The sequence below is a fragment of the Perca fluviatilis genome, chromosome 4, assembly GCF_010015445.1.
Source record: "Perca fluviatilis chromosome 4, GENO_Pfluv_1.0, whole genome shotgun sequence".
Lineage (NCBI taxonomy): Eukaryota > Metazoa > Chordata > Actinopteri > Perciformes > Percidae > Perca > Perca fluviatilis.
In genome coordinates, this window is record NC_053115.1 from 5,786,711 (window position 1) to 5,920,550 (window position 133,840).

At 42.7% G+C, this 133,840-nt stretch overlaps 1 protein-coding gene across 3 annotated transcripts; it reads left to right on the plus strand.

Annotated features, from left to right (window-relative positions):
- Positions 1-7,021: 7,021 nt before the first annotated feature.
- pdzrn3b (PDZ domain containing RING finger 3b) lies at positions 7,022-118,453 on the plus strand. 3 transcript variants are annotated; one of them, XM_039798002.1, is made up of 10 exons: positions 7,022-7,860; positions 13,906-13,992; positions 16,084-16,191; positions 107,366-107,619; positions 109,190-109,274; positions 111,644-111,742; positions 112,378-112,440; positions 112,666-112,767; positions 114,509-114,625; positions 116,043-118,453. In XM_039798002.1, the coding sequence occupies exons 1-10, from the start codon at positions 7,147-7,149 to the stop codon at positions 117,555-117,557; spliced, it is 3,144 nt and encodes a 1,047-aa protein (XP_039653936.1). In that variant the 5' UTR covers positions 7,022-7,146; the 3' UTR covers positions 117,558-118,453. The 3 variants fall into 3 exon arrangements, with proteins under 3 accessions (XP_039653936.1, XP_039653937.1, XP_039653938.1); XM_039798003.1 differs by lacking the exon at positions 13,906-13,992; XM_039798004.1 differs by lacking the exons at positions 7,022-7,860; positions 13,906-13,992; positions 16,084-16,191 and adding an exon at positions 90,754-91,020.
- Positions 118,454-133,840: the final 15,387 nt, after the last annotated feature.

Consider the following 133,840-nt stretch of genomic DNA (forward strand, 5'->3'; position numbering starts at 1 on the left):
AGTCCATCTGAAAAATCCTGAAGGCTTTATAAAAGATCTATCGCAGATCACACTCTGCAGATATTTTCAGGTATATTTACCCAGGAAACACGTGATTACACATTATCATTACTTGAGAATATAAAATGTAATGCTGTACATTAAGAGGTTAGCAATTATATTCAACCATAGGACAGTTTTTCCCCCAGCATTCTTCATTACTAGGCAAACATTTTACATGGTGGAAATCATTCTTATATTTTTGATTGTTTATTTCTTTTAAATCTTTAAATAATAGATTTATAGAACTGTATTGGAAAAAGGAGAACAATGGGATTCTCACTGCTAAACCCAAAATCCAATGAGCATGTTCCAAAAAAGGTAGCACATCTCAAATTTGCTAAGTTGAGGAGGACAAAATATTCACAATATTTCACTTGTTTATTTGGCTCACATCACAGAATAAATGGGGAAGCATATTGTGTGATTTATAGAACTGTTTGTTTTGGAGTTGTACCAAAGAGCAGATGCCATTTTTTTAGTAAGTTTGGGCTAACAGAGTTACAGCAGCTTGTGTTAATACTTATTTGGCAAAAAAAAAAGTCTCATAATGTATACAGAAATGTATGTTCTGTTGGAGTATGACAGATGCTTTGATAGGTATTGGTTTCCACACAGCAACAGAGATCCACTTTATGGTTCGGTGCGCATGCCTCTCATGTGGGGGCAGTATTAGATGATGTTACGAGGTCATATTTATTGGGATTTACATGATCCTTGTACATACATTGTTATGTACAGCAGCTTTATGAAAAATCATGAAATGTTTTCTATAAACTATGAAATGAAAAACTTAAAGCTACATTGTGTAAGAAATTCTCCCATCTAGTGGTGAAACTGTATATGACAACCAACTGAATATTACTTTCTAACCCCCCCCAAACATATGCAAGCTAATGTTAGTAAAGTATCAGTGCTATCGTTATTCTGTATATTGTACGAGATGAATAGTGTAAGGCAATGTTTACAGCGTAGGAGAGAAGCAACGGAGGTTTGTGTTTTTAATATATTTCTCTGAGCAGTATGAACAATGTCAATGAAACCGAAATTAGCTCTTAGTATCTCCATCGCTTACACGCAGCTGTTCTAGCTGTAGCTAGTCTGTGTTAGAGCTGCACATGATGTGAGTTGTCTGCCTGGGAAATCACAACACATATGATTACGTTTATGATATAAGGTAGACAATACCTTTTCACCATTGACGCGAGGAAAAGTATCCTAGACGTCGTTCTAGCGTTATGCACAACCATGCTATGGTTAGCTAAGTGACTATAAAACTTTGAATTAACACAAATAGGCAGAATTACCTTTTGAGAAGAAAGCAGGCAACTTTGGCGTCCCTATTTAAAATCCTTGCTCCTTATGAGCACCTCTTTCCATCTTGGACAAGCCACTCCAATATTAACTTTGGTCTTGTTGCTTTGCGTGTCGCGTTGTCGTTTTAGTTCTCTTTTTAACTTCCCTGGCGACTCCGTTACATGTCCTCGAGAATAGTTCTGAATGATTCTGCATGACAGATTCTACACTTAAGAGAATACTTTGATTAGTTGGTGGAAGTAATTACACATGAATGAGCACATATTTGTGAAAAAACAACGTTTTTTTTTTTGCTAAGAATCAACTCAAAAAATTACACAATGGAGCTTTAAGCATTCATCAGGGGGCCAATTATTTTTGTTGCAGGCCAGATAATTGCTGTATACACTAATACATATTATATCCATTTGGGACACAGAACTCATTAATCTCCTCACACCAGTGTTTCCCAATGTGCACCAATTCCTTTCGGAATGTATACAGCAGAATATTATCACCACAGTACACAGTATACAGTAGTATAACCCTATCTATTTACATTGTTGTCAAAGATGCACCTAATATACAAAATAGGCTTTAATGTATATAATGTTGTTTGCTTTACGTCCAACTATAAGAAAATATGAAGAGACAAAGATTATTATGGAAATAAACTGTGTAAGAAGTGCTGGTAAAAGGCTTGATATTTCAGTCATGATGAGTCTCATGCTGCTTTGTAAAAATTGGTTTCTTCGTCTCTGTCTGTTAATGTAGTTTATTTATGAAGCTACGTTACAACAGTCAACACTTAGCTTTTAGAACAGTGTTAAGCAACTAGGAGCTACAACATAACTAATGCTAATACAGAAAGACAGTTTCAATACAATGGGAATTCCCCCAAAATCTTTATACACATTGCCAAAATAATTATGACAGCAATCATTATTGCATATACGTTGTTGCAGAAGCTCCAGGCAGTTACCAATTTAAATTTTCTATTTTCACTTTTTTTTTTCTTATCCTGGGAAAGTCTTTTGGTACACGGTCACATCAATTATTATTATTACGCTTAGTATTGAAGAGTCATAAACTAGTCTCAGGCAGACATGCAAAGCAGCCATGCCAAACCATAACTTCTAACTAAAGATCACGTCCATAATAATAGAAGACTTACATGCCTATTCATGTACTAACCAAGAAAGAAAGGTGTAGAGGGCAGGCTTTCTCTCAATAATTATTTTTAATAATAGCAGCAGCAGCAGTAGTAGTAGTGGCAACACTAACAAAACTTATAATAATAATAATAATTGTTGTTTTTCTTTGGTCCAGAAGGGCAGTTCAGCCAGGGCAAAGGCACACTGTCTGTATACTCTGTCTGCACATCTCTGCCATGACGATTTAATTAGCTACTGTGTGAGACTGCAGATTTAGGTCAGACTTTGTTCTGAGACTTTGACTTAGTTCATATAAAATGGGGATTTTCTCTCTTGTGCAGTTTTGTTGTTTTGGGTAAACCCGGGTTCCACGGACCGACATCCTGTTTCTAACCTCCCTGTGAGAACTCAGAACAGCCTGCTGTGAGAAAACAAAGCAAAACAGGTATTGGCTTTTCTTCATGTACACATCAGCAGTTTGTGATAAAGATCTGTTTAGCAACAGCAAATATTATGCCCATCACTATCTCTGTGGACCTGTTTGAGTTTTTCTGCATTTGATTAACAATCGCACTAAGTGAGACATTGCTTGTGTGGCACGACATGTTAACAATCAATTTGGAGAGTCATACTTGTATACTATTAAGAGTGTATTTCAACAGCTGACGCTTGTGTTGTGCAATACCAATCGCACATTAACATGTTTATGCCTGTAAGGATGTTGAGACGGTTGAGCTGCTGTTCTCTGTCATAACAGACCGACAGGGCCGGAGTGGTTATTTGGTTCACACCATCTGTCAGTGGCATGCTAGCAAAGACCAGTGTAGCCTTGTTGGTTCCCGCCACAACCCTAACCAGTCCATAAGGTCACCCTGAAATCTTTCCAAACAGCCCTTAAAGTTACTCATTCACTCAAAGCGCTGGAGCCACAAAACTCCAATTCCCCTCGTGAAAAGCACAATAAGTCACTGATGTTTGCAAGAAAAACAAACCATACCGTTGGCGTATAAATCACTTGGGGTCTAGACTTCAGTTTTGACAATATTACTGACTCCCAAGGGACTTGCAGGCACATGGGAAACCACAGCGAGATGGATAGTGTATTCCTTTTGTAAGTACATCATGTTTCAGCGCAACATTAAAAGGCATCCCGAACAGCAATAACTCATCTTTGCAGTTTCCCACATGGCCCTCATGTCTTTCACATATCTAAAGAAGAGTGGTGATGATTACTAAATGGCCCAACTCCAAAGCCATTTACAAAACACCCTCATCACACATGCTGAAAACTCGATCCCTCTGTTGCCTTACAACAAAGGCTTCAAGTAAGAGGGTTCAACAAAGAAGCCCAGGACCACTCTGTTCATGTCAATCACATCACATTTTGCGCATTTCTTGTGCATCAATTATGGGATAGATAGTTTTAAAAGAAAGCAAAGCTTTTGCTGATTTTCTCTTAAAGGTCCCATGGCATGAAAATGTCACTTTATGAGGTTTTTTAACATTAATATGAGTTCCCCCAGCCTGCCTATGGCCCCCCAGTGGCTAGAAATGGTGATAGGTGTAAACCGAGCCCTGGGTATCCTGCTCTGCCTTTGAGAAAATGAAAGCTCAGATGGGCCGATCTGGAATCTTCTCCTTATGAGGTCATAAGGAGCAAGGTTACCCCCCCTTTCTCTGCTTTGCCCGACCAGAGAATTTGGCCCACCCATGAGAAAGAGAGAGACATCATGGCTTTCAAACGAGCAAAGTGGCAGTTGGTCAAGTCAACACCCCCACCCTCCCCCATCACTCTCATGCTAAATATGAAGCTACAGCCACCAGGCTATTAGTTTAGCTTACCATAAAGACTGGATGCAGGGGGATACAGCTAGCCTGGCTCAGGACGGAGGTAACAAAATGCCTACCAGCACCTTCTCAGCTCACTTATTACACGTTACATCTTGTTTGTTGAATCCGTAGCATAAAAAACTCACAAGAAGTCACAGCGCCCCGCCAAGGAACAGACCACCACATAACTTTTCGCAAAAACTTTCCAAAAATGTCAAACTATTCATTTAAATCAGAATCAGCTGGTGCCACACAGTTAAAACAAAAACTAGAAGCTTGGATTCTTGCATGGAAATTATCATTAAATGCTATTTTGACCTGCAGGTCTGGGGGGGGGGGGTGGCATTTCAGTCCAGTCTGTCCTGATCCTTCACTCACAGTTTAGGTTGGAGGACTGGGATTAACTCTTATCTCTTCTGGGACGTTGTCTGTCTTTTGGGACCCGACATGGACTCATCTAAGCCCCCTCCGTTGCCACCTCACCCAGCTTCGTGGAAAACATTCCTAAACAGACCAGCCTGGAAAGATAGCATATCAGTTCCTTTAACATACTGTACCACCAAACATCCAAACGCTTCAGTCTCTCACAGCTTCACGCTTGCTCTGACTCCGACACCAGTCTATCAAAACAACTGCTTATTTATTTTCACTCCATTTTGAGAGCAAACATTTCTCCGAGTGAGGCACTCTCACAGTAAACAGCCATACGCAGACAGGCAGGTTGTTTGTTACTGGGCAGAAATGATAAATCACAGGCGGCGCACGTTGGCCCAGAGGTCGCGAGGCTGGTTGTAGCTGGTGGGCTGCTGGTTTGATTCTGCAGTGTTGAAACACAATATTCCAGGATAATACTGCCATGGTACCCTGAACAAAAGTGCTAGATTTGTTATCAAGCTTGAGCTCTGAACTGTGAAATTATATATGGCCATGTACAGCTGATGTTCATCAGCATGAAATAACTCCAATTACTTTGTGAAAACTGGCCCGAATAAAACAGGTGTTAAAGTAGAACATAAGCTCTCTTTCTCATTTTTCATCCATTTTTTCCCCCCATTTGTTTAAACATTTCTTCTCTCTCTTAAGTTTTTTTTTTTTTTTTTAAACCAAGCAATGACCTAAAGAGTACCTGCTAAGAAAAGTATGTAATATTACAGTGAGTATGGCCTATGAAACCCGGGTGTGTATATACACAGTACAAGGACCTTTGACGTGACTGCACAGGGAGTTTTTCTTCCACTCCATCTAAGACAACCCATAACATCGGTGTAGGATTACCTGGAAGCTCAGACTCTCTCTGTCACACTTTGTCCATGAAGTCTTTGATAAGCCCTTGTTTTTAGTTCTGGATAATGCACATATGGAAAGGTTTTATTGAGCATGGCATTGCATAAAACTGGATTTCCGAAAGAGGAGGCAACCGGTTGGAATGGGTATCTAATCAAGGCAGGGTCAGAACCAACAGGCTGTGTGCTCCTGCCTAAGCAGCGGAGGCTATTCTTTTCCTTCACTGAGCACATCCAGTGTGCCCACTGGCGTTTCATTTACAATTCAAATACATTCAGTATAGGGCCTCCTGCTGGGATTGAAAATGCACTCAATTGGAAAAGTGATAATGTGTGTAATACCTTGCTTTCTTTACATAAGGAGTGTGGTGAGAGGTGTGTTCAAACAAGACTCCCGCGGTGGTGTCTCAAATATTCATTTTCAAACCGCACATTGTGATCGGTGTTGATTTTCCCCAACTTTTACCTGATCTCCTCCTTAGTGTGTTGTAACTTGAAAGTCTCGCTTGTGGTTGCACTCGTAAGGTCCTTCCAAAGTTGCTTGTTTTCACAAGGGTTGTGCATGCCTGAACGCTCACCCACCGTGTTGTAAATATCTAACTGTCATGTCAGCTTGTCTAACATTTAAGTAGGGAATTTGGCAGTTTATCACTTAGAAATATTCAGGTGAGAAATATAGCTATAGGGCTCCATGTTGTACTTTATCTACATTGTTAAATTACATTGTTATCCCTATACAGTATGTAGGCTGCATCTAAATTCGAGACTATGTATGAAAACAAATAAGGGCCTCCTAGGTCAAGCAGGCTGTATAATGTATCATATTAGTCTAAAAAAGTTTTAATCAGCCCATATTTCGATCAATAAATGAAACCACGTTGTGTACAGTGGTTGCAAGTAGATGCATAAGTTAAACTACCTCTTCTAGAACAAAAAAAATATTTTGTCATGCCTGTCTCTCAACCTCATATGCGCAGTTAATAGAATAGTTACGGTAGAGAATTCCTTTCCCCCTAGACATGCTGCCTTCACGGACTGTTAGAATCATTGCATTTGCCGGTTTAGGTCACGTGACTAGCGTATGAGAGTTTACATTTTACATTTGCGTGACAAAGACCACGTTTGTAGTGTTATCAATGGACAATAAGCCTACAAGTTTGGCATTTTTGTAGCTTTGCATATGTATTTGTAAGGTATAACGTTTAGGTGTCATAGCCTCTAACAACAATCAACTTTGTCCAGATTTTGTCTTTTTCATTTTGCAGTTCCATAACAAGGTTGTTTCTACTTAAAAAAATGTAACTCAAGTAATTACATTTTAGGCTTACAAACTTCTAAAACTTTTAAAGTGTAGGCTTACGAGGCGCACCTGAAGGCACCAAAAGTCTCGGTCAATTAGAAGAGTTTAGACAGTGAGGGGAGCTTGTACTTGTTAGTCGGTCTGTGAGCGCTCCACCGATGACCAGCTAAAAACGCCCCACTGCTCCGACTCAGATCTGCGGGGGCTGGGGAGTCGACAAGTTTGGATTTGGACTTTGAAAACCATGGGATTCGAGCTGGACCGCTTCAAGGGGACCGTGGACCCGGATTTTAAATGCAACTTGTGCAATAAAGTCCTGGAAGACCCGCTGACGACTCCGTGCGGTCACGTCTTCTGCTCCGGCTGCGTGCTGCCCTGGGTCGTCCAGCAGAGCAGCTGCCCCGTCAAATGTCAGCGGATCTCCGCCAAAGAGCTGAACCACGTCCTGCCTCTGAAAAACCTCATCCTGAAGCTGGAGATCAAATGTGACAACCACGCGAGGGGCTGCGATGCGGTGGTGAAGCTGCAGCATCTGGCCGAGCACGCCGAGATGTGCGACTACTCCCCGGAGAAGTGCAGGAATAAAGGATGCGACGAGGTGCTTAGCCTCCGGGACATGGATGCTCACATGCGGGAGACTTGCGACTACAGACCGGTGGGGATATGCGAGAGCGGCTGCGGATTGACGCTCACTCATAAAGAGCAGAAATTAAACAGCCACTGCTGTATGAGAGCCCTGAAGGCGCACAACAGCGCGCTGCACTGCAAAATCATCAGCCTGGATAGAGAGTTCAAGAAGCAGACCATTAAAGCCAACAAGAGGGAGAAGTCACTCCTGGCACAACTTTCCGCCGTGCACACCGAGCTGCAAGTGACAGCTCTGAAATATCAGAAGAAATTCACAGAGTACAGCGAGAGGATCGATTCCTTAACCAAGACCGTGGCTTTCTCCTGCAAGGTAAGCCCTTTCTACTTTCAGGGAGCACAAGCAACTTCCCCCCCCCCACCCCCTCTAATCCACAGTTACTTTCTCCCTGTCACTGAGGGAAAACCTGCAATAATTACTAGTATACAATTAAAAAAAAAAAGACACCTACAGGACTACCTCATACAACTTTCTATATGATTCCCACAAGTACATTCTGATAGTGTAGACCCAGGCAGTAGGCCTAGCCTACATTTTCTCCTTAAATATGTATCAGAAACATATACAGTATAGTTTGGTCCATCTTAACTGACATCCTGCTATAGCCAGGCTTACAACCTGTTTCAGGGCCTTAATATCACTTTTTTAAATGCTGTCAAGATGTTTGCTTGCTCTCTGGGACTCAGTATCTCAGTTTACTGGACCTCCATGTTGTTTGGATAGATACACCCGCAGATGAAAGTATAACTTTTTGAGCATTTGTCTGAGGATTGCACTGCTTGGAAATCAAGTTTTCGGGAGTCCTGCAGTGCTCACAAGTTAGTTTCTTCACTGTCTGCTTTGAGACATGGATGTCAGCTGTGCCTCTGGCCAGCTGGCAGTCAATGGGGGGGAGGGCCAAATATTTACTGCAGTTCTGTACACAACTAGAGCCAGGTTGCAGTTATATTGCCTCCTCGCAGCATGCTTGTTTGAGGTTTTCTGTCATCGAATGTTCGCCCCTTTTCCCGAGACAATCGTAACATATTAGAATCATGGGTGTGGAAGAGTTACTGGCACCACAGTTTTACTGAGTGTTGTGGAAGACTGTGAATATCAGTATTTTGGAGGGCTAAAAGTCCTCTTTAAAATTTCATTGTTTTGTGGATACACACTGGGATGAAGAGACAGATTTGATATTTCTTCCCATCGACCTACAGTGATAAATATAAAATATGTAGGATTTCCTGCTGGTCACTGGTTAATAATGTATCTAAATCAGGCTCATGTTGAGGAAAGGGTCCATGAACCCTGGTGTAAGGGTGTTTTATGGTTCAAATTTAAAAACCTAATGCCTCCTTTTTAATGACCAATTATCAACATCATAAAGGATACAGGAGTTCATAAGTCAGTTAATAAATTGAATTAGTGTATGGTGGTTGCTCTGCTGCTGTGATCAGCAGAGGGGAGTGGTCCCACTGTAATCAGGCTAAGTTATAAAATCTGTCCAAGAACAGGAGGAGGAGCTTTTGATTGGGCACACACTGCTGACAGTGTTACATAAAGTAATGTGGATGAATGGGAACCTTTCTTGGATGTTTTCCTACTTTAAAAAAATAAAAAAATTAAAATTAAAATGTACCTGTTAACTCCCTATTTGTGTCACTGAAGTTTCTTTTTTCACACCTCTGCACATTTCGTTTAAGTGACATTTTTAAAAGACTTTACTCTTTTACTCTCTCATTTATTTCTTTTTTTTTTGGCCTTTTTCTTTTCTTAGTGGTTTCATTTGTTTGTTATGGGCTTAGTTCCCAGCAAAATGTGTTCCGGTAGACTGGTAAATTGCGCATCAAAAGCACCGATGCGGTGAAATGGTGAAATCGCTCATGCTGGTACACAGAAGCTTGCTGGGCCAGTAGCACAGCTGATTATCATGGTTTGTTTGACAGAGGCATTTCAGTCCTACCACTGAGATATATATATATATATATATATATATATATATATATATATATATATATATATATATATATATATATATATATATATATATATACATAAACATACACACACACACATACATACACACACACACACACACACACGGTCAGTGTATTAGCTCTACTAATGTTAACTACTACTAAAACGCCTTGAACATACATAAAAGATACGGGAATTGTCCTGGAAACCACTCTCATGAGAGAGAGAGCAGGTCGGGAGAAGAAGAAAGTACATTTTGTGGATGATGTGGTTTGTTGGAAAGCTTTTTTTTTTTTTTTTTTTTTCTTTTCTGGAAAGGCTCATTCATTGGGTCCAGTCAAGCAGAGAGCAGGATTGTTTGGTGGGAGAACCTCAATACACTCATGGCAATATGAAACGGAGCATCACAAGTGGGATTATCTGTGGGAGGCGGGCGACTTGCAGACTGCCACTGAAACTCTCTCAGGGCCTAACATGATGTCAGTGATCAATTGTTATCAGACTTGGTGACACGTATTGCCTTTCCAACCTCTCTCACAGGGGATATTTTGACTTGTCGTAACAGGAAAAGCCCAGGTAATGACATGTATGATGGCTCTGTTCCTTTTGAAGTCATGCTAGTGAGCCAGCATTCCCAGTGCCATGACCCTGGAACAACTAAACGCATTGCATCCGCTGCTAGCCATATTTCACAAATCCAAATTTCCGTGGTGAGAAGTGTCTAATGCAGATTTGTTGTGACATATTTCTTCCTCGAATCGCTGTCAAAGACGGAATGTAGGCCCATCATGACAAGTAACCTACTTTTCTTTTCTTTTCTTTTTTAGCATCTCCGTCACTCCTCGGCTTAGCCTTCCTGAGCCAGATGGAGGATTTTAATGTCTTCTTTTATTATCCAGGCAGTGTGACTGTGAGGGAGATCAGGATGACCTGGCTATGTGGAATAACTGACTTGAGTTTCCAATAATAGTCCTAACACTTTTCAAACCGCTTCAGTCAGCCAGCCAGAGCAATAAAACAGGGCAAAAACAAAAAGCTCAGCTCTCCGTCTGGTTGACTTGAGGGCTGCTAGAATTGCTGTCACACTTTCCATTCAGCCTCAGATCTCTGTTTTGAACCCAGTTCCTCGTCATCTGCTATGGATGACCGTGTTGTCGCTACTTGATGCGATAAAGAGTGTACATCACAAGACATCAGACCGATTCAGCCTCCATTGAATTGGATTTGGGTTTAATCTCATAAGGCTAATTGTGGTCTAATTTTAAAAGCACGAATCTATGTATAATGCAGTCCATTAGTTATCTCAAACACATAGGTGCCAATTGAATATGACAGAGATCACATTAATAAAAGTTATCCAGAAGTAGGGCTGGGCAATATTTCGATATTCTATCAATATGAGACTAGATATCTTCTTAGATTTTGGATATCGTAATATGACATAGGTGTTGTCTATTCCTGGTTTTAAAGGCTGCATAAACAGTAAAGTGATTTACTTTTCTGAACTTAACAGACTGTTCTAGCTGTTCTATTATTTGCCTTTTCCCCACTTCGACATTATGTCCACATTACTGATGATTATTTATCTAAAATCTAAGTGTGAAGATATTTTGTTAGAGCACCAATTGTCAACCCTAGAATATCGCCGCAATATCGATATCGAGGTATTTGGTCAAGAATATCGTGATATCTGATTTTCTCCCTATCGCCCAGCCCTACCCAGAAGTCACTGAGTTTTTTGCTATTATATTTGAACGTAACCCTTCGACGAAAGACTTTGATTAAGCTGCTGCTTCATTTGTATGCATACCTTAGCCTCACTGGGTAATAATCCTCTTAATTGATTTGAAATCTACCAAACAGCCTCCACAATCTGAAATTTCAATGACCAGGCCACGGAGTCTCTGCCTTTTAATCACAGGCCAATAGGTTGTGAATTAATATTTTTCTTCTTTTTTATTCTGCATAACAGTACCTACACTATAATTACATACACTATGTTAGGAGGGAGATGGAGGGGAAGCAGTTTGATGCAGGACAGACTCGGAAAGTGTGACTGTTGCTGAGGTGAAGACTCGCTGTGAGTGTGCCAAGTCACCAGTAAGCAACGTTTCACTGCTTTGTTGTTTGCTCTCTTTCCTCAGTAACAAACTGCCCCATTCTTCTTTTCCCATTAAAGTTAATGTTAAACGTTTGTTTACTTGACATAGGTTCCATGTGCCCCCTCAAGTGATGTCAGTGTGGTTTTTGGTGGTAAGGACATGTTTTTTTTATCACCTAGGCATACCTTTTTGTTTTAGTAAATACACAACCTCCTGAAGAGATTAACTTCATTCTTGGGGATTAGAGCTTCGCTAGAGTGTTCACAGATGTGGAAAAAAACCTCTCCTTAATTACTCTGAGTTCATTTTAATGGCTCTCGCGGACGAAATGTAAAAAACACCTTTAAATTCCATCCAATTTGTTTTGAGGCTTGTGGCCCTATTCAGTATAACTCAAGTGGATGTACTAGCCTGTCACTTTTTTTTTGCGTTTTCACTTGATGCCCAACTGTCTTCTTGTCGACAGCAACGGCTGTAGTCACTTTAATGTGGAAGCATGTGTCGCTAATGCTGCCCAGGCACAGTGCAGGAGCACACATTCCTGAATGGCCTGACATGCACATGATGGTCTTTTTAGAATACATGGCAGTCAGGGCACTGTACATGCCAAGCTTTATATTTAGTCTCTCTATGTCGCAGCATACTGGAGTGGCAGCTGAAATTATGTTACCTCATAACTAACTCTCCTCTAAGTCCTGCTTGAAAAAAAAAACAGATTAAGAGCTGACTCTGCGAGTTTCCCAGAGGTTTTCATGTCATGTTGCCCCTGAGTAAGTGGTTCTGTTGTGTATTAATTTACATAGGACAACGGTTTGTGAGAGGGAAGGGTTGTTGGCTCTTTGGACTCACTGGTCACTTCGGGCCTTTGGGCTGGCTAAGCCTCGGAGAATGGTGAGGGTTAGGGCTGACTGATTTGATAAAAAATATTCAATTGTAGTTTTCTTTTCTTTCTTTTTTTTTTTTTTTTACCAATATTGGGATTGCGACTTAAATTGTGATAGATTTCTTTTTTATGAAAATAAACTCTAGGCCTACAGTTTTAAAGATCATTTTTACCAAGAATAATCACAAACTTATCTTGAGGTCCTGCCAGAGATCTTTCTTTCCCCAACCAGCCAGTTGGGGGAAAAGTGAAGTTTGAAGTAAACTTGGCAAGTTTTCCATAGAAGAGCTGCTCAATTTAGCTGACGTTTGTTAAGATATTACATGTCATTACTCAGTAACATTCAGATATAATTATGACATTTAGCAGTGGCCCTCTATTTGTTAATAACAATTACAATATCCAACTAACAACCCCTAATTCTACTATTGACAGCTCAGCACTGTACTTGCTTAAGCTAACGTTAGCTTCACAGATTTACTGTATGAACGGCTTCATAGCCCTAAGTACCAAGGGTCGAGATTCAGAGCTTTTTGGTTGATAAGCATAACGTACCTACATAATGTAGCTAAAAGTTTAACCATGCAATTCCAACAACTCTGTCCACCAGCTCTCTGTCGTTTACTTTGATAACTACAGAGCTAACGTTATCTGTTAGCTGCCTGTCTGTCTTAGTTAGCTAGCCGATTAGCTAGAATGTTTAATTCGAGAGAGACTCGCCAGCCTTTTGAACTTTTTGTGTAGTAAGCGAAGTTATCTTTTGCCGAAACCATCTGTGGCTTATTCTTAATAGCGCAGACACAGGCAGGCAGAGAGCTTGTTAACTAGAGAACCTAATACATCCATGTAGAGAACAGTCCGTAACAACTTCAGGCTCTTCTTTGTTTCACTAACTCACAGAATTAACACCAATTAGCTACAGCTAGGTAGAATATGCCAGCAATATGTCAGCGGTGTGTAAAACTTTAATTTCCTGCACATAGGAAGAAGAAGCTGTTAACTATGTTATATTTGCTAATTTAGCTCTTGCAATTTGAGTTTCAAACTGTGATTTTTGATATCAATTAATTAAATAATGAATTAATTGTTCAGCCCTTGTGAAGGTATAAATAGAGAGGTGCCATTAAGCCACAGTTTTCACGGTTACACTTTTACACCACCCCTTATGGTGTAGAGGAGGCTGTTTGTCCTTTCATGTCTTTGACCACCTCTGTTATCGTCTAATAAGTTAGATAATTTGTTGTTCATTTTTCTTCTGCTCTGTTCTTCCACTTTAAGTACCCAGTTGAATAATTTTGTCGCTCACCTGCAGTTCGTAATGCATTATCATGTTATAACCTCCTGCTATCTCTGTGTTGACGTGTCTCTCCTCTGTCTGTCTGTCTGTCTGTCTGTCTGTCTGTCTGTCTGTAGGAAGGCGAGACTTTAAGCTTGACGGTTGTCCTTCTTCGTGAGGACGGATCTCTGGGTTTTAACATCATAGGAGGAAGGCCATGCGCGGTAGGTTTAAAGCCGAGCGTCTTGGAGGTTTCACCCCCCCCCCGGTGATCAGCCAAGTGTCCTATGGCAACCCAGGAATGAATAGCACATACTTGAAGCACCGCAGGCTTTCTCATTACTGACTGACACAGCTTAGACAGTCATGCATGCGTTTTCTAGTCTGTGGATAGATGGACCGCATCTATCAAGTTTATTGTGTTTATATATTGGTCGGGTTTAGCGGATTTGGCATTACAGATTAAAAAAACTATCATTACTTTTATGAGAGTTAAATCTAGGATTATGGCTTTGGCCGCAGTTGTTTTGTCTCTAATTGAGGGGATTTCGGCGGTGAGGTAAACACAGAGGAGAGGAAAGGGTCTTTTCACAGCTACTATGTTTTCTGCCTCGGGGTTCTGAGGTGAAAGTCATTAATGATGCCACACACTCTGCTGAGTGAAGGGTTGAAAATATCTCAACGCTGGTTACAGCTCTTCCATACATGGAGCTTCTTTCTGCAGCGGAGGTCCTATTGAAATGGTTTTCCCCATATCTGTTTCATCAGGACTGTGCTCAACTGTTACAGGGCTTTTTTTCTTTTTTTTTTCCACTGCCACAGTGACGCACTTTTCTGCAGCGACATAGATTACCATAGTAAAACTTTTTATAGCGGGAAACTATAAAAAGATCTACACATAAAACGCAGTGTTTTTTACCAGAGTAGATTTGCAACCTTTCTCGCTCTTGTGACAGAACCATGTATCAAACCCAACCATAAGAGAGCAGAGATAATACTTGGCTTTCGCTTTCCCTGCTCGCCTCAAATCAGCAGTCTGTGTAAGAAGCTATTCATTAAAATGGAAATAGCTAATATCCCCGTAGCCCTCTGACACATGTGCTTTATGTGGCTGTTATTCTGGCATGGCTTGGTAAGAGCAATCAGCTGCCAGGTTTTGTGGTCTCTGGAAGAGCTAGTTTGTCTACAACTCTGAAGATAGGGGTAGTTGTAAAGTAGTAAGTTTGTCAAAAGATTTGTAGCAAAGCATTGCCGAGTTAACACTGAACTGTACACGATGCCCCTGAAAGAGGAAGCGCTGTGACTTCTGAGGTTTCTTTAAGTATCCCGAATAAATTGAAGTTGCGTTGCAGAGCTCAGCAGCAGTGTAGAAAGCATTTCTTGTGGTTTTAAAAAGAGCGCTTTAGAGAGATGTCGTAGCTCTGATTCTGGGGTCATGGCCACAGTGTGGGACGTAGACTACCTCGTGTCCATCCAACACGTCCACATGTCAACATTTAGGCCCTTTTGCAGGCCAGAATTGCCCCTTCAGGCCTGGGAAGCATCTGAAGTTAAAGCTAACCCTTAAGTCCACACTTAAGGGCAGGGTTAAAGGGTTTGTTTAACCCAAATTACAAAAAGACTTATTTTTCCATTCACCTCAACTGGCATCATAACAATCCTATTGTGTGTGTGTGTGTGTGTGTGTGTGTGTGTGTGTGTGTGTGTGTGTGTGTGTGTGTGTGTGTGTGTGTGTGTGTGTGTGTGTGTGTGTGTGTGTGTGTGTGTGGTGTGGGGGGTGACATCCATTGTGTGCTCACGTCGGTCCGCTGCACAGTGAGCAGAAAGGTGTGTTGTTGGGTGACCTATAGATGTTTTTTCATGTTTTTAATGTTATCTGACTCACATAAAGTATTTGTTTGGTTGTGGGGACTACATAATGTTCCCAGGGTTTTTAGAAGTAACCTACCAAGTTGTATTGAGAGATTGAGTGGACACTTCTTTTGTTCAGATACCAGCGTATCAGATATATATTTATATTTTTTTAAGATTATTTTTGGGGCATTTTAGGCCTTTATTTATATAAGACAGCTGAAGACATGAAAGGGGAGATAAAGGGGGAATGACATGCAGCAAAGGGCCGCGGGGCGGAGTCGAACCTGTGGCCGCTGCGTCGAGGAGTAAACCTCTATATATGGCCGCCTGCTCTCCCAGGTGAGCTAGCCAGGCGCCCGTCAGCGCTAAATTTTGAAGATTTTTGCGTTTAGATATGTGTACGCCACTATTCTCCTAAACATTGCCGGAACACAGCCAATAACTCCAATTTATTTCCATAGGACGACAATGACAGCACTTCGAATGAGGGAATCTTTGTATCCAAGATCATCGAGGAAGGTCCAGCGGACAAGGAAGAAGGCCTTCAAATCCACGACAGAATAATAGAGGTATGTGGCCATCACTGTAGTATTTCATATGGAGGAGGTTTATGTACTGTAGATGGGGAAGTTGGATTATGTGACAGCTGCCGTCTGCCCTATAAAGATGACGACAGTGAGGAAGCACGAACCCACCGCTCAATATTTATGCCCCTTGTGAATTTTGAGCATTTACATTTTGGGCTTTTATTTCAGCTCAAGAAAGTAAATCCTGCGGGCAGCAAACGTTTCAACATGTACAGTACTTCTACCAATCAACACTCAGACGAAGGCTGCGTTAAGTGGGGCATCACTGCAGATAGACCGATGTTGAAGCTGAGGCAGGGTTGTCTGTCTTTGTTTTTGCTGAGTGAGAAAGAGCCCTGTGTTCGCTTCCTAGACGACAAATCCCTTCTGACAGAGCTGTCGCGTAGCATCCTCCTCTCGCCTTGAAACAGAATCCTGTGTGGAAAGGCTAGCTCACCCTGAGGTCAACTTGAGGGATGCGTTGAAAAACTCAACATCACAAAGGTCGCTTTTATAGAACAGTTGTCAAGCAGAATCTTGCACAATGGCTGCATTGAACAGAGATGTTTATGCGGATTACAAGTGTGTATTACCGCGTGCCGCAAGATGACAAATATGGTTTGACGCAGGCTTTATTGTCAAACCTCAGTGAAATTGCCCCCGGAGCATTTTGACCGGCACATTGCTCACAGAGATGTTTTGTGGGAAGTGTTTACAAGAAAAGACGACCGTGACATCTGGACTGCGTTGATCACTCTATCCTGTCATTTATGCAGTCAGTACAAAAATGCCACAAGTCCTCTGGCACAAGCCTCACGCTTTGGTTCTAAATATCGTGGTTGTAAGTACGGCAGCACCGTCACTAAGACGTGACATGTTTGGCCTCATATCTAATCTTCCAGTAACACAATCAAGTGTCTCAAAGCGCCCCGCTACTCGACTACAAAGGACAGCGATTCGCTCGTATCCTGAAGACTTGAGGCCAACAAAAGACTCCAAGTGGGCCACAAGCTGATGAGCGAAGAGAGATGAGCTCATATGTCACATGAACGTGTACGAGTGGAACTGCAATGTGTATCTTTGCGTGCATCTGCGGTGTCTGTTTTAATGAGCTTAGCCTGGGCGTGTATGATGGTTGGGGAATCATGTTAATGGACCAGATGTTGCTGTATTTGGTTACTTGAGAAGATATCTTGTGTAGGATTTCGTGTTGAGCTAGCCGTTCACCTTTCATCGGCTTTAAAAAAGAAAAAAGAAAAGAGAGTACAGATTTGGCTTTAGGATAATGCTGCACTTGTGTGTCTTGTTTTTGCGCTATTGTGGGTGAAGTCACAAAAATCTCTCCGATGAGGAGAACACGACGCGATGAGCCTAAGGACGTAGCAAAGCACCCTATTGAGTGACCTTTTTCTTTTCAAGAGGTGAGAGATTACTAGACAAAAAGCAACACAATAAATCATTCAGCCATTGAAGTAGAAATGTATAGACCGTTCAGAGTTGTCATTCCACATTGGCACTTTTCATCAGATGGGAAACCTGATAGTGAAGGTGGTTCGTATTTCGAAGACTCCCCCTTTGTTAGCTGCTTAAAGCAAAAACTTCCATGTCATGGTTGTCCTGACCACAATAAGAAATGCAACGTAATAACGACGTATGTATGCACATTTGACATTGTGCGGGTTGCATCTCTAACCTCAGGTGATCGGGTCCGTGAACTCTGGTTTACACGTGGTGAAGCAAAGGAATTCAATACAAAGCGCCCAAAGGCAGTTTCACGTGGGTTGAAACCAACAGCTCGTAACTCCGACCTATTTCGCATCCCGTGTGGGACGCAGCGCGTTAGAAAAGCGGAAGCCTTCAAATCTGGTTTGTAATCGCACCTTTTTCTTTCTTTCTTTTTTTTTTTTACAGTATCCGTGGCTTTCACACATATCTATAGAAACGGTTTCATAGGTTCGGTTGATGATCGTTGTAGTCAAAGTACACCAGGAGTCCTTAAAGAAGCCATAGGTGCTTTTAGAATGGCTAAAATTTGTAAAAATCTAATTTTTTTTTTTTTTGTGATCACGGTTGCAGCTAATGATTACTTTTCATCACCAGTCAACCTGTTGATTATCTTTTCAGATTCAACCTTTTAATCTTCCGCTCATACCCAAATGTTTCCAGAACCCAAGGTGATGTCCTCAAATTGTTTTTAAAGACACATTCTTGCTTTTCAAAAGAGCTTTTGTCAGACTAACAGTCCAAAACTCAAAGATATTCAGTTTACAATGATAAAGAGAGAAAATCCAGAGAAGCTGAAACCACACATTTTTCCTTTTTATAACTGACTATAAATATATATATATATATAAAGTCAGAAAGCTTCATGAGCAATCTAAAAACGTTTATCTTAAATCAGCTTTTGCAGTTGACGCTGAAAAGAAAAGAAAAAAGAAAAATAAAAAAAATATTTTCTAGGTTGATTGGAGCAGAGTTGGAAAACCAAAAACAATGAGCTAAAAGAAGCCAAAACGCTCTATAGAGCTGAGGGGAACTGCATAGTTGGGGGGGAGAACTCTCAGGGGGTTCGTCACTCCTAGCAAATCCATTCACATTAGTCACACAGTCATTTGATTTACATTTTAATATTTAAAAAAATATTGATTAGTGCAGCTTTAAAGATCTAAAAAGAACAATCTCATTACATGGAGCTGGGAAAAGCGCGTTCACCTGAGGAGGCAGAAAACCACATCCGCGGAGCTGTTTTCTCTACCTGCAGTAGAGGGGTTAGTTCCAGTAAGTCTATACCAGAGCGCGGATCGGGCCGCATTTTTCTGTCCTAGCCCGGCCCGCGTCCGACAGAGCGGTAACCGAACCCGACCCGAGCCTGACTGGCATTAAGGCCCCGTTTACACGAAGGGAAGACGCAGATATGTTCCTGCGGTTTGGCCTCTCGTTTACACGAAAACCCCGTTTTTATCACAGAAAACGACTATTTCTAAAAACTTCGGCCAAAGTGGAGATTTTGGAAAACTTCGTTTGCACGTTTGCATGTAAACTGAGACAAACGGAGGTTTAGGCAGCCGAGAGAGAGAGAGAGGACGTGATTGGTTGCTGTTGTTGCTATTGTCGGGATTCTGATTGGCTGACGTGGGCTTGAGCTTCTCGTTACACCGCCACCTACAGGTCTGGCGTGCTCTTGACGGCATTGACGGCATATATACACAGGTACGTGTAAACGAACACTTTTCTGAAAACTGAGAGGTTGAAATGTCCGTTTATGAAAATAGCCGGCCACGTGTAAACGTAGCATAGGACATTTATGTCCGAGCCCGACATACTAATGACACATGTACGTTTGTTTGTGTCGGAAAGCCCGCTTTTATTAAGCGACTGTAGGAAGGCATTCGGAAATGTCAACAGATGAGCGCATCAGCGCACACGGGGCAACAAGCACACGTCACAGCTACATCAACAAATTTCCGCACAGAGCAAGACGGTTGTTAGGGTAATATTTAAAATGTATTTCAATCACAAAAACGAACCTTTGCATCAAGTGAAACCTACCTGCATTAAGCTGTTTTTACATTTAAAATGTTCAATGCCTTATAGCGCTGATGTGACCGAGCCCGACCCGAACCCGAACATCATTTCTAAATATCTGTCCGAACCCGGCCCGGCCCGGCTCGGGTCGGGTCGGGTATCCATCCTCTAGTCTATATGGATGTAACATGTACAGTACATGATGATCCACGGCTCATCCTTCTATAACAGGCTCTTAGCGGGGGAGTGTGATAGCAGATGGCTGTCTTCTAACTGAGCTACAGGCTGGTATGAATCAGCACATGAATGCCTCCTTGTTCAGCCGGACATTTTTTCTCATAAAAACCCTCGAGCTGTGTTTGCTTTCACTAGCCCCCCTCCGCAAGCTAAAGAATCTGAGCACTCTGGTCAGGATCTGTGTTTTGCCGGGATTTCATAAATACGTGATTCAGTGTTACAAGGGGGATCGGTCTGGTATGAAGGACTCTGCTCTGCAGCACGGAGTTTTAGATTAGCCGACCGATTGTATACTTGTACTTATGTTTTTTAGAAAATGTGAACATGTCTACCATATAAATGTAATCGCAGCATTTTTCTTTCTTTAATGTGACTTCACATTGAGCAATGCTGGAACTCCGGCAAGAGTTTGATGCAGCGTTTTTGTTTTTTTTCTTTCCTAGAAAAACTGGCCTTCAACTTTCTTCAAGCCTCTTTGCTTGTGAAACACGGCTAAGCCAGTGTCAGAATCCCAGAACCGCGCCTGAGCTCTCGGGAGTGGAGGGGATGTTTTCTGTGTGGGCTTTTTGAGTGTGAAAATAGGAAGAGAATGGAGACGCCCGGGCTGCTCGTCGTAAATGTCGCCTTGTAAATCCTTAGCAAACATTCTTAGGTCGAAGAGGGCGAACAGCAACAACTACTTTAAAATAAACTGACATTGGGAGAAGCCAGTTCTATTATGGAGGAGGAGGTTGTGTGTGTGTGTTTTTTTGGATGGAGGGGTGGGGGGCAGGAATGTGTCCCTGCTAAGACAATGTTTGTATAAAAATGTATACTGGATGTCATTTGAATCGAAAAGTGGAGATTGCAAGGCTCTAATTCAACAGCACCAACAATTTTCATTCAGCGTCGACTGCCTGATCCAACAAAGCGTCGAAAAATTGCAGGCGTGTTTGTGCCGGCACAGTTTTGTTGCAGATGATGCAAGTTGGAATAGCTGGCATTTACCTCTGTTCATTTAACCTGTTTGAGATGCATAATGTATTTTTTGAGTTATTAGCTGGAAGAAGAGCAGGGGGACTGTGGTGGAGAAATGCCAGGGGTCACAATCAAGCGTGTCTGAAATGCAAAATAGGCTGCTCTAAATATAGCATTTTATTACTGGCAAAGGATATAAAATTGCCCTGAGACTTTGTAACTCCCTACACCCAGATTAGCTTTATTGTGTTTGACACAACCTGTTCCCATGACCATATTGCTACAGCTTATACTAAGTATCAAAGAATCAGTGGGCTTTTGGCCTAGTTAACTCCACTGTAGATGTTTAAAACTTGATGAAAAAATAGTTTATCTCATTAGTACTGCAAAAATAATGCATTGTATCTTAAGCTGCTGAGAGTAATTTCCCATCTATATTTAGAACTGTAACACTGCTTAAGGCAGCACATCTGCAGTTTCTTACTTGTCACTAGCTGTAAGAGTTGCGAGGTTACCCACAGTGAGCCACTAAACACCTCAAACCTCCCCACGGTTACTTAAGTGTCAAGTCACCAGGCCAGACGCAGCTCAAAACCCCGACAGATAGCACTTAGCAGTGACTGACTGAAATGCGAAGTGAGCTGTGTGGGAGGATGGTCTGAAGCATGCATGTCAATGAGCATTTATTCGGCAACGAGAAGGCAAGTTTGGAAGGAAAGTGCTGCCTTTTGTTGCAAATTAGATGCATCACTTTTTCCTTTCGACATTCCAGATGAGATTCTGATCCCTGGAAGGCTGTGATGCCATAAAGCTCAGTTTCATTATAGCTGATTTGGTACGTGTTCAGTACTGTTCTCGCTGTATTTTATGGAGTGTTGTACGTCGCTGAAATTTTACACTTTCTTTTTTTTGAACTTCCTTTATTTCTTTTTATCAAGTGCAGTCATACAATATGTCGCAAATTAACATTTTGATGATACAGTATTGATGGTACAGTAAGGTGTCAAGGGCAAGTCTACACATAGAATAGCAGTCCATAGATGTCTTCCATCCTAACAAAAATGTATGTGAGGGGAAAGATCCTCATCCCTGCAATACCACATATATATATTTGGTAGATAATACAGAATTTTTTACAATACAAATGACCAAAATAAATGATAAATAAGTATAATAAAAATAAGAAAGATATAGTCTGCATAATAGTCATATCAAATGAAAATGTTGTGCAGTGGAAGACCATTTATTTAGGAATACATCTACTTTCAGTTGTAATAATGCTGTTGTATGCTCCATGTTATAAACATCTTGGATTCTTTCCCTCCATTGTGCAACTGTTGGAGGGTGTGGCTTCAGCCAAGAGGCTGTGATTACCTTATTCGCTATTAAAAGAAGGATTCTCAGCAAACATGTTTGGTTATTCTCTTCGATGTCAGCTGGCAGTATCCCTAGCACGAAGTATGATGGTTCGAGAGGTAGATCTATACAAAGACAGTTTTTTATTTCTTTTTATACACTTTGCCAATATTCTGATATCTTTGGGCAGTCCCAAAATATATGGGTGTGATCTCCCACCAAGCCGCAACCCCTCCAACAGCCGTCTGAATTGTTGCTCCATTTTGATGTTATGAATGGAGTTCTAAATCTATATCTCATTTTAATTTTCCGAAATTTTACACTTTCAGTGTGTGTCAGCTCTGTATGCTTCATAAATCCACTGATTGTTATAGAGTATTTCTCCCGAAGCAGAGCACATGTAATGTCATTGTATCTGACAGCAGTTTTCACATCCGAAGATGTATTTGGCATGTCATTAACTAATTAAGATTACAACTGAATTGTGCGATTGGCTGGACCCCAGTGTCACTGATAAGTTGTCACAGCACATGGCATCCTCAGCAGGACATGTGCCAAAGGTTGCCCAGGCGTTATTTCTGACCCGGAGGGCTATGAGAAACAGACATAGAAGTTATTTCCCTAAGGGGGATCACATGTTGTTTGGCATTCTTAGGCAAGAAGCAGGCCTTTGTCAGGCTCTTTATTGGATTTCGGCCCCTGTGCAGGCAGTGTGTTTATTCCCCAGATGGGCAAACTGAATGTGGCACTGCTCTGTTTCTCCTGCCTGGATCTAGACAGGATGAATCCACCCCGGGCTAAGCAGGCCAATCCTAGCAGCGAGTCACATTCCTGTGCCCCGTGGTCCAGCTGAGGCAGGAGCAGGACATTAAATCAAATCTAACTTTTAAGAGTCCATAATCAGCTTCTGGTGGTAGCCGCTGCCCTATGCAGAGCTGGTTTTAAGAAGCGAGGACAAGCACACCTTTGTTTTCCACTGCTCTGTGTGTGTGTGTGTGTGTGTGTGTGTGTGTGTGTGTGTGTGTGTGTGTGTGTGTGTGTGTGTGTGTGTGTGTGTGTGTGTGTGTGTGTGTGTGTGTGTGTGTGTGTGTGTGTGTGTGTGTGGAGGCTGCTGGGCTGGGCTTAAGATGTGGAGACGTCAGTCTAGAGATGGTGTGAGGTGAGCTTATGCCTCGCTGCAGCCAGAAGGCTGCTTTTGTCTCTGTCCCTCCACACACACACACACACACACACACACACACACACACACACACACACACACAGAATATTGTATTTTCCACTCAGTTTAAACAGCTTGTGTCCTCAAAGGCAGACCGGCACTTGATGATTTTTGCGGAGACATACAGTCTGGGCCTACTGTAACTGTGTTTGCTCTGCTCCAACACAGTCTCGCCCCAGCTCCTTGTTCGTTGGAGCTAGTGGGTTAATTTATGGCTCCTAAAAAGTTTACAGCGGGCAGAAATAGACAGGTGTAATTAAGGCAAATTATTCTGCCACTCAATCACTGTTCTTGTGTAAAGGGATCAGTAACAATCGTCTCAGGTTGCTCTGCCAGCTGCTTCTCATGTCAGCCTTACCCCCAAGCACAGACTGCCCACCGACTCCTAATTAACTACCCTCAATTAAACCCTAATAGGCTGATTAACAGACCCTTAGTTGTGCTGTAATGGCCCGTCGTTTCCTCCCAGTGCCCCTCTGAAATGCATCCTGACTGCAGCATGTTAATCACCGCCCACTCTCTCTCTCTCTCTCTCTCTCTCTCTCTCTCTCTCTCTGGGCAGGGACAGGGACTGGCTTAGTTTCCATCTGGTTGAATTCCTGAGACAAAAAGTTTGAAGCAATTTTTAGATAGATTGACAGACAGATAATCGCACTAAAGGGAGTCATTTGCCGTTTCCTCTTGTATGATCAATTTAAGAGTTGCATAAAATTTCCCAACAAAAGTATCAAAACTAGTAGGGCAAAGTCACACTAATTACTACGAAACGGCTCAAAAACAAATGGAATGCCATGCAAAAGAAAGATTTTAAAATTCGTGCGTTGGAGAATTCTTGTCCATGTTGGCTTCAATGTTAGCAATATTTTGAAGCTCCAGAACAGCTACTTTTGTGGACCTTGAGGTGAGATTGTTCTGTAAATTAGAGTTGTCAAGTTTTCATGTTAATTTGAGCAACTAATATAAGTATTCACTTCCCCGTACCATTTCCATGTGCATTTTAATTAGGAATATATCAAATAAAAATATGTGTCTGCCAAATTGACACCAATCTGTCCGCGTACCAAGAAGCCCCATGTATTTACACTGTATGTGTATCAGTGCTGCACTCCACTGTAGTCCTATGCCAGTCTTCTGTTCAACTGCACCAAAAATAGCACAGCATGTCAATGTACCTTTCTCAATATTTGAGATGATCACAGTAGGAATCTCACGAGGGAATAAAACAGAAATAGAAAACAGTGGCACGGTTCTAAAACCATCAGCTAAATGAAAGCGTTGACAGTTATTTATTTTTTTACCAGATGTATCATCCATTGTGTGGACCACTCACTCTGCGCTCCAACATGGAAGAAGTTGTAAATCTTTGTGCTGGTTTCCTGCTGCAGAGGAGCCAGGGATCTTGAAGGCCTTTTCTTACTGGTCCGTGTGAGTTTTAGGGAGCAGAAAGTCAGCAGAAATGACTCGAGACCGTAAAATACTTCCCCCATGGTGGTTTTGTCAAAGAAACTGAGAGTGCTCTCCATTATAACTATATAGAGAGGTAGTTTATTCCACTTAGAGCTGATAGATAATGGCATTATGGCAAACATAACAATGAAATGGGGGACCGCTGATGTTGAGTGCTCCATGCAGGGGAATCAATTACGGTATATGAAAGAAACCGGCTGCCAAGCCTCAGCAGTAGACTTAAGAATAAATCACAAGATGCTGACATGCATGCAGCTTTGTTTGTAGAATTTGTGTTGTTACATTTCATAGGAAAGTTTTTTTGAATAGAAAGTCAGTTGAACAATGCCTATACAGTCTTTTCTCTTCTGACCCAACAACTGGAGTTTTATGACCAGTGCCAACATTATGATGATACACAGAGGGAGTTCCCTGATTTATTACACTGATTCCATGTCTCACTAGTTGGTGGCAGACTCTGTGACACATGTATTTGGTTCTATGGAAATGGCTATAGGCCCGACGGTGATTTAAACGTGACTTCGTGAGGCATTTTATGATCCAACATGGGTCCCTCAGCAGATTATAGGCTATAGATTTCCCTCATCAATCAAAATGCCAGAGTTTGGTTGTCTTCATCTCGTATGGAACCATTGCAGTTGTTGCTCCAGTCCAGTGAGATGATAAAGTGGACTTCATTTCTTTCCCCACAGCTCTGTATGACTTTAATCTCAACTCACTGTTAATCATGTACAGTAGGTTTGACTCTTTTTTTTTTTTTGCAGAGTGACATCACCAGTGCAACAGAAAAGAGTTTTTTCAGCATTTGTTGTGCTTCCCGTACTCTCTTAAGGCCCTTAAGGTCGCAGTAGATTCCATTCTGAAGCACTTTGGTTGAGCTGAACTTTTAAAATCATGAAAATGAATTGTTCCTCAGTAGTGTTTTGATTTGAACAATTCTGATTCAAATTCCGATTCTTTCTTTCGATTGCGTTTTGAGGGGTGAAGTTGAAACTGGTCACATGCTTTTTTCACAAATAAGAGGAATGTTTTATTTTGATTCAGTGGTGATTTACAGTTTTACCTGTATTTTTTTTTTCCCAACGTAAAATAAAGCCACACTAGAGCGCCACTTACTGTGCTCCACGGGCGCTACGAAAACCAAAACTTGCACATATTAAATTTGGAACCGATGATCGGATTTCAAAACCAAATCTTCCAAACGATTCCAATAAAGACACGATTCCATTGGAGTCGTAATTTTTAACCGGTTCTGGATGCCCAATCCTACAGTATTCCTCAGAGCTTATGAAGGTGCAAGACTTACTATCAACACGCGCAACCGGGTAATAAAAAGGAGAGCAGGGTCAGAGATAAGGAATTTAACAGCTAGCTCCTTCCTAGCATTCAGGTACTTTACATTCTCGACGAGGGGGCGTGCCACAGGTTGCTGCCTTCACTATAGAGCAGGCGATGGCGGCCACACAGCGCACGATGAATGTGGCGTGGCGAACTATAGCGGTGTAGTACACTCAATCTCAACCTAATGCAAATGAGTCTGAGCAGCTTAGTTAGTTTAGGTCACGAGTAAGCATTTCAGATCAAATTTAGACACTGCATTGCCTATTTATTCCCACAAATGTTATCAGAAGCATATTTGAATGGACTCTGTAGGTGGAGTTGTGTAGGCTGTGATTTTATTTGCTACAACAACCATTTATTGTGTGTAAAATTCTATCAAATCCCCCTATTGGCAGCATTCCATGCATTCTGTTACACTATTTGTTCATTTGAGGTACAGTACTTCTGCTGATCTAAAGCTAATTCTCATTTGTGGTTAAAAAAGTGCCAGTCTGACCTTCAGAACAAGCCTGAAGCTGTTGTGAAGCAGGCCTAATCCGCCCGTACACACTGCAGTACTGCGGCGATGGCCGAAACTGCCGCCAACAGATGTTAGGTTTCATTCTGTAAGGCCCCATTAGGACTTAACAGATGCAAAACACACAGGGTTGACATCACCGTACATAATTGCCCCTCCTGCTACATGACAGATGTTCAGTGATACAGTATGTGAGCTAATTGGAATACATATGTATGTACAGTAATCCTGCAGTGCACAATTAACATGCGCACCTGCTCTTTTTCAACTTGAATGTTGAGCATCCCCCCACTCTAGATAGTGAATGGTGAAAGGCCTATGTGGTTCAACTGGCAGTGATGGGCCACAGCAAAGATGCAGGCCCCGGTGTCCCTTATCAAAATGTGTTCTTCACTCCGACTAATCCTGACAACACATCCCGCTTTAAATGTGTTTCCCATTGGCCTCTCATGAGGAGGTTTAGAGCTCCCCTCCATTCACCAGCCAACTAGTGGAACTGGTGGCCGCTGCGCTTCCTTTTCTCATGCAAATGTGTGCAAATAGAAAACATTGTTCATCGGCGCGCTTTTCCGCCTCTGTTACGCCGCTTTGCTCTGGCCTTTCTCTTGTTCCACTGAGAGAGATGTTCCCTTTCAAGTGTTACCTCTCCGTCTCATTCAGGACTTCCTCTTTCCTTTTGACAAACAGCCTGGAGGAATGGCCGTCGCCGGCTCACTGAGCAAGCTTTTCAGCTATAGGGCGTAGGGAGAAAAAGAGAAAGACAGAGATGTTCTGCAGGCGACTCCCTCAGACATCCCTGCTCATGTCTTATCCCCCCCCCCCTCCTCCTCTGAGGACGAGTTATTCTATAGTGGGAAGTAAAGCTGTCTCTCTCCAAATACTCCCTTTTCTCTGAGTATATACAGGTGCTCTCCCTGCAAGTGCACACTTCTCTGTCTTTTAATTCCACCTGCATATATATATATATGGTGATATATGCCACATGTTCTGTATTACTGAGTAATCAGAAAACTATCCATCACTTTTCGCATTACAGAATATGACTGGACAGAGCTTGAAAGACAGCACTATAATTTTGAGCCCACCTGTGGATAGTCTATTTTTCTGCATTTCAGCATGAGCTTGCAGTTCTATTAAACTGTTTTATCGCAAGCACATGTTTAATAACTCGCCTCTGCCATTCACTCATGATCCACAGCGCATTTTGTCCTCTCCTCCAAATGGTACACCTTGTACCTGGGGTTGAATAGGTTGTGTCCACAAATTTGTGTAGATTATGACATACGATCGTGCTTAGGCAGAGAAAATAACTGGCAGGCTCAGGAGAAGCCCGGGACCACCGGCTGAGAGCACAGAGCACTGTGCCAACGTCAACGCCATGGTGTCAATAAAGATACCTTTACTTCCCGCTAACAGAGGGGTGCTTTGATTGGAACCTCAGCGAGAATATGTAGCATTTAATCAGAGAGGTATGCCAGCAGACGCACAGTGGCAGCCATTTTGTCTGCATCTTGGAGTGAGATTCAAAGAGATTCCCCCCTTTCTTCCCTCCATATTCCAGCCGAGAGCTTGGCCAAATGCGTGATTGATATGTGCAGGTGGTAAAGGATATCCCCCAGAGAACGAGTTCCCTGCTAACTTGAAAGAGAATAGTTTCCCTCCTTGCCATCTTATGAAAACAGTGGTCTCAAAGCAGAAAGTCGGAGCAGGCCAGGAAAAGAAAAAGAAGTGTAATTTAACTTCTAATGTCTCTAACGTCATGCCTATCCTGGCTGGACAATAGGCCTTTGTAATTCCATTGTAGGCTCTTTTTCAACACCATAAGCCAAGCTGCCTTGGGCTTACTTTTAAATACAAGGAAATTTCGCCTTTGGTCACTACAGTTTCCACACTCCCCTCTTCTGCGACAGTTTACCCTGAAAGTAAATGGAAGGAGGAGGCAAGTGCCAAGAGGGAAGATGGAAAATGTATTGCCTGGTAAAGCAGGGAGATCTTCTCCTGCAGAGTGCCGATGTGTTTTGAAAGACAGGGGAGAGTCCGCACAGGCCAAAAAGAGTTTTGTGAGATTCAAATGGGATGCAGTCATGTACCTGGCAGATGAGATGATGAAGATGAGGCTCCTGGTTCTGTTTATGGTCCAAAAGGAGACTGGATTTGGTTGTGTCCATTTGCTCTGAATATTTGATAGAATTCATTCTGCAGAGGGCCTTTTCTCTCTCTCTCTCTCTCTCTCTCTCTCTCTCTCTCTCTCTCTCTCTCTCTCTCTCTCTCTCTCTCTGAATGTTAAGGTCAGCCTTAGAGTTAACCCTCCTAATCCTCCTTGACTTCTTGACTTCTGCTCGGTCTAGCGTTGCTATACGCAGGATCACCGCCATCTCTCAGATACGACCTAGATTTTCACCAGATAACTCTTTCTCTTTTGTTTTTGTATCGTGTGGCATCATCTAGCCTTACTCTGCCAGGACACGCACTCTTGGCGAAAACAGAACAAGAACACAACCTGGAAAATATGAGAGCTCAGGAATCCAGCCACCTGAAGCAGGACTGATGTAGATAACGCAGAATTTGGCCACAGTGAGGGGAAAATGGTAACGACAGCAAAAAAAATGGCATCGCTCTGTTTGGCTTTGGAATCCTTTATGACTTCATTCTTTAATTTTATCCCAGAATTTCTACAGTCTTCCTTAGAGAGGCTGCGAACGACCGAGCCTGGTTTTAAAACTGTGGCCTCTCATGTCTCTCCTCTATATCAGGCCAGCAGCTGCTGTCTCTCAGCAAAGGCATGTTGACTGCCGGGGCTTGGCTTCCACACACACCGGATCTTATACAAGCCCCTTTATTTTTGGGCTCATGACTTAGAAAAAAAACTAAAAAAAAACACACCCAGCTCTATCTGTGATTTTATTAGTAGAAGAAACAAAAACATGTGTTCATGAAAGGAAAATGTCTGGACAAAATATATTTTTTGCTGCATAGCTGCTTTCTTACCCAGCAGTTTTTTATAAAAGATTTAAGCAAGGTATCACAGGTAAAGGGTGTGCGTTTTGCTCCACGACTCAAATTCCTTGAATCGGAGCCAAAGAAATGTAAGCCCTCTCCCAGCTGTCCCTTGGCACATCAAGACAAGACCATTTTATCTGATTTTTTTGGAAAGTTTGAGTTGGTGCTGTTTGTGCAGTACTGCTGCAGCTCTGTCTGTCCACAGACAACAGCCTTAAACAACATTGGGGCCAGTGGGCTCTGGGGGCGCCATCCAGGGCAAACCCCTACATGTGCAGGACCAGATCAAAATTTTTTCTTTTTTTTGGGGTATGCCACCACTTGTTTTCACAGTTTTAAAAGCCAGTAGATTCGATGGTTGCAATAATATTTTTGAACATTACGACTGCGTGTTAAGCTTGCTGTGAAAATAAGAACCACATGTGTGGTTGTTTTCTGTACATAAAAGTAGAGCTGGGCAATATATCGATATTATATCGATATCGTGATATGAGACTAGATATCGTCTTCGATTTTGGATATCGTAATATGGCATAAGTGTCTTTTCCTAATTTTAAAGGCTGCATTACAGTAAAGTAAAGTCATTTTCTGAACTTACCAGACTGTTCTAGCTGTTCTATTATTTGCCTTTACCCACTTAGTCATTATATCCACATTACTGGTGATTTATTTATCTAAAATCTCATTGTGTAAATATTTTGTGAAAGCACCAATAGTCAACACTACAATATCGTTGCGGCATCAATATCGAGGTATTTGGTCAAAAATATGGTGATATTTGATTTTCTCCATATCGCCCAGCCCTACATAAAGGCATAGGTTAATGAAAATGAAAGCTTCTCTGTCTCATCTGGACCTCCCCACGGTCCCTTACCTCCAAGAAGCCGACTTGCTCCTGCAGACGAACCACAACCGCAGCGCGTAACGCCGACATACTCTCCTGCCCCCAGAAAAGCATTTTTGCCTCCTGTAAGAAACAGTTCCTCTTCCAGAAGTCCCATAATTCAAACAATAATTAGGAAGTGTTCAGGGCACTGACTAGCCCGTGAAAGTTCACATTTTAGATGTGTGTGTGTGGGGGGGGGGGGTTAGAAAGAGAAGTGGTTCCAGACTGTTAATGTATGTCACAGCAGAGTCAGAGGCCCGTGATTATTTTGGTGCAAAGGTCCAAATAAACCCAGTGTGGGTCACGACCTCACTGATCTGAACCAAATGTGCTGCGCTTTGCGACCTTTGTTTGAAATGCTCACTGTGCAGAGCGGCTCGACGTGAGCGACAATGGATGTCCCCCCCCCCCCCCCCCCCCCCACACACACACACACACACACACACACACACACACACACAATCGCTGCCTGAACATTCCAGCAGTGAGAACAGGGCCGCTCACAGGCCCGGCTTCATCCGCTCCGTGTGTTTACACAACATCATTTGTCAGGGAGTCATCGGGCAGGTTTTTAGACAAATACACAAATCCTTACGTGAGCCAACCTTTTAAAGGCTCATTCAAAAATGTGTCTAGACAAATGCCTTTCTCATCCATCACTTTCAATTTGCTAAAGTGCTAAATGAGTGGACTCGGTTTCCATGTCGCCCGCAGCTGCATTAAAACTGTGGACATCGGCACGTACGTACGCCACACATACATTCAAGTGAGCAAACAGTTCATTATCACGGGATTTCTTTGAAGCGCGAGTCATTCATCAAGTGGCGAAAGTCAACACTTTCAAACATGTTCAAAGCCTGAAGTACTCCTTTAAGCGTGCCCCAGCTATCTCCCCGCTTTTCTACAACTGAACAATTTACACGGCCCTCCAAATCTAGTCAATATTTATCTAAGCGTGTACATTAGGGGCAGGCCGACAGAGCAAAACGATCAAACGTTCCTTTCATCTGTGACCTTCCTCTGACTCGACTCACAGAAGCCTCAAACCAGGCTGGGGGGGGGTAATCAGATGTCAGGCTCGGTGTTCGCCGGGGACTTGAGCACAGCTTCATACATGGGAGGGAGGGGGGGGTGGGGGCAAAGGTTTTTGCACTCCCCCGTGGCCTACCTAGCCGACTGCCCCTCCGACTTCTCACTCCACTCTTGACACATTGCAGTGACAGAAGTTCAATTCCTTTCAGTGTGCAGCACCTGACAACAAATAAAGACAGGTACACAATTAGGAGGATGGCGTTCAAATCCATTGGAAATGCGTAGTACTACCCACATTCTCTGCAGTGTCATTCAAATGCTTCGAAATCAATTATTCAACTAGATCATGTGCTCGCTGTCTCGCATACCATGGCGGTAAGTAGTATGCCAGTTAGCAGTAAACTGACTCTAGTTCTTTTTCCGTGCTCCTATAATTGTAACCATTTGTAATCCATTTCTGTAACCATAACGTATCTAAGAATAAGCTAAAACATGGCTCTGCCGGATTAGAAAAACAAATCTTTACCTTTTGTGCGTTGGGAAGAGCACGCCAACACTATGAGGTCAAGGGCAGTAAAACGTCCCCCACTTGGTACCGGTATGGCAAGAGCTAACTATAAGATTTCACAGAACGCTTAAATTCTAGCACTCCCCATGTTTACAGACAAGAAGTGGGGGGGGTGGGATTAACTTTGCTATTACAATCACTGGAAATGCTTTCTCAGATGTTTTTACACTCATTTGTTCGGCAGTAAAAACTAAATCAACATTGTTCATAAATGGCTGCTGTGGTTATGTGTCTTCGTCCTGTTTGAGCCTGGCTTGGCTGTGTTTCGCGGCCCATGAATTAAATTACATGATGCAGAAACTCTAGGGGGCCAGACTGGAGACTCCACTCACTCAGCGGTGAGGGGCGGCGAAGTAACCCTTCTGGTTTGCCTTTTCCAAGAGGATTCTGTGCCATCGTGCTGAAATGACAAGTAGCTGCTCCTGACTTTGAAAGCCTCGCACTCACTCACTCACTCTCTCTCTCTCTCTCTCTCTCTCTCTCTCTCTCTCTCTCTCTCTCTCTCTCTCTCTTTCTCTCTCTCTCTTAGCCTTTCTTTTACTGTTTTCTCAGATGGTTCTCTCCTCATCTTGAGCACACATTTGTTCTCTCTTCCCCCAACCTCTGATTAATCAAGTATGACTCTCCCAGGAAAAAATGCAACTTGGTGGTTATGATGCTTCATTTCTTGTCAGTGTGTCCACATGTGTAATGTTTAGAGCTAAATATTAAGTCTGGACTTTGGGGAAAAGTTGAGTGTCCTTCCGTTAAAGTGTCCATCATGAATACTGTCATTGTAATCTTACAACCAAGCATTAAGAATTACACAGTAAAAACCAAACCATGACCACTGAGTTGTAACTTGACCGACACATGCAAAGTTAAAGATGCTTACTTATAAAACTAACTTTCTGTCATATTTGCTGAAACTGACCCTATGTTCGAATAGAACTAGATGAAGCATGTAACTAAAATAAATAACTCAATAAATCCAGCTCCTCTGGCACCACCTACAGCCTGTAGTGCGATTTGCAAAAATCCAGCGCTCCCTGTTCAGATGCACCAATCAGGGCCGGGGGGGTGGTCTAACTGCGTGTCAATCACTGCTCATGCACACGCATTCATTCTCCCCTGTGGGGGGAGGGGCTTAGGAGACCGTTTTGAGCATTAGCAGAAATAGGGGGAGGTACTGAGAAGTTGTCAATGTTCAAATTTCCTGGATTTTCCTGGACAAAAAGTCCTGGATCTTCGCAATTCTACCTACAGCACCTTTTTAAAAAGTACACCTTGGTAATGAAGTGCAGCGTAGTGTAATTCTCCCAGCATGTCTGTGGTCTAGCATCTCCGCACTCTCCATAAAGCTCACGGTTTTACATATTGTTGTAACGAAAAAAACCAACTTGCATGAGAGTGGTTTGAGTGCCAAAGAGAAGGTTCGTTTGGGGAGAAACTAGAGATGTACCGATACCGGGGGGTATCGGTATCGATACTGCCTAAAACACTGGTATCAGTATCGGGAAGTACTGGAGTTTATGCACCGATCCGATACCACGTAATAAAGCCCTAAAGAAAATCTACTTTTAAGTAGTTTATTTGTGTTCTTTTTCCGTTATAACTGACTGTCAAACTGGAGAATAAAAGAAAGATCTACGGCATTCATTGTTTGTTTTACAAAGAGTTTAACATGAGCCAGACCGACAACAAAGATAGAAATCATATCACATCCATAGGCGGAGTTTGACATTAGAGCCAGGGGGGGCAAAAAAAACCAAAAAAACTCATTGTAGCAACTGAGACCTGGGGAACACAGCACGATCACATATGGACAAAACAAACATGCTAAATAAACATATGTTTATTTTTTTAAGCAGATTTGAATTTACATTTTAAAACCTCGAGCTCAATTTAGTTAAAAAAAAGAAGTCCATAACACATATAATTCTTGAGCGACAGATGCAAAAAATCCACAACAATCTCTGTCCCCACAGGGCAGGAATGCGATTTTGACACAGCCGCTCTGCTGCTACGCTTCTCTGTTCACAACGCTGTCTGTTCTGCTTAACGTGAAAAAGCTTAACGTGGTTTAATGTACCTCAACAACGATCACCAAATTTATCATGGCCATATCTTGAAATGAACACTTAAAAGCGAGGAAAAAGCTTGTACCTAAACAATGATTACCAAATTTCTCTCATATTGCTCCTCATAACCACTGAAAACTGTCAAAAAATCTAACCAGAAACGTGGTGATGATTGATCGTTGTTTAGGTACATTAAACCACGTTAAGCTTTTTCATGTTAGGACTTATAAAGCCCATGAGAACCGTTGGGAGTCAACCAACAGCTGCTCCGCTGCCCTGCTGAAAATGTGAAGCAGAAACGCTAAATGTCAGATAACGTCCATAATAATTGGACTTTGGGTTCTATTTTTTGACAGTTTTCCGTGGTTATGAGGAGCAATATTAGAGAGAAATTTGGTAATCATTGGTCATTGTTTACGTACATTAAACCTGACCTGCGCAGCGAAGAAAACGTTATGCGTCATTGTACCCAGCACTTGTGGAAATGTACCTCCGAATCGCTCTCTGTCCCCAGCACATTTCAAACCAAACTGACGCCCGTGGGCACGGCTGTGTTGGAGCACAACAGACAGACGGTGGCAGAATGCCCCGACACTTAAATTCAACTAACATGTAGGCTAACAGTGAACAATCAGTGTTGGACCTCCAGTCTGTTGAGATGCCTCTCCAAACGCAGAAACCAAGCGCAATCGCACCATAAAACGTTAAGACACGTTAAGAAAAAAGATCCGTATTTTGCCTATACTCAGGTGAGAGGCAGAGCCCTGAAAAAAAAATATTTTTACTAAAGCAGTATATGAAATCAGATGTATTATCTATCCCCATTTAGTTGTTCTGTGTTTTTAAAGTATTTATAAAATATCTGGTTATGTCAGAAGTAATTATTCCACTCATTTTTGAAACAATGCAATTACCCGTTTCAGCTACCAGGGGGGGCAGTGCTCCCCCTGCCCCCCCCGCAAACTCCGCGCATGATCACATCCATACAAGGATAGTACTATACAGTTGTTAAAAGATAATAAAATATATGACACACTGGTATCGGATCGGTACTCTGTATCGGCCGATACAAAAGTTCAGGTATCTGAATCTGTATCGGGAAGCAAAAAATGGTATCGGGCCATCTCTAGGAGAAACACAGCTCAGCTGCATATCATTTCCATTAATTAAAGAAGGATTCCGGTAATCTTCAACGCCCATCACCTGGCTGTGGTGTCGCCCCTGCTCCCCTTGTTGTCTTGTATGTTCTGAGGAAACCGTTAGATGGGCTTTCACAGCTGACTGAGCTGAGTTTGTCCAGCTTCCACACAGAAAGGAAAAGTCAACTTAGAGAGTTAAACTGCCTTCCCCTTATCACAAGAACAGGAATCATCCAGCTGGAACCAGAGGAGCAGCGCCCGCCTACAAACCCATGATTCACTTTAGTCAATTAGCTTGGTCGTACAACAAAGCTTTTTATACCTCAAAAATATCTTGCCTTTGTGCTGTTCATTCCAGAGCCTAATCTGTAAATCGTAAACAAGCATGTCTTTAAGGAGAAGCCCAGGGCCCTGACAAAAGAATGAGACCCAAAGCTAAAGAGGGCTAGACTCTGAGGTAAGAGTCAAAGAAGGATAATCACACAAAGCTTTTTCTTTCTCTTGGACACATACCGTTCATAACCTTAAATCAACTGTGTATATACAATTTTAAGTTTCAAGCGGTGCCAAAATCTTGGCATGCCAAGCTTAATTAATCATTTGTCCACGTTTTAACCCCAAGGTAGCACCGTGTGGAAATAATGTGGCAAGGCATGCTCTGGGAATGCATCATTTAGATATTTTGGTTTTTGAAACTATAAAGGAGCCTGTGTGCGTGGCTCAGGCTTGTAGGATTTGTTCGTTTAAAGCAAGTACAACATGCTCCGTATGGGAGATTGAACACCGTCTCAGAGAAATGAGTCCTGTTTCAAATTCTTTCCCTTGTTATTGTTACTGACCTGCCTCAAGTGTCTGCAGTGGAGCGCCCTTTTGTGCACTTGAAATATCAATACTTTTGTCATATATTTTTCCTGAACTGAAAAATCTGAGCTTTTTGCAGATGCTCGAGCAAACGTGGATTGCATTGCTGGCTCAAGATATTGGCTGTTCATCAGGACAAACGGGTTTTTTGAGGTGCAACCTTTCCGCTGTGAAGGGTTGTGCTAAATGGCCACGTTGTACGCTGATTAGAAAGTGTGACATCACTAGCTTGTCAAGTCTGTACAGAGATTGTGTCGAGGGTACTGAAAGGAGCTTTGTGTAATGTAAAACACGCAGGGACAAAAAGAGGCAACGGTGTATGTCTGGTCACTGTAGAGAAAGCTTGAGAAAACATTCCTGTACAGCTTCCCATCTGGAGCACATAAAAGAAAAAGGCTACATAACCATATTGGCAAAAGAAAATATGAAGGAGACAAAGAGAGGAGTGGAATTAAAACAGCATCTCCCTATTCCTGCTGGTTTATTCCTGCTGGTGCCTGGGGGCTGTTTGCTGGCTCTCTATCTGCTGTATTGCTCTGAGGGAAACATCCCTCCGGTTCTTATCTAACCACATCCAGCATGGTCCAGTTTTTGACCCACTGTTCACTTTCAGCCCCAATGTATTCTCATTTGAGCTGTTTGTGTGGTCTATTGTGAGTGTGGTAAAAGGCTGGCAGCACAGGGACCACCAAGGAGAAGTGAAGGCCCAGTGGCCCCTATCAACAGGGGAGGCCAGTTAGGCCTGCACCAGAATCCAAATGTCATGATATTAAAAAACATCCATCCATCCATCCATCTGCTTTGAAAAGTCGATTTCCATTAGGATCAGTTATGTCCTGAATATCTAAATGTATCTAGTGGAGTTTTTATTCTTTCAGCCAGTGTTTCTCACCAAAACATATTTACCCCAGTTACACTTGACATTCACTGTGTCTTGGGAAGATGAGATGCAACCAAAAAGCAGATAAAATAACGTTGCTCCAACCACCTCCCTTGGGGCCTGATTTGCATGTAGCCATGGAAAACCAAGACGGATGCAATTAGATTAATGACCTTGCTAACGGAAATATATGTATTTGTGCCAAAGTAAGTGTATGTAACCGCATAATGAACACGATAGATTTCTTTCCTCATAAAATATTTGTTGTCATATTTGGATTTCTGTATTTTTTTACATCAATGTTTCATCTAGCAGTCTTTTTCTTCCCTGTTGGTGCTTTGCTGTGATTCTTGTGTAAGCATTAGTAACCGTCAATCAGTTACATAGTGCCAAAATGATGGATGTCATGTAGTCCCCTTTTTCAGTATATACACATGGCCAATTTTTGAGGTAAAGGCTCTTTCTTATTACGTGGGCGATTTGACGTGCTAGTAGGTAATGATTTGATTCCAGCTGAGCCGAGGTAATGCTGGGATCAGGCTACATAATAGTTTTGCCTGTCAAGATGGTAACCGTGTCAGATTGGGTGATCATACAGTCATAAATTCTTGTCTTGTCTTGACCAGAAGCCTTCAATACTTGATTTCCATGATGTGATGTGATTATTGGATCGTAGCATGTCAGCAGTGAGCTTGGCAAGGTTACTATCACACTCTATGACAGATCTGCAGCCATATTCATTTTCTTCCAGCTCACTCGGCTGACTCATCCCGCCTTCACAGCTCCGGATGGGACCAGCTGGGAGGCTCGCATGTCGCAAACACATTATAAATGTGTATGTATAGAGCAAGACTCACACTGCCAACAGACATCTCATTTTTCCATTGTCCATATCCTTGATGTGTCAGTTGGATCTCTTTATCGTTTTGAGTAATGGGCTTGAGACTAATGGATGTTGTGGTGGGGGGAGTCCTGTTCTGATGCCTATCCAAACATCAGTTTTCAAACTAGATAAGTGTTCATATTTCATCAGTTTGATGTCAGTGTTCCCATTAAGTTCATGTGATATCACAATGTGTTATTTCATTTTTTGGAAACAAAACAACTTGGCATAAAGTGAAAGGAATTACATTTTTTACAAGACTCTTTAAAGAGATCCTTTTTCAGAACTGCGTCCCATTTTTCACTCCAATCTTATTTAGTAGTTTGCCTCTCCGCTGTTTTTCGGAGCGTTTTAGCACCATAACAACTGCTTTGGTTGCATAAACCAGCTGCACCAAAGACACGGCTTTGGAATTATTTCAGTTTTGGATTGATGGTTTGCCAGTCCTGTAATTTAATCTCAAATTTAGCCTCATCTCACCTCATTTTTTTTTGAATTGTTCACATAATAAAAGAGAATAATCAAAGCAAATTGGGGTTGTTACTAGCTGCTGACTGTGCGTGTCACCCTCCAAGCTCTCCCAAATCAAGTCATCAATCCCCGGCTCATATTGACTGCAGTGATGGCACGGGCCCATATGACACCGCTGCAGCCTCTGATATGCTTTTTTGTCCACAGAACAAGAGCGTGTTATTCCACACATTCCTGAGCACAGCCTTTGTTCTCTCAGGATGACCTTCAACTTATCTCTCCATCAGAGCATGTCTGGGAGGGAGAGGAGTGGTGGGACAAGAGAGCGGAGCAGGGGTGAGGGGTACAATCTCGCACACACTCAAAGAACTGGTCTGGCTTGTTGGCAAGCCAAGAAAACACAGAGGACCGGCTCTGTATTATTCTGCTGTAATATTCTCTGTTTGTGTTTGAGTCTAACTGTAAGGAATGTGAGTGTGAGTGTGTGAGTGTGTGAGTGTGTGAGTGTGTGAGTGTGTGAGTGTGTGTGTGTGTGTGTGTTTGGTTTATGTCCGTGTGTGTTCTGGGGTTTTTGTCTTTGTGAGAGCCAGCTTGAGCTTGAGACCCTTTGGAGTCGGAAAGCTTTGTGAAGTGAAGTCATTTTGGCCAGTTCCCACTTCTGCGAGATTCTATTTTAGGACTAAGCTTTGGGTTTGGGGCTTCTTTTACATTTAGGTTTACCATGGAATAAAAAATGTTGATCATTGACGCATGCGAGCAATGTCTCGCATCATAAAGTGACATGTAGGTCCCAAAATGGTTGAGGTGGCTTCTGTGGACAACTATCTCCAATTTTCATTTGGGTCTATTTGGTTGCTCCAGGCTTCCCACACAGGAAGCTTACTTGGTAGTGGTTGCCATGGTTGCCTTCCTCCAGTAGATGAGGGTGCTGACAGTTAGTGCATGTTCTGCTCTAGATCGGTTTGTGGTGGTTTTCAGTGGATCTGCGCACTCACGCACACGTCCGACTGGATAGGAAACAGTCCTGGCGTCCCAGTTCCAACCTCTCAACTTCAGACTTCCACTTTTGTACTCAAAATGTCAGCTTCACTTTATTAAGTCATTTCAGCCCCACAGGATCCAAGAACAGCACTAAATCTGTCACGCGTCCACCGCACGGGCCAAGAAAGCATTGAGCTCCTTTTGCTAAAATACTACCTCTGATCACGGTAATGGAGTCATTTTGAGGGAGTGAATCAAGGTGGGGGAGACTTCGGCCGGCCTCAGCTCTGTGGGGCTCGGCTCTCTTATCTGATCTGGTGTCTGTTTTTCTGCTGGCTATTATCTGCTATCACGTATGCGCTGCTTTCGCTATGTGCTTGACCAGATATCACTCTCGATATCGACAAGATGTACTGCTGCTGGATTATATCTGCCCAAGCAGAACAAAAGACTGAAACGTTTTCAGTGATTAAACAGTGAATGTGCATCGGAAAACCAAAAAATCACGAGCACACTTTCCACGTGGCTGTAGGGATGGAAGGCTGACTATAAATAACCTAGGTAAACTCCCAGTACAGAGTTGTTACATTTTGAATATGTTGTTTACTTGCCACTAGTATACAAAAATCAAGTGAAGTAGAGAAGTGGTATCAGGTGGTGCTTAGCCTTGTGTTCTTGTTGTTTCACACCACTACTCCAAATGACTCCGACACTCTGACTCTGACTTATTGAATTCACACTCCAACAACAGTATGCCTGCGAGAACAAAGTTACCCAAGAACAATTTTGCTGTTATGAGTTCATATTTAGCTTATATAGGGGGGGTAACAGCAGTTTAGTGGGGAGTTGTGAAACTTGTAATGAACAAAAGAGCACATAATACTGTACACATCATTAGCTGTCTGGATGGGGAGTTCATTGTGAATGTAAAATAGAGCAGCTGCTCCAATGCACTCCCTGTCAATGTAAATAACTGATTATATAACAGTATTACTGCTTCTATGGATGAATTATGTTGTTGCCAACTATGTCTTTCTATGTAGATGTGGGCTTGTGTGCCACTGTGTGTGTGTGTGTGTGTGAGGGTTCTAACTAAATCCCTGTAGACTTTTCACATAAACCCCTCTTATGGCCCCGTAAAGCCTGATAGCCAAACGCCACAGGGCTAATTGGAGAATGTATGTCTATGTACTTGGCCACAGCCGAGGTCACAGGGTGTCATACCCCAGCTAATCAACATCAACTGCTTGCAAATTACCAACACATGCTGCCTAGTTAGTGTAGGGTGTGGGCCTGAGTTCGGTGCAAGAGGTGGGAACAGACTGATGAGCGTAGATGAGCTGGAGAGCAGGAGTTTGCGCCTGAGATGCAATCCATGGGTGCGTTCCGATCACCTGGTAGTTCCCTGAGAAGTTGACCGCACAAGGTATTCAGCCACGTGAAGTAAAATTCCAAACCGTAGGGAAGAACTGATCATCGGGTCACCAGTTCGCCGGACGTTGACAAGTACGATTGCCCATCCGTCGCTGGGCATCGTTGGAATGACAGCGTACATCCTGTAAATTAATCCAATTACATTTAATAACAAGTTACGTACATTTCAGTAGAATAAGTTTGTAATGGTATCAGTTTCTTTCATTTTATTTCAGTAATAAAATGTCCACAGTGGAAACAGCGTATCCAAGGTGTTGCCAGGGTAACGGAGGAAGTGATATCATTACTGTTGCTGACATTGCTGTGTGTTTCTGAATGGATTTTGTTCCCTGAACAGGGAGCGCTGTTTATGTACGCTGTGAAACGGACCGCAGCTAATATCTTTTTATTATTGATTGTTGGCACTCAGGGCTTGTTGTAATTTCAGCCGCTCCCCTTTTTTGCACTGCTATTGTTAAAAAAGCGGACTGGAGTGTAATTGATTTCTTCCCTCAGAAAATCAGTGGATTTGAAAGACCCATTTTTTTTTTTTTTGATTCTGCAAGATCTGCCGCAGTGCAGATAAAAACAGTTTTCTGCTCCTCCATTGCCATTTAATATCATGCAGGGATGAGTTCCAGAGCACATCACACATTTGTCAAAAACCATGAACAGCTAGTAGCTCTGAGCTCTCTGGGTAGTGTTCTGTCTACTGAAAGCTGCCCAGATGGCTACTTCACAACCACCAGAAAGTCCGACTTGGAGGTGACTCAGCACTCAAGTTCCAGTGTGGATTTTAGCGCACTTTACACTGCTGCTGCTGCTAGCTACCATGTAAGGTAAAGAGAGGCTTTTTGTGTGTAGCACAATGCTCAGTGGTGGTGGACCTACTGAAAACCACACTGTCTCAATACTGCTGCTCTCCTAATTAGCTTCTCGTAGTTTCAGTCATGATTTAGGTCTGGACCGAAAAAAAATCCCCCTTTTCCGCCCCCACCGGAGACCATAAATCTGCCTAAAGCCGACCCAGTCGGAGCGCGGGCAGCTCGCCGAGGTCCGCGTACTGTAGCGGTTTTCACGTCCGCACAGATTCTAATTTCATTAGCAGAATATGTATACAGCCTCTGTTCCCCCACCCCCTCCGCCAATCTGGCTGAAAAACAACACGCTCATGAAATATTGCATCTGCTCAGGAGTGTTGCTGATTTAGAGCAGTTCTGATTTAGGTACTGTAGCAGGCAGCCACGTTAAACTTGGCAGCGCGGCCTGTGCTGAGCTGTCCTGGGCTGGGGGGGGGAGTGGCTGACTGGCTTAAAGCTTGCCTCAGCATCCAGCTGGAGCTGAGCTCAACTCCCTGGTCTGACTCAGGCCTGAGTGAAGAAGCAGATGACGTGTGTGTGTGTGTGTGTGTGTGTGTGTGTGTGTGTGTGTGTGTGTGTGTGTGTGTGTGTGTGTGTGTGTGTGTGTGTGTGTGTGTGTGTGTGTGTGTGTGTGTGTGTGTGTGTGTGTGTGTGTGTGTGTGTGTGTGTGTGTGTGGACTAAGGAGACGTGTATTTACAGACATCATTAATATCTCCCTGCCCTGTGTGGTCACATTGTTGGAGTTAGACATCATCAGTCAGATCGGGGTGAGCGATGTTTAGTGGCTCTACTAATGACCTAAATCTCTTATAGTGTTTTTGAAACTGCCCCTTCAAATTATGCTTATAATAACTACAAGCACAACTTGTTGCAACGCTAAGCACTGTTTCTTCTTGCTCACATCTTGGCTCTGTTGTTGTCAAGGAACTCTTTTTATCTCCTGGTGTAAATGAAGACCTATTTTCCTCATCGGCATCTTACTAAAAGTGTTGGGCTCAGACGTTAAAAGACAATTTGCTGCACGCTATGAAGTGTGTACTATCGGTCCCGGGGAGGTGTGTGTCCTCCTCGTGTGTAAATGTATATTTTATTTATTTGGATATTGTTGTATGTTGTCTGCATCTTTTTATATATTAGCATATTTCTGTTTGGTTTGTATTTTGTCTTCTATACTCCAACTGGACTGCACGAACATCTTTTTTGTTTAAAAAAAAAATAAAAAAGCAAAACACATAGCTACCAAAAAAACAATGTTCGTCATTTCACACGAGAGATTTTTGGATTTATGTTTTTTTTCTGTCAGTGTTTTCTCACTGGTTTGAAGTAGGTATGGCTCTATTGGATAAAGATGATGTCACCTATTTCCACGTACCATTCGGGATTGAACAATATAAGAATTAGTATCTGGTGACACTTGATTGGTGGTTTGCCTGTGTTGCCAAGGAGATGCCACTGTCCATTAAATCTGATGAAACTACACCCACACATTCCTCACGAAGCAGAGTTTTGGGGTGTTAAACTCATACTAATTTACAACTATGTTTTATCTAATTTGAGTTTTGCTTGTTTCTTTATCAAGTAAAGAATCCTTAATGCAAATATGTTTTTTTTTTTAGTTTATTTTTTTAGGTTTAGCAGAACAAGCTGTAAACACAACTTTGACATATTATCAGCATGAGAGGAGAGCTTCTGGACTGGAAAAACTAAACAATCATCAAATGTGAAATAAGGCTAGCTCTTATTAAGTTCCACACAGCTTCAGAGTTTGATTACAATTCTGTGTGGATTTGTCACAAGCAATGCCTTTCACATCACACATAGTCATTTGACCCATTGTTAAAGGTCCCATGGCATGAACATTTCACTTGATGAGGTTTTTTAACATTAGTATGAGTTCCCCCAGCCTGCCTATGGTCCCCCAGTGGCTAGAAATGGTGATAGATGTAAACCGAGCCCTGGGTATCCTGCTCTGCCTTTAAGAAAATGAAAGCTCAGATGAGCCGATCTGAAATCTTCTCCTTATGAGGTCATAAGGAGCAAGGTTACCTCCCCTTTCTCTGCTTTCCACCGCCCAGAGAATTTGGCCCACCCATGAGAGAGAGAGAGACATCATGGCTTTCAAATTAGCAAAGTGGCAGTTGGTCAAGGCCACACCCCCACCACCCCCACCTCCACCTTGCCCCCCCCTCTCTCCTCCTCAATAGCTACAGACACAGAAATGGCACATCCTAAGGAAAGCTCATTGTGGGACTGCCTCTAGTGGCTGTAATTCTGCACCAAGGCTGGATTTCGGGAAAGAGACTTCAGATACAGTATTAGAGGACCACTAAGGTCTATATAAAAGAGACTTCAGATACAGTATTAGGGGACCACTAAGGTCTATATAAAAGAGACTTCAGATACAGTATTAGGGGACCACTAAGGCCTATATAAAAGAGACTTCAGATACAGTATTAGGGGACCACTAAGGCCTATATAAAAGAGACTTCAGATACAGTATTAGGGGACCACTAAGGTCTATATAAAAGAGACTTCAGATACAGTATTAGGGGGCCACTAAGGCCTATATAAAAGAGCCCAAGAGCACCATGTCATGGGACCTTTTAATATAAACAAATCAATTTGTGCAGCTTAGTGTTGGGGGTGTCTGCATCAGTTGGCTGTAAACTATCCTACAAATCAAGCACTGCATTTACTGAATCTCTTAAAGAGAGCCATTTTTACCTTTTGATTAAGCCACTGGTCTTACCAGACCAAGTAGGGCTGTAGCAACAAATCTCCTGAGTGCATTCAATTGCACAACGGTGAGTTTCATTACTAATGAACTCAACTTTTTATTTGTAATCGGAAGTTGTTCTATTACTTTTTAAAAGGACATAAAGTAGTCTTGCTTTTAAACCTGACAGGAACATGACATTTATGTATCATGCTAGCGTAGCGTGACGTCTGGGTGCTGTTTTGTTTTCGGTCCAGGCCCTGGCGGGACAACTCACAATTTGTACCCACCCACTAACAGGTGCCACTGCCCTTCTCGCACGGTATACACTGCTTCTTCATGGTCAGTCTTGCATGTTACAGCAGAGCACTCGATCAGTCCCTGGGTGTGTTTTTGTCATTTTCAAATGTCAGTTATCTTCCGCGGATCCTGCAATTACAAGTCTGCTGCTGATTCACACGCTCTCAGGCTGGCATCGATACCTCGCCTCGAAATAGGAGCTGTATATCAGCCTTTAATTTGGCATCAGCGAAACCGATCTGTTTTATCGCCACGGTTGGACGGCATGAAGTGTCAAAGCAATCGACGTTGGTGGAAACTAATAGCATTGATGAGCACATAGCCGTGTAACTTCATCTCCAGCCTGCACATGCCTTCATGTGGATTTACGCTGATAACCACCTGCATAAACTAGTGCTGAGTGCATATAAAAAAAACACATATATATATATATATATATATATATATATAAAAATATATCCAAGAGTGTGACGGCTCATAAACAGTCTTTATTAATAGCCAACACTTTCAGATGTCGATTTCCACGGTACGCAACCAGGAGGTATTCTGGGTAGTTGTGCCTCCTACTATACTGTCATGCTGTTAGCCCCATAGAGCAGACATATAAACCTTCTCCTCTACCGCCCAGCTATATGTTTATCCTGGATTAGGTCATTTGTATCCTTACACCTTGGGGGCCGGCTTTGAGCAGCGGGGCTAAAAGTGAGAGAGGTCCCTGTCTAAAAGTATTTTTCTTGTCCACGTTCGTCGTACAGTGAAAGACACGGTGTGTGGCTCCTCGCTCCCGTCGCTGCTCAGGTTCGACTTGCGTTGTTTGTTTATGTAATAATCATGAGTGGCATGCCGCTCACATCTAAACATCCTGCAAGTGACATGGGGTTTTAATTATGAAAAGTTGTAGCTGCCCTTTTTTAATGTGCACACTGTTTTCCTACCCGTGTGTGTGTGTGTGTGTGTGTGTGTGTGTGTGTGTGTGTGTGTGTGTGTGTGTGTGTGTGTGTGTGTGTGTGTGTGTGTGTGTGTGTGTGTGTGTGTGTGTGTGTGTGTGTGTGTGTGTGTGTGTGTGGTTTACTCTTAAAGGTCCACATTCATCTAGTGAGGCCCAGTGGCGGCCAAAAGCTCGCCAAGCATACAACAGAGCTCCTGTTGTGTGATTGGTCTGAAGCTGTGTCAGCTCCTGTGGGAGAGATGTTAAAAAAAATAAAAAAACGCTTTCGGACAAGAATCCAATTTCTGTATGCAACATTTAGTCCACCCTAAGCTTGGATTCTGATAGTCCTGAGTCAATCATGAGCTTTTTTTTTTTTTTTGCTGCATAGTGGTGCTTGTTTTTTAAGGACAGTCTAAAAGTATTTTTTTGTTTTTTTTCTCTCTCAAAACCTGTCTTACCACTTAGCCCTGCCACCAAGCCTCAGGAGAAGAAGGAACCCAGCATCTTAACTGATTAAATCTACATGCCCATGAGGCATATCATTACCGGGATTGATTAGATCAGGCTGATATTTCATTTCAAATGTTGACATGATTTGAAGTAGCTAAAAAATCTCGTCGTCCATATTTTTAAAATCCCTCGCCAAAATTGTCATTGATCTCTCCTTTTCATTTACTTTAACGAGAGATGTTGGCTGTCGACACTTGCCATGTTGTCAAAAAAAAGGTAGGTAATCTGAATAAATCTAATTATTTACACGCCCGGGGAAAATCAAAGATGAAGCCGAAAGCGAGGAGCTTTTAATCAGGTTGTGTTTACACTGATAACCTTACTTTGATTAAAGCACCGACATGACAATCACTGTAATTGCCTTGAAGAAGCAGCACATAATTACTCTGTAATGTGTGTGTGTAGAAACTGGGATACTGAAAACCTTACACTGTGGCGAGCACCTTTTTTGTGTAATAAGCACTTTTCATGGCTGGAAAGTAAGTCTTCTTAAAGTTGAGAGAATTCAGGAGTCAACAGAATCATCCGTAGATTCCGTTTACAAACCAGCCGTGACATAACATGGCTGCCCCCAAACATCACGTAACTTTATCGAAAATGTCTGGCAACATGCTGCTGTGTCAGCCTGCTGCAGCTATATCTTAATTTGGTCAGATTGTTCATAAAATGGCTGAACTCCGAGGCAGGGAAGGGGAAGCAGTAGGGGAGATGGATGGACAGAGGCAATAGGAAAATAAACAAAGGAGGAAAAGCAAGCAACGATGTGAGCACACTTCAAGAAGCAATTTTACATCATTTCAGCTTGTATTGAGTTGAAATATCGTATTTTGTTTCACAAAACAAGTGAAGAAATCTGCCCGTAGACGTTCCCCCAATGCAAACCTATTTTAAGAACGTCTTTGAGTCAAGTGACAATTTCTTAATATTATGACTTCCACTCCCTTGTGTCAAACTCCCTTGGTGCTTGAAAATTCCCGAATTATGTGGCTTTGCAATTGGCACAAGGGAGTAATGGGAAAAATGAACATGAAAAACTTTACTCTGAGAGACATTGTCGCAGTGCACATCGCATGCATATTTTCCTCAAACTTTTGCATTATTCATAGAAATGTTGCCTCAGTCTTTAATCAGATTAAGATCAAGTGATTCCAGTGCATGCAAACAGTCGGTGTTCAACACCATGCCTCCGAATTTGCGACTCCTCCAGTTTTCCCTCGTTGTTGTTGTTTCACAACAGCATTTTTTCTCATCTTTCTTTCCCCGGGTCCCTGGAGGTTAGATTCATATTATATCTCCCAAATCCACAGCTTGCTACGATGGCATAACTCTTCACGATGGCTGGATTTGGGCTAAACCTGCTGTCAGAACAGGATATCTTGCTAATGTGTCCCGACACAGGAGAGGACGAGAGACCGACGAGTGTGGATGAAAGAGAAAGAGAGGGGGAGCAAAGAACCGAATGGAATAGGAGAATGGAAAAAAAGAAAAAGCAGCGACAAAGTCTTTATTGGGTTGAAAGTGATGACTCTGTCGCAGATGATGAAGCTTTGATCGTGGATTGTTCTGACAGTGTGTCTGTTTCTCCCCCATCCCTATCTCTCTTTGTTTCTCTCTCTCTCTCTCTCTCTCTCTCTCTCTCTCTCTCTCTCTCTCTCTCTCTCTCTCTCTCTCTCTCTCTCTCTCTCTCTCTGAGCGAGCAAGCTGGCCTGACAACAGCGCACAGCTGCACCCACAGCTGTGCGTCGGCCCACAGCAGACCATGCTCTTTATCAGCCTGATTGGTCCCATGTGGTGTCGTTACTTCCACCTCGGCATTGTCCAGCATGGAGGAGGGATGGGGGAGGAGGGGAGGAGGGGAGGGGTATAGGTCGGGGTTGGTGTGGGCTCTCGGGGGCAGTGGTACCTGATGTAAGGCTTTAGCTAAAAGCAACATGGCTCTGTTTGTGTTTGCTGGACGATCCCCAGTGTTTGTTTTTGCCCTCTGTGCCCTCGAGGTCTTCCAGCACAGGCCCGAAAATGGTCTTCAAAGCAACACTTGTTTCTTTAAGGCTCTGACGCACCAACCCCACGGCCCACCGTCGGCAGAAAAGCCAGTCGGACTGATCGGCCTCCCCGAGTCGGTCCAAAAAGTGCCTCGGAACACACCGAAGCGACGCCGACTTGAGCGGTACGTTCTGCGCGTGCGCGAGACTTAATCCGTCTCCATAACAGCAGGCGCCGCTAATCCGTATTGTCGCTCAAAAAAAGTGAAAACCAGCAGCTGATTGGATGAATGCGTCACGTGGGTCTGGCTTCTCCCGAATTTCAAAGCCAGACCATAATCTCGAAATTGCCAATTTTTAAACTTGTTAAGTCATGAGAATGCAGTAGCTAATAGTATCTCTGTCTTTGGTACATATCAGATGCTGTATTAGATAAAACCAAAATATGACATTTTCTCTATGTTTGCCTCCAGTGATCTATGCTAACGCTTATTAAGTTGAGTGATTTATTTCTAAAGTGAGAGAAATGAGAATCTGACTGTAGCAACTCTACTGCCTAAATCCCAGTTATACGGAGTTATTCTCTCTTGATGCAGTGCTCTTGTATGGTTGCTTATGTTTGACGGCATTTCATGTTTGAGAGGTTTTTTTTTTTTTTTTGTCAAATGAAAAAAGGGATTTGTAGGAAAACCTGTTAAGCCGTAGTCCTAGAACCCTTCTTTGGTAGACAGTTGGCTTCAGTGCTCCATGCTAACACTTGAGTGAGTTATTTGTCAAAATGAGAATGTGTAGCTCCTCTGTGAATATGCTGGGCCGTAGTACTGAAAGCTGGCATTGATTGCCTGGTCAGATTCATAGTTCACTTATTCTTTGATCATATAGTTCCTGATTTAAATCCAGATTTTGTTCATTTTAGACTATTTTGTCTTCACAGGCTGACCTTGGATTTTTGGGATTGATTCCAATATTGATATTTAAAAGTCTGATAATTTTCTTTTTTTACATAAATATTTTAGACATATGGCGCATTGTTCATCGTTTAGCCAAAATTCTTATTTGGTTGCTTGTGTTTAGACAACATTTAGCCTTTTTGAGAAATTTGGCTTGTTGTGTTAAAAGACTAAAAGAATTTGCTAGAGCAACGGAGTATTTTTCAGTGTAAGTTATGAAAACAAATGTTGTATTGGTAATGAAACTCAGGTATGTCGTCGGCGCTAGTATCAAAAGAATTCCAACGCTCCAAGCCCTAATGCATCCTTTGTTGTTGTGTTTTTTTTTAATTAAATTCAGATGAAATATGATGCAAGAATGACAAAAAAAAATCAAGAGACGACTTGCTTTGTTTGTGTGGGAAATGCCACTGACACGGCCTTCTCTCACAAAAGTTTCTTCATTTCTCAAGAAGCCCCGCCATACCTCACACCCTTTTGAGACACCAAACCTTTATTTTCCATCATCTCCATTTTCTTTTCCCCCTTTCCACTTGTAGTTGAACTCCGGAGAAGCAGAAGTGCCGGCAGCTTGCTGCTACCGCACACTTGAAGTCTCTGTCGTAACGGAGCTGCCTAGAAGCAGTAAAGGCAACAAAAAAAAAAAATAACAGTGACAAATGAGATCAAGACTGTTGTACGCGCACGGAGTAGTGCGTTACATGGAGGCTGAGTAACAAAGGGGGTTTTAAGCCTCCAAACGCTGCGCGGCTAATTCTCTACACGTGCTGAGTGGTATCCCTCCGGCTCTCCAGCAGGGGAGTTGTGATCCAGATGCAGATACAAGGCCCTGAACTGAGCTGACCTCTCGATGGCACAAGGATCTGCATCGACTCGTGCCCGGCTCTGTGATCGCTGTGAAAGTGTTACTGGCAGGAGCAGCGCCGATGACGCGCCGCTCGGGCTGAAAACGCACCGCCGACACAAATGGTGACTGTACGTCAGCCATCACATTTGGATGAGTGGCGAGTAAAGAGGACGGCTGTTCTGGCTCTAAATCTCTCTTCTCTGGGAGAACATAGAAAAAAAAAAAAAAAACACACACACACACACACACACACCCACCCAGAGGAACCAGTTTCCTGCCATGCCTCCATGCTGAAATCAGATCCCAGCGTCTCTCTGGCCTTGTTTTTCTTGGCAACAGCCGCACACAGACACACAGAGCTGAGGTTCCCGACCATTTCCACCCACCATCACTACCTCTCTTCCCCACCCCTCCGTCGCTCCTTCTCTCCGCCCCTGCTCTCGTCTTCATAAATTTACAAGGAAACAAAGCTTTTATCTGCTTCCCCCACCACCCCCACCACCCCAACCAGTTTTCACACTGCCGGAGCGTAAAGGTTTCGCTGATAAAGCTGTGTGCGACGGCTCGCGGTGGGAGAGAGTGATGACAAAAAGCGCGATGAGGATAGATGCTAGACTTGCATGTTTCTCCAGACGTTTTTGGGGGCTGTAATTTGAGCCCAAGTTGTTCAGCCAGCACATATTTTAATGACATTTAAACATCTCCAGATGTAATTTGAAAAAGGTCCAAACAAATGCCTCACGAGGCCTTTTTAAGATGATATTTTTCTCTCTGCAGCCGGCCGATGAATCTTGTTTTTGGAGATAAGTTTTACAGAAACGTCGCTCTCTTTTTCTGACACTGAAAAAAAAAAAAAATACCTCCTCAAAGGCTTGTCTTTGTTGAGCAGGGCAGCATTCCACTGAGTTCATGCACAGGTTTTTTTTTTTTTTTAAACTTCCTCCAGTTCACTATCCCCTCAGCTTGGCCTGAGTGAGCCCAACTTGCCAGAATATGAGCGAGGCAAAGTGAACGCATTGTTTTCCAGCACAGCTCTGCGGCTTGTGGGAACAGGGCTGTAAAGAGGGTTTGAAACGACAGAAGCGTGCACTCTGGTCAGTCTGCTCATTGTCGTCTGGTGTTTACATGCCTTTGGCCCTCGCACCGCTGCCACGGCCTGAGGCAGTTTAACTGCAAACCCGTGAGTTAGTGCTGTCCGTTGAAAAGGTGCTCTGTCTCCGGGCCCAGCGGTGTGGAGGAGCGCGGAGTATGTGTGCTTTTCATGGATGGGTACACAAGGCTCACATTCCCCCCTGCCTGTCTGCTTGTGTTTGTGTGGTTGTGTGTGTGTGTGTGTGTGTGTGTGTGTACGCATATATGCGGGGAGGGTTGGGATGGGGGGGTGTGGCGGGGTATGCTACAACAACAAACTGGGCTCATCAGTGACATTAAACAGTCCCATGTTCCATGAAGAAAGCAAACAGAACTGGCTGTTGCTTTGCATTTGCACTTATTACAAGTGCACGCAAGTCAGCCGAGCACCCTTCCCACAATGACATTAAATCCAGAATCAAAGTCGCTGATGGAAGTTTAGTTATCTCAGGCTATTAGTTCTGTCCTTCTTCTCCCTTAACTATACCAGAGCACAAATGAAACCCACATGGCAAACGCACAGGCATCGTGAGTTACTGAATCAAAAAAAATGAACCGTTGCTTGGATTTCCATCTATTTGTCATGTGATGTTTTCCACCGAGGTGCTCGTGTGCTGCAGAGAGATGGGTGGGGGAGGCCCTCCTCGAGTTGTTCCACGTCACCACCCGGACGATGCAGTTATCACACAATTACAGCTGTTTAAAAAGATAGACATGCCTTGTAATGTAGAGTACATACACTGACCACAGCCGCCCGCCTTACTGGATCCATCACGTGTCCGTCCCTCTGCTCATTACGCAAGGATACAGCTGAGCCTTCTCCTCCTTCTTCTTTTTTTTCCCTCTGCATTTTTTTGGGTCCGTGATCCCTAATTTAATTCAGCGGATGTTGCAGCTTGATCTTTGCCCATCACAATGTCTTGTTGTTGTTGTTGTTGTTGTTGTTGTTGCATGTTGTAAAATGTTGTTGTTTTCCCGGCTTTCCCATGGCTTGTAATTAGAATCGTGTGATGTGTAGACTGAAAAAAAGGGTGCAAGGTGAGGTGGGGATGAGGCAGGGGCTGTCTTCCCCTCAACTGCTTTCCCCCTCCCCCTACCCAACCTCACCCAACCCCTGGTGGGTGGGTGGGTGGGTGTGTGTGTGTGTGTGTGTGTGTGTGTGTGTGTGTGTGTGTGTGTGTGTGTGTGTGTGTGTGTGTGTGTGTGTGTGTGTGTGTGTGTGTGTGTGTGTGTGTGTGTGTGTGTGTGTGTGTGTGTCTCTCTCTCTCTCCAGCCAAGGCCAAATTAAAAGCCTTTGCAACAAACATTCACGTTCAATTAAAAGCTCCCCTCTGTGGCCGCGGAGAAACAGCTGCAGAGACTCCACGCTGTCTGTTCTCCTCAGTTGTTGTTGAGAAGGTCGCGGCTCGTCTCCCCCCCCCCCGACACACACAGGCACACATTAGACACTGACGCTGAACAGCTAAGATAGCGCTAACCAAAATCCCATCCGAATGTTTACATGAGAGGCGGTGTCCCCCGTTTCATCGTTCCCTTATCAGTCCGACATAATAAGGCGCAATTACCGAAAAAGCTAGCGTAATGTGGATAAAGAGCCAGCTAGAAGGGGAAGTGAGTAATAGCTTGTAAACAGATACTCTCCGGCCCGTATTATTTGATGGGAAAAGATGTGTACCTCAAAGACCTGAATGAGTCCGTCTGCAATTATGCGTTATTTGCCGATTTGAAATGCTGGTCGGACTTTCTACATCAGAAGCTCTGATAAGACATCTCACTATTATCATTACCTCGGATTGATTTGTTGTTTGTACACTGCAGACAGTCCATTGTCAATGCTTTATAGTTTTTCTCTCTCACTTTTCTGTGTTGTCAGAGTGAACACTAACTCTGAATACTACCCCCTCTGTTTATATATACAATGGAAATGTAGTCGGTGGTCTACTAGAACTGAAGAGTGTAATGTATACAATACGTTAAGATTTGTAGGTGGGAAGTATGCTTGCAATTTTAAACCACAATTACTCAAAACGAGACCCAAGAGTTTAACATCACAAATGTCCTAAAACACATATTTATCAGCCTTATATGGAGTGAGCTTCCAGAAGACGTTGTGCGTTCCCCTTCTATTAATTCCTTTAAGAATAGGTTGGATGCATTTTGCCTGTCAAAAGGTGTTATGTATAATTAGAAAGCTTGTCAGTAACTTATGTAACTAATTTATGTAATGTAGTTATGAATTAATTAGTGTTTTATAAAATGTTAAAATGTGAATATTTATTTATTTATATATATATATATATATATATATATATATATATATATATATATAAATATATATATATATATATATATATATATATATATATATATATATTTTATTTTTTTTTAGAGTCTGGAATAGAGGATTGTATATTCTGTACCAGAAATCTTTTCAATAAATTTATATAGGCAGTCTTGTAGCCAAAAGATCACTTTTCATAAGAGGAAATGCTCTCACTTGAATTCACTGCTGCACCCATTAGGATCAAGGCCCTTAAATCCCAAGACTTTTGAATGCATCAAGTCAAGTTTATTGTTGGGTGGTCGCTTCCTCCTTGCTGAGAGGTGAGGAGAAATGATAATGTGGTCAGCGATGGCTTCCACAAGCGACTCGCCGGCTGGCTGCGAGGGCGAGGGCCGTCTGATCCGGCCTAAATTTAAACCTGTGGACAGACAAGTCTAGCCAGCGGCCAGCCTCATTCCAGCCGCTGATCATCCACGGCATGGAGAGAGAGAGAGAGAGACAGACAGAGAGACAGTCAGCCTCGGGCCTTTAAAGTCTATCCTCCTACTCCTCTCACTCCCTTACTTCCCTTCATCTGTTTTCTCTCTGCTTTGAAATTATACTTTATAACTCAGGCTATGTTCTCCAGCCTCCAGACTCTCCAGAAGTGGGCGCAAAATTGTATATATTAGAGTACTTAGAGCATTGTTGAGGTGAAATCTAGTGCGCCCGTGGGTATATTTACTATTCAATCCTTTCAGCACTGGCTTTTGGCTTTGAAAAGTTGTCATTTTTAACTAATTATCCGCAACGTTTTCCAGCAAATGCATTTGGCGTCTTTCTTCTGATGGATCTAACACAACAGTGATTCAATTTGTACAAGAGCTGTTTCTCATTTCATTTGCGTTCATGAACACCTGGGAGGATGTTTCCCAGAAGAAAAAAAAAAAAAAACCTCAGGCACACTGGAAGTGATGCATTTTATGGTTTCAGCTGCAGCACAACTGGTTTGTTTGGAACGGCGGTAAATAAAATAGGAAGCCACAGCAGTGATCGTCACCATGCCTGAAGAAAGAAAATGCCGGTACCGAGACAGTCTAAGGAACAGACATGATACGGTGTACCACAAAAGTACCAACAAAGCACGTGGAGGTTTTACAGTAAGTCCTGTCCTTCTGCATTTAGAATTTTGAGTACATTTGACAGTTATCCGACCTCAACCCAGGTAGACACCAACACATTGTACTGGACTAAGTCGTTTGGGCTTGTAATAATAGGAGTCTGTTGGCTCCCTCCTACTGATGTACTCGTCTTTCCTCATCTCTCCTCTGAATGCTTTTGGCTCCTCAAATCATGTAATATATGGGAGAGTTTGAACAGTCTCAAAGGTAGACATACACATGTTCACAGAACAGAACTGCTATTCTGCTAAATTTGTCTACTTGCTTTTATTGCCGCACTGAGAATCCGTCTGCTGTTTTTAAATGACAATGAAAAAAGAGCTTTGAGTGCGTACCCTGGTGTGTGCCTTGTACTATTAAATGCTTCAGATTTGATCCGAGTCCCACACGGCTCGTGTCTTCCAGGGCTGAGCTCAGCCAGCAAAGACGCGTCAGTCGGGGAGCTAAACGGACCTCGCAAAGCAGACCGCTCAAAGACCGACAAGATGTGTTTCCATTCGGGCTTCGTCCACCTTCCTTCCTTCCCTTCTTTCTTCTGTCCTTCCTTTCATCCCTGTGTCTTTCCGTCCTGTCCTCTCTCTCTCTCTTTCTCTCTCTCGCTTCATTCTTCTCCTCCCTGTAATCAGGGCCCTTTGAAGTGGGCCGAGGAGACGGATTAGAGTGGGACCTGCAGGGTCTTTGACCCGGGGTGAGCCGGGGACGAGTAATTAGACAGGGAATTAAGAGGAAGCCCAGCCCCTCTCTCAGTCTCTCTAATGAATTGTGCGCCTGCTGTAGGGGAACAATGCTGTTACTTTTCAGATTTTTATTTTTTATATATCTAACAGTAGGATTTTTTTATTGTTTTTAAAGGCAGTAGTCCTAATTAACACAACCAGTGTGCAACAACCAGACATTAAAGCGACAAAACGTAGCGTACTTAAATACAAGAATAACTTGCATTTCAATTTCAAATTGAAATGTTGAAATTCAGTGATCAGTTTTGAGCGCTACCAAAAACAGGAGATTCCCAGATCCAAAGATTTAAACGTATGGCCTTTCATACACTGTTCTATGTATTATATATGTATATATAGCTACATACGTCTGAGACATTATACCTGGCCCTATAACAAAAACAAACTAAAACTACTGTAAACTCTCAAACTACTGTGTACTGTGAACTGAAAATAAAAATAAAAACTATAACTTTACCTTTCTGAAAAACTGAAACTAGCAAACACACTCAAACTAATTAAAATAAGATGAAATTGAAAAGTCTAAACTGAACTAAAATAAAAGCTAATTGAAAATTAAAAACTACCATAACCTTGCAGTACATAGTATGTCCTTATAAAGCCGGTATGATGGACATGTTAGCAAATAGCTGCCTATTTACACAGACAACAGACAGAGCAACAGTAGCATTCATTTAAAGTCAGGATCTGGTCCCCTGGAAATTCTTAAAGGTCCCATGGCATGAAAATATCACTTTATGAGGTTTTTTAACATTAATATGCATTCCCCCAGCCTGCCTATGGTCCCCCAGTGGCTAGAAATGGTGATAGATGTAAACCGAGCCCTGGGTATCCTGCTCTGCCTTTGAGAAAATGAAAGCTCAGATGGGCCAATCTGGAATCTTCTCCTTATGAGGTCATAAGGAGCAAGGTTACCTCCCCTTTCTCTGCTTTGCCCGCCCAGAGAATTTGGCCCACCCATGAGAAAGAGAGAGACATCATGGCTTTCAAACAAGCAAACTGGCAGTTGGTCAAGGCCACACCCCCCACTCCACTCCTCTCCTCTCAATAGCTACAGACACAGAAATGGCACATCCTAAGGAAAGCTCATTGTGGGACTGGCTCTAGTGGCTGTAATTCTGCACCAAGGCTGAACTTCGCGAAAGAGATTTCAGATACAGTATTAGGGGACCACTAAGGTCTATATAAAAGAGACTTCAGATACAGTATTAGGGGACCACTAAGGTCTATATAAAAGCATCCAAAGAGCACCATGTCATGGGACCTTTAAGTCCAGTAGTCTCTTTTTTTCTCTGTTTTTGGTCTCTACCAAGTTCTTGGGGAAATATCTGTCTCTTTAGCTACTAAATGCTCCACCATGTTCACCAGCTAGTCGCTAACTGTGTCTGTCTGCCATTTAACGCAGGGCAAGGAGTGTACAGTGCACTTATCAGAGCTCTTTTGCCACCTGCTGCTGGAAATGAGGTTCTAAGCAGTGACAGTGAAAACCCAAATAATGTGCTAAAGAATGCTGAAACACTCTGTAGAGCTGAAGGGGAACTGCGATAGTATGCCTTTAACGAAAAAGAATAATAATGGTAAGAGCTTTAGTTGTACCAACAAGCAATACTCGTACACTAACTAGCATAACTAGTGTTTGACACGAACATTACTCCTGTGAATCCTGTACATCGGCCTATGGCGTCTGTGTGCACGGGCTTGTTGGAGATTGGAGTTAACTGTGGAGAGAGAGGAATCGTGCCCATCAGCCCAACCAGCTGAAACCAGGCACTGTGTTATTAAACAGAGACCGTCTAATGGAGCGCCCACGTGGCCAAATATGGACATCCAGTCGCCCTCTCCGTCTCCCCGAGGAAGACGAGAATGAACCAAAAGCAACTTGCCGACAAGTGACATGAACACTCTGCGCTAAATAAATACACTTAACATTCTCCATCTCTGTTTTTCTTTTCTCTGCAGGTAAGAACGATTTCCTGTGCTAAAAAAGCTTCTGTGATCTGCCATGTAAGTAAAGTGTCACAATTTTAGGCTCTCTGTCCTGTCCTCCTCCCCGACATCTCTCTCTCTCTCGTGTGTGTGTGTGTGTGTGTGTGTGTGTGTGTGTGTGTGTGTGTGTGTGTGTGTGTGTGTGTGTGTGTGTGTGTGTGTGTGTGTGTGTGTGTGTGTGTGTGTGTGTGTGTGTGTGTGTGTGTGTGTGTGTGTGTGTGTGTTATGTGTGTATGTGTGTATGTGTGTATGTATGTGTATGTGTATGTGTGTGTGTGTGTGTGTGTGTGCATTCTTGTTTACCTATATTTGTGGGGTCCAAAAACCGGGAGTCCAGTATACTTGTGGGGTCCGGACAGCTTTGTGGGGCCAAAATGCTGGACCCCTCAACTTTTAAAGGGCTGTTTGAAGGTTAAGACTTGGTTGTAGGATTAGGGTTAGAATTAGGTTATGGTTAGGTTTGGGTTAAAAGGTTAAGGTTAGGCATTTAGTTGTGATGGTTACGGTTAGGGTAAGGGGCTAGGGAATGCATTATGTCAATGATGGGTCCCCAGAAAGATAGTGAGACGCTGTGTGTGTGTGTGTCTGTGTGTGTCTGTGTGTGATCCCCAGGGTACCTGTTGTTGTGACAGGCTCTTGACTCGAGCCGTGTTAGAAGATAGCGTGTAAATTGTAATCTGGGAGCTCCCATTCCTTAGCCTGTGTCATGCTAATAATGCCGCGCGTCAGTCAAACCTGGCCGCTGATTACAGGCACAAGCCGATGCTATCTCTCCTCCTTTTTCTATTGTGCGGGCGCCACAAAGGGAGTCATTTACCGTTGGCAATTTGGCGCCAGTATTGGCTCTGCGATAATAGAGACTTAACCTGTATTGACTTACTCCTTTGCATAATCCTTAAACTAGTGCCAACGAGTAACTTCCAGTTGGGAGCGTGTGATTATTACAAGGTAATAGGGCAGAGGTAAACAGATGACTGACACTGGCTGTAATCCTTACTAACGGGGCCGTGAGCTCATGCTCAAAGATAGAGGAGAATGAGATTAAGAAATTAATAAAAGAAGACCTTGGTCCTTAGATTGCCTGTCAAAAAATGTGAGTGCCTTTAGACTTCCTTTCGTCTTTTTCTGTAGCTCTTATTTTACTCTACCCAAGCTATTTTTTGGTGTCTAGAAACCGCTCCTGTTGAAGCCCATTTTTATAAAAGTGTCAGCTAAATTTCTAAAATATATATATTAAAAAAAAAACACTGTCTGTATCTGTCCAGTAGTGTTGCAGTCAAGACCACCTAAACTGAGACCAAGTCATCAGAGTGTATCAAGACCAAGACCAGACCTGTACCAGACAGCCAGAACTTCTTTTTCTGTCTCCAAGATTCACTTTCTTGAGGGGGGGTTAACAGTAACATATTTCAAATTAGAAATTAGTCAAGTTATTGGTTGCATTTGACGCAGGTTGGCATTTGAAGCAGCAAGTTGTACATCCAATCACAGTAATGATGTTAACACATAAAAATCAGACGATACACAGGCAATTTAGTGATATTATCCCTGCAGTTGTGGTCTTGACAGGTCTTGAAATAAAAGTCAGAGTCCTCTTTATCCGAGAGTCTATATAAAAGAGACTTCAGATACAGTATTAGGGGACCACTAAGGTCTATATAAAAGAGACTTCAGATACAGTATTAGGGGACCACTAAGGTCTATATAAAAGCATCCAAGGAGCACCATGTCATGGGACCTTTAAGTCCAGTAGTCTCTTTTTTTCTCTGTTTTTGGTCTCTACCAAGTTCTTGGGGAAATATCTGTCTCTTTAGCTACTAAATGCTCCACCATGTTCACCAGCTAGTCGCTAACTGTGTCTGTCTGCCATTTAGCGCAGGGCAAGGAGTGTACAGTGCACTTATCAGAGCTCTTTTGCCGCCTGCTGCTGGAAATTAGGTTCTAAGCAGTGACAGTGAAAACCCAAATAATGTGCTAAAGAATGCTGAAACACTCTGTAGAGCTGAAGGGGAACTGCGATAGTATGCCTTTAACGAAAAAGAATAATAATGGAAGAGGCCAAGACCTTCAAAAAGTGGTCTTGAGACCAAGACCGATCTCGAATACTATAACACTGCTGTCCAGAGGGGACAGGACACTCCCAAAGGGTTAAAAAAGAGGTGGGTGTGGGGGGGGTGTAGTTCTACTACTACACTCAGACTGCAACACTCTTCCATCAGCATTAACACGCATACATACACACACACACGTTGACACACTTCCCCGTAAACCCATAACTCTTGCTTACATAACCCACCTGCCTTTCTCCGACCTCAGCCACATCCTGGGAGCAACAGGGAGCGGAGGAGGGGTGGAGGGCAAGGGGCTGTTAAAGATAAGATAAGCGTGTTTACTCAAACATTGTGGGGAAGTTGTAGACAGCCTTATCATTGACAATGAACAAAGTCAACAACGGAAAGAGTTTGATTTTGTGGTATTGGCAACAGTTGCAAGAATCTGACAACAAGTAAATACAAATGAGAAATCAATGTTTAGGTAGTCCCGCATTGTGGGCCAGATGTACGTACATCTGCGAATGTAGCGTTATCAGCGCCATGGCCAACCCACGCTGTGCTACTTCAGCTTACGTCGTATTTACCAAACCTGCAGTTCATCGTGTAATCCGCGACTTTCTCCGCCCACTAGACCGTAAATTGCGCTGTAGCAAAGCGTTAAGTACTGGTACTATGATACGGCTGAGGGCAGACTGCCATATTCCCACTGCTGATGCTATGACTGTTTGAAATGATCCCGATGCCAATATTTGTAATGGAACGAGAAGTTTAACAACTGCTGGAATGGAATGCGAACGCTGAGTCGGAGATTCGATGTCATCTTTGATTTCTTCCTGTAACTGTAATGTTGCACGGCTGCTTAATCTGTAACGCTTAATGATTTTGTGTTCACTCAACTGAAAATGTGTGATCCTTGTGGCAAAAATCCTTTCAGTTCGTCTCCTTGGCCTATGTCTTCGTCTTGCTCGGATTACTGCTGCCATTTCACCAGGAGGCATATGTCAGGAAACCGGCTTGCGGCTCGTTTACACCTGCTTTTAAGAGGCGGACAATTTTCACCGCAAAATAGAGGCGCGCTCTCACGGGAGGTTTTTGTACATACCGCGGAATACATAATTAGGTGCACTTTACGCTTCCCCCTTCCATCTCTTTATGGGAAAGTCCCACTTTCCCCTTCACCCTCCTGTGAATGCATATGCATGACAAGGTAAAGCGCAATTTGCCATTTTCAGTTCCCGCGACAGTCTGCACTTTTACCTCAGTGCGGCCTGTTTGTACATACCTCGCCATGCATTTACGCGCACGTTGCGAAACAAATACGCCTGAAGTGGGCGCGAAAGCGTTAGTACATCTGGCCCTCAGTCAGCTGTGTTTGTATATTTTTTTTAAAACCAATCACAATCGTCTTGGGCGGCGCTAAGCCCCGGATGCAGCAACTGTGCACTTGCAAAAAAAATAGATAGCGGAGATAGCGGAAGGGGAGAAGAACGCCAGACATCGCGGACCGAAAATGGGAAGCAAATAAAGAAGTGTTCCCGTTTATTGCAGTAATATATCACCAAGTCAAACTGAAGTCTTCCCCAAACTGGCAGATGAAGTTTTTGCACCGCACAGTAGCGTGGTTGGTCAAGATGCATGGATGACGTAGCGGCGTACCGTATCGCAGTCGGAACAGTAAATCCAGATGGTGCCGTCTATGCACAACGTCAGGACCAGGAGCGGAAATTACTGCTCCACCAGAACACGTCTTTCCATTCAGAATAACGTGCCAAGCACAGGAGTAAGAGGTAAAGACCCCTTGTTAATAGGGGTGGGAATCACCAGAGGCCTCACGACACGATATCATCACGATACGTATGTCACGATACGATATTATTGTGATTTAAAACATATCGCAATTTTCTGCGATATATTGCAATTTATAACCTATTTTCCAACTTCAAATCTGTCCCAATTTCAAATGATGTCCCCAGAAGGAAACTTTGTCAACATCTGTTTTATCTAAAAAGATGCATTTCTCTGTTTTTTCATCTCACTTCAATTTTATTGCTGCAAAATGGGATTGTCAAGCCGAAAAACTGACCAACACATATATATAATAAAAGATCGATACTTGGCGTCTGTGTATAGATACAGTATTGCCACAGAAAATATCGCGATACTATGCTTTTTTTCCCCACCCCTACTTGTTAATATTCTACATTTTGACCTCTGATCTCAACACATTTGAAACTAGGAGACGTTCCTCCATTACCAAATTCTATCCTTGTGTTGCCTGTAATGGCTGACATCAGCACTGTTTTGCCCATTAGGATTGCCGTGCTTGAGAAGAAACTGCTGCGTCACCCAGAGACCACGTTGAGGGTGTATTTTGGTTCCTCGGTTAAATAGAACATTTGACCTCGGTTCTCCAGAGGGCCAGCCAACCCGACCGTTGGGATTGAGGAACAGAGCATGTTGTGCAGTCTCACATTCAACCTCATTTCCTTTCCAAACCTTCATCCACTTTGGCCAGACCACACATCTTTAACCGTCGATAGTTCTGCTGGCTTGCTTATAGTCTCCTTTACACACAACTGGGCCCTCACGACCTCAGATAGGGATCACATTCAGCCGCGCTTGGCTGCTAACTACCCTCAATGGCATTTATGGTTTACAGCAGAGTAGAGCTTGAGGTACCCCTCTGTATTTATAAACCGTTATGATCGCATTTGCTCAATGTAATAATCTGAAATTAGTATTTTTTTGGAAGGTGAACAGAAACATGGCTGTCAAGTAGACCGGATTTTGCACTGCACATTCTAAAGTCGTGCTATTTATGCGGTTTGGTGTTGGCCGGGCTGCCAGTAAAAATGCACAGTGGATGGGTTGAGCAGGAGGTTACAAAGGGCTGCAGCAGCCGTGATAAAACATGTGGGCAGCTGTTAAAAGTGCACAGTCTGGCTCTACCAGGACTGATCAATTCAGGCCTGTTTTGGAGCGTTAAGTACTCAGAGTAGGGGCGGCTAAGGTCATGGTGAAATCAGAGATCCTGTCGTGCAAGTTTTGAGCTTTAAAATGAAATCGGTGGCATGTAGTCCAATTGCTTAAGGTTACTTGAAGACAGAAACCGATGACTGGAATTATTTTCAGATAGGCGAAGATTCAGAGGCAATTTTGAAAATGTGCACCTTGGGGTTACTGGTGGGAATGGCAATAATGGTGGACTGCGCCACTAACAAGGACAATTCCTACATATAGAAGCATTTGCTAATTACAAATACGTTGAGTGGCTCAGAAATGCTGTCCCTGAATGGTATAAAATGGAAATTAATATAATTAAAATCTTGAGGATTGGTAGTGACATCTACCATGAATTCTCATGGTAGCAAATCAGGTTGAAAGAACTTTTTTATTGTTGTATTTGATTTCAGATGTGTTGAAACATGGTGATTTATTTCCTTTCTAATTGGTGTAGGCAAAAGTGTTAGTGATACGGAGCGGGTCGAGGCTCTATGCTTCTCACTGTGGAAGCCGAGAGGCCGTGCTGGGAGAGTAATGCACCGTTATCAGACGAGAAGCGAGATGTACGCAAGGTGATGGAATTGGGGTGTTGCTGTGCCATGTGATGCAGAAAGAGGTGATAATGAGCCTGGTCTTAGCCTTTCACACTCTCCCCTCCACAACACTTCCACGTTATCAGTGCCATCTGCCGCTCTGATTGTGCTTCGTCTACAGTACCAATTACTAACTGGCTGGCAGCCCGTCCTCTCTCTTCTGGGTCGTCTCTGTGAGTAAGCATGTGTTCTTCATCAACTTCTTCGTTCTACCCATTGTATTCTTTCTCACTTTTCTTCCATTGTTATCTCTCTCTCTCTCTCTCTCTCTCTCTCTCTCTCTCTCTCTCTCTCTCCAAATCCCCTTAATCAGCCCGGAGTCAAGTGTAGATGCCGAGAGGGCAGCATTCGCCGATCAGCTGATGACTTTCACAAAGGGTCAGAAGAACAGGGATTACAGCTCAGCTCATGATGAGCTTGCAGCTCTGGCTCATCGGGGTGAATGATGGCAGTGCCTTGGCATCTGTAGATTTTTTTTTTTGGGGTGGTGGTGGTGGGATGGAGACAGCAAGTCGTAACTGGCTGGCAGCATACTGACAGATCTGGCTCAAATGCCACTTTACCCTCACAACTGCCAAATCCAGCTTCAAAAGTCAGTGAAGCGTTGCTAGTTAAAGCCTTTTGGAAATGAATCAGGGGTCGCTGACATTTATCTGGGAGAAGATCATTTGAAAATGAGCCAGGCTGTTGTAACGAAATCCTGGGTTTAAAAAGAGTGCCAACGCTGTGTAGCTTGCGTTTTAATTTAACCCCGTTGGACTGCAGCACAGCTGGAGGGAGCCCTGTTCGCTGGATACAAATCCGCTAGTACATTGTGTAACCCCACCCCCCTCCGCCCCCCTCCCCAGATAGGCTCACACACATACAAGGGTGCATTCCTCTCACCCAGGGCAGGGATTGGTCAGGGATTGTAGCAACTGAACCAAGCTTTGGATCAGATGGGAGTTGCTCAGACAGAAAAATGTGTTTGTGTGAGTGTCTGTTGTTGTCTGTCTTTATGAGGACCATAAGTCGTTGAACAAATTGTTGAGTGAAGACCTCTCCTGACCTCATAGCTATTGGTCATTTTTGGGTTAAGCCTTTGTGTTAACCCTGTTAGAGTTATGATTTGTTTATAGTTGCAGTACTTGCAGTGTAGTGTCTTGATGCAGCAGAGACTTCTTGACTTTTAGTCCCTATGGGTAAAGCTCGCAAAACAGTGGGTCCTACATTTCCCATAATGCAACTAAATAGCATCTTACCTTAGACCCTTCATACCTAGTACACTTCTATGTCTTTCATGCTCCACAGATCCAGTTTGAAATGCAGGCTTTCTGTTAAATTAGATGATATATACTGTAGATAAAGATAACTTTGATGATGTCATCAGGGTTATTTGTTTACGTCCAAAAGCTCCGTTCAGAGACAATTCGTACAGGTTTAGTAGTACTCCCCATGATGACTAAACTTATTTTAATGTATAAAAGAAATAAGGTTCAGGCTAGCATTATAATCTTTAAGATTTCAGTCCTGGTTGATATGGCGTCACTTGAGGTTACTGGTGGGAATGGCAATAATGGTGGACTGCGCCACTAACAACGACCATTCCTACATATAGAAGCATTTGCTAATTACAAATACGTTAGTGGCTCAAAAATGCTGTCCCTGAATGGTATAAAATGGAAATTAATATCTTGAGCATTATAAATTAAACAGACGTATATATGGGGCGGCAGGGTTAGGAAATAATTGTGGTCAATAGTGGGTTCTCACTAGGATAGAAATACTGTTAGTGTCTGTGCACTGTACAGTGTGTTTTCACATGCGTATGTGGTTGGTTCAGTGTGTATATGTGTGCTCTGCAATCCACAGGCTGCTTGTTAGTACAATGTCAGACATGTCCATCAGTGACATCCCTCTCTGCTCCGTAGGCGAGCCCTGGGTTTCACAGAGTCTTAATGCTGTTTTTATTTATTTATTTATTTTCAAATCCTTATTTAATGTGCGTGAGCATGCGGCGGGAGAATTTTTCCTGACCTTCTCTTCCTGACCGACTTTGCTCTGCTTTACTAAAGAAGAACGGAAAAAAAACGCACATCAACCCAAACTTTGTATCACACCTTCTGACACAACGTAGCACTCACTTTTCTCTTAGTTTCAGTAGCACCACTAAACCTCAGCAGTGCTACTTCTGTAAACTCCAACTCCATCAACAGCGAGAAAAGTTAAGGACAAGACTTTCCCTTGTTGCCTTTTGGCTGTTGCTCTAACATGAGAACATCAAAGCACTTTGAATTGCCCTGTTGCTGAAATGTGTTATACAAATAAGGCTGCCTTGCCTTGCCTTGCCTTCAAATTCAATTAGTGGATGCAAGGGCAGGAAGACTGGATAGGGCTGTGTGGCAAGTGAGAGACAGAGAGAACTCAAGGCCGGATGGGTCTAATCCCGGTCCTCCTTATCAGTGCTGACCTCTGGGAGGCCGTGTGTGGATCCTGATCCTCTGGTGGCTCCTTTTGGGGGGGGGGATGCCTTTTATTCCCGTGTCTGATCAGACTTCAAAGGAGGCGACGCAGGGAGCAGCGGTCATCGCTTCTTTCATTACCAGGAGCTTTACGCTAATCTGCGAGGGCACACCTGATGCCCCTCCCCTCTCTGACTCCCACAAAACGCACACCCTCCCCACCTTTTCTTTCTTCCAGGGGGGCTAAGTGCGGTGTAATCTGTGTATAAAAGATCCTTAATCCTCAGCAGTCGGGTCTCCTACTCCTGCACCGCTACCTGAGGCCTGGATAAATTCCCAGAGCTCATTAATTTGTTAATCATAGCTGGGTTCGAGGAAAGGTCTAGCAGGGATCAGAGGATGAGTCCAAGTAGTTGTAAATCGGAGGGGGAGTTATAACCTCTGACCTATGCTTAAGGGCATTTATGACATATAGAGACACATACATTGGTGGATTGAAACAGAAATACATTTGGTAAATAAAAATAGCCTAAATCCTGCCATTATGCTTGGCAAGATCAGTTTAGTTGGCTATCTGATTGAGTTTTGGACAACATCATGTTGGGCTCTGAAAAATAGTGATGTGCATTTTTCACTTTTTTTCCAACATTTTCAGAGACTAAACAGTCGTTCGATTAGTAAGGTAATCATTTGTTGTTGCCCCGACATGAATACAGCAACACAATAGTAAAACTCTGGTCAACTCGGGACCCAGTAGACAGTCTTTAAAACACTCAGGCTTACAGAGAAATGTTTGACAAAAATGCTCTTTTATCATTCACACAGAAGGGGTTAGAGTTAAAGAGTAACCCGTATTCGTCGGCTGTAGAAGCTCCTTCAAAGCATAATAGCCCCCTGAGTGGTTTTCACTTGTTTTTCACTTCAGATCAAGGTTGGCATGCTGCAAAAAAGCAGGCGCTAATTGGCTAGCATTGTGGAGTTTGATAAGGGGCCTTTGTTATATAAAGAGAAGAACGAGCAGAAAAACAGCAGCAACAACAACGTAAGTGCAAAAGTCGGTGTACTTTTTAGGTCTAGCTGTTACATTTCAACTTATTTCAAGGAATATTTTCATTTGTTGATATTAGTTTGGGAAATACTTCAGCATGTATCAACTATAAGCCCACATTGAGCTTTCTTTTAAGGCACATCAGGTCACAGGCATAAAAAAATGTAAACCGATTTTTGCTTTTTTTATGTTAGTCCATTGTAACCGGAAAATTAATTCCCACTAACTTCATTTTCAGTGCTCTGGCTCTCAGTAGCATTAGAGTTGATTTGCAAAGGGCCTCTGGAACAGAGAATGTAACAAGAAGTGTTCACAGTGCAGCGCTGGTGTGAAGAGCACTCCCAGCCCCGGGCCTGTTCTTCATATAATTCTTTCCCTAGGAATCTGTGATAGATAAAGATTGATGTGAGAGCTGGAACCATGCCCCCCGTCCCAACCTCTTGCTCCTGCGCTCATGTTCCCGTTTTCACCCTCCTCTTCTTCTTCTACTTCTTCTCCTCCTTTCTCGAAATCTCTATTCATCGTCTCATGACGAGCAGTAATTACAGCAGCTCCTCAGCCTTACCGCCAGAATGAGCTGTTTACATTGGGCCACTTGCCTCTGGCTGCTGTGGCCAGCCTCTTATCGCCCATTGAGCCCAGCAGGAGCAGCCACACAGTTACCAAAACACAACCCAGCGCGACCCAGTGCCCGCCAGGCCCAGCTCACCCAGGCTCCCACGCAGCCACTTGTGCTCCGCCCAAAACCCCACATAGCTCCATCAGTCATGTTCTTCATGCAAGCCCTCTTTTTTTTTTTTTCCTCCCCTTTCTATTGGCAGCTTTCTACGGTTTGGATATCAAGCCCTGCTGAGGGAAAACCGTTTAATTCGTTGAAGGTTTTAGTGTAAAGAAGCAGGTCTCAGAGCCAACAGTTCTACCGCACGCTTTCTTCCTCAGCGTTTTCTGTGCCTGAGGGTTGAAGCAGAATGAAAGAACGTACTCCCCTGTGCTGCTGCTACGTACGGAGGAGGCATGTTTGTTTACACACTGGCAGCCAGGGAGTGCTGTTTAGAGCTCTGGAGCCAGCACAGGATCCTTCTAGTCGAGTTGATGATGTGTTGCATTGGGTTGCCGCCATTCTCCGGCCATTGGACCCAGGTGCTTCCTGTCTGCCTGCTGGAAAAGTACGAATGCGCCCGTGATGGACCAAGTCAACCATGAGCTTTGCGCCGTTGCTCCTCCTGCAATGCCCTGTGGGACCAGCAAAAGGGCTTTAAACTTCCAACTGTTTTCTTTTTTTTCCCCTGTCTCTATTTTTCTACTTTTCCACCTCCCGCACTCTGCTGTTCTCACAGACTCTTGTAATAAAAGAGATAACTTGGTCACCAACATCTGCAGAGATAGTTAAATGTTAAGCAGAGAGCTTTGCATTTCTCATCTCATTGTGTGCGCTTCTCCCTCTTCTCAGGTGTGGCCTGTTACGAAACTAATTCAAACAGCGATGCTTTGTGGCCGTTACATCTAGACGGTGTATCTTCCTGTGTTTTCTTCCCCCACACCCCCACACCCCCACATTGTTCTCCAAATGAGCCCTGGAGTTGTACTTCAGTAATAATCCCAAGACAAATGAATATTTTGGCAGATGTTTCTACAAATGAGAAGGGATTTATAAGTTTCGGTGCCAGCTGTGGCAGTTCTATAAAGTATTTATACGCTCCCTAAAATATGCATTTTATATGTAACTGGAGCTGTTGTCTGTGAAAAGAGCGCCGGTCGACCTGCTGGAGCTGCGTGCTCCTTGCAGGCTGGGTTTTGTATCTGGATAGAGGCTCAGTTCTGTGAAGATCATTCTTGACTCCTGTCCAGCTGGCCTTGCCCTAATCTTTAAAACACAACACTGGAGGGATGGAGCGACCCCTGGTGGCTACAGTGGGCACTTACAACTTCAGAGCCGTTTCACTCCTCAAATCGGCTTGTCAAAGATGAAAGGTCCTAGTGAAAGGAACATGTCACCGGTGGTTGTTATGAATTAGTTAGTTTGATGGCTCCCCACTGCAGTTCCAATCATTCCCTTCATTTGACCAGTTGATTCCCTTTTCCCCACCTGTCATGCTTATGTTTTGCGTCTGACTCAAAAGCTTTTAACCAACAAGCTGATTTATGACTCCTCTGAAAGGTGTAATTTGAGGTTTCTGGTGGAAGCTCCCCCTCTGACACCCAAAGGTTCAGGCTTTTATACCTGTGGTGAAGTGAGGAGGTGACGGAATACACGAACAACACCTCTTCTTTCTTCTTCACCTCCTCCCGTTCCATAGCATGAGTCATCAGATGAGTCTGTCTGAGAGGAGTAAGTGAAGAGCGGTATTAACGGACAGCCCCGACAGAGATATGGGAGTACATTAGTCGCTCGAAAAAAAATAGGTGGTGGCACCCGCTGGCAAGCTGTCCTCCCCCCCCCTTGTCAGGTATTTCATTGGCCTCCCCCCTGAGGGTAACTCCATGGAGATGGGTGCCGTTAATGTAGTGTTTATTCCTAGGTAGCTCTGTCTGCCCCGTGCGACGCCAGGAGTCTGTGTCTGCTGATAAGGCCGAGACTGGCTGGGAAGAGACAGGGACTCAAGGTGAATACCCACAGTCTGGGAGACGTTTGCTTTTGCTTTAGGGTAAAGTTATGCAAGATAAACTTTATTCCCATTTGTCCAATGGAACAGCAAAGTAATGACTGTATTTCCTTACAGCCTTGTGAACTAGTTTATGGCAGGGACGGTATCACTTAATAAATCATGAAAATGTCAGAGATTTACATCTTGATGTTCGTGCTGTATAATGCGTCTATTTTTTGCTGTCTAAAAACAGCCCCAACAGAATGGTATTTTAAGGTCAGAAGGGTCTTACCCTGACCCTGAGAGTCATCCCACGCCTTGGTGTGAGCAGTGACCTGAGCATGACTGGCCAAGGCCAGTCACTGTTCACGTTTGTCCCTGTCGTCCTCAATGCCACACATCCACGGCACTCTGTTTAGGACATTGACCTCTTTACTGCAACACCGGTTCACTAACGCTCCAATGGGGTCTTTTTGTGTGAGAGAGCTGGTGAATAATTACTATGACTCACGTCTTAGTTGTCTTTAGGGCAGGGTACCGAATTCGATTCGAATAGCCTCCTTAGCATCGAGTATCGAAAAATGCCTCGTCATTCAATACCAAATTTCAAGAAAGTCTCATCATCGTCAGTGAGCCAATAAACACGCAGCGTGCTTCTGCTAAGATCTAGTAATGCTGGTGATTGGCTGTCTAACGTCACACGTCGTAGAGACACGCAGTAAAACGTTACGCACAGAGACGGGTCTCGAGTAGAAGGAGCTGAAAAATGTATCAAAATATTTGTGCCATAACGTGTAATGTTGTATTTTCTTTGGTTAAAATGGATTTTATAAAATTGGTATCTAAAAAGTAGCATTCGGGAACCGATATTAAAGTCACAGTATTGGTATCAGTACCGGTATTGAAATTTTTTTAACGATACCCAGCCCTAGTTGTTTTAAATACCATAACTTGTATAGACCTATATTTGACATACTGCAGAAAATGTTGACATTTAAGGCTTTCATTATCAACCTGAGTTAAGGGAATTTTTATTTTGGTTCTGTGCCGGATCTAGAAATGCAGATAGGCAGGGAAAGACGTTCCTGGAGCCAGCTGTAGAAACAGAAGATAGCGAGTGAGCCAGTGAGGAAGTAAAAGGGATTTGGTGTGCAGGATCTGCACAGCTCTGCAGAGATGGAAGTTTTCATTTCCTCAGATAGCTCTGGCTGTTTGAACAGGTGGGCCATCCCCCCTGGGGCTGTAAACGCTCCGGCCCCTCTCGTCCAGTTTCTGCTCTCTCCTGTGCGTCGCATTCTTCAGTCCACAGCAGCCTCTGCAGCAGGGAAGCAGCCGAGCACAGATCTTTCTTCCCAGCTCTCTCTTTTTGCAGAAAAGCCCAAACAGACTCGGCACTAATGCTTTTCTTGCCCTCCTGGCATTGCTGTTATTACTGTTTCTGAGCAGCTGGGCTAAGAGACATGGAAATGCTTGTTAAAAGGGGGGGGGGGGAAAGTGAGCATCTGAACACGCTGATTACAGAGGGTGAGGAGGGGAGAGGGCGCAGTGTGTTTTGGTACATATTTTGTGTGTTTTCCCCAGGGGCATGGATGCACCCAGGCTGAGTCATGCTAGACTGGAGCCATGGCTCTGGCTCCCGAAGCTCTGTTCCCTGTTTTTTTTTTTATTCCTACCTCTCCTCCCACTGTCGACATAACCAGCTGGGCTCCCGAAACATCCAAACACACACACAGACATGTTGGAGAGGTACTTGATGGGAGGACAGAAGGAGTGATGAACTGCCAGAAGGAGTAGGAGCGGGCGGTGTGAGGCCCACATTAAGATTGATGGCCTGCTGTAGAATCTAGCAGGTAAACACCAGTGTGGCCCCTCCTCCCCCGCAGGACAGCACTCTGGGATTAGGCCACTTGTCGAAGCTGTTTGCACAAATTCTCAGTTTGCTAAAAGCCACACGCCCGCTCTTAACTCTCACTTTGTGTCCGTCTACTTGTTTTTCTCTTCCACTTACTTTCTCTACCTCAACATCCCCTCCCCTCCCATTTCATTTTTTTTCTTCTTTTCCTTACTGAACATCTGCAAAAGTCATTACAGTGTCTCTGTTTAGCATGCACGCAACATGAAAGCAAAACCCGAAAGCTTTGAACATTTTAAAGGCTCCCTCAACATGTGTTCACTCCCAGACTTTTGGATATGACCAGTAGGTGGCGATATGACTCTTCAGAAGCTCGCTCTGAACTCTCTATAATAAATCACCTCTATTACTTGCCCTTATTTGATCCCACTTCCCTTCAGTAAAACACTGTCTCGTCACTGCGTGTGTGTGTGTGTGTGTGTGTGTGTGTGTGTGTGTGTGTGTGTGTGTGTGTGTGTCTTTTTAGAAAAAGAACCTGGATGTCTCAGAAAGTTTCCCAACTGCTTGATTATTTTGTTGATGATTTTTCTTAGTCTGCTTATAATGAGATAGATGAAAATGTATTTGAAGGCGGAGCTCATTCAATCAACCACCGTGCTTTAGAAATGTATGTGTGTGAGGATAAAAGATGCTGTTCATCAGGAAGCCAGAACTGCCATAACTGGATCTCTCGTACTGAATTAATAACCGCATATTCTCACGCTGCATAGTACATATTTCCCAGAATATATTGTGCGAGATCCTTACGAGGGTAGACTGCTATGGATTTTTGCTACAACAGCAATTGCAGGGCAGTATACTACACCGCATGTTCTGCAGTTTGAGGAGTATACAAGACGACAGGTCAGCTGTAATTGACAAATGTATTTATTTCACCCTGTAGAAGCTCTTTGGAGAATCCAGCAGCAGGACCACTCTATGGCAACCTTTTACTTTTCTTTCTTGCTGTCTGTGAATGGTCTGTGTGGACATAACCCCGAAGGTGGACGTCTCCTTCCATCACTCTCAGTTGACGTGACCTTTCTGTCGTATGAGAGTAGATCAAGTGATCACAGCTCTCCAAGGGTTGTTTAGTCGGGACGGCAGCTGAACTCTCCGTGGCCTCGCTTCTCTCTCTGTGAGGGTTTCACTTATTATGTATGTTTTGCATGGGCAAGCTGTTTGTGGTTTCCCCATTGGTGCTGGAATGGGAGTGAAAGTGCATAGAGTGTTTGTTTTGTGTGTGTGTGTGTGTGGGGGGGGGGGTGTGCTGCATGTATTGGCGGAGGACAGCAGTTTGGGGCAGATTTGCGATGTAATTGGGAGTTAATCTCTGCCCTGTTGCTTGCTGATCAGCCCCTCAGGGCAGTCAACCCAAGCATGCATGTAAACCTCATCCCCAAACACACACACACACACACACACACACACACACACACACACCTACTCTCTATATCTGCAGCTCTGCCATCCTTCAACTCCTCCAACTCCCATCTGAACCAATAATCTCATTACCATAGCGAGAGAGAACAAAAGCTCCAGTTCACCTGAACCCCCGTACTCATTACACATCAAGAGCAGCATTTGAGCCCGCTGGACGGAGAAAATCACATTCTCGGCCCGGCTCAGGTTGCATAACATGACTTTGTGTGTAGCTGAGCTGGTTGAACAGCCACCTGAGCCGCAGCTCAGGGCCAAGCACGCTGATGTAGAAAGGGTTGGACCGACTGCCCAATGAGCATCGGTTTTCATTCTCAATGTAAGAGGAAAGACATACAAAAACAAATAAATTAGCATTTTTTTGGGGGCACATTCAGTGATATTTCAGCATCTGAATTCTTTTCTTGCTGATTAGAAAGGATTATCTCAGATTATAATACAGTTGAAAGGATGGTGTGACCTCAGAGGGTTAGTTGAGTTTGCACAATGCTTAATCGTTTTAATTAAAAAAAAAAAGAAAATCAAATTTTTCCATCCGTTCGCTGTATTTTGTGGCTTATTTTTTTCATTTTGCAACGTACAGTCTGATGAAGACCGATAACCGCAAGAGACTAATCTTGAACAATGGCCCCTTGAAGCGAGCCCTTGACACTTTTGGGATGCAGGTTGCCATGGCGACGGTCAGAAGCAAATTGTGTTTCCTTGGCGACTAGGGTCTTGCACGGCATGTGCGTGAGCTTCATTGTTGCGGTCCTCTCTGATGCTGCCTGCCTGACAGTCTCTTAATCTCATCCGCACACACACACACACACACACACACACACACACACACACACACACACACACACACACAGGTTTTCTTGGAGAAAAAAATTTCACCAAGCTCATTGTGGCTGCATCTAATAGTCTAAAAGAAACTTCCTTGCCCATTTCCAGCTTGAATTAGTCTGGTCCATCCTATCCTATTCTATTAATTTCTCAATTTCTAAAAACAAAGCGTCTGTCTTACTTTACCTTCATCTGTTTTTTCAGACACTGTCTTTTTTTTTCTTTTTTAACGATACCATAACATACAGTCTATGAACGATACTCAGGTTGGCTAATGGTTCTACCTGCTCACCCGTTCCTCCCATTCGGAACCTCTGTGTGGTGAGGCAAAGGTGAAAGGACAGCATCAAAGCCAAGGGGTTAGTGAGACACAATGTCAACCTGTGGCTCTCAATTAGGAGACAATATTACCCCGGGACGGCTAATGACAGCCCACTGGGACTTGGGAGGGGGTAGAAGGGAAGAGACATGCGGGGTCATAAACCCAATCGTCTTTTCTTTTGTTCCGGCTTGCTTAGGTTTGATTTGGGCTTTTTTTTATTTATTTTTTTTATCGAAGCTTATGTACTTGCTTGTTATACTGTCCACATCAGTCTGCAAAATATGTGATGAATTTGTATTAAATTGTATTTATTTATTTTGAGTTTTCATTTTTTATTTTTTTTTATTATTATAATAGTATGAAGTCAGTTGGGTAACCAGAGTTTTCTCTGCCTACTGAATAGAAAGACACTCTCTGCCTTAAAGTGCTTACACTTAAAGAATTAAAGTTTCTTTCAAAGCTTTTTTCGTGGTCTTGAAAGCTGTGTCAGAGGATTGTTCTCCGACAATAAGACAATTATACTGGAAACACTCAAGGATGCAGCAATCCAACTTTTTTCTCTCCTATTCCGGTACCTTTTTTTCAGGATACCGAGTAGTACCGGTACCAGCACTTTACCACACATTTAAAGTTTGTTTTATATTTATATTTAAGTCTGTACAACACTGCTGCATTGGACTTAAAGTGATGGTTCGGAGTAATTCACCCTAGGGTCCTTTGCACCATGACCTCGAGCCAAACAACCCCCAGAAGCTTTTTTCACCTGGGTCTAACATTGGGAGAGTTAGCTAGAGTAGCGTTATCAGCTGAATAGCTTAGCGCAGGGGCTAACGGACCCACGTTTGTATCTCGTAAATTACCCCACTAATAATGCTAGAAATGATACCAAACGTCTACAAGTAGTACAAATAGGTTATGCTATCATAAAACGATGGATTGGAAAGTTTGTAAGTACACCAGAAGTTTATGAACACTTGCCTGCTCTCTTCTGCTCTCTGTTGCTGCTGCTGCTACCTGCAGTTAGACGAGTGCTTAGGGCCGTCTACAAATTACTACACCGAAAAGAGATACAACAAAAATATTTATTAATTCAATGATTAAATAAGGTAATGTCTCCAAACTTACCTCAATTATTACTTGTCTCCTGCTAGTTATACTACAGCACTTTAAAAAAAAAATATGTTTTTGTGGCAAGTGTTATTTACATACAATTCTGGTGTACTTACAAACTTTCCAATCCATCGTTTTATGAGAGCATAACCTATTTGTACTGGTGTATAAGTTTGGTATCATTTCGGGCATTATTAGTGGGGTAACTTACGAGATACATCACTGGATCCATTAGCCCCTGCGCTAAGCTATTCAGCTGATAACGCTAACTCGTCCAATGTTCGACCCAGGTGAAAAAAGCTTCTGGGGGGGTGTTTGGTTCAAGGTCGTGGTGCAAAGGACCCTAGGGTGAAATTACTCCGAACCATCACTTTAAAGACTCGTGTCGGTCCTTCGTCTGGATGTTTCCATTGAGATCTTGATTGTACTTTGTACACCGATATCAAGTACATCAAGACTAACTAAATAACTAACTAAATAACTAACTGGTGTTATCAGTTATCATGTATGTATTCTGTGGCTGAATAATCTTGTCTTGTTTGCTGGAATCTCCAACAGTAAATCAGCCAGTGTTTCCTTCTTTACATTTTGCTTTTGTATTCAGCGTTGATCTTCAGCTTTGTTAGTCTGCTGTTCCGCAGCCGTTCCCTCCAGCTGGCAGCGCAGCCAGCCGTGACCGGCACATATAAGACCTCCTTACCTCTACCACTCAGCAGCAAAAATCTATCTTTTTTTTTTTTTTTTTTTTTTCCTTGGTAGAGGGACTGGCTCGGAAGCAGTCTGAATAATGGCGTATTAGCTGAGAGCACTAGATAAGGAGTCAGTGGTGGACTGAGGAAGCAGTACTTTGTAGTGAGAAGCTTTGACAGAGATAGATGAGCTGAAAGAGCTCCGAGTGTGAGCATCAGTGGAAAGGAACATTTCTTTTGGCACAGACTAGTGCATATGGAAACTGCAAATAGGTATGGTTTTAGCAGCACTACATTTAACTGCAGCAGTGGAATAGTATTGTTATTTAAGAGTTTTGTGTTTGGAATATTTTAGTTGGACTGTGCTACACGGTAATTACTAATGAACATTTTACATTTTACCCTTACATCCCTATGTGATTGTTGAACATCTCATTTCAAAACTAGGGGCATTAATATTAATTACAAAATAACCCTGACTTTTCATTTAGCACCACCAGCATGTATTATTCAGTAAAGTATCCCCACATCTATTGTACATGGTGGATCAGCACAAAATGTTGTAGAGATATAGACTCCTTTTGTCAAAAATCCACCAAATGTCTATCTCTGCTTTTTTTTTTTTTTACCAGTCAGTAATTTCAAAACAGGGTATTTAATACAGCCAATTTGGGCTTGAGAAGTGTGGTGCCTAATCCTCAGAAAACTTTGAAAAGTTCTGCGGGCAAAAGATGTGCTGCTGCGCAATATATCATTATTATATCGTTATCAATATATGAGGCTAGATATCTTCTTAAATTTTGGATATCGTTATATCGTAAAATGGCAAAATTTTTATTTTCCTGATTTTAAAGGCTGCATTACTAGCCTAGAAATGTAGACGCACCCTAGCGGCAGCAAAATTATTTTGCAGCCAGGGGGGGTCTAGGCACTCTCCGTTGGCTTGCGAGCTGGAAAAACCAAACTCTGGTCAGGCCAATCACATCGTGTATAGATGCAGTGGGCGGGCTTATGGCTGCTGCTGCTGGGAACAGCGGTCTTCTGGAAGACTTGGAGTTAAGCTTTTCTTTGAGAAAAGAACCATGAACGGCACTGAAATCATTCTTAAAAATGGAAGATGTGTTCGGAGTTTTGCCGACTGGATACGGCAAAAGTTTAATCTATCAACTAGCTCCGCTACCTTCTTCGTTGCTCTGCCTGGTTGTAGCGCTATCCTATTGCGTGGAGAGGGAATTTAAAAGACAACCGTTTATCCCGCCCCTCGGATTGAGCTCCGTTAATGGTGAGTTCCCAGACCCAACATCTGGATGTGGGTCTGGCTTGTCAGGCTACTGCATTACAGTAAACTGATGTCATTTTCTGATCGAAGCAGACTGTTTTAGCTGTTCAATTATTTACCTCAATATATACTTGCACTATTTATCTCATCTCATTGTGTAAATACTTTGTTTAAGCACAAATTGTCAACGTTACAATATCGTTGCAATATGGACATCGAGGTATTTGGTCAAAAAATTAGATTTTCTCCATATAGCCCAGCTTTATATATATGAATATGTATGTATGTATATATATATATATATATATATATATATATATATATATATATATATATATATATATATATTTTTGTAACATTACCATGTACTTTTTTGATTCCGGGTTTTGTGTAACATTACCATGTACTTTTTTGATGCTGGGTAATGACATGAAGACTGTTGTGTTGCAGTAGCCAGCTGCTCTGCCCTTCTTATTGGGTGAAGTTTTTTTCCACCCAGTGGGTGGGAGTCACCTGCTGGGGGGGTGCTGCCCTGTGGCGGAGGACCTCTCACCTCGCTCGCCTCTCGAGGTGCGCCCCAAGTCCCCCGGCAGGCCATCCGTGTCACAGCTTGACTGACGGGTACAAAGTCGCCACTGTGTTGCTCTGAGGTCCTAAACTCACCCCTGTCACTCATCTGTCCCAGGACAATGCCTGACTGTCCCACCCTCTCGACCTGCCTCTTTGTGTCCTTATTGAATTACAGCACAAGCTGGTTCTGTGCACTCCCAGAGTAATTGAAAACATGTGATTAAAAAAAGGCACGGATGTGCAACACTGGACGTGACTCCATCCAACAGGAGCGGCGGTCAAATGGAGCTTGTGAAAGATGATATCGGCATGTGCCACCCTCATTATGAGGACTTAAACGTCTTCTTTGTAGGTGTTAAGACCGGAGCCAGGAGTTTTGAAGGGATTGTGCCGACCTCAAAATGAAGTCATGTTCCACCAGTCTGCTGCAGACGGAGCGTAGCCTTTTAAGGTGCCTCCTCACTCTTGGCCTTGTCAGGATGTCTGCTGGGATACAGAAAGGCTGTTATTCATCTTCATCTACTGTGCTGAGTGTAAGGATTTAAAAAGGTCTACAAAGTGCAGTTTCTCTCTTTTTGTAATATTGTTATTTATGTAGGATTTTTTGGGATACCTTATTTCTTTTGTATTGTAGCCTTACTTGCAAATCCTTAATCCAAACTAAGCCAAACTACAGTATCGGTCCAGTTTTAAGTGCTAAAACAATGTTTTCAGGATTTCTGAAAGCTGAGTTGGTTCATTCCTGTCCACGTAGCTTATCACACGATTTTTGCAAAAATGTTTTACAGTAAGTGAGCTTTGTCTCCGCCCCTTCTTCAACCAAACTGGTGGTGCACATTCAGCATTCCAAACTTGTGATTGGCCAGAGGTAATGAAGACACTTAATGTATTAGGAGAGAACATGAACATATAACCTAAATCCATTATTATTAATCATAAAGAAGAAAAATGCATTGAAGTGGATCTTAACTAGTCTGGCTATCACCAGACCAAGCTATACTAGTCTGGGAAGTCTGCTCTGTATTTTCTACTACACAAGAGGCGTGATCAACGGGCATAGTTTAAATGACTCTGTACGCAATTGGATAATCCTTCAACCAATCAGACCAACGATCCGGGTGACGTAGCAGCGACAGCGGCATCAACGGGTCGCTGCGCTTCGGTGGCCGTCATGTTGAATGTAAAACAAGAAGCTGATTGCCTTCGCTTCTCTATCATCATCGTGTTAAACCCGCCAATAGCACGCCAGGTGGATAAGCCAGTTTGTGATTGGTCCCCGCGGAAATTGTAACGGACGCAGGATAGATAAACGTACAGGTTTCCAGCCTGAGCTGCAGGGCGAAATCAAATCGCCGGCAGATCGGGCTGGGTTTACCCCTTTTTAGTAAGGTTGAGTTATCATGCAAGTCATTTTTGAACATAGTGGCCAAACTTTTCCCTGCCTTTTGGACAGTTTTTTGTACAAAACAAGAGATTTGATGACCTCGCCTTTCATTTTTGGATTGTTTTCGGATGTTTTATAGACCAAATGATTGACCAGCAGTAGGCTTTTAATCAAGAAAATAATCACTAATGTAAATTATTACCATTTGCTGCCCTAATTGATTCATCAGTGTAGTATGGTTACTCTAACAATTATTTTAATTGCTAATTAATCTAATGATTATTTGTTTTGGTCTATGAAATTTCAGAAAATGGTAATTAATCCTCTGCATGTTCAGAAACTTCAAGTTGGTTCCAGCTTCACATTTCAGGAGCTGGAACCAGCAAATGTTTGGCATTTTTGCTAATTCTTTCAGCATTGTCCCATTAGCATTTAAAATCTCACACATATGTTTTCCACGTATACAGAGCATACAAATTTTTCACAACAGGGATTATACACATGAATAGACAGAAAATCACAATTATACACAAAACTCAGTCAACTCGAAATGAGTACATTTTTCACTTCAATCCACATTTTCATTCCCCTTTCTCTCCTGGTGAAGGATAATGCCGAACACAATCTTATGAACAATTGAACAGTCAAAATTTGTAGCAAGAACCAAGTGGATCCATTAGATGCATTGTTTTTACCAAATAAAGTCTGTTCTCAATGGTGTTACGGAATCAACCCAGTTACTCCAGAAATTCTTAAATTTATCTGATTCTAGTGTAACTAAGAAAGTCAACTTTTCCATCCTGTAAATGTTATACACTACTTCGACCCAATCCTCCATTTTAGGTACCTCCGTTTTCAGCCACTTCCTGGTGATGGCTTTTTACCTGCCACGAACATTACTCTGAATAAGTATTTGTCCCCTGAATATATTATTCTCTGGTTCCCTATTCCCAAGTACAAATCAAAAAATGTAAATGGAAGTTCCATTTTCAAATTTTTTTCCATGCATTTCTTTCGAGCCAATGAGGTATAATAGAGGGGCATTCCCAAAAGATATGAAAATGATTGGCTTTAATTTCTCCACATATTCTCCAACGTCTTGTATCCTGAGATTTCTGTTGTGCTGGCATTTTTTGCTAATTCATTGACAGAAATGAACAATCAGTCAAGTTTGTGTTCAGCACCACAGCGTAGCTTCACCCCAGGTGATTTTTGTACCTCAAATATCCACTCAACAATAACTCATTCCTGTCAAGTTAGATTGAAGTGTCCTCTAAAAGTGGGACAAAGGCTAGGTATGCCATTAATGGGGGGGTATCCGTGGGCATTATTTCACACATCTATATCTGTCTGCAGTGGCCCCCTTCTGTCATGAAGTAAACCACCACAGGCAAAGATGATGTCTAGGTACAGACACACACACTCAGGAGAAAGGCGAGTAAGGTGCATAAATGTTGCTTTCAGGGAGTGTCTGGGCTCATGAATGTGTGCTCTGTTCTCATTACTACCCTTGATTACTTTAATCCTCTGTCTGAACTCAGGCCTGTCACACGCACCGAGGGATCTGAGAGGTCAAAGATCAAACCATCCCCCTTCTGCTCGCTCCTAAAATCACTGTCTCCTCATTAAACTGCAGCTCCTTTTCTCCGCATTAGCACCACCAGTCCCTGCTCCCTCCATCCACCATTCCCCTCTGTCTGTTGCTCTTTTGTGTCTTACCCGTTGCTCCCCTGCTTTTCTCGAAAGAGTAGACCGCTCTCTCTCTCTCTCTCTCACTCTCTTAATGGACTGGGTACTCTTAGCATCACCACAGCATTGTCCTCTGTAAAGGCAGGGTACTTCAGCGCAAATGAAGTTGGAACGAGAGAAAAATTACAGGCTTAGGTTCCTTAAAAGCATGCTTCTATTTTCCTCTCGTTCCATTTGGAAGGGGAATGGGCTGTGAAGGGGGAGACGTGTGGGGGGGTGGGAGGCTGAATTCACAGTTCTTGTTATTTTCAATCAAACACACTCCTTCTGAAGATGTGTAAGTGGAAACAGTCCTTGAGAAATTATATTTGGGCTAATGATGCTCAGAGCATCAAAGGAGAAACATGCACTTTGAGGCCATTTTCCAATTTCCAGTTTGAGTGAAATACACTGAGCCTCCACCGAATCAGAAATGAAATGTTTCGGACCAGCGGTTCATATTGATATTAGTATTTTATTGTTGTCCTGTCAGCCAAATGTGTCACCATAATTGAAGCATATAATGTCTTTCATTCTGAAAGACATGCATGCTAAAAACAGGCTTCATTATGATCCACTGAGTTGTTTGGTAAAGGCTCTAAAAGCCTTGTTTATTTGGAAAATAAATAGGGAAATAACAGCATCAACATCTTTTTTGCAGTCGCCCTTCATATTCCATTTTAAATTATAAATCTGTGCATGCTTTGCATAGCATTAGGACACTTTCTAAATAACACATTTGCACCCTAAATGCTTCTATTTGCATAATAATTTCACTACATCTATTGACATACGTCACAAATTAATTTCCCATACGGGCTAATGGCATTAGCATTTCCTTCTTTAAAAGCTCCACTGTTTGGGGGAATTATTGGATCGGTAGTAGAGAATGGGGACATTGTACACAATTGCATTCCCTATTAGTTGGCAATTAAATTAACTTTGGGCAAATCTGGTTTGTATTGTCACTAGCAGATGTGTCACGGGAAGCATTTGCGAGGAGTTTATTGGCAAAATCTAACTCATTACAGGCTACTCATGACTGGTTGCATTATCAGTAATGTAAAATCCTGCCACATTCAAACTGCTACTTGCTTCTATAGTATTTACTGGTTACAAATGTATTTTATTTTGATTTTAGTTATCTCACAATCTGAAAATGTATAACCCGAATGCATCGTAGGAAGTTCTACAGATTCCCTTGATTTTATACCAGTTGCAGTTTGAGCTTTAAAACCATGATTTTTTCAATCGGAACAATGCAATCTTGCAATAATCTTTTAAACCCCGCCCTGGGGCTATATGGGAAGGATAAAGCATTACGAGCAAGGACAGATAAGCTAAAGTCACCATATCAGTGCTAAATATGTTGCTCAAAGACATTTTAACTTTCCAAGTGCCAGTGGCAGAGAAAATGAATTATGTGGTTAGTCTAGTCCAAAAAGGTCAACCGTCATCATCAAACCAGATTGTCTCAGCTCTCCTGTGGGATTTCTTGGTTAATGATGATATCCACTGTAGAACTTGTCATTTCACACCTCTCAAAAATCCTAGAATAGTTAAAGAGACAGTGTTCATCTAAACCACAATGTCACCATTTTTCAGATTGGGACATATATTTTAAATAGCAATAAATAATAGAATATTAAAAAGCCCAGAAATGAAATGGTCTGACCCATTTTTCTCTGCCAAAGGAACATGAACAAGTGTAAAGGCTACAAGCTCTTACATCTTGCCTGTGTTTTACTTCTGTATGTAAAGGTTTCTTCAGCCATGTATGAAGTTAACAATCAGTCAAAGTGATTTTTGGAATCCGTGTCAGCTGACATCCACTGGAGCCGGACCCATCTGAAGAGGAGTGGACATCTCACTTTCAAATTGCTGACTGGCTCAGCAAAAACAACAGGGAGGCGTTGAATTGGTCTTCACTGCCCATAAGGCCTCTGAGGTCACTGCCACGGCCTGACTAATGAGCTGGGGGGGGGGGTCACGTAATAAAGAGATTTACTGACTGGTCAAGACATCCAGTTAGCATAGCCAGCAGTTTCATCAAATTCCCGGAGTGCTAAAGACGTAAATGTGTGTAAAAAAAATGACATTCCCCCTTACAGGGTAGTCGGGTCATTTATCACAGCTGACTTTAGGCAGTTAAACCCAGCTATCCGTCTGGGTATTGAAACATTCAAGTGGTGTCAACCAACATGTCAGTCAGTTACCTCTCAATGACCTCAGCTCTCCCTCAGAGCTTTTCATTTGGAAAAGCACTGTAATGTAATGAGATTGAGGGCTGAACATGGACCTTTGGCTATAACTCATTCTTTGGAACCTTTCACTCAAACGGGCTGACATATTCCCCCCTTTCCGCTACAGGAACTAAACTGAAATTGCAGTAACGTTTAGCGATCGTCAAGGGGTCTGTTATTATTTAGGATCTTTTATTTCCAGTTATTCCCTTGCTATAGGGAGAACCTCTAAATGACAGCCCTGTGCAGGAGGTGATAATAAGCAGTTTTCCATCTGTAATGCAACCGTCGCTGACAATGGCTGTGGGAAATGTGAACACCTGCCTACCGCCTGCCTACATGTTGCAAGTTAGTCATAAGGATGTTCTTGTTTGTCCCGCATGAGTGTGTTCTGTGTGTCCCTGGGCTTTGGGGGGGGGAGGGGTTTTGACTCACCTGTTGATGTAGCTGTCTGGGTTCATAGTAACCTCTTCTGGCTTTGTCCAGGTTGGTTTACTCTTGAGGCAGTTCTCGTTGTATTAGATGGGTTAAGAGGATGAATGGCAAAGTCAAAGACCCCTGGCATCACTGTTGTGTTTTGCATCCTGGTTTCTCCCTGCATTAGCAGTCTCCCCATGTATGACGCCCGCTCTGACCATCCAATCACTTCCTGCCCCGTGCCCTAATCTACCAAACTAAAAGACCTGGGTCTAGTTAAGTCCAAAGCACTTTACAGTTTCTCTCTCATTCACCTATTTGCACACACACTCGCCCAACCATTGGGAGCAAACCGAGTTCAGTATCTTCCTCAAAGACACTTTGGCAGGAGGGACCTGGGATCACACCGCCAACCCTGCGATTAATGGATGACCCACTCTACCTGCTGAACCACAGATGTAAATAATGCATCTCTATCGCTGTAGAATGATTCTCAAAACCTGTCACTCCATACGCAAAACTGGATACGGATAACTTGTTCAAGTTATCCGATTGCCACTATACAGTCTCAGCCCAGAGCCATTCCACCTTGGGAGCGCCCACCTCTGCAGCAGTTTGTGCACTCACTCACGCTCCCTCACTCTGCAACCAATGTAGCTGAAGGCTTTCTTTGGTGACTTTGGCTGCCAACATGCTGGAGCAGCCAGGAGTGATGAAGGCTTGGGGAATTAGCTGGTGACAGGAACTCTGCGTGGACTCCAGAGTTGGCAGAGCCCTACAGGGAGCCTCGGAGTGGAGTCACATCATTGAGCCCTGCTCTAAGTACAGGGGGTGAAATATGAACTCCTTTTAATATCCCGCCTAATAACTGTGTTGACAAGCGCCATGAGTTACCTTCCGCAGGAATGTCGTGGCATTTGGATAATTAGCTGTAAATAGTATTTTATCATACCTCGCCATCACACAGTAGTGGAGACGTTTTTATAGTAGCAAAGGTTAGGTGGTAATTTTCCTCTGCTTATTATGGAGCTAAATGCAGGTATCTCATAGGTGAGGGTGGATTGCAGGGGACCAGGCCAAGAGAATCTCTGCACCAAGACCAATTAATTTACACTTCAACTCTTCCTGCCCATGCCTGCATCCACTTGGCACCAATACTGGCTCATTTAGAAAGTCAGCAAGCTGTCCTCTTCACTCCTTTGTGAGTGATGTTTGTTTTTAGTTAAAGAACGTGACAGAATTTTGTGTCACAGAAAGTGTGTAATGTTCCCACAAGCTGGCAGAGGAACAGAGGTCCCAGTCCGATGAAAACACACAAAAACTGATAATTGCTTTTGTGTCGTATTGTTTGTGTAAACCACCTTAGTGATCACACCACAACAAATGCCTGAAGCTGTTTTTTTTGATGATTTTATACAGCACAGAGCAAATTTCTGTGCATTTTACTGCCAGGCTGTTGATAATGGGAAACAGCCTCAGGGAGCTTGAAAAAAAAAAAGAAGGGGAACAAGGTTTTCAGATTTACACGTTATGCCAACAAAAATCTAAATCCCAAATGTGTGTGTGTGAAAGTGGTATTATCATAACATTTTAGCATACCAGTCTTGGTAACATCCCCTCATACTTAAGGTATTACACTAATAGGATATAGTGATGGCATTATTAGTTGTGTGAGTCTCCAATTAAACTGTTTCGGTGGCTGTCACTCCTGCTGGCTGGGCTCCCTGTTGGCACAGGATCTAGCTCGCAGAGTAAATAGTAGTACAAAGCTGACAGCTGTCTGATAAATTATGCACAGCCCAGTGTTTCAGAGGTGGATACACACACACATACACTCACACTCCCATACATACACTGATCCTCGCACCGCGCAGGCCCCAGCGGTACAGTTGAGAGGGACTGGAGACTCATTAAACTCTTCCACACATTTAGTTTCTGTTCCCTCTGTGGCTTCTTTGTGTCTCTCCGTCTCATGTGTATGTGTCTTTTTCACACCTTCTTTTAACATCTCTTGCGTTAGCTCTCGCTCCCTCTTGCCGCTCCTGTATGCTCATGTGGTATCTCCATTAACACTGCGAAATTGTAGCTCCCTTCTCCTCTCATATCCTCTACAGATTAGAGAACTGATATGGACAAACCAAACCATATGAAGGGTCCTAATCCTGGTCTCTAGTGGCCCAAACCTGTTAACTATTCAGAAAGAAGTTTTCAGAGGAAAAGAATGTATCTAATTAAGCAGTTCAGTGTAACATATTATTAGTGTTTTGCTGTCAAACTAACTTTGGTTGGGACCACTTTCTAATAAGGCACCCTTTTGTAAAGTCGTAACTGATTACTCTATTAATGCTTCATAGATAATTCCCTAATGCATAGGTCCGTTAATAATAACTTAAGGTGGGGCGGCCTCTAGCTCACCCAGTAAGAGCGTTCGCCCCATGTTGGCTGAGTCCTGCAGCGGCCCGGGTTTGAATCCGACCTGTGGCCCATTGCTGCTTGTCATTTAAATATTTATTATTTATTGCTTGTCATCAACTGTTTTCATTAGTTCAGTACTCTTCTTCATGGGTAAACTAATCATCGTATAAAATCGGTGGAGTGGCCCTTTAATCAAAGGGGACCCAACCAATGGATGTTTGACCATTTAAGGCAACTACTTATACTTTCCACGTCTGCGATGGTCCCAGTCATGTAACTTTGACCACAAGTAGCGCTATGGAGCAATGTTACGCGGGGACTCCATACACTTTTCCTGCTTCAGGTTATTCTACTGATCAACAGGTGGCGGCAGGGAAGAAGACAGCTAGTAAGTCAAACGTGGGTGTAAACAATGGAGTTTCCAAAACATAAAAAAAGTGGCTTTGCAATGATTTATAAGGAAGGAAAGAAAACTAGACAGGGCACCTTTTAAAGACTCAAATAAAATACTTTCCACGCCAGAATGGGTGGCAAACGGAGTAAGACACACGTCCCAGAGGGACCAATAGTGGATATAATGACACAAAAATGCGGGCCTGGATGTCTCCAATGTTTAGAATATTGATCATCAAATTTTAGGTTTCCTGAAAATAGTTAACCATTAAATGTTTGGCACAATGGGAAAAGGAGAGTAAAAGTAATCTCGTATTTTATCTGTTTTTTTATGTTTAACTGCTAACTGCTCTTTAATGTTTGATTTCTTATACTGCACTGTAACTTTTATTCTTGGATTTTTATCTGTTTTTAATTTTGTTTTTATGTAAAGCACTTTGAATTGCCCTGTTGCTGAAATGTGCTATACAATTCAATTTTCTTTATAGTATCAAATCATAACAGGAGTTATCTCAGGACACTTTACAGATGGAGTAGGTCTAGACCACACTCTATAACTATAATTTACAAAGACCCAACAATTCCAGTGATTCCCCCCAAGAGCATGCATAAATGCGTAAATGCGACAGTGGCGAGGAAAAACTCCCTTTTTAGGAAGGAACATCGGACAGACCCAGGCTCCTACAAATACAAATAAAGCTGCCTTGCCTTGCCATAACATTTATAATTACATACCAATTACTTACTTGTTGGCTTGTTAGAAAGTGAGAAACCCATGACCCAACATATGACACAATCGTTACATAACAACAGAGCAGTGAAAGAGAAAATTAAATAAAAATACAATTAGCCATTAGCAATACGACAGCGTACATACAAAAGCAACAACAAAATTCCACCCACATGCACACGTTTATCAATGCATTACATCCACTAAATGGCCTAGATTGCCAATAATAAGTAAATAAGTAAACAGTAGGGTGTGAGTGGATTACTAACTACAGTCAAATATAAACATTAGGTATAAACAGTAATAATAATTAATAATGACTTATTTACTTACGTTTATAACTGCTGACTTGATGGCTTATTGAAAAGTGAAAAAAACATCACACGAATTATAAACCCTTTATGAAGGGGGCCTTATTAGAAATTGGTACTCTTTGTAGTAGCATCCCACTTCAAACCAGTCTGTCCACCCAGTCATGTTGGAAAAAGCAACATTTAATCATCTGCCTGTTTATGTTTTCAGCATTCGTGGTTTCATCCCACGGAGGTATGAACAGTTGAGAACAGTGGAAAGTCCGCGGTTTTTTCTTCGAAACTCAAGTCCGATGACGTGAAGTGACGTTAATCCAGCCTCTGCTGGTGCACAGAACAATGACTCTATACAACCGACAAGCCACAGGACGTTCTCCTCATGGATTCACAATATGTAGCCAATTTAGTTTTCCCCCGTCACTCTATCGTTCCTCGCCTTCCAGCCCTCCTCCTCCCCCCCTCTTCCCCTCATCCTGCCGTCTGGACAGTGCATTAGAGTCGTGTGAGAGGACCTGGACATCATGCTTTTTCCTTGTGTTATCACTATCAGCCATCAGTGTCCGGTTTCTTCACATGTTGCCACGTTGTCACCTTCTGCAGACTTTGTCTCGACACCCTGTTAAGTCCACCTTTTTTTTTAATTCTTTCTGCGTTCTGATCACTGAGATCTCGCTTCCCACGATGTAGAGATAAATTGCTTGGCATTTTGCCATGAAAGGTTGAGGCCAGGTTACATTAATTTCAGGGGATCTGCAGTGATGCCATCATGCAGACTGAAGACAATGAGGGTCATCTATGTAATTACTGCTCAGTCACACACTGTAAATCTTCAGATAGTCAATCAGTTGGTAAATGTGCTAATTGTTTGGTACAAACGTGAGAGCGCTATTAATCTTGTCATCTTACTCTCGGTAAGAAAGTCTTTAAGCATATTTCCCCAAATACTGAACTATTCTTTCATTGTCATCATTTAAGCCATTTTTCTACTATAGATGCTTGTCGCGGCTTCTCAAGTGTGAAGATTTGCAGCTTTTCTCTATTTTATACCATAAGAGATTGACTATATTTTGGGTTTTTAACTGTTGGTTGGACAACAGGCATTTAGAAGTCTTACCTTGGGTTATTGGAAGTTGTGAAGGCCATTTCTCACTATTTTATGAGTAAACAATTAATATAAATAAAACTGAAAATAGTAATCACTGGCAGCCCATGTAGTAACTGCACGCTTTGTTTGTAAAAGCCATATTCTTCAGGTGAAATTGTCCATTTTACAAGAAATGTGAGGAAGACGATGTGTTAGACTAAACCACATAGGGATGGTGTACTCTGCGCTGATCGCCACCTGATCCCACTGTGGCTCTAGTCAAAGCCATGACTCTTACACTGGGCCCAATGGGATGCTGAAACAACACCGAGCAGCCGGCCTCTATGAATATGAATGATCCAACCAAGCATAGATCAAATGCACAGGATCATAGCACCACATTGCTAATTGGGAGGAGATGTGGTAACCTCTAGACCTCTTGTCTCTATAAAAAAAAAAAAACACATTCTAACAAACCACATGACATTATTATCATTTGGTCTCACTCCCACTGAGATAGGAACCTCCGACTCTGTGTCACCGTCTAGACCAGTAATGAGTAAAAGCTGAAGTGTGTGCGTGTGTGTGTGTGTTTGTGAGAAGAACGTTTTTGTCACCGGTGAAGGCAAGAAATTTAATTAGCACAGACCGAATGAAATCTCTGAATTACGACGGCGGCCAGCGTGCAGACACTGTGGCTGAACAGGTCCGCAGTTAACTCTGCTACAATATATTACTGCTGCTGATTATTCATTAATGTGCACATTTTTTCTGCAACAGCTGCCATAACCTTTAGTGCAGTTGTTCATATCAGAGCGCTGTCTCCGTTTTTGACTTTGTGAATGGGATAATCTCAGTGTGAAAGAAAGATTAGCCGAGCAAGAGCGCCGGCGAGAACTCTCCACTGATCCCAGCCCCGGGCGCAACAGTACAGCTAATGTGAGCGTAGAATTAGTTTTTCATGCTACTCTGGATGAAAGTTTGAGTTTAGCAAACAGACAAGCAAAGCCCGCAGAAATTATGAATGATTGTTAGGTTCACACAGATACCTTTACAGTTTGCCCGAGGCAACGTTTTGTCACCATCACTTCTCCTGCCTGAAGGATCTTATTTTAAGATCTCTCTGTCCAGTTTTTTGTGTGGTTATGGTTCTGGGAAATTGATGAGAATGTATGTGAAGACAGCCTTTGGTTAATAGCCGTTGGACAGAATACAAACATAGAGATTAAATGGAAAAGTGAAATCTCATTAACTGAATTCCCATCCAAGTGTTTTATGTAAATTTGAAATATGGGGGAAGCTGAATAAAAATGGTAAATTCTGATAAAATAAAATTAACTGTGCTTGAGGCAGGAGTGTTTTTGCCAGTACATACTGTAAATTCTGCCATAACAACCTGTGGCAGTGTTTGTAACCAAGAAGTCAGTCTACCAAAACCATCCAGAAATGTTTCACATACTGTCACACCAATGAACAATACAATTTGACTAGTGGAATTAATTTTTTGTTTTCATCCTTGGACAGTATGAAATATGGCCATTTTATTAGTTGACATCATAGAGCAGCTTTCGTTCTTGCTTTGTGCTCCTGGTGTAGTTTCATTCTGTGGCATTTGAAAAGATTTACATAAAATGTGCTTGAAATTTGACTGGAAACCTTCGAGCGTCGCTAACAATGCGGCTGTCCTGGAGAAGCGCAGGAAGTGTGGAAGTGCTGATAGATAGGGATCAGTGGACACATCTGGCAGGAGAAAATACCACTATCACCAGCAGTCAGTGTTTCTCCCACAGGACAGCTAAACCACCCCCACACCCACCCCATGCCATGAAATCCATCCAGGTATGCGGCTTAAAACCATATTTCTCAAAGAGAGTGGGGATCACATCGTGAAGGTGTAAACAAAGACGTTATAGGGTCAAATACTGCACCCCGGTTGCTTTGACACTGTATCACATCTTCTGCCTGTAATGCAGAAAGACCAGCAACAGCATTTGTTGCCCTTCTGTCCCCAAATGGACATTTGTCTTTGGTTGGCTGTGTGGCACCAGAGCAGACAGCATGCCAGGTCTGGCTTATGAAGCCGTACCCATTGTCTGCACATAGGGCAGCAAGAGGAACCCAGAGAACTGTACTGTATGACACTACGCATAAGATGCTCCGCTGGGTAAAGGCTTGTCCGGGCTGCTCTGGGGAGGGCCAGCATAAATATTTATCTGGTTTATTTGTTTTCCCTGGCTTTGGGCCTGTGTATTTGGAGAGACATACACGAGGAAATAATGCTCAGTGTCTCTTTCGGCTGGATTAGTATACCAGAGGTCACCAAGTGCTAATTTAACTGGGGCACAAAAAGGGTATGCTGTAACAGAACTGCAGATCATAGCTTTGGATGCATAAGTCACAAATATGTAGCGCCTAATCTGTTGTCCTAGATGAATGTCTTCTTGTCACACTGTGGGTTTCAAATGAAATGTCTGGAACTGTTAACAAACACGATTTGGGGGGGCCTCTTGAGGGAAACATATGAGCGTGTGTCATGAAATGGCAAGCCTTTCTGTCACTCAACGTGCTTTCTGCACAATAGATGTAATGATGCTTATTAATTAAGAAGGCTTCATCTCGCATGTCAGCCTCTTTGGTAAACCCCGTTAGTGAGTTAGCCCCCATCATGAATAATCAATGAGCAGGCCACTTAATTAACATGAGGGGGTGTATACAGCCGAGCTCTGACTCTGGCACTGGCCCCCCCCCGTAAGCTCAGCAGAAGGCTGGAGAGCGTCGGAGAAGGAGGGAGGGAGCATGTGAGGCTAGGAGGGGGGGGAGTGTTTGAGAGAGACGAGGCTGAGCGCAGAGTACTGCCACAAGCTGGGGGGAAGTCAGTCCTGTCAGCCAAATACGTCGTGTGGCTGCGAGTGGACAGAGGGAGTCAGTTCAGAGAGCAGAAGAAGAAAAAGGATCTTCCACTCTCTTTCTGTCTGAGTGGCTGGAGGGAGAGCCTGGATGGTGTGATCTCCTCCACCATGGGATGCAGCCTGTGTACCCTGCAGAAGCCTGAGGAGCAATATAAACTACTCTATGAAGTCTGCCAGGTATTGTGCCCAAGCCTCTTTTAAACCTCAGCAAGAGTTTTTCAGACTTTTAAAAAAAAATATATATTTTTAGGTTGTTTTATTGTACTTTTTGCTGTTTCGGCAAGAGCCGTAGTCAGTTTGGGTATTTTATTCTGACTTTGCTCCTCTCATGTCACCGGCTGAGTGGGAGAAGAGCGGAGTGGAGTTGTTGCCGGCTGGAGCTCCTGCAGCTGAGCAACCTGAACTCTGGCCGCAGGGGTCAGCTAGAGGTGGCGCACTGCTCTTAAAGGAGGTGGGGGGGGTGACGAAGAGGTGACAGCTCTCTCAATGTGTCTGCTAGTGTGTGCCGACCACTGCCCACCTCCTCATTGTCAACTGATTGCTGACTCTGAGCTTTCCGGCTTTAACCCCTGTTTGACTTTCACTAAAGTTTATATTTAACACTCCAGTGCTTGTTTTGCACTTCTTCTCTTTTTTTTTTTCCACCAAAGAAAACAGAGCATGCAGGCGAGTTATAGATGTACCATTAACCCAGAGAGAGAATGTTTTCACAAGAACAGGTTCTTGCTTTTTTTTGGTGTTTTTAAAAGTGTCTTTTAAACAATACTTTGGTACAACCCCCGGTTAGCGCTGAAACAATTTGTTGATTAGTTGTTAGTAGTTAGTAATCGGCTTTTATCAAACAAAAATGGCAAACCTTTTCTGCTTCAAGCTTCTCAAATGTGGAGATTTTCTACTTGTTTTTGGTTTCTATCATTGTTAATTGAATAGCTTGGATTTCGGACAGTTGTTTGGTTGGATGATGAAAATAATACTTAGTTGCCCCAATCCTAAAATGCATAATGCTGTACATTCTTGGTTTAGGATATTTGAATTTGCATGTTGTATTTTTATTTGGAAAAGTTAAGTAAACCCTGATTGATTTTTTTTTTTTCATTTCTTTTTTTTATTAATTTTCCCCAGACGTTCAGAATTTCAAAGCAATGCACCAGCTTCTACCTTTCTGTCTAAATCTCATCTAACTCTGTTCTCAAAATCATTTGATCTTTGATTAGATTGTAGCAGGAAAAGTCTTTTATATTGAAGTCATAATTAGAACTGCAAAGATTAATCGATTAATCGATTTAGTTGTCAACTCTTAAATTAATCGCCAACTATTTTGATAATCGATTAGTCGGTTTGAGTCATTTTTTAAGCCAAAAGTAAAAATTCTTTGATTCCAGCTTCTTAAATGTGAATATGTTCTAGATTCTTCTCTCCTCTGTGACAGGAAACTGAATATCTTTGAGTTAGTGGACAAAACAAGACATTTGAGGACGTTATCTTGGGCTTTTGGGAAACACTGATCCACATTTTTCACCATTTTCTGACCAAACAACTAATCAAATAATCGAGAAAATAATCAACAGATTAATCGACTATGAAAATAAGCGTTAGTTGCAGCCCTAGTCATGAGGAATCTTAGCTGACTGAATGATTATTCCTTCAGCGGAGGAAATGTGGGTATACCATTTGCTGTGTAACTGGTGTGTGGTGCCCCAGAACTAAACCTACAGCACGTTGCCTTTCTCTGTTCTTTGCGGGATCTCCTGCGTCGTCAACTTTAATTGAGACGGCTCATTCAGGGTGCTGGTTTATTCATCTGAGAGTGTTTGGATTCAAGTGGCAATCCGGTCTAATGAGTGGAAATATCTTACTGCAAACAGCGTATGACTCTGACAGACTGTGTCGCCCAGGACTGGCTTCTGTACCACGCTCAAATCAATTTTTTCCCCCACATTCTTTTAATCCATAATGGATCTCGGCCAAGTGTTATTATCCAATCACACCAAATGACATCTCCATTTACAGCACAGGGTGCCGGGTGACTAGTGGCTGGTTTAAATTAACGTAATGGTCAAGCTCTCCGTGGATCTCGCTCACTGTTCTCCCTCCCCAAAGATAAGTCTGACATTGTGTCTGCAAAATTGTTCGGCTTTAATCAGGTCTGTTCATGAAACACAAAGACTGAAAGGTTTTTGCTCGTCTCAAGGAAAAGATTGGTTTTGTGCATTGGCATAATAAATGGATTATGGATGCTGACATTGGGGTCAGAAAGCCCTCCACTTATCCACCCCCAACAGCCAACTAATAACAGCAAAAACATGGTATATGGAAGAGGGCTGTCACTTCTTTTGTTCTGCTGTCTCTTTGGTCACAGTGTCACCGTGCCTGTCACTTCTCCTGGATTGGCAGGCCGTTCACCCTCTTCTGTCCGTCTCACAGCAGTCTTTACTTTTGTCAGTTACTCTGTCTGCCACTGTAGAGAAAGTCACTGTGCTGGTTTTAACATGACAAGTCATTTGTCATGTTGCTGCCCTCGGACAAGCCAAGCCCCCACCGGCCCCACATGACAGCAGAGATAACCCTGATGGTTTCTGATGCACTGTGAATGTGTGTTCTGTTTTAAAAGGTTAATGATAGTGATGCTCTCTGAAGAGTTATGAAAGGAATTTATCATTCCACGCAAGTCTTGGCTGGGACACTATTTCTTTTCATACTTGCCAGGTTGTTTTTAAACATTGGCAGCCTCGTAAAAATATATTCTCTATTCTATAGGAATTTTACCATCTGCCGATTATTTTATCGAGTAGTTGATCAGTTGTTGAAAAATCGAAATTTCCAGAGCCCAAGGTGACTTCTTCCGATGTGTCCTGTTGTCTTACCAACTGTCCATTCGGTTTATGTTCACATAAACAGAGAAACGTAGTAAATCCTCACAAATGAGATGCTGGAAACGGAGACATTTGGAAATGTGGAATTGATTTGACGAAAGAGTTGGGATTATTTTTCTATCTGTCAACCAATCGATTAATTGATCAAGCATTTCAGCTCTACTTTTCTGTCCTCCATTTTCCAAAGAAAAACATCAGCCGACCATTTGGCAGCCAACGTTTCCTTGCGTATCCTCAGACGTGACAAACAAGAGAACTGAAAGGTATATAAGGTTTTCTGTTGTCGGTCAGATGGAGAGGCACAGCTCTAGTTGAAACAGCATGTCTCTGTTTGTATACTCATCAGGCAGCGAACCCAAAGAGTGACTGAATTACAGTAATAATACAACCAGGAGCTTAATAGTTTGTCTATTAACCCAGAATTATGAGAAATAGTGAGGTTGTCATGGCCTTTGGCCAATTATACCACAATGATCAATCGAGGATAGCACACCTTACAGAGCAGACACAACCAGTCCAGCCTTCTGACACATTTTGTATGTTTAATCATTACATATGTCCTACTAGAAGGTGCATTCATAATGTACAACTAGTAGCACTGGTGCATTCACCATGCAGGTTATTGTAAAGCTTTTTAAAGCAGTTGTGGTGTGATTGTACAGCACGACTTTTATATTTTCTGTAGGTTTGGTTGGTCTCAGCTATGCGTGCAAAACACTTTGAAAGGAAAATGTTTAAGGTTCACTCACTCCCAGTGCTGCGATATTGTAATAGTGGTCATGGTCAGCTACAGTTAAAGGCTTGCATATTACCTTTGCTAATACTTGACTCACCCTCAAGGACTTGTAACTTGAGTCTTGCTCTGACAGAAGTGCCATTGGCACTTCGGTGATGCTTACGAACCTTGTTGCAAGCCCCTTGGTCCTATCCGCATCACTGTCGCGCCAATTATGACGCGATGTCAAACCCTCTCGTGTAATATTGCTTAATTAGCGCTGGTTCTCGACGATGAGAGCGTCACGAAGCATTTTTGATGCCGGCCTTCCTCTAGTAATGGCCACATAAAGCTTTTCTTTAAAATATATCTGTTAGCATTTTTGTGGTGCTGTGCCTTTCCATGGTACAGTAGATGGTGGTTAATGAAATCTGTGTGAGCACATCCCTAGCTTGTGCCTCTGGGGGGGGGATTCTGGGAGGTCTTATTTCTCCTTACTGATAATACCGGCAGAGCCTCTTGTTCAGTGAGCCTGGCAAAGCGCCCACTCTGCTCTCCCCTTCATCTCTCTGAGGACTTAATAATCCATGAACACTTGAAATCTTTCCAGTTCATTAAACACCTTCGCTCCAACTCCCATGTTGGAAGCATGAAAAATATGCTTTTAAACTGTTATATAAAAGTAAACGCATAATTTTTTATTTATTTATTTTTTTACTTGAAGGCATTTAATCAATCCTGGCAGGACTAGAAATACTTGCTTGACTTTGTTTGGATAAAATTAATGAAGAACATTGGTGTCTGCATACATTATTTTCTCAGAGGAATTGCACTTAGGCACATTTTTGTTGACAGCACTGTCAATAGGGCCCTACTGGAGATCAAACATTGTTAAGGTCTATTAAAAACAGCCAACATGGCTTTCTAGATAAGCGTTTTCCCTTTTCAATCATTTAAGGCCTGAGCTGCGGCAAGCTCAGTGCTGCCTTTTAAACTTGACCCTTCTGACAGCAGTGAACCCCTCCGTCCTTTCTTCAAAGCTAAAGGTAAGCACCATGTGGAGATGTAAGCTCAGCTGCTTTTGTCAGGGACTTTAAGGTAGTGGCCTTGGAAACTCTGTTTGACAGTCCAAGGGCTCTTAATCTCTCAAGAAGCACTCTGTAATGGCTGTGGCGCCGTGCTGCGGCTCTTACAAGACCCAGAGCTTAATTAGAGCCTGAGCACAAGCTGGCTTTTGGGGCTCTGATCCATGCTGAACTGATCTGGACTATTGTTTGTCTGCTACGTCCTTTGCTTTCCAAGGTCTATCTGTATCTGTCTCCCTCTGTGGATTTTTTCTCTCTTTGTTCCCTGCGAAGTAACCGCATCTTAAACCTAAAATGATTGATATGCTGAGCAATAGAAGTTTACAAATGAGCCCGCTGGAACATTTTCTATCTGAAGCTTTCCAAGTGCCACTGCCTAATTAGCCATATTTCTGATTGAAGGGTGCACATATGTCATGCTCAGCTCAAGAAGCCAAGTTGTCACAGAGCCAGATGGTCTCAGTATGACATCTTCTGGACCAGACAGACAGAAAAATTTGATGGAAATATTTCTACAAGACAGCACGTCATCCCTTCAATCCTCTTGCCCCCCGTTCCCCACTGTCAGAGACCCCTGTCATCAAAGCAGTTACCAGAAAAGAGGAACTTGCAGCTCGGCCCATTTCGGCCCCAGCCCCTGTAATGAGGCTTGACACAGACGGCGTACGGAGACAAAGCAGGGATCACCAGCTCCGAGCGTGGCCACCGAAGCCTGACACTGTGTGTTTTTAATAACGGCTAAGATCGGCCCTGGTGTGCCGTCACATCTGTTAAACGCTGGAGCAGGTGGCCGGCTGCCACAGGGGAGCACTCCCGGGAGCCCGTGTACCTACTGTCAGTCCAAAGCAAATGACAAAGAGGGATCACAGCCACAAAGGAGCTATAAAGACATCCTGACAATACAGCAGGACAAATCTAACTATTTAAGTGAGCTTTGAGATCATATTGAAAGGAAACATTGATGTAGTACATAAGAATGTTAAGAGTTTACCCATATCACCCACCCCTACCACATAAAGATCTCAATATACATGTCCGATGTCATTGACAAATGCTCAGTGTCACTTCACGCATGGATGTCAATCATAATTATCAAGTCCCATGAGTCCTATTTTGCAAATTAAATCTCTTTAGTTTATTTGTTTCACAGAACGTGAAAAAACAAATAATGTTAAAAAAATACATGTGAGGGTGTGGTAGAAACCTGAAGCGGCTTTATAAAAACCACAACCAAAGTACATACGTAAATGTAGACGTACACAATCAAAAATATATTTTAAGTGTTTAAAAAGGAGTTTTTCCATTACATGGTACCTGCTCGACTCTACTCGGCTTTTTTGGTTTTCCATTATGAAAAAAAAGTTCCTGGTACCTGCCAACAGGTACTTTTTTTTTTTTTTTTTTTAGTCTCCCCTCCGTTGAGGTTCCAAGCGAGCTGAGGCGATACCAAAAGGTGACGTGAAAACCTGCAGACTGCTGATTGGTCGGAGAGAATCGTCACTAATCACAGACGGGGGGTGGTTTTTGCTGCCTCCAGCTTCTTTTGAAACAAAATGTGTCTTCTGGCTATGTGTATGTCTGACACACCTTCGACGTTCTGTGTGTGTGTGTGTGTGTGTGTGTGTGTGTGTGTGTGTGTGTGTGTGTGTGTGTGTGTGTGTGTGTGCCGCGTTAGGTCACGGCAGTTTCCTGCGGCGTCGCTATGACGAGCAGCCACGCTCGCATCACGCATGAGGCGGTACTAAATCTGCAATTGAAAAAGGAGGACGGAGCACCGCGGTCGAGTCGAGCTGGTACTAGCAGTGGATAAGCGCCATTAGTGTGCAAAAAATTCATAAAGATGTAAAACAAAAATAAAAAAAAACATGTAGAGAAACAGAAATAATTGCCGTGTTTACATTAAAAACAACAGTTCAACTAAGAGTTATCTTTTTTTCCAAAATCACATGGAAATGGCAGGGCATTTCTAAGTCTATTTTTATACCTAGATGATGACACAGAGGAATCCATTAAATTTAAATTTTCATTCCACAAAATAATTCCACGAAATTTGATAGAGAACTGCCCGCGGGATGTTTTGTAGAAAGGAAATGTGAATTGTTAGCTAAATAATATCTAAAACTATGTATAGTGTAAATCTTTTTTTTTTTTTATATTTCGTTTTAAACACAAATTATGAACGCCTGAATGACAAGACTCTCGGGTCATTCACCAACAGACAAAAAACCACTTCTTAGCGCAGGAGAATATTACATTTTCTATGTCCATGGCAAAGCCACTGGCTAAATAAAAAGTCAGCACAACTCTAAATCCATATTGGAGTCACAGATGTTAGTTTGTGGTGTGCTGTACAGACGAGTCGGTCTCATCCGTTACCAAAGAGGCTCCAAGTGGGCTGATCAGGGGTGACTCGACGTGAATACATCTTAATACCCAAATAAGAGGTTTGTTTCCTGTTCTACAGTGCTCTTAATTTGCATCAATGTCCTATTGTTTTACAAGAGCAGCAGTGCTTTAATCGGACTGTCACTGTAGGTACATAACTAATAGTGTGCTGATTATAAATCGTGCACCTTGTTTGTGCTTTATTTGTGTGTTGTATCAACCCCGTAATGAATAAAAGCACGTGTGGCCCATGTGGCCTATGAGCAGTCCCATTTGATTGATTAGGGATGATTAGGATGTCCCATTATCAGGCTGTAAAAGGGAGCCTTTCCCAGCAGTGTGTTTGACCAGGAGCTCCTCTTCTGATCCAGAGTCTGGCATTATGTGTCATTAACAGCATGATTTAGGCTCAAATGTGGACGCCACATGCATGGAAGGAGCTGTGATCCTTTTGGGGAGGTTGGACATCCAGAAGACTTGCTTTGTTGCTGATTTTTGTGTGTGATTGATGCGTAACTCATGTCTGCTCCCTCTGCTCCCCTTCTTCCTGTGGAGTATATCTCTCTGCAGCTCTGTTTGAGCTGCGGTTACTTGACTTTGCTGACTTGAGGAAACAGACTTGGCGCTGGCATAGAGCTCAGTTGGAGCAAAAAAAGATGCTACAAGTTATCAGTTAGTGTGTGACAGCTTGGTAGCCTTTTCCAGCCATTATAAATTGTACTGATGGCTCAGACCAATGTGAGCGATTGGTGAAATGCGACACATTGGACCTTTTTATACAGTAAGTTGTATTTGCATTCAAGATTTTTCAGTTTAAATACACTAATAAAACTTTGGTTTTGGTTTTCTGCCGATTAGCATCAAGTCTGAGTCACTGTTTTTGCACGATAGCAGGTTACTGCCCAGTGTGTTTTACTAATAAATCTCTCTGAGAGAGAAAATCATTTTTTAAAACCGCTTATTCAACACAATGGATAAAACAGGTGATTGTTAAAGGGCTTAAAAGTCAAAGAAATCATATTCCAAGTAAAGTTCAGCAGCTCCCTGAGACTCACGTCGCACCTTCAATTAGTCTCATTAGACGAGGGCAAGAAACGGAAAGCATGCTGGAAGTGATTTGGGTTCTTAATTGATCAAATGTGAATTACACAACTGTCCCATGCTTGAATCAGATTAGTAAACAGTGGTGTCTCTTTCAGACAGCATTACGTTTTAGCTGTTTGTTCTGTAATCCTCAGTAAGCTCTCACACTGTGGCAAATAAACGCTGTCGTGTTTCCAAGACTCACACCTTGGAGAGATTTCGGTCTAGGCAGTTAAAAGAGCGACGTGTGCAGATTTAAAGACACACTTAGAACACACACACACACACACACATACACACAGGGAAGAGATGTCGGGAAGGAGGACAGGATAGAGAGCCTAAAATTGTGACACTACTTACAAGAGCCTGTCACAAAAACAGGTACCCTGGGGATAGAACACACACACATACACACATTTTTATTTCACAGCATTTTCTTTCTTTGCTATGAAAATTGTTAAAAGTGAAATAAAAGCGGGATTAACTGTTTTTTAAGTAGAATGACCCACATTTAGACTGCCACTCAAATGTTATATAGCCCCTCTTATGTAGCCTGCAAGTCTTCATGCTCTCTATCACGTCAGCGCTCCTCTCTGTTTTCCGAAATACAGACTTTGAAGAATTTGTCTAAGAAGTGTATCCGAGCAGAAAGAGGAGGCGAGCGCTCCGGCTCTTAGGCTCTTTAAAATGCTCGTCTATAGAGTGAAGTTCCCAGGGTTTCCTCTGCCCGACTTTGAAAGACACCGTTTGCCTGGCAGAGTTTCCACTCTGTTCACCTCACTGCGTTCCCCCAAGGAACAGAAACACTGGCTCTTTAATGATGTTCTTCTCCTCTTTATTAAAGGATTAGGTGGCGATTGAATGGCTGTATCAAAGACAAATGTTACACAACACAGGCAGTGAATTGACTTAAAATACTGCCGAATACCGTACTGCATAATGATAATGATAATGATCAGAATTTACCATATGCTAATCTTTTTTGGGCAGCTGTGGTGGCTCAGGTGATAGAGCGGTCGTCTACCAATCTGATGAGCAGGTGGCACCTTGGATGGCAGCCTCGGCCACCAGTGTATGAATTTACTTGTGAATGGTTCCTGGACTCACTATAGTAACGGTGCTTTGAGTAGTTGTTAAGGCTCAGACTGATCTCATGAAGAGGCGTATGTATGACACGCCAATTCGTTTGCCATTATTGGCGTGTTATCAAGACGCATACTCGCTTTTCCGCGTGTTTATCAACGCCGTTTGGCCTCCATTGACTTACATTACCTTGCGATTGCGTGTGAATTTACGCCATAGCGAGTAGTATGAAAGGGCAAAAATCCGCGCAGGGAGGTTGGTCGGGGTGGTGGATGGTTAAAACACAGGACTTTCACCCCGGAGACCGGGGATCGTGTCCCGCGCGCCATGTTTCCTTCGTGTCCCGCGTCTCACATTTCCTAAAGTCAACCGTCGCTTTCTTCTTTTCCGAAAACCAACCGTAGCTTTTTTTCTCGCGTTGTCAGCTCTCGGGCTTCTTCTTGTGGAAGAAGCACTGATTCGCTAGGCAAGGGCTAGCACTCCACCAATCAGATTGGTCATTGAGTCCGACTGCTCACTGGCCGATTCAACAAGTCAAATCGGCCAAAATGGACGCCGACGGCTCCTCGGACTGACGACGGCACGGAACGCACCGAACAGACTCGAGTCACCGACCTCGCCAGACGCGCCAAGTGGCGATATGTATGTTTGCGTCCGCTGTATACAGTGTAAACATACACATAGCTCAAAATGCATACAGATAACACGCCACTTGGCTTAAGAAAGTGGGCGTGTATGTTTACACAAAGTCATGATGTCCTGTTGCAAGACTAGAAAAGCGCAATATACTGGAAATGCAGTCCATTTACATTTTTTCATCAATTAATTTCCCTGTTTTCGTTGATTGTTATATTTATATAATTATAAACCATATATCAACTGTCCAATCAAAGCATGAGCATTTCATACTACATTATTTTGTGGAGTTTCATGTTCCATTAAAGAAAAAAAGCTCTGTTTACAATAGCACATCCACTGTGTAGTATTTCCCCACTGTGTGAAAACTGGTCCTGGATGCTATATCACAATGTAGGGTAACATCAACAGCTCTGTCCCGCTGGTGTTAACACCTGCCGAGCACAAGTTCCCATCCTAAAAGCCTTTTGTCCTGTAATAGCTCTTTTAAAATAGGAATAATAAAGGATCAATCTAATCTCTGTGTTGCTTTTCCAAGTATGTTAGCTAACAAGGTTATGTTAGAATGAAATAACTGATTTTATCATACTTATAATACAAAGGCTAACTGGCTCTATTCTGCAATAGAAGAGCAATACTATTTATGTATTTCCATAGCTTCTACACCGATCATAATCTGGTTATTATGCTCATTTTTAGTTCATAGCCATTAGAAATTAGCCTCAGTCTTTAAGTACAGTATCATGTATGTAGATATCAAGTGCATCTTTAAGACTGCTTTTACAGTTTTTAAAACAAGTCGGCTATAAGTGAAATAAGTGGCAGGTGTGCTTCTGGTATCCCTTTAACCAGCGGTGCTCATGGAAGGGAATGCAATTCATAAAAAGGAAGAAGAATTATGACCAAAAAAAAAGTCGTAAAAAATCCAAAAAGTGATAAAAGGCCTTTAAATAGGGCAAGACATTAAAAATACACCAATGCGTGTCGACTTGAGCCTTCCTCAGGGTGCGCTGACACAAAGGGAACATCAGAGTGATTCTAGCTTGCAGGTGTGTGTAGGTGAGAGCTTGACATGCTCACCCTGGCCTCCAGGGGCGTAACACCACAAACCCAATACACAACACATGGTACAAAATGCAGCACCGCCACCATCTTCAATCAAGCAAAATGCAGAGTGTAGCCAACAAAAATGGCAACATATACATCAGTGTTTTTAGAAACCTATGAAGAGGACGGCTGTAAATCTTAAAAAGTTAACTACAGACGGCGTTATCAAGCTACTCATGGAGCTGACCTCAGCTCAGTTTGTCTGCCTCTGACAAACTACCTCTGTCTGAAATCACAGACCCAGCAAAAAAATATACTAGGAATTTTTAGTGCTAAATCTGCTGTCGTGATAAACAGCATGTGTGTACGAACACAAAAAACTTGACAGGCATGTCAGGGAGGCAAGGCTTGTCAATATGATCAGTTCAATTTGATTTAAACTTAGACTGATTATTGTTTGTTACTTTGTTGATATCAGGGCTCTCGTGAATAACAACTTCAATATCAATGACACTACCTGATTAAATAAGGAATAAATGAAAAGCTGAGGCAGCCTCACCCCGTCTACCATAATACAAAGATAACAATGAAAGAGATTGAGCTCACTGCCTGGCAGATGAGCATCTTTGGCAGCAGGTTAGAAATCACTGATTACACACACACACACACACACACACACACAACCCCCCCCAGTATATTCCCATATCAGCATCTCAATACAGCTTAATTTGCGTTCCGTGGAATATACCGCGCCGGTGCTCGGGACACGGTTTACCCTTGCTGCCCCTAATTATTACCCAGAGCGCTGACGACAGGCATAGATATCTCATGAAAACTGGAATCCTGGTTTGCTCCGAAACGGCCTAAATCAAATCCTGTGCAAGGATTACAGGTTCCCGATTCCACCGTTGCACCAGAGGTCAAATGTGATATTTTAATTAAAGAAAATAGGGTGTGAATAGCAAAGACACAGCTGTGTAAATTCCTCCCCAAACACCGACACAGCTGACGTGACGTTTAGACCTACTTAGTATTCTTTTAAGCAGGGCGTTGCTGCCCTCTTGTAATTAAAATGGATTTAACAAAGAGCCCTTTCGGAGGATGCACCAGCAGTCGACAGTGTCATTTCTGAGTGTCAGTCATCGTTGCGCTGTGTCAACACGAACCACAGCTCAAGCGTTTGCAAAGGTGAATCTAGCCTTAGATTACAGTTAAGGAGGCATTCCGAGTCTGGTGCCTTTGGCTCATTACTGCATCAGCTTGAGTTTTGTGCTTTTCGCTGGTTTAACCCTTGTGTTGTCTTCCATTGGACCATGCACTTTTGTGCCGTTTTGCACTTCCTTTCACTACCATGTTTAAACACCACTAACGCCGACTTATTACTAGTTTTACACTTATTTTTGGAATTCATGGTCAATAAATGTCATTAATAGGAAATTATGCCTAATCTTTGAGTTAAAAAAAACCCCAAATAATGAATAATTTAGGCAAATATTAAAGGAAGGATAATCACAGAAGGATATATGCCAAAGTTCAGAGAGGATACTGTTTCGAAACATTTTAATTTCTTTTTCAAATGCTAAAATATTTAACAAAACACCCAAAATTCAATGAAAGTAGAGATCCGATCTTATGTTGTTCTTACAAAGCGCGTTGTATGGAATCATCCATGTTATTTTTGGGTAATTAAAATTAGGTAGTTAAAAAGAGAATCATATTTCTGATATAAAAACGAATCAAATTTGACCCAAAGACAACACAAGGGTTAAGGCAGAGGGTTAACATGGCATAGTTGGAGATAGGGCTGGGCATTATATCGATATTATATCGATATATGAAACTAGATGTCTTCTTAGATTTTGGAAATCGTAATATCCTAATATGGCATAAGTGTTGTCTTTTCCTGATTTTAAAGGCTGCATTAAGACTCTGACACACCGTACAAGTCGGCAGAAAAGGCAGTCGGAATAATCAGTCGGCTCCCGTCTCTCAAAAAAGGCGCCTTGAGCGTACGTTCTGCGCGTGCGAAATGACGGAACATCTCTATAGACCTAGTAAACGCAGAGCACGCTGTCGTCAGTCATTGTTTTCATCAGAGAGTGTTGATAGTGGTCAAGGATCGTTGTTGTCATTACTCGCTGAACGGAAGAAAATACCATGGCGAGTAATAAGAAGATACTGGCGTTGTCAGCTCTCGGGCTTCTTCTTGTGGAAGAAGCACTGATTCGCTAGGCAAGGGCTAGCACTCCACCAATCAGATTGGTCATTGAGTCTGACTGCCCACTGGCCGCTTCAACAAGTCAAATCGGCCAAAATAGACGCCGACGGCTCCTCGGGCTGACGACGGCACGGAACGCACCGAACAGACTCGAGTCACCGACCTCGCCAGACTGTCCGACGGCCGATAATCGGGTTGGGGTGTCAGCGCCCTTACAGTAAAGAGATGTCATTTTATGAACTTACCAGACTTATTAGCAGTTTTATTATTTGCCTTTACCCACTTAGTCATTATATCGACATTATTGATGGTTATTTATCTAAAATCTCATTGTGAAAATATTTTGTGAAAGCACCAATGGGCAACCCTACAATATTGTAACATCAACATCGACATATTTCGTCAAGAATATCGTGATATTTGACTTTCTTGAAGTCGGAGAGCCCAGCGGTGGTGAAGCATTGTGTATTGTGTCAGGGGAGTGTTGTGTGTTTTTTCCCAGTGTGCTGCAGAGGGCCGCTCTGTGTCAGAGGTGAGCGTAGTGAATGGAGGTTGTGGGACCCCCTCCACAGCTGGGAGGAGACTCCCCCACCCCCCTCCCCCCCCCCCTCCCATTGAGAGAGCACTGAGGCAGAATGCTCCGGGCTCAACAAGACGGGGGGCTAAAGGCTTTGTCTTTGGTTCACTGGCTTCGAGTAGCCCCGGGATTCCTGGCAGCCAGGTTGGACTGTTGGAGCCTGCATGCAGAGAGAATAAAGCACAAAGGCACTTGTATTCCTCAGCTGATGTACAACATCATGGCTCGCTGTGGGAAACAAAGATGGTTGAGGATGTGAGGTCCCGTGTGATTTCAGGAAGGCTTATTACTGATACCAGCAGCAACAGCAGAGAAGAATTTAGATGCATTCTGTTATGTTGTGATGTTACTTGTTTTGCTTGTGTTTTCAACTCAAAGCCAGTCTTTTTTTTCTGTGCACGAGAGAGAGAGAGAGAGAGAGAGAGAGAGAGAGAGAGAGAGAGAGAGAGAGAGAGAGAGAAATCAGTGCTCTTAAATCTCAAGGTTGTTTAGTTTTGTTTTGAGTAGGATGTCATATATTAATATTCTGTGATATGATAACTCGCTTTTCTCAGCGTCAAATTATTCAGCGCACACAGCAAATAGATGAGCTTTTCATTTTTGATGTAGAAAAAGGACTAGAAGTTTAAGTCCAATGAGATGATCCAATTATCCTGCAGACCCAGGATTAGCACTCATCTCTTCTGGTTATTAGTGGGCACATAGCCTCTTCTGACTTCTGCATTGAGTTCCCGCCTTTTCCTGCCTATGTTCTTTCTCTTAACACACACACACACACCAGCCCAGTGCCTTTGGTTTCTATATGTACTCCTTTATAGAAATATTTACTCAGTTTTAACATTGTCTAGTCAAAGTCAGGTTATGTATATACAGCATTCATTCCCTGGAGATTTAATATTGCTGCCACTCCTTATGTGCAGCACCACAGTTAAGTCTGCAAAGTGTGTCTCGAATTCGAATGAGACAACCGTAGCCGGAGGCAGGCGTACCAACCAGCCACGTTTATCAGAAAATGAATCCTCAAACACGGACTTGCATGTATTTTAGAGGTCAGGAGGAGTGAGAAAGGACGTTAAAGATTTATGACACGCCTAATGACGTGCAACTCTGCACACTAGAAAGTTACTTGATTCTAAAGAAAGCTTTGAGCATGTGCATGTCTGCTTTGGAGAGGCAGGAGGAAGGGAGCGTTGAGTCTGTGAAATGAGCAGAGCCCCAGGCTGAGATTCTATCAAAGCTTTCGACACATCTAGGAATCACAAACCGACAAAATCTGTATGATACGGTGATTGAAAGCAAATCAGCAGCTCTGTGTTAACCCTGATAAAGTCAGAGGGCCAGTGGGATGACCCAGGATGCAATATTCATCCAGGCGGCCGCAGGGGACTTTAACTCTAAAGTTCACTGGGTTAAATAATGTTTGGGGTTTTACGTCTCCTCTTTCTGCTCCAACACAAGATGCTTTGGTGAACTTCCAGTGGCATTTGGGCCAAAGCACGATCAAAATTGTATCCGTGCGCAAGGCCTGACATTTTGGACAGCATAGATATGTGTGCAGACTTAAGTCTTCTTTATTAAACGTTAAGTCTCATTGGATCCGGTCACACATTCCATTGAGAGCAGGGACTTTCATCAGCACACAGAGGCCTTAAGTGGCTCAACAAAACTAATTTGGCCTATTCTCTGCGACACGCTGCAGCGTTTTACTCAAATTAATCTCAGGTTAACGGGCGGCACCCACTCCACTGTCTCTGACGGGGGCGGGGGGGGTCAAATTTATCCTCTGCTGAGAGATGACTTAGCTAAATGAGGGCTCCTCCATGCAGCCTCAGCTAATGATCTGGATTAATTAAAAAGAGGCTCATCCTAATTAAGGTCTTATTCTACGCGGCCCAACTGCGACCCTGTAAAACAAGCTGAGCAGTAATGAGTCATTTCACCGACAGAATATTGCTGCTGAGTTTGCCCGCGCACAGTGCTTCATGTGAGGCCTGAAACATCAGAGATGATGATCACATCAGTTTGGAATAATAAATATCCTCTTCAGTCTCAGAGATCACAACGCCAAATGTGGAAGGAATAAAAAGCTTGCATCTTTTGCATCCTTGTGATTTTCCTCCTGTTTCTTCTCCACCAACAAACCACACAGAATTCTTTAAAGGTCCCATGACATGGTGCTCTTTGGATGATTTTATATAGGCCTTAGTGGTGCCCTAATACTGTATCTGAAGTCTCTTTTATATAGACCTTAGTGGTCCCCTAATACTGTATCTGAAGTCTCTTTTATATAGGCCTTAGTGGTCCCCTAATACTGTATCTGAAGTCTCTTTCCCGAAATTCAGCCTTGGTGCAGAATTACAGCCACTAGAGCCAGTCCCACAATGAGCTTTTCTTAGTATGTGCCATTCCTGTGTCTGTAGCTATTGAGGAGGAGGGGGGGATGGGGGGGGGGGCATGGTGGAGGGTGGGGGTGTGGCCTTGACCAACTGCCACTTTGCTCGTTTGAAAGCCATGGTCTCTCTCTCATGGGTGGGCCAAATTCTCTGGGTGGCAAAGCAGAGAAAGGGGAGGTAACCTTGCTCCTTATGACCTCATAAGGAGAAGATTCCAGATCGGTCCATCTGAGCTTTCATTTTCTCAAAGTCAGAGCAGGATACCCAGGGCTCGGTTTACACCTATCACCATTTCTAGCCACTGGGGGGCCATAGGCAGGCTGGGGGAACTCATACTAATGTTAAAAAACCTCATAAAGTGACATTTTCATGCCATGGGACCTTTAACAAAAGTTGCTTATTCGTCTCTCGCTGCGTCTTCTTCCAGGTCAATGGCAAGGACCTGTCCAAGGCCACCCACGACCAGGCGGTGGAGGCCTTCCGCACCGCCAAGGAGCCCATCATGGTCCAGGTACTGCGCCGTGCTCCACGTCCCAAAGTGGTCAGCCCGGCTGGTGACACCCAGGTCTCAGACATCAGCACCCAGACAGACATCACCCTCCAGCACATCATGGCCCTCACCAAGCTGTCTCCGTCTTCGCCCCCCATGACGGAGCTGGAGGAGTATCTGCTTCCAGAGGAGTGAGTACCAACTCAGTTCATGAAGAACTAGAGAGAAAACGTGGTTAAAATGAGTAGACGGCTTAGAATTTGAACCACTAGCATATATACTGTGAAGATTTACTGTTCAAACAATACATACAATAAACATGTGCTCACATATTGATGTCCCGACATATATCCCCAAACATGTTCACATACCCATGTACACACGCACATTGTAAGTCAACGGGGAATTTTATTCAGGGCTGCCTTGACAGAAGGGTAAAAAACGTATTTCCTTTTTTCCTAAGCAATGATTAAAAGTTTGTGAAATTAGATCAAGAACACAGAAATCCACAGTGGCCTAAATCTGACACACCTGGGTTAGTGGACTCTTGTCAGACTGACCAAACGCAACACAGCCGTAACTTTGTTGATCTATTACACAAACAAGCACTTCTGGATCGTATTTCATCATCTTATCTTATCGGTACCTGAAGCAATACGCCCCACACCAGCACAACCCCATGCAATTTTTGGGTCTGAACACCTTAATTCCACCTATAGCTGGATCAAGTGCTGGTGCGAGTGCAAGAAGAATTGATTCAGATTTTGAGCCCAAATCAGCCAAATCAACATCCAAAAAATCTATTTGTATTTGGTCGTCTAGTGCCAAGACAGAGCTGGGTGTGCTGACACTTGGATGGCAACCTCCTCAGTTGAAAATAATTTGAACCACAATGTTTCATATACAAACAAGGAAAAAAAAGAGACTGATTGACCTGAAAGTGACTTTTTTTAAACGCACATTTCCAGAAAATCCACTTTAAATGAGAAGATACAAGAATTCTTTGGTGTCAGAGCTCAGCAATGTTAAAAAGATCACTTCACTCTCAGAGACACAGTCAGACTTTTCACCTTAATACTTAATTGAGAGAGTAACACACCTTACCTTCTGCTTTGGACCACACAGCTGTGATCAGACGGGATGTGGATTACATTTGAAGGGAAAATGTCACTGTCACCTACTGGAGATGGCAGCTCCTCTGGGGCACACAGCCGCATTAAAATGATGGTTTAGTTCGTGCATATTTGCATATTCCCAATTGTTTCTCTGTGTGTGTGTGTGTGTGTGTGTGTGTGTGTGTGTGTGTGTGTGTGTGTGTGTGTGTGTGTGTGTGTGTGTGTGTGTGTGTGTGTGTGTGTGTGTGTGTGTGTGTGTGTGTGTGTGTGCGCGATAGGCCCTGGAGCGCTCCGAGAGTCTGGCTACATTTTCCACCTTGTGGCGGCAGCAGTTTCCCTTTAATAAATGATTGTGATTCCTTTAATTGATTTCTGAGTCAAATTAATAACACGGCATGTTAATTTGTGACTAGCCTCCGGATGTAGCTTCCATATATCTGATTCAAGAGTGATTTCTACATTGAGTTCTTATTACTTCCTCTCTCCTTCTCATTTCATTTTCAAACTCCCGGGGGCAAAATGAAATCCAGATTGACAAATGTGTTAGTAAAGGATTTTCTATTTTTTTATCCTTTTTTTTTTTTTTAATGTGTCTGTGTTAAATTCACCTCTTTTCCCTTATCTTACACTCTTTTTCCTTTCTCAGGCATCCTCCACATGCATACTTTGACCCCAATGACTTCCTGGAGGTGATACAGCAGGACATAGAGCGTGAGGAGCTGGAATATGAGGTAAACCTCATCTCCCCTTCCTTCTTCTCCACTCTCCTCTCCATGACTACGTTTACACGTAATATTCAGTTTTTTGCCCTTATTCTGAAAAAAGACGTTATTCCCACTAGGCTGTTTACATGGCTAATGAAAGTGAATATTCTACTAATATTCCCGTTTACCTGTAGCCTGGTTGACACCAGACTCTTCTCAGTTGTAACTGAGAGTGGGTCTGGAGAAGGTTCATTCACACCCCATTTCCAAAGGGGCGTCACCAACGGACACCACTCAAATGCCTCTGGGCGCAATTGGATAGTCCTTCAACCAATCAGACCAACGATCCGGGTGATGTAGCAGCGACAGCTGCATCAACGGGTCGCTGCGCTTCGGTGGCGGTGGCCGTCATGTCCAATGTAAACAAAAAGCTGCTCGCCGTCGCTGCGCTATCGTCATCGCTTGAAGCCCGCCTCAACGGTTGTGATTGGTGCCTTGATTTGGAAAAAATTGGGAATGGGCATGAATGAGCTTTTGGCCAGATGGACTTGCAGAGCAAATCTCAAATTTGCCCGAAGTTCGTCAGGGTTTTCCCAGGCTAGTTTACCTGGAGCTGTGCAAAATGTGAATTTTCCACCGGTGACGGACTTGTTTGACCGTGCGAACGCAGCGTGCCTCTTTCATTTCATTTAACCAGCTTCTTGAAAAGGTCGCTGTTGCAATTTTTTTTTTTCATATCCAAAAAACTGTTGATACCCAAGTCTTTCAGAATGTTTAAAAGTAGCTGTGTTTCTCCTTCTTTTCTTTTGGCCGTGCATCTCTACCGCAAACTGCGGTAAAATTCCAGGTTGAGGCGCATCCGAATCCGCTGTTTACAAAGAATATTTCTAAAACCCGAATAATACCCGCATATCCCATATGTCTTCATCGGAAAATGCCAAATTGGGAAAAAGGCCTCATTCGGAATATCAGAAGAATACAGAATATTAGTGTGCATGTAAACCTACTCAATGAAGAGCTACATTCAGACAGCAGTGCATCATTGCTACAGAAGCAGACCCAAGGTCGCCTTTGTGTCTCCAGTCCAATGGCCTTGCTTGTGACCACAAGTCCTGATAAATCCCAGTTATTGATGGGGCACTCTCTCTACATGCAGACACTGAGTGCAGGCCAGACAGGAATCGAGTTGCTGGTTTGTTCCAGCAGATGCACAACAGTGACATCATTACTTATTAGTGACAAGGCCTAATAAGTCTTCCTCGGCTGGTGGATAATTAGATGGCACAGATAATAGGTCTGCGGTGATGAATCTGATGATGCCTGAATGAGGCCATGATCAAGCCTCCGTTGTGCTCCTTCGGTGACCTCTGCCAACCCTGGCACCCCCTCCCATTAATCCCCAGCCACCTACTGCTTGACATTCATAATATCCACGGAGGAGCTATATGAGGCTGAGACCAGAAAGGTGAAGTTCTGGGCGGCTAACGGCAGATGTGCAGCATGACAAACCCCAGGGTCCTCACAGAATGACTCTCGGTCTTAGAAAGGAACGGCTGACAAACGATCCAGTGATGCTCTGCTTGCTTCAGATCAGTTTCCTTACATGCTTTGTCACTCAGTATAGATCATAATGTTTCTAGTTTGCGCAAGAATAGATAAAAAAAATAATAGGATGCCTGTATAGGTGACTAGATAGTCATGTTAAAATATTTAGCTTTTGCCTAATTCAGTGAAAATATTTTAGATTTTTAGCAGTTAAGAAGAATAGTTTGACGTTTTGAGAATTATGTTTATTCGCTTTCTTGTCTGGCATTTTGTCATTGACGTAAAGTTGCCAGGCAACGAGCCTGAAGAACCCGTTGCACCAACGGCTCCTGAGTTCACATTTAGCCTAGCTATAACGCAAGTGAAAGTAGTTCTTACATTTGTCATCTAACTGCCGAGCAAAAAAAGGAGTATATGTCAATCTATTTTGTCAAGATAGTCTTCAGTAATCCGGTGCGACTCAGTTTTTCGGGTGGGTTGACCCTTACAGAGCCCATCCTCTGCCCTCAAAGAACAGCACTGCTCGTATCTTTATCTGTATCTGGGAGATTACAGGTGTTGACAAGTGAAAAACGGCTCGCTGCCCATCTGCAATCCACTGCATCATCTCTCATTCTGTCAGTGGGCCTCTAAGAAAGCCAATGGCTTCCCTGCGTCCAGCTGAAACATTCATTACAGTGATTGATGGATCACTGTTGCTCCATGATCCCATTTCGTAGTCTGTATATTCAGTCCGTCCAGAAAAACATGAGCAAATATACAACCATTTTCTACTCAATCTTGAAAGAAGAAAAAAATCCAATACTTTCAGATGTATGTAGGGATATTAATTTGTGCATTTGTCTTACAAGGAAGTGGATTTGTACCGGGCCAATATCCAAGAGAAGCTCGGCCTGACGATCTGCTACAGGACTGATGATGAGGATGAGGCTGGGATCTACATTAGTGAGGTATGTGGTGCAGGGTAGATCACAAATCTACTTTAACAGGAAGTAAATAGTCACTGCCAGCCGTAATGATGTTCACTTTAACTCAGTAAGTGGAAGAAATACACTACCGGTCAAAAGTTTGGGGTCACTTAGAAATTTCCATTCCACTCCATTACAGACAGAATACCAGCTGAGATCAGTTGCGTTGTTTTTTTTAACCAGGGCAGCAGTTTTCAGATTAAATTATGTGCTTACATAATTGCAAAAGGGTTCTCCAATGTTTTCTCAGTTAGCCTTTTAAAATGATATCAGATTAGGAAACAGAATGTGCCTTTGGAACATTGATGAATGGTTGCTGATAATGGGCTATGTAGATATTGCATTAAAGATCAGCCACTTCTTTCTACAACAGTCGAGAACCCTTTCGCAATTATGTAAGCACATAACGTAATCTGAAAACTGATGCCCTGATTAAAAAAACTATGCAACTTATCTCAGCTGGTATTTTGTCTTTAATGGAGTGGAATAGAAATTTCTAAGTGACCCCAAACTTTTGACCGGTAGTGTATATAAATATATAAAAGCTAATTCTCAGAGCGGACAGAGTAAGTCGGCATTAACTTTAATCTGTTACGGTTTTATTCCCTTTTCTTTAGATTGATCCAAACAGCATTGCTGCCAAGGACGGCAGGATTAGAGAAGGGGACAAAATCATTCAGGTAAGATCTCAGAGAAATCTCAGCAGTTTTACTTGTCTCTTTAATACTCAGTTTATGTATATTTCTAGGACCGCATTGCTTGCTTGTTAAACAAATCACCAATTGAAAAACACAATATGACAAGAAGTGGTGGTTATAGATAAATGTAGCATACATGTGGAAATTTAGAGTATCATTTTATTTTGAAAAGATCCGGTATTGCAATATGTCCTTCTGTCCCCCAAGATCAATGGTGTTGAGATCCAGAACCGGGAGGATGCTGTAGCGCTGCTGACCAGTGAGGGGAACCAGAATATCTCTCTGCTGGTGGCCCGACCAGAGATCCAGGTAATTTGGATGTCATTATGGGTGTGAACTCAGTGAATGTCAATAACAACAAGAAATGACATTTTGAAACTAGGGTTGCACAATATATCAGTTTTTTTTTTAATCGTCAGCGCGATATCAACTGGCGCAATAACCATATCGCACGCGGATTACATTTTGCGAAAATACTACATTAATATTTATTTCGTGTTAGTTGAAAGAAAATGTCAGTAGAAAACTAATGTTGTATTCTTTTGTCGAAGGTAATCCGTGGTCATATTCCAAACCTATCTTTGCACTATTAGGAAATAGTAATACTAATTGTTAACTGTTTATTGCCTAATAATGACCGCATTTGTATCTGATACCATCTCCTACTTAGTACTTCATAAACGTTACAATTTGAAAGCGCCGAACATTGCCGCTCTCTTCTGCTCTCTGTTGCTGTTGCTGCTGCTGCTGCGCTACCGCAGTTAAAGACTCACAGCAGCAACAACAACAGAGCAGAGCAGAAGCCAGCAGGCGAGTGATTTACATAAACTTCTGGTGACTTACAAAACTTTTCAATCCATCTCGCAGCTTTATGAGTGCATAACCTAACAGTGTACCCTGCAGTGTAAATTCCTTTGGTATCAATTGCATTATTATTTGGGTTCATTTAAGAATATACAACGTGGTCCGCTAGCCCCTCCCCGCGCTATTCAGCTGATAACGCGCACTTACGCTACCAAAAAAAAACCAATGCTACACCCAAGTTAGAAAAGCCCCAGGGAACCTGGTGTGTTATCCCAACGAACGGTAATTGGTTACAAACCCCTTCTTCTTATCCAATGATGAAAAGATTATAAAAAATTATACCAGTTTTCTTTAGAAAAAACCACAATATCAACCACACGCGGCTGTCATCCCTTTCCCTTCCGATGCGGCGCAGATACCGCCTTCACTTAGGCGGAATCCGCCACTTGGGGTTTTTCTCTCCTTAACCTGCTCCTCAGACTCTCTCTAGTAAATAAACCAGACCCCACCCAGCTAGCAGACTATCTATCCTCCTGTTTTCTTCGTCCAATAAAACAACCTTGAACACATAACGTTCCACCAAAACAAGTTCCACCAAAACAATTCCTACGCGGCTATTTTGCAGTGGCATACTTTATTTATCGTCATACATGATGATGTGATTCCTTTTCCCTTTTTATTTATCAGGGGACATCACAAAGAGTTGCCACCTTTCCCCATGAACACATTCACAGCTGATTATTAGAGTCCCGCCCCCCCCCCCCCCACACCAAAAACCCCCTCCCCAACCCCCCTCCGTGGTAGGAAGGTTGCACTAAGCGGCCTCTTCACCTTTCCCCCACCAATATATCCTGTCGGTCTGGGGATTGAACCGACGACCTCCCGGTCCCAAACTCGCTTCTCTAACCTTTAGGCCACCACTGCACCAATTGGTGACCACCTGATTGGTTTAAAGAAATGCCAATAAACCAGAGCACGTTTTTCTCCCATCCCGGAATACTGTGTGGACTCGCCAGACCCTCCTGCACAGCGCTGTGGAGGAAGGTCTGGCAATGCGAGACTATCGCATATTTTCCTCATATCGTGCAGCCCTAGTTGAAACCTCATATGGCCACTTGTGGAACCAAATGCCATGCTAACAAACGAGAGTGAGACTTTCAATAGTAGATGTTCCACTTTTTGAGTAAAGCTTTGCAGTGAAATATTTGCATCTAATGAGGCGTATCCTGTCCCCGCTGCATCCCAGCTGGACGAGGGCTGGATGGATGATGACAGGAACGACTTCCTGGATGACCTCCACATGGACATGCTGGAGCAGCAGCACCATCAGGCCATGCAGTTCACTGCCAGCAGACTGCAGCAGGTACACACACACGCACAGCATGTAGAGACAGACTGGCACAATCAATCTGCACCAACGCATATGTTCATCTATAGATTACTTTGGCCGAGCCAATTCTGCTAAGGTCAACAGCTGTTCAGTTGTTTTTTGGCAACATTATTCCCCCACTTTGTGGAAAGAAGACATGGTGGTGGAAGAAGTATTCAGATCCTAATACCAAGTAATAATACCACACTGTAAAAATACTCTGTTACAAGTAAAAGTCCTGCATTGAAAATGATACTTAAGTAAAAAAGTATGTGACTATCATTAGGAAAATGTACTTAAAGTATTAAAAGTAAAAGTCCTCACAAACTGGAAACGGTCCAAACCGTTCCACCAATCAATTTATAAATCAATTTATACGTCTCATTTCAGCTGTACTTGTAAGCCTGTATATTGTTGGGTAGTTTAATGTATAATAAAACATCGTATTTTATAAACCACATGCGATTTGGGTGCAAAATCTTAATAACGAATAACTATAGCTGTCAGATTGATGTAGTGGAGTAAAAATAATATTTCTCTCTGAAATGTAGTGGAGTAGAAGTAGGAAGGAAAAGACTCAAGTAAAGTACAAGTACTACAAATTTTTACTTAAGTACAGTACTTGAGTAAATGTACCTAGATACATTTCACAACTGGAGACACATGAAGCCTTTGTTATTGGCCCATTTTGATAAAATAAATAAAAGGTGAGTTGTTGTTAATAAAGGAGGATGTTTAGAAGCAGGTTTTAAAGGAGATCAATTATATTTGTGAAAACTGTTTATTTGCAGCTTGATATATGTGTGTTGTAGGGGTGGGGGAAAAAATGTATGTATATTGTCATTGATGTATATCTGTCGGAGAAGTCGAAGACAAATTTCCACTAAGGTGGACAATAAAGTCTAATCAAATCAAATCGATACAGCATAGTATCGCAATATTTTCTGTGGCAATACTGTATCGATACACAGACGCCAAGTATCGATCTTTTATTACATATGTGTTGGTCAGTCTGTCTGCTTGACAATCAGATTTTGCAGCAATACAACTGAAGTGAGATGAACAAACAGAAATGTATCTTTTTAGATAAAACAGATGTTGACAAAGTTTCCTTTTGGGGACATAATTTGAAATTGGGAAAAATTTGAAGTTGGAAAGAAGTTAATGAATTGCAATATATCGCAGAATATTGCATTATGTTTAAAATCGCAATAATATCGTATCGTGACATAAGTATCGTGATGATATCGTATCGTGAGGCCTCTGGTGATTCCCACCCCTAGTGTGTTGTATGTTTGGTTTACAAGATTTTTGTAATGCAAGGTTAATAATTGCAGTCAACAAAATGTGTTTTACACACTTGCACGGTGCGGCAGTGTTCCTGATTCGTCCCGTTGTCTGATTTTTACAGAAGAAGCACGAGGAGGACGGGGGCACCACGGACACGGCCACGTTGCTGTCCAACCACCACGAGAAGGACAGCGGGGTGGGTCGCACAGACGAGAGCACGCGAAACGACGAGAGCTCGGAGCAGGAGAACCTCGGCGACGACCACACCACCAACACGCTGGGCAGCTGCCGGAAGCTCGCCTACAGCCAGGACACCCTGGGCAGCACCGACCTGCCCTTCAGCGGCGAGTCCTTCATCTCCGCCGACTACGCTGACGCCGACTTCCTGGGCATCCCGGCGGACGAGTGCGAGCGCTTCAGAGAACTCCTGGAGCTGAAGTGCCAGATGAGGAGCGGTGGAGCCCAGGGTCTATACCACCAGGGGGGCGGGGCCGAAGGCCAGGACCAAGAGTGTGTGGACAAAGAGCTGGAGATGCTCAACGAGGAGCTGCGCACCATCGAGCTGGAGTGCTTGAACATCGTCCGCGCTCACAAGATGCAGCAGCTGAGGGAGCAGTGCCGCGAGTCCTGGATGCTCCACAACAGCGGCTTCCGCAACTACAACACCAGCATCGACGCGCGGCGCCACGAGCTCTCAGACATCACGGAGCTGCCGGAGAAATCGGACAAGGACAGCTCCAGCGCCTACAACACCGGCGAGAGCTGCCGCAGCACCCCTCTCACGCTGGAGCTGTCTCCGGACAACTCGCTCCGTCGAGGAGCGGAGAGTCAGGGTCCGGCCGGTGCGTCCGGCTCCGCCAGCTCTAGCGGCAGGATCCTCAAACCTCTCCTGTCCCCCGTCCAGGAAGCCTGTGGCCCAAGTCGGAGCAGAGGCTCCTCCAAGGATCCGGATGGAGCCTCGCAAGCCGAGAGCAAGGAGAGGAAGTTGGGAGAGTCCGGGAAATCCGGGCGGAGCTTTTCCCAGCCACATTCACCGTACAAGCACGCCCACATCCCGGCCCACGCCCAGCACTACCAGAGCTACATGCAGCTGATCCAGCAGAAATCCGCCGTGGAGTACGCCCAGAGCCAGATGAGTCTGGTCAGCATGTGCCGAGATGCCATCAGCCCCAGCGACCTGGAGCCTAAGATGGAGTGGAAGGTGAAGATCCGCAGCGACGGCACACGCTACATCACCAAGCGGCCCATCCGGGACAAGCTGCTGAGGGAGCGCGCCCTGCGCATTCACGAGGAACGCAGCGGTATGACCACGGATGACGACGCCATCAGCGAGCTGAAGATGGGCCGCTACTGGAGCAAGGAGGAGAGGAAGCAGCACGCAGTCCGCGCCAAGGAGCAGAGGCAGCGCCGCGAGTTCATGAAGCAGAGCCGGGCCGATTGTCTGAAGGAGCAGGCCGGTCCAGAGGACAAAAAGGAGCCCAACATCATCGAACTCAGCCACAAAAAGATGATGAAAAAGAGAAATAAGAAAATATTTGACAACTGGATGACCATCCAGGAACTGCTCACCCATGGTACCAAGTCACCAGATGGCACAAGGGTTTACAACTCACTGCTGTCTGTGACCACAGTCTAAGTCCTGCTCTGTGTTCAGGTGGCGGGCCAGCCAGAGGAGGACAGACTGGAGTGTAATGGACTGTACATAGGACACTACCAGTAGGGGTAGAGATTCCTGCCTCGTTCAATGTGGCAACATTTTGTATATAGGAAATAAAGAAAGCCTTTCCTGGACAAACATTTTCCACCACTGCGGTGAAGAGAAGGCCTTTTATAATGATGGTTGAACTCGACATGAATGGGACATGGCTATGGTGATGATTTTGAAAACATTTTTTTTCAAATTCTTTCAATAACCTTTTCTACCTTTCTGCTTGCCCTTTTAAATAATTTTGGAAACACAAACACAATATGTGACTCTTTTTGGAGGGTTTTGAAAGTGTGTAAAGACCATGTGCCATACATAAACAGCCAGCATTTACACTATTTTGCATTATTTTGTTTGTACTATATATCTCTTATCAGTATTTTACTGTTATGCATACTTAGTGCTTTTATGGAAACAATGCTATTTTCCTGCAAGGTAGAACACATAATCCTTTTCAAAAGGACTTTTTGTAAATTAAAAAAAAATAATTTTTGTAACAAATCCACTTTTTTAGTTTTAATTTCTCTCTAATGGTGCTGATTTCAGTTAATAACACCAGCGATGTACCATCTGTTACATAATGTAGAGGACATCATAACGTGATATCATTGTGTATGTACGTATCTTTAGACAAAGATGTTTCTCACATTGAAATTTGAAATGTCTGTGTTTGTTGAAGCACACATTGTAGTCACTTTTGCTTTCTTAGGGTTTCATGTATTGGACAGAAAAACGGCTTAACAAATCCTTAGTTAGCCACACAATTTGATGTCTTGTAAAATGAGAGAAATAATAAATTATTGTTTTATATATGATGAGCTTTCAAATGTTGTTGGAATTTGTCATTTTGTAAGATTTTTTTGGATCATCAAAATATGTCCAGACAAGGGACGGAAGAATCGTACATTTTTTTGTCATTGTTGCGGGCAAAAATCCTTGATTATGCGGCACGTTTTCTTAAAAAATGCGATGGAATATGCGGGATATTTATGCAATTTTATGCGATGAAATTGCGGGAATTTGCAAAAATTGCGGGAACTTGATGAAAAAGAGAGAAAAAAGTGATTCCCCCAACACCCTGCTTTTCGATGCTGTTCACATTGCGTAATTACGCCACTTCATAACATTCCCATGGCAACAGGGGAAAATGGCTGCTCTTGTGTGAAGTAAACGCAAAATTTTTCCACTTTCTGCTAAGATATATGGGACTTTTTGCAACGAAAATGCGGGGATTATGAAATCATGCAAGCCCCGCATATTTTGCGCGGAAATCGGAAATTTATGCGGCGAAAGTGCGGCGTATTTGAAAAAATGCGGTCCCCGCATAAAATGCGGACTTTGGCTGATTATGCATTGAATTGTGCGATCGCATAATCGCGTTTTTCTGGAGGGACTGCATAATGTCACAAAGTGTATTTTATATAGAGGCTAGTTGGACTTGCACTGAGGGAGTCTGAAATGTTTTTGTCCAGCAGAAATACTTTCATTTGCAGATGGTTTCACTTATGTTGGCTAACTTTGCCGAAATTGCATGAGATCATCAAACCGCATGAGCCTTTTACTACTGATAAAGGTGTAACTTCTCTCTCTCAGAGAGACGTCAATCAAGCGCATTCTGTACATGTACACACACTGCAGAAGAGGTCTAATCAGGCAAATAGGTAGACACACCCGTGTGGGTGCACAATGGGTGTGTAGGCTCTTCAAAGTCGAGAACAGAAACATGCTTTGCACGTCTATAACATGAGACGGGTGCGATGGAGAGGGACAAGTGGGTCAAAAGTTGCAAAGAAACTCCTGCACACTGTTTTACACAAAGAGTTTTAAAAGAAATAATTTAATAGCTGGCAACGTTTCATTTATCCGTGCAAGTTAGACAGTGTGCAGGACTTTCTTTGCAACTTTAGGGTCTTCTAAGTGAAATCACCCTGGAATAATAATTTAATCTTCTAACTGGAAATGTGTGCTTACAAAAGCTACCTGTACTCCCCATATCATACCATCAATGTCTATTATTTCCAATTGCCAGTATGTATGAATGGGCGAGGATGCACACAGGAAGATTGTACGTAATGTAAAACCCCACACAACTTCTTTCCATCCAGTTTTACAAAGCAGTATTGAGTGTGGAGACTTCAATAATCCATCAGGAGGTGTGAGAGAATACCCACAAGGATATCTCTTAGGTTTGAAAATGAATGTTAACACAGAAATGGATTTGCTTCCTTTTCTTTCTGGTGCTTGTTCAACATTACTGTTGAAGAGTGTAATAAAGCCCCCTTTTGCTCTTTTGTTTAATACATTTTTAAATATAGGTTATGCATTCTTAATGAAATCACAGCATCAGAGGCTTGCCAACTTGTAGTAATGATACCAGAAGTCCTGAGGCAAAGAGAAGTCTATTGGCTGTGTCTGTGTTAACATAAAACCGTCCAATCAGCAGAGATCCCTGCTGTCCAGATCTGATGTTTGGAGGCCAACAACAAAAATGTCTAGTATGTTTAGTTTGGATTTTGCGGTTGTGGCTGCCCTCATTCAGCTTTTATTGATTTGACAAAGTGGTCCATCAGTTCAAAATGAATATCCTATGCTGGAACCAGTTGGTCCGGGATGCTGGCATGAGGCTCCCTCACATGGCGATACCTCCTTGCTGGACTAGTGGTTTATTTATCTGACTCGAGACTCCCACCATCTGTTAGAGGGACCTTGTACCCTCAGTCCCATATGATCCTTCAATTAGCAGCTCGGTGCCTCATTACTGAGGACAAAGGCAGCTCAGACTGTGCGGGTGCTGATACACTACTTTTGTCATCTAACCTCCATCAAACACACCTTTTGTTTTGTTTGTAATGAGGCAACAACAATAAGGGCAACATGAATATGCTTTTAGTGCATCAAGTGCAAATTCAGTACTTAGGAGTTTGACCTGTATCTTTTTCTAATCGTAATGTAATACTTTGAATTAAGGTATAGGCCTGGTTGAGCTTAAAGCTGCACTAATCAATATCTTTCTATTAACAATGGGTCAATGAACTGTGTGCAATGTGACACACCTGCGTAGAACTACCACCTGACTCCGTTTTTCTCAGCTCTACTGAGCATTTAATCCTTTCAGCTCATTGGTTTGCATCGATGAAAGATTTGCATGTTAGCCATATCAACTTTGTAAGGTTGATAATATATCAAAGTTGTGTTTTCAGCTTGTCCATCTGCTCCACATAGCCAAAATATCAAATAATGTTGCTTTTTTAACTGTTGGAACACAATAGTACCAAGATTATGAGCGTACTATTTAAAGGAGAACTTCAGCAATTTAGTATTTCACCTTTAAAAAATTGTGAGTGACAGATTTACAAAAGAAATGGTCAAAATTCAAACAGCAGAGGATGAGATGTCCCAAATGTGTGTCAATCTGTGTGTCAAAAACTGTAAATCCTACACTTCCCATGACAGTGCCTTAGTAGTACTACCGCCCAAAAGTAATACATATATTTTGACTTAATCAGTGGAGTGGTCCTTTAAAGTTTGACTGGGATTGATTTGCTATCATCATGTTGAGGTTGACATAAATTGTCTGAGGAAACAGGTCTTACTGTCATGGTCACTGACTCCCGTTAAAACTTCCAACTACCCCTCGTCACAGAATGTCCCTCCCGCATGCAACTCATATTACCATAACAATTACTTGAAATCAAATATATTTTATGCTAAAGGACTGTAATTCTTATGTACGTGTTACGTATGAAATCCAAGGCACTCTCTTCAGTCTGCATTATTTGGCAGAGCTGTTGGTTCACGCATTGATCTCTTTTCTCCATTTTTTTTGACTGCATCACTTAAGGGGTATGATTATGATAATGAGAGCAGCCCAGGGTGCAAGCTCAGCCTCTTCCTTTATGTCTGCTGGAGTATAATTGATTACTCCTCCTTAAAGCCTGACCGAACCCAAGCCCGGTGATTTATGTCTGGGTACAAGTCTCTGTATACACTCTTTTAATGGGAGATAACAATATGGCATGCAAGGCAAACAAAAAGCTCTAGCAATCAATTCTGGGATGCCCCCCCTCCAATTCCTCCCACCACCACAGTAAGCTGGGAGATTAGTCGATCACATTCTTGGCTTTACTACCCCCATGTATTTTTTATTGTCTTTGGGATGAAAGTGTTTGTTTCCCCACCCGTTTGACAGTCCTGTGTTTTTGGGCTGGAGCAGGACTCATCGGTTTAAATGTCAGCGTGGAGAACAAGCCGACATTCCAGCATACTCATCCATTAAGTCAGGGGTGTCAAACTCAATTCCACGAAGGGCCACACTGCAAAAAAAGAATCACATCCAGGGCCAGACATGTTTAGGTTATTCACATGCTATTATTTCATTGTAAAAGTCAAGCATCTTTTATGGTATTATTGCATGTCTCATATATTCTTCTCACTTACAGCTCAGTTGACATTAAGACCCAAAAAAGTCAGCAAAAAAAGTTGAAAAAAATCAACAAAAACGTCGTAAAACGGGGCAAAAAAGTCGAAAAAAAACAATGAAAAAAGCTACAAAAACTATGTGGGCCAAAGTCTATTGTGAACCTAAACTGATATGCGGGCCGGATAAAAATCTGCGAGGGGCCGGATTTGGCCCGCGGGCCTTGAGTTTGACACGTGCATTAAGTGATGCACATTTTCTGATCCTGCATCGCTGTGTGGACTGAGAAGCACTGAAGGGCTCGGACCTGCTCGACAGGCCCAGACATCATCCCTCACGTTGCCGTATTTACAAGAAGACGGCCATCACAATATTCATTTAGACCGATGACAGTGGAACTCAATTCAGGCGACCCTTTGTGCCACATCTTGGTAAAAAAATCAACTCGTAGTGTCTGATTTTTGCATGACCTAAATTAAAATAAGCACTTTTTTTTAACCTTTACTTGGTGCGATAAACCTCAGAGGCACCAAATAAGTCCAGCAAGTTCAGCAGGTGTTGAGACTGTGTTAGCACTTCTCACATCTTGGATTAAAGAGAACAAGCTGCTGGATAAACAGAAAGAAATGCTGAACCACATATTCACGCTCTCTTCACTCATGTCTGAACATCAGTCAGAAAGATTGTACTTAGATGTGGAGGCATGTCCTCAGAGCTTTTTAGTTACAAAAATGTGTTCACAATTAAACATAAAGCTGCACCCAGAATAATATTGCTGATGCAAAACTGGAGCTCAGCATGGAAAATGTAAATATCGCGAAATATCGCTTTCTAACTTGAGGCAATACATTTCCAGTTTGTATTACTCTTTGGACTCATGTACATATCTTAGGAACTGTATTTTCCCCAAATTTGAATGACTTCTCTGACTTTGACTTGCATTATGGTAAGATTACCACCATAACCTTGCTAGATATTGACAGCAATATAATTATGGTTTATAAAAGATCTCACTATCCCCTTGAACTGACTGTGTAAATAAAAATAGAACAACAATCTTGTGATGTACTGTGGAATATAACATTACCTCAAATATGGTTTTCAAAGGTCCTAAACAACTAAATTAGGCATTAGAATGAAAACATAATGAAATAAACCCTGGCATTTTCATTTTAGTGAGCTATAGACTGGGGCAGTGCAAGCCCTGTGTACTTCTGAACAACTCTGTAAAGATCTGTAAAGAACCTTTATCTGTATTTTGACAGACTTCATCTAGCGTGCTGCTTGCAATAATGTCAAACTTAGCAACACTGAAATACAAGCGTCTGATTGTTTTTAAGAAGTGACATCGTTATTGTATTTTACAGCATTTTCATCAGTTTGCTGTGAAATCAAACGTGACAGCCGAGTTAGATGAGCAAATCTCCAAAGATAACTATGTCACACATATAAAATGAATAATAAAACCCACTAGCTATTTGGATTTATCACAAGTACAAGATGGAACAACACAGAGACATTACTATGATTAATGGCAGAAGAAGAACACAGGAACATGTTTATCTGCAGGAGATATGAGCCTGGACAACGTGCAGGAACCTGACTTATCAATAAAATATTGATCATGTGGTCAGTTTGACTGACAATCGTGTAATTGTAATTTTCAAAAGTGAAAGAGTGCCTCTAAAAAATAAAGATATATGACATGTTTCAGCCACGTAAAAAATGCATTGAAAATGTTGTATAATAACTTATTTGAATTGTGTTCATCTTTGCAGTCAACATATTCTCACTTGCCCAGTCAATTCAAACTATTTGATGTCCCATTGTGTAAGGTATAAAGTTATACGAATGAAGATCATACTTCATAGGTTACTGTATATTACACCACATAAATAAAAAATAAAAAATGGATCCATATGAATCGGAACTGTGCTGGCATGTCTGTGGTAGGCGTGGTACCTTTATGCATTTATTGTAGGACTGTGCATTGGTAAAGAGATTTTGGACTGAGGTAATAGATATTTTAAAAATTACTCTGAATGTTCATATTCCTAAATGCCTTATTGTATGTATATTGGGGAGCAGATTGGAGAACAAGAAATACCTGTACAACGGATAGTTGCGCTAGCTTTTCTCTCTATGAAGAGAACTATACTATACTAGACTATATGAACTGGAAAATATGCAAATTAGACAGCTCTCCCCACCAGGTCAAAGAAGAAAGTGTTAATTAAAAGTTCAGATTCTGAGAGACCTTCGCAGTGGTCTGCAGTCGGGCATGTGGGCTGCTGATGCTTCTGAGAGGCATTAAGGTAGCGAGTGTCCACTCAGCTAGAAGAGCGGGTGTGTCGTGTAACCTTCCCCTTAACCAGACAGGAAGGTTTTTTACAAAATGAATCGAGACATATTATTTCTTCACTCAACAAAAACTAATATGTTTTTGTATGAAATATTGTACTGGAGATTATGCACACTGTTATCGGGTGATAACTCTGAAATGATGTTGGGGGACTTCAAAGATGACGACCAGTCCGATGAGTTCAAATCAAATGCAGCTTTATTTAAACAGTGAACAAACTCTCCTGACAACGAGACAACCGTGAGCATACAGACGTGTCCAAGGGTGACTGACATGCACATCAAAATGGATCCTTTTTAAACTCTTTTTGTGCTCACACAGCCCAAGATATCTATTTCAGCGCACCAGTTTACTCTTAAAATGCACCTTTTATGGCTGATGCTCCTAATAGATTCTCCCATTCCAGGCTCCAATTCCTCTGTGTGAAAGTTGTACCCAAACTCATAATAGATTTACACATTCTAAGCTAGCTTTTTCTGTGAGACCATGTCACCTTAAAACTGACTCGTCCATAGAAGTTCCTTAGACTAGATGAGATACATTCAAACACCTGCATGCACAAACACCAAACCTATCACACACCATACTGTAAAAATGTAGTTTCTTCATGTTGATTTTTGCTTTTTCCAACTTCATTTAAAAACATTTTTCTCTCACCTTCTTAAATTTGTTTCCACCATAAATGCAAAAATACGAGCCAACTCTTTGAATGCAAAAGACACACAAATGTCTCTAACTACTTATTTGACCCTTGCATGATTAGCTTCAAAGATCCCTTTGCTTGTGTTTTGTTTATGGCCCAGCGAAGCCATAACTCACAACTGTCCGTCCTCCCACAGCTCCTCCCTCTCTGCTTAACTATTCTCACAGCACAGTTTCCTGGGCCAGATCGCATGAACCTCTGTGCTTCCCTTTCCACAGATTTATTGGTTGACAGCTAATTTATCCATTATACACATTCCAAATTATAGGCTTCAGTCAGCAGGATGGCGGCAACTGAGCAAGGAAGACGAGAAGGAGAGAAAGAAAGGGAAATACATGCTGTCAGTCTTCTGTTTCACCACATTTCCCAATGGATCCAAAGGATTTACCTCACCCTTGTGCAGAGCGCATTTGTGCTCATGTTCAAAGAGACTGTGCAGAGTGTGGTGCTTGATAACACCAACATCATAAAGTGTTAAGTACAGCCCTAGCCAGGACAGGCTAACTGCACGAATGTAAAAAATCTACAGCCACCAAGAAATGGGCACATTGAAGTTTGGGTAACAGAGATTGTACACAGACAATGTGCAATGATCAAAACTTTGGAGGCCAGTATGAGTCTAACCTTTTGGACTGTTTGTTTTGGAAAGTCACTAAAAATACATGAAGTTCAATGTCCAAGTGTCCAAATGACACAACAGAGTCTGAGAAGCACTTTTTAGTGAGTCCTTATTAAAAGCCGACAAAAGGACGTTAATGTTGCATATTCTAATAAAGATTCCCAATGGGTGCCTAATTGGGAAGACATGAGACCACAAAGTCTCCACTACCAGTCCTGCCTATTGTTTGCAATGGGCACTTGAAGCCTTGCTCCCCAGATCATGAAACCTCTCTCGGACATTCCATAAGCATTAATTTAGTATTAACTTCAGGCAAACGTTCTGCAAGATAAAGACGTTTTTTACTAACTGGCAAACTGCGATACGAGTTTGCTTAGAACATTGACTTCCAATGGGATAAAAATGTTGTTCGACATTTTGGTAAATATCGGTTTCTTGCCGAGAGTTAGATGAGTTGATTGATAGCACTTGGAGCAGGAGCTAGTATTAAGTCTGGAGCCAGAAGATGATTAGCTGATTAGCGCTTGTAAGCCAAGAAATGGTTACACCCCCCACACATAACTCAACGTGGAAACCACAAGTTGTTGTTTTTACATGTCTATTTATGTACAGGATGAATAAAAGAAGACACATGTTCGTTAGTGAGCTTTAGAGGTGTTGGTAGGCATATTCTTTTAACCTTGGACAGAGTTAACTGATGTTTCCCCCTGCCTCCAGTCTTAATGTTAAGCTAGGCTAATTGGGACAACAGGGACCTCTAGTGCACTACCCCACCTGTACAAAAAAACATTTTTCTAAAGGCCATATGACTATAATAATGTTATATTAAAACCATACCTGCAAACTCAGAAGGGCTGAAAAAGGTGACATATCTCTTCTGTGTTTTTCAGACAGCTACAGTCTGGTGTTACAGTCCTCTCCAGTCAAATACAGACACACTTTTACACCGTTTAGCTGTCAGCATTTTACCGTGTTTACTCCAGCTGCTAGCTAACGGTAGGCTAACGTTACCTGCTTTCGAGTGTAGTGTTAAGTAGCGTCCCGTGTGGCGATGTTTCACTTCCCTCTAACGTCCGTTTTCGGAGCATCAGAGAGAAGCGCAGGCATTTAACTGTCACCGAAATAAGGCACCAAAATCTGCGTTGCTATTCGGTCTGGTAGATAACGGTCGTTAAGGCACCGGTGCCGTATTAGCACCGGGTCTGTGCAGGTGCGATGGATCGCGTACAAACCAATAGGGCGTTGGAATACCTATGTTTCTCATCCAACCACAATCAAATTCACTCTCTCTGGATGGCGTGATTTATCTGGATAGGTTTCTTTTTGTGTGTGTGTTTTTTTTTGAGCGATGACAAGCCGGAATGAAGTAACGAGGATATTTTTAAAATGTAAGGAGTAGAAAGTACAGATAATTGCGTGAAAATGTAAGGAGTAGAAGTAAAAAGTCTGCTGTAAAATAATTACTCCAGTAAAGTATAGATACCCAAAATTTCTACTTAAGTAAGGTAACGAAGTATTTGTACTTCGTTACTTGACACCTCTGCTCAGGACAAACTTTAAACTACTACGGTAATCTGAATAGCATGTTAAGTAGTTGCTAACTCCGCTCCCTGGCTTGAAAGTCCACCCATCACCCCGACCACCTCCCAATGTGGCCAGCCATGTTCTTATAGCCTACAGCAGCAGTCAATGTGGTGCGCACAGCAAAAAAAACACAAAAAAAGTGATTTTGATAAAATTAATATCCTCTAAAATTCGTACGGTATAAGCACCCGGTTAACAGACAGAAATGTGTGCATGTGAGCCAAAAAGGCAGTGTGTGTATTTGTGGTCGCAATAAAAATGTATGTACATGGGTGCATGTGTATGGGTGAAGTTTGGTGGGGCTTTTATTGACCATTAGCAATTATTAATATCCCTGGAGAGCATGAGGTAAGGCTGAAGTTCACATATTTTGGAGCGCTTGATTCTTACAATTTAGATGTCAACCTTTTAATATTTACTATCTCCAACTTGCTTGTTCATTTATAATGTACTGTATGTGCAATGACGTATCATTAGTAATTCAAGTCCTTTGCACATAAAATGCTGGTCTCTTGAGCCTTTCGGCTGTGTGACAGGCTCCGTGAGTAACTCTTATTTCCTGCCTATTGATTTAGAATACAACGAGCAGCTCTAAAAGTGACAAAGGCTCTATTGTCGTCGTGCTTGTGGCGCACAGTTCTTCTGGCCTCGCACAGCAGCAGTTCTCAACCATCCACGGCATGTTCGCAAAAGCTACATTTCAACTTTATGTTCTTCCAGCTGAAAGTCCAATCAATACAGCTCAAGTGGCCATCTTAAAAGAGTCCATTTCATTTAGCTGCTTTTGAGGGGCTCAAATAAATAAACCCTAATTGTATTTAGTGTTAAGAGTTCAAGTAACCAGCCCAGTCACTTCCTCATTTATTTATGTCTTTACTGTCAGACTACTTGAGGCGCAGACCTGAATAATTACTATATGACAGTGTTTGCTTGGACAGGTACCAGCAGCTCAGACAGAGACTCTCATGTGTGCCTCTCCCGTGTGGCCTAACAATCCATTATCATCATCATAAAGCATCCAAGCAACCCGCCTCCTCAGCTGCAGGATGCATGGACATACAATCCTGCAACAGCGGTATCACCACATACACACTCAATTGCTGTAATAGCACCTTCATTAGTCTCCCATTCACACTTTTTACTACCCGGCGCAAAGAGCAGTTACTACCAATGGCATATATAAAATGGACCAACAGATCCCGTTGCTCTGGACGGAGACCAGTGAAGTCTATTAGAAGCACTTTCCCGGTGATGTCTGAGCGTTACTGAGCAGCCTCCGACTGAGCTTGAAGACGTAGATGTGACGTGAGCAACCTGTCTGAAAGTTGGAAGTCTTCTGGTAGCTGTGCCGAGAGAAATCTCGATCATTCCCAATCTTACAGAGATGGAGAGCATAGGTATATGTAAGGAGATAACATAGGCACAGGCTAATTATTGCTAACTAAAATGCTAGTTAACGTTAGTAATTAAATTTAAACAGCTAATGGAAGTCCAAACTGTCTGCGGGCTTCTCCTGTACTATACGGTAATTATTCTACTATAACTAAAAAGTTGGACTGGCTGCTGGAATACTATGCCAGATTGTCATAAATGTGTTTCGCTTGCTTGTTTCCTATGTACTGTATAATATTTTCATGTGTCTGTGAGACCAAGATACATATCTTGGAAACACAAGGTTAAGTGCTTTTGTATGAGTCAAACTCACACTTGCTCCTTTGCTTACATATCTTTTACCACTGACCACTGACTCCAGGCTCACAGCCAGCATTTTATTGCCAACCATACACTTTTTGCAATGTGTGATATCTTAGAATTTCCGAACTTGGCATTGTTGACAGGACTTGAAGCCGATCTGAAAGTAGACGCCAATAGGCGATGGCACAAATGGACCGGCTAAATCAAAGCACTCTTCCACTTACCTTTTCTCTTCTTATGTGATGATGCCATTTTGACAGAGAAGTGGAAATTCAAACAGCAGCCATCTGAGGTTAGTGCCCGCTGAGCTGGCCGCCCCCACACTGAGCCGCATTTAAATCCAACTTCTCAAACCCACTGGAGCCTGGACGTCAGAATAATTGAATCTCTACCTTTTTACACCGACCATTTCAGAACATCAAATAGTATTTCCCATCGTCCCCACTTTGCTTAAGTGGTGCTGGTGAAATCTGTCTGGAGGCCTCCAGTGGTGGAGCCTCCCTGCTGCCTCCAGTTTTAGGTGCGATTGGTATTTTTGAAGAATATATGGTAACACTTTATTTGAAGGTATCTACATAAAAGTGACATGACAGTGTCATGAACACATGAACCCTAACATTAACTAACTAACCCTTTCCCTGACCTTAACCTGTCACTTTGTCCTAGCCTAACCCTAAATACCACTCCCCTTACCTAAACTTAACCATTGTCCTAACCCTAAGCCCCTCCCCTTTCCCCTAACCCTAACCATTCCCCAGACCCCTAACCTTAACCCCTGTAGGGTCATCAGCAGCACTTTTGTGCAGAGGGGCCCTCCCCTGGGCGGGTGAGGACGGGTGGAATTCAGCTCCCACTAGTAGTTTGTGCAATCGGAATTCTTTTTATTTTAACTCCTAACCCAACCCAGGGTCTCTTTGCCTTACCCTAACCAATTACCTTTTGACCTGAACTTAACCAGGGGCTCTTTGACCTCATCCTGACTGAGTGTCTTTTGACCTAACCCTAACTAAATGCCTTTTGACCAAATCCTAACCAAATGTCTTTTACCCTAACCCTAACCAATTGTCTCTTGACCTTACCTTAATAACAGCAAAATAATAATAATAATAATCCTGTTTTCCTTTTGTGAGCAGGTGTTTCCTCATGCATTATGTCTTCATTATATTCCTGCCGCCCTGTTGGGAGCAGGTGTTTCATAATTTTGAAACGTGTTGTTCAACAATTTGTTTATGACCAAGCGTTGCTGGGATGTGTCGATGTGTTCTGGTTTGTGCATTGAGTGTTTGCTAAATCCACGGTCCCTGTGGTACGCCGACACTCCATTTCTCACTCTACCTAACCATAACTTGTCATGACAAAAACCGAATGGCACGTGCTGACAGAAGCGTTATGTCATAAACATTTATGACTTGTTTATAATGTTTATGACACGTTCATGACAGTGTCTTTTCACTCTTATGTAGATACCTTCAAGTAAAGTGTAACAGAATATATGTCCCCCCTCCACCCCCCCAAGACTTTTCTAGTCTGCCAAAATGCTGAAAGGCATCCCACCCACTGCTGGTGTTTGCCATTTTGTCAGAGTAGTTCAGAATGTTTGACCCAGCTGTGTGCCAAATAATGTCACTTGGCATTGACACCAACCCCCACCTGATCCTGGATCTGCTTGTGTGCCAGATATTCAACAGAGAACACTAACAAACCGATTAGACAATGTGGAGAAAATCACCTTGTTTCTTTTCCAAACAAATGCAATGTGACTGGGACCCTCACCACAAGGCAAGAAGCTAATATTTACAAGCAGCATATTCTAGATCATCATTCTGATGAAAGCGTGTGAAATGAGACACGTGGGAGTTGATGTCTGCGGTTTTTTGAAGAGGCGTGATAAATGTGTCACAGGTTCAACCAAGCAGCAGCAGAAACTAACACTCTAACTGGCATTTGGACAATAAAGAAAAAGATGGTTATGTCATCTCATATTCATTCACAAGCATTCACAGGCAGCGTGCACTCCCCGGAGAAAGAAAATTAGCCAGGCGAGGGTTCGTTAGGCAAGACTGCGTTGGATGGAGCAGAAGGAGGTCATGATGTCTCTGTGTGCTTTTCCAGGCGATTCAAGGTAGTGTATACGGAGGCATACTGAATGTGTCACAGCCTGCATTCATGAGCAGCAGGAGGACTCTGTGTGCATTCTGATTTCAGGGCAGGCATGGCAAGCATGTTTGGTCCGGCTTGGAAACTAAACAGTACCCTCTATTGGATGACACGGAGATTGCGTGTGGCGGTGTCTGACCCCGTCTGAGAGGACGTGACTAGGTGCAGCTCCGTCTGTGAACTTTCAGTCCTGTTGAAGCACTTAGTATGCTCAAATCTCTCAACTGACGCACTTCAACTAAAAGAGCAACTCCTATTAGGCCTGGGCGATACGGAGAAAATCAAATATCACGATCATTTTGACCAAATACCTCGATATCGGTTCCGCAACGATACTGTAGTGTTGAATATTGGTGCTTTCACAAAATATTTACACAATGAGATTTTAGATAAATAATCATCAGTAATGTGGATATAATGACTGAGTGGATAAAGGCCAATAATAGAACAGCTAGAACAGTCTGGTAAGTTCAGAAAAGGACATCACTTTACTGTAATGCAGCCTTTAAAACCAGGAAAAGACTACACTTTTTTTACACTTTTACTCTACAATTACGATATTACAATATCCAAAATCTAAGACGATATCTAGTCTCATATCACGATATCGATATAATATCGATATATTGCCCAGCTCTAACTCCTATGTCATAATGACTTTCTTAAAACTTGATAGTTCTCCTTTTAATCCTGTCAATGTCACCAAGCGTGTCCAACACTGAAGTTCTTTCCTTTAACGTGATGACTCGAGACAATTAGTTTGATTTGGTATGCGCTACTACTGACCACAGATCTATTTAAAAGTTCCTCTAAAGGGGCAGGCTGTGAAGCATGAAACTCAACTTTAACTACATACGGCAGCCCAGTGGGTTTTAAGTGTAGTCCAGAGGCCCCCCCAGGGGTCCACGAGGGCGCTCCACGGTGTCAGAAGCGAAATGAGGAAGAGTTTAATTTCATAGTTATTTTACTGACTAGTTTGATCAAAGGCTTTCCTTTTTCTCACCGCTGCTATCACTATTATAATTATATACGCATACTGTACCTACTAACAGACAATTTATAGGACTTGGACAATAAACATCCATCATTTCTTTCATTTTTTTTTAACTTAAAAAAAAAAATTGGAATGCAAATGAAAAGTGATGCTGCCGCATTTTCAAGAAATAGCCCTGCAGTGTGTTTGCTTTCATTTTCAATTTAATTTGATTTTTTGCTTCTCAGGGAAGCCAGAGGTAGCTTTTCTCTTTGCAGATCTGGCAACCAGCAGGCTGCTTTATTCACTTTTCTAAAATATTATCCCCCTGCTAATAGAGTCCTGCTCCCCACGGCTGCAGACACAGAAGGCCGTAAAGATATGAATGGCAAAGCAAAATCTGCAAGTGCAGTAACAGCATATAAAGTAAGGTGTAACTACATAATTATAAACTGGGATACATGTGTGATAAGCCCACTGGCCATATGGCCACTGATGTTTCTTAAAAAGCCTCTGATACCTCCAAGCCGCCATCCTCCTCTATCCAAATCATCTGCCATTCATAAAACTAGGGTCAGATTAAAAACCATTCAGTGTCAAGCTGCTTTTCATATCCCTCCTGACCTGGTATTTGTTTCCCTGGAGACAAGTCTTTAAAGACCACCGTTAAAACAGTGTGGCATAGATTAATGCAGTCCACTTATTTCCTCGGAGAGCCTGTGCAAATTTCAACAGTCAAAAGACAGGAGTGACAGATGATATTGGGGACTTATTTAATGGGTGAGGGGTCGCTCCTCTGTATATTAGATCTGATTTAGACCAGACCCTTCAACAGATGGTGGGTCTCAATAGAAGACGCTTGCCAAACACATCTTGTGTTGATTCACCATCAGCTTTATTTTCAAATCATGCCTCATTTGCCAAGTCAGAGATGCTCCTGAAAGAAAATTTTAACTAAATACATACAAATAATGTTTTGTGCCACCACTGCTCACTGGGGAAATAACGAGCTTATGGAAATCGAAGCTGATGAGAACACTTTACAGGCCAATTGGGTTATATAGCAAAATAACTCATCAAACAGGGGTGTAAATATTAATATTGGCTGCATTTCATTATTAGTTTATTGTCATAATGGTATGGTGCATGCTGGCATACATGAAATGGATTGGAGCCACAGTTAATGCTTTTCCAGCTGTGACGATTCAAAATGTCTGCGAGAAACATCCTTTTCTGCTGCCCAGAACCCAGATACCTTACAGGCCAACTAATCACAGACAATCATACCGTTAAATTACAATTAACAAGTACATATTATTCTGGCAGTGTGTCAGTTCCATACTCCATAACATACTAACCAGGGTTTTTGCAGTGTTCACACTAGAAACTATACTCCAAGTCAGTATGCATACTACAAAACACTTGATTTTTGAGTGGATGATATACACTACTGTCCCACAATGCACTGGGCAAAGCAAATAGTAGAGCTACTAACATCTGTAAAGATGGTAAGACTGCTCGAGAAAGCTCTGGAAAACCAAAAAGTATTACATTTTTTTGAAATACACTTTGCTTTAAGATTTATTAATTGGCAGTGGTGCTCTGAAGCTGCAGTTTTTTTGAAAAGATTATTTTTTGGGAGGGCTTTTCCCCTTTATTATGTGACAGTGACAGTGGATAGACTTGAAAGGGGGTGAGAGATGG

Bases quoted from the DNA above. Each gene is read 5' to 3' on its own strand.
- pdzrn3b (XM_039798002.1), top strand. From the start codon at position 7,147: ATGGGATTCGAGCTGGACCGCTTCAAGGGGACCGTGGACCCGGATTTT. The intron at 7,861-13,905 runs GTAAGCCCTTTC...GTCTGTCTGTAG, and splicing joins CCGTGGCTTTCTCCTGCAAG to GAAGGCGAGACTTTAAGCTT. The intron at 107,620-109,189 runs GTGAGTACCAAC...TTCCTTTCTCAG, and splicing joins GAGTATCTGCTTCCAGAGGA to GCATCCTCCACATGCATACT.